Below are 136,093 nucleotides of genomic sequence, written 5' to 3' on the forward strand. Positions count from 1 at the left end.
AATTCCTGCCGAAAATTCCGTCCAAATCCTGTTTTTTTTACGGATGTACGCACCGTCACATCACTACTATTAACCGCATGAGATTAAACCATGCCTGTACTCCTGCTCACTTACGTTGAATGAATCTTTCAGACTCAGACATTTCCCCCGTGACCAAAAATTGGAACGATAAACCACTTACTTTTCCAATGCTCATTATTCTCTCCTCAGCGTGTAAAATTTATCGGGAGCCTCTTCAAGGTACAAGTCTCCAAATCTACGAGTGTCTCTTGCCTGGTACACAACCCTATTTTGTAGATTGCTGGCATTATCTCTTATTTCATGAATTAAGCTGAGATAATCCTTTAAACCCATCCCTTATATGTTGATCAGATCTTGTTGTTTGTAGATAGTTGCCGTGAAGTATCACACAGGCGTGAAGTATTTGTACACTGTATCTCTGTACTGGTAACCACTCCCCTTATACCTTACTCTTTGGCTAGGGGCAGTAGAATAAACACCCCACGGAATCCCCAATCCCGTGCCTTTAGTAAGAGGCCACTAAATGGGGCCCCAGGGGCTCTCAACTTGGGAGCGTAGCTTGGCGACCATGGTGGCCTTAGCTGAGTCATAGCATTGCTTCCACTTACTTGTCCCATCTATCCTATGTGACCTCCCGTGATCAACTCTTGTTTTGTTTTTTGTTTTTTTATTTTTTGTTTTTCCCGACCCTGATGCTTTTAGAGCATTCGAGGGCTGGGGGAGTCTTTCATTTTCACGCCCTTTGTGGCCCTTGTCTTTCTTTGGCCGATATCTTCATTTTTGAAGTGTCGTATCTCTTCCATTTTTTCACTCTGATTAGTGATATACACAGGATGGTTGCCTAGTTCCTCTTAAAACAATTATCATCCCCCTTATACCATGCCATATTAAACTAGTTCTTTCCTCATGATCTAATCCTTCTCATAATATCATGTCTATTATGTAAACGCAGCGGCTGGATAAAGCACAATGCAGAGTCAAAAATAACAAACAAACAAAACAGAGAACAACTGGCGTTTAATATAACTGATGTACCAGTATTTGTTAAAGAGTTTTAGGTTTACTTTAGAGTTATGGAATATTGAGACATTAATTCCATGAACTTATAGCATTATTCCTTTATGATCATATATATTACTGCGAATTTCTTACTTACTGGTTTACTATTCCTCAGAGGGTATGGAATGGACTCTTACCGAGTCTGTCGTTGTGCCTCAATCTCACCATCCCTGGTCCAATCCTGTTCTCTACCTACTCCAGCGGTATTAGTTTTGTGAGCCCTTGGAGTCTTTCATTTTCATGTTTTATGGTCCTTCCCTTGCCTTCATCATAGTATCAAACCTCCTTCTCTTATGATTAGAGTTAAAACAATAATCAGCAACACCCTGCTGTGGATGGGAGCAGTAGAATACATCTACGGTATCCCATGCCTGTCGTAATAGGGGCAACCCTCAGAATCTCTCAACTAAGGTCCATGGATTGCTATCACATATCCTCTAGCTAAGTATAGCATTGTATCCACTTGTGTCCGGCTCATCACCTCAGTCTTTCCTCCGTTCCCTTCCCTTCCCTCCCCTTCCAGACCTAACGGTATTAGGTTTACGAGGTATGGGGAGACGTTCATTTTAATGTCATTCACTGCCCTTCCTTTCTTTTGCTGATATCCTCATTCTTTGAAGGGCCAGACTTTGTCCATTGTTTATTCTAATTAGTGTTGACAGAGGATGGTGGTCCAGAAGTATTTCCTCTTAAAACAAGGATCACCATCACCACCTCATTTTTTTGTGTGTCACCTGACCATATGGCTCTACAGAAGTGGAAGTCTAGTTTCTAAATTTTTCAACTTGCTGACAAGAAATCCAACCCATGTCCTTTCAGATGAACTGAGCACACTTTTAGCGCCTTGGCTGGGTAGCCCCCCTAAGCTTATTGAACTTCCTTTTAGAAAAATAATCATCACCTCTTCCTCTCTCTACAATCTCCAGGGGATGGAAGCAGTAGAATAACATCCAAGGTATCCCCTGCCTGTCATGAGAGGCTACTAAAAGGGGGACCAGGGGTTCTCAACTGGGGAGTATGATTTTATGACATTTCCCCAGCTGCATCTGGCATTACTTCCACTTACTTGTACCAGGCTCCTCACTTTCATCTATCCTATCTGACCACCCTTGGTCAACTCCTGTTATTTTCTGAACTTGACAGCATTACATTCTTGAGGCCTGGGGAGGCTTTCATTTTGTGGCCCTCCTTCCCTCTCTTTTCCCAATACCTTCATATTTCAGAGTGTTAGACCTCTTCCATTCTTCTTCTGATTAGTGCTAATAGAGGATGGTTGCTTAGTTATACTTCCTTTTAAAACAAGAATCACTACCATCATCATCATCACCACCACCACCACCACCACCACCTCTTTCTAAAATGATTTAAAATTGATAGGATGGTGGCGACTTGTGGTTTGAAAGTCTTTATACCTGATAATTTACACAGAGCTAACTGAAATACACTTTAGTAAGTAAAATGACTAACTAAAAGCATACCTATTAATAAAGCCCATCCATCTTGCAAAATGAACACAAATGGGGAAAAATCATGCAGATTCATTTCACAACAGCAAAATGTTTGATTCCCTGTAGGTAGCGGCAGTCAAATACATCCACGGCATCCCCTGCCAGTCAAGAGATGGCTAGAAAGAGGACCATGGGCTCTGAACTTGGAAGCGTAAGGTGACGACTATAATACCCTTCCTGGCCCTTGTCTTTCTTTGCCCGATCCCTTCCATTTTTTTTTCTCTGATTAGTGTTATATAGAGGATAGTTGCCCAGTTGTACTTCCTCTTAAAACAATAATCACCACCACCACTCTCAACTTGGGAGTGTAATTTGGCAACTACATTTCCCCAGCTGAATCTGGCATTACTTCCACTTACTTGTGCCAGGCTCCTCACTTTCATTTTCCAATATCTGACCTTCCTAGGTCAACTCTTGTTCTTTTCCAACTGCAATGGAGTCTTTAATTTTCACACCCATCATTGTCCTTCTTTTTCTTTTGCCGGTACCTACATTCTTCACGAGGATCGGACCTCTTCCTTTTCCCTTCTGATTAGTGTTAAAAGAGAATGGCTGCCCATTTACACTTCATCTTTAAACAATAATCATCAACACTCGCCTTTTCTCTTCTGATAAGTGTTAAGAAAAGATGGTTGGCCAGTTGTACTTCCTCTTGAAACAATAATCACCACCACCATCAGCAGAAAAATGTTTGGAATTGCTTTCGTTCAACATCTCCAAGTGAAAGGCTACATTCATTACCCCGAGCTCTCAAGCATAATGAGGGCTGCTATACCCTGACAGCTTACAGGAAAGCAAAGAGATGGTAGCATGAGTGCTGCTACCTCTTGACAGCTAACAAAAATGACAAATTTAAAAATGGTAACACTTTAGTACTCTCATGCCAAAGACATAATCTTAATTACTGTGCTGTTTGTGTGCATGTTGATTTCATAAAAAATATGTGATGGTTCTTTGCAAATGGGTCGCTTAGGACAACGTGGAATCAACACTTTCTAGCCTTCCTGTTGGCCCAGTATTTCTTCATGCACAACGAATGGATCTGTTTTTGTTGCTCTGACCATTTATATTGTGTAGTCTTCTCTTCTTTCTCAAAACCCTGTATGTGAGTGATTTTCCAGATTTCATTCCGGTCAAGTAGGTTTGGTGATCCTAATGCCTTCAGGTCTTTTTCTGTAAGCTTGTACCAATTAGCCTTGTTCTTTAAGAATGTATGTATTTTGTGCATTTGTCTGTTTGGGTCCATTCTTTTTAAGTGTCCCATGAATTGAATTCTTCACATTTGCATTGCGTCTGTGATTTTGGGAATTTTTAAATATATTTCTGTGTTTTGCTTTGGATAATGTACACCATCTTTGGTTCTTGGCTCAATGATTTTTCACATTATTTTATGTTCTTTCACTTCTATTTGGTTTTTAGTGTTTTGTGTTGGAGATTGAGTGTCTCTCAAACATAGAGTGCTTCAGGTTTGATTACAGTTGTATAATGTTAGATTTTGCAGTTCCAGGAGAGGCTCTTTTTGTTGTATATATTTTTTGTTAACTGAAAAGCAATCTCCATTTTCTGGAGTCTCAATTCAATAGATTTCTTTTCGTTACAGTTTACTGTAATCCATTCACCTAAATGCTTAAATTCATTTACTCTAAAGATTTTGTTATTGCCAATTAGAAGTTCATTTGATGCGATTCTGATGCCGATCATAAATTACGCTTTTTCAAACGAGATTTGTAATCCAATTTTTGCTACCTGTTCTTGTAGTAGTTCAAGTCGTTTTTGTGCATCAGAGATATTTTGGGCAACTAGTGCTATCTCATCAGCAAATGCCAAGTAGTCTAATTTTATGCCTTTCAGGTTGTAATGACAATTTTAAAGTAAAAAATCATCCACTGACCAGAATTCAAAATGTGATGACAAAGAATGAATGGGTGAATATGAATTTAAAACAATCAGTGGATCCGATCCACAATGCCCCACATTCCCAGAAACTATCGTAAAACAATAGTATTACTGACCAGGGGACTGCTTCTAAAACACAATCCTGAATCGATGATGCTTGTCATCTAAAGGGGTCCAAAATCCAGGTCATCGGCCGCTCATAATGGTACTTATTGCTAGTAAAGTAGAACCATCATATTTGTTATGTTGCGATACTAATAAAAAATAACATTGGCTCGTCGTATTCCACACATTATTGTACTATTCACAGGTAATGTAATATGCACATGTAATGCAGACCTATGATGTTTCTCAGATTGCAGCGCCACTTACATGCAACGCAAACCTATGGTGTTCCTCATATAGGTGTACTAATTACAGGGACTTGTACTATCCCATGATGTTTCTCACATAGTGGGTACTAATCATAGGCAACGCAGACCCACAGTGTCACTCATATAGTAGTACTAATCACAGGCAACGCCCAGACCTGTAGTGTTTCTCACATAATTGTACAAATTACAGGCAATGTAAGCCCATGGTGTTCTGCATGTGTTGGTACTGATCACGCGTACTGTAAACCCCATCCTGATTCACACTCTGTTATAAAAGTAGGACTATTAGTCAGTACCATATGGCTGATAAAGCAGGGATGACACAGTTTCTAAAAAGTAACTATGATCGGTGGAAAACGGTAAATAAAAATGTAAACAGACTCTGGGATGGGTTTAAAGAAATTGTTGAGGAATGCGAAAACAGGTTTGTACTTTTAAGGGTGGTAAGGAATGGTAAAAACCCACCTTATTATAATAGAGAAATAAAGAGACTAAGAAGGAGGTGCAGACTGGAAAGAAATAGCGTTAGAAATGGCTGTGGAAGTAAGGAGAAATTGAAGGAACTTACTAGAAAATTGAATCTAGCAAAGAAGGCAGCTAAGGATAACATGAGGGCAAACATAATTGGCAGTCATACAAATTTTAGTGAAAAATCTAAAGGAAAAGGCTAGGAAAACAACAGATAGGGTATCTGCCACCTGGGCGACTGCCCCAAATGCAGATCAGTATTGATTGATTGATTGATAATCACAAACCTATTGTGTACCTAACATTGTGGTTCTACTCGCAAGTACAGGCGACCCATTGTGTTCCCCATGTGATGGTACTAATTACAAGTAGTCTCATGGTTCTAATTCGATCATCCCCTGGTTGCCACTTTAAGTCGCCTCTTACGACAGGCAGGGGATACCATGGGTGTATTATTTGTCTGCATCCCCCATCTACAGGGGATGTGTGTTTGGTCTGTGAGAACTATTTTATTTTGCTCAAGTCTGCCGGCAAGCCGGTTGGGACCCCCCTATCCGCCACCTGGGAAGCGCCACGTGGGAGTATCTCCTCTCCCCCTGCTATGCCAGTGTAGTGGGTTCATGGAAGACAAAAGGCATGGAGGGAAAGAATGGCTTAAATGTTGCAACAGTCCTCTTCTATCAATATATCAAGACTGCTCACATGAAGATCTTAGACTGAAATCTAGGAACCCTTCTTGGCTACTAGGCAGGAGACTTGTTCAAGATAAATTTAATGTAAATGCAGCATGGTGCGACAGGTGGAAAGCTTCTAACCCAGACAGATTAAGTTTAATCTTGGATCCAGTTGAGCAACCTCCTGGTTTCAACTTACCAAGGAAAGTCTGGGCATCACTTAACAGAATAAGAACCGAACATGGCAAATGTAAGCTCTGGAAACACAAATGGAAGATCGTCGAGGGCTCTTACTGTAACCATTCAGATGTGCCTCAGACCATCCATCACATTGTCATGGAGTGTCCACTCTGTAAATTTAATGGCACAATGAAGGATAGCCACGAGCCACTGATGAACCTATGAACTGGTTAAGAAAACTGGATATTCATCTTTAATTGTACTGCAGTTAGTCACTGATCAGTCCTACGCTGTAAATATTTAAAATTACTACTAATGTGCACATATTGGTACTATCGTAACAGTGTATTTTTTTGCCATACAAAATAAATAAATACATAATGACTTTCTATCAACAATGAATATGACACACATGCAAGATTATTCAGATTTGGACAGATCCAGACAGCTGTTATCGTCAGCTAGTACATTTATATCATGGCAGCGTAGTGCTGCTTGCCTGAACCCATAGTGCTAATCGAGCTGCTATAGCTCTATGTATTATATTTTAGCTTGTTCGCTCAAACTTATTCATCTACTAATGACATCGAGCAGTTCTGGTGAGGTGTCCCATACACTGCAACCATACTGTAATTGTGGTCTCACCAGTGACTTATATATCCTCTACTTTTCATCCTTACTATGACCCCTAATACTACCTTCATAACCATGTGAAGAGATCTGTAACCTTCATTTACAATCCTGTTTATGTGAATACTCCAATGAAGATCTTTCTTTATATTAACACCAGGTACTTACAGTAATGCCCACAAGGAACTGTTACCTCATCAATGCAGTGATTAAAACTCAGAGGACTTTCCTCTTTATGAAACTCATAGATCTGACCTCTGCCTTTGCTGGCAGGACCTAGTGTTTACAGTGCACTATGTCTTCTGGTGTGGGCTAGAGCAATTTTGTTACTTTCATTGATCTGTCTCTGTCTTATCCTTGGCTTTGACAATATGAAAGTGACTGAGGTATGAGCGATGCTAGTAATGCCATTCCTTGTGCAGCCAGTCCCTGCAATGAATGGTGTGAAAACGTTGCTCATAAGGTCGGTTGATGCATGCATTTCAGTGGGCTTGGCAGACTGATATGTAATAGCAACTTCTGGCTCGGTGAGGAAAGCAACGGGAAACTACCTCACTCCTTATTTCCCTAGTACGCCTCTTCAGTGATGCCTAGGCCATCTATGACAGCTGATGGCAGAGCTGTTGAGGATCCAACCAGCCTTAGGGCTGAAGACTGAACATACATACAGATCTGACCTTTCACCCTGTTTATCATCATGCCATTGCCTGCTGTCCATCTCACAACATTGCTGAGGTCTTTTTGTAGTCACTCACAATCTTGTAACTCATTTATTAGTCTATATATTATAATATCATCCACAAAAAAACTCTCTGATCCCAGTTCTTTACTCATATAATTTATACATAAGAAAAGGTAAAGGTCCAATAACACTGCACTGAGAAATTCCCATCTTAATGATTACAGGATCATATATATATATATTTTCACAAGAACATCAGTACACGTACTGTGTGTGTGACCACAATGATCCTGAATTTTACAAAAAATAATGTTAGTAATATAATGTTACAACTTAGAAAAAAACTATGTGTATGTGCAAATAAAAAACTGTTTGGACTTTATGGAATGCAACACATACACAGGGGATTATCACACAAAGTGGCCTAGATTAACAATTATGAAATATAAAGGTGGTGATGCAGAATGCTTAACGAGACTTTGATAATGCCTATTATGATGTTGTTGAGTATATTTCTGGGGATATCGAAACTTTTCAAGATATTCCAGATGTATTTTTTTAGTACCTCCCCTACTACCAAAAGGCAATCCTTGAATGACCATTGTTCAGTCAGATGTTGTAATATTCACTCAAATATGGGAGGCATGGTTGATAAATATCTTTCTTTTCTGTGTCAACCTCAATCACCTGCTCAATGTTTCTCTCAAGATGAATAGTGGGATTCAACACTAAAGCAATGTGCTTTTTTGGATAAATGGCAATGATGTCAGCTCTTCTATTTGACCTCGTAGAAGACACTCAGTGAACTTCTTCATAAACTTGCCACTTCATTTCCCTTAATGCTGAAGCTAGAGCTGATCTAACCCTATGATGGCGATTATTTCTTTGCAGTGCTCCCTTGGACAGAGTTCCCCGTGTGGGTGGGAATGGCAGAATAACACACATGATATCCCCTGCCTGTTGTATGAGATGACTAAATGGGGTCCCAGGGGCTCTGAACTTGGGAGTGTGGGTTGCTGACCATGGAGCCCTTAGCTGAGTCCTGGCATTGCTTCCACTTACTTGTTCCAGGCTCCTCCCTTTCATCTATCCTGTCCAATCTTGCTTGGTCAACTCTTGCCAACGCCGATGGTATTAGAGCACTCGAGGCGTAGGGAATCTTTCATTTTCACTCCCTTCGTGGCCCTTGTGTTTCTTTGGCCGATATCTTCATTTTTTGAAGTGTTGGATCCCTCCCATTTTTTCCTCTCTGATTAGTGTTATATCGAGGATGTTTGCCTAGTTGTACTTCCTCTTAAAACAATGATCACCACCTTGGGACAGACACCAAGCACAGTCCGAAAGTTTCAGTCTTGCCTCAGTCAGGATGACAGCAGTGGGTTGTACTTGTGCACCTTCTAGGAATATAGCCACCTATTCAGTCACTCGTTTGTCAAGCCCAATTGCACTCTTTTTTGTCAGTAGTCTCCCATGATTTACCCTATCAAATGCCTTAGATAGGTCATTTGCAATACAGTCCATTTGACCTCCTGAATCTAAGATATTTGCTATACCTTGCTGGAATCCTACAAGTTGAGCTTCAGTGGAATAACCTTTCCTAAACCTAAACTGCCTTCTATTGAACCAGTTATTAATTCTGAAAACATGTCTAATATAATCAGAAAGAATGTTTTCCCATGGCTTACATGCAACACATGCGGTAATATTGGGCTGTATGTTTAATACCCTTTCCTTTACACACAGGGGCTACTATAGAAAATCTCCATTCATTTGGTATTGCTCCTTCATGCAAATAGTAATCAAATAAGTACTTCAGATATGGTACTATATCCTAACCCATTGTCTTTAGTCATCGTCAGCTGCAACTCATATCTGAGTAAACATAATCTTCAGCAGTTTACATTTTCACACTCAAAATGCTTTGTGAATATGTTTCATATGACTTAGTAGCCCAATTTTGGCATGAAACATACGTCCACACAGATCACATGGAATGACTGGGGGAAGGCGGAGCTGAGCTTGACGGAGCTTCCGTGCTTGTCGTTTAACCTCTTCATGTCATCGCCGTTCCTCTTTAAACACCGTAACTGATGTAGAAACAGTGTGACACCAAAGTGTATGATTCTCAGCAAGCGTATCCCAGGATTGAGTGTTAATTTGAGCTTTAGCTGATTCTTGAAGCACCTCAAAAGTCTTGTGCCAGAGCAGAGTTCACCATACAGTTGACGAGGAATCCTGGTTTTACTCATGTGACGGATGTGCCCTATCCTTCTGAGTCGGTGGCCAATGATGGTAGCCTCAATGCGCTTTCTCAAGAACTGCAAGGTTGGTGACTCAGTCCTCCCATTTGATGTTCAAGATGGACCTAAGTTTTTTCAGATGAAAGTGCTCTAGCTTTTTGATATCCTGACGGTAGAGAGTCCAAGTTTCACAACCATAAAACAGTGTTGATGTGACAACAGCATGGTAAACAATGATCTTGGTATGCCTTGTAAATAAGGTCCTTATTACGAAGACATGACAGGATAAACATCCAAATGCTGAGTGGGCAGCACCAATTCTCCTATCCACATCTTGTGAGCAGTTAGCATTTGTTGAAAGGATACTTCCTAGATATAAAAAGTGATTGACCTGCTCCAGTGGAGTATCTGCAATGGAGATATTGAAAGCTGGGAGGTTCGACTCAGGTGCAGGCTGTGAGTGTACTTTAGTTTTCTGAACCTTAATGGAGAGATCAAAACAGTCACACGCACTCTTGAAATAACTGACAGACTGTTGTAGTTCATCAGGTGTGAGAGCAGATGAAACGGCATAATCTGCATATTGCAATTCCGTAACAGAGGAAACCTTCATAAGCTTTTGGGAGCAAAGTCTAACCAGATTGAACAGTCCCCCAATGAAGTGATATCTAACCTTTACATCTTGGTTGTCTGTAGATGTTCCATATAGCATGGCAGCCAGATAAAGAGTGAAGGGTGCTGGAGCAAGCACACATCCCTGTTTCAATCCATGAGTGAATGGAAATGGTGGAAATGGATCAGAGATCGTGAAAAGCCTTGACCAGATCTACAAAATGCTGTGGACAACCAAAATGTTTCAGTACTGTCCACATAGCTGGTCTCAGGACTGAGTCGAAAGCCTTTTCCAGGTCATAGAACACTAGGTATAAAGGAGTCTGTTGATCTCTGCATTTGCCTTGCACAGAAGATCATATCTGTTGTGCCTCTGGACATTTGAAAATCTCACTGCCACTCGGGTAGGGTCCTCTCGGTAATAATCTGCAGATGACTGAGCAAAATTCTAGAAAGAATTTTACCTGCTATAGATAGCAATGATGATACCCCGATAGTTGCCACAAACACTATGATCACTCTTTATGAAAAGAGTAATGATAGTGGCATTTTTAAGGTCACCAGGTATTTTGCAAGTTTTCCATATTAAGAGGATAAGCATATGAAGTCTGGTCTTTAGAGGTAGGCCTCCACTTTGAATCAACTCCAGAATAATGTTATATGGACCAGGAGCCTTGCCAGTTTTCAGTTTACTGAGAGCAGTATTGAAAATCTTGAATATTGGTGGGAGAGCCTCCATGGTTGTTAGGGATGTAGAGGCATATCATTGAGAAGAGTAGAGAAATGTTCTTTCCAATGCTCTAGGATTTCTTGACTATCAGTAAGAGTGGTAGCACTATCAGTAGCTTTCAGTGTCCCGGAGGAGGAGTGAGTTAACCATATAACTCTTTTATTCCTGCATAGAAGTTACGCAGGTCTCAGGCATCAGACATAATTTGCAGTTCCTAAGCTTTCTGCTGCCACCAGTTGTGGCTCTTGAAGAAGGGATAGATGAGATGAGCTTCTCATTTAGCAATGATGACATACAAATTTTCTTTGTTGTTGTCATCAAACCAGTCTTGCCTTACCTTTTTCTTAAAACCAATACAATGTAGCCCATTCCTGCTCTACATTTTTTTTTTGTTAACTGGAGCATTTGCCAGCACGTCAGAGATCAAGTCGTGGAAATTCATGGCAGTGGGACCATCCCGAAGTTTAGCTGTATCAACTCCTGCCTGGGTGGTTTACGGCGAAGACTGATCCTAAGTCGAGAGAATAGTAGCTTGTGAACCATCCAGCAATCATCAACATTTCTAGCTGTCCTGGTGATAAGGACATCCTTTTTATTACACTGTCGTGTGACGATATAATCACGGATGTGCTAATGCTTAGAGCGAGGGTGCATCCGTGTGGTCTTGAACTGATTAGGTAGGTGAAACTGTGCATTAGTTATGGAAAGTTCATGTTCAGCACATAGACCAGGAAGCAGCCATCCGTTGGCATTGCAAGTTTTTAGTATATCCCTAGAAATCTTATCAATTCCAGCTGCTTTTCTAGTTTTCAACCTTTTTATCTTACTATAAATGTCTTTATCATAGATAAATTTCAATACTTCGTTAGTATTCGTCTCCTCCTCTACCTGAACATTATCCTTGTAAATAACAATCTTTATGTACTGCTGACTGAATACTTCTGCCTTCTGTAAATCCTTAAACATACTCAAACATTTTCCTTGTTCATTAATGATTCATGGAATGTCTTCCTTAGAACCTGTTTCTACCTTAAAAAAACCTATACATACCCTTCCATTTTTCACTCAAATTAGTATGACTGCTAGCAATGCTTGCCATCATCTTATCCTTAGCTAGGGTTGCCAGGTTTTTGAAATGCCAATAAGGGACAAATCATGTTGATGCAACATAACGACATTTGGTCTAGAAAATGCTGAGATAATTTACTGTGCTAAGTATAATTACATTGTAGGCACAAACTTTATTACAGTATTTTGCTGTTTCATTTCCTACATAAAAATTTTAAAACCTGCATTTTTCTTCACTTTTAGCCTTTTCCAAACATTCTGAATTCCCTTAATTTCACATTATAACAACACCAGTATGAACTCTCTTACTCTCACCCCATCACAGAACAACACAACTCAAACTGCCAGCTTAACAATTCTGCTGAAAGAATTTGAAAATGGAAGACTGCAGGGTTTCTTTAATAGTTGCGTTGACACAAATCAGATGCCTGTCTTGCTCCTGCAAGTCCCGCATTTGGGCTTGACGCCGGCGGTTCGCTCGCCGACTACACGTTCTGATCATAATGTAGAATCGTTAGATGGAGAATAATGAACTGAAATATGCAGGATTGGTAAATGCAACTGTAAATAGATAATTTTAACCATGGCAAAACTGAGTCGTTCAAATATGGAAAAAAAAAAAAAGGGCATCCTATATGCTGTTAAAATGGGACAGTACTTCACACATTCAAATATCCTGTATAATGGGACACCTGGAAACCCTATCCTTAGCTTATTTCTTTGCTAGATTCAATTTCATAGCAAGTTCCTTCAATTTCTGTTTACTTCCACAACCATTTCTAACTATTTCTTCCCAACCTACACCTCGTTCATAGTGTCTTCACTTCTCTGATATAATATATCAGGTCTTTACCATTCCTTACCACCTTTCAAGGTACATTCCTGTTTTCAATCTCCTCAATAACTGCTTTAAACCCATCCCACAGACTATTTACATTTTTATTTACCATTTTCTACCAATCATGCTTTTTATAAATGACCTCATGCCTATCTTATTAACCATGTGGTACTGCCTAATAGTCCTACTTTTACAACTCTCCTTTCTATTGCATTAATTTTTAACTAACATGAAAATAGCTTTGTGACACTTATAAAATCTATTACTTCATCTTCTCTATAGAGCTCATCTGGTTTTACCAGCACCACATCCAGAATATTCTTCCCTCTTGTTGGTTGCATAATATTTGTAGGATAGTTGATTATTATTATTCTTTTGAAATTACATGTACGAATTCCTCACTTAGACTAGCCATAACTTAAAGCAAATTTAAAAATATTTACTCTCTCAATTTAATAAACAATGTTATATTTAATTGCTTCATTACCAACTAATTTCGGCCATACATTTATGTATATATTCCTTGATCTGATATAATGTAAAAACTGGGCTCTACCGATAATGTTTTCTGTAGTTTAGATAAAATAAACATCTTGACAACTATGGAAATCCTTTCTGTTCTCCTTGTTTCAGGATAGTGCAATGAATTTTATCCAATCAAAAGGTAACAAAATTTCATGCTAATCTTAATCATTCTGCGTAGCCATTTCTTTTTATTATTAAGAAGAAATGATCATCCGAATGGCTCTTGCTGTACTCTGTTAATCTCATTACCTTTTTGTGGCACACTACTAGGTGGTACTGGTCAGATGTTTGGTTGCACAACTCACACACACAACTATCGCCGGGACTGTGGTATAATTTGTCCGTACATATCTTGTGGTGGAAACCATGAATGGCAAATCGTGTTACTGTGCGTCTTTGATCTTGATTTTCTTTCATCCAGTTTCTCTCAATCACACCATTTGTAGCATAGAAGTTTAGTTCTATCTCTTTCCTCTTAGCCTCTTTTCTCTCCAGGTACTTAGTGTACTGCTCCGTAGATGGCAGGAACAATCTTATTCTGAGGTCTCGGTGTAGAAAGACTCCTTAGTGAGTTTGTAAATCATCCTTGATGGTGCCATTTTCCCTACTCTCGGGGCATACTTGGGAAAGCAAGCTTTGAATTTTCTCAAAATCCCTTAATTGTAGCTTTTCCCAAATCACCTCTGGTCCATAAATTAGCCATTTCCTTTTTATCCCTGATTTTCCATTATATTTGAGTTACTCAAGTCAAACTTAATACTTTTGTAATTTGCTCACCAATATTTCTATTTCCTGAGCCAGTGGGGGATAGAATACATTCATATAATTCACAAAGTTTATTCCACCTACTCAATACTGTACAGTAATTGCAATGTCTATAAATACATTACAATATGTTATCAAGGCACTAGTTTCGACCCTATGTGGGCCATCATCAGCCTAACTAAGATACACTTATGGATTTGCCGAAGTCCTAAGACAAAATTACATTGTGAAAATAATTTAAAAGAATGAACTGTGTATGTGATGCGATAATATACATATAAAGTGGTGGAGTGATGAAATGTTATAGATAAAATAATGTACTGATCAATGACAAATAAAATTTTCAGGATTTACATCAGTTACAATTAAACTGTAAGAATAGTATCACACAATTTTAAATTATGATTAAAATATGCCCTTATTAGTGAATACTCTAAAATTGCACTTTAAAAGTATAATATGCCCATTGAATGCAAAGTCCAGATACTTCTATTGAGTTCTAAATTTCAAGTGCATCTTCAGGTAGAGAACTGAAAGTTGAACATTGGCGCAGAGGGTGTCTGTCATGCTTGAGGTCTAATATTTCTGATACAGAAATTAAATGTTAGATAAAACCATACAACATTCTTATAATATAACAGATTCTTGCTGTGGTGTGAGGAAAATTTCCAATCAAAGTTGGAACCAATAGAACCTTGCGCACAATGTGAACGACCTGACCAGCAAAGTGCACTTCATTAAGGGTTATGACAACGAACTCATCGTAACCAAAGCTGACAAAGGCAATACTACAGTAATCATGGACAAAAAAGAATACATTAATAAAACAAAAAAGTTTTTCACAGATAGCTCCTTTTCTATAATCAAAAAAGACCACACCCAAAAAATTCAAAGACTACTTAAACAAACTCTCAAAAACACTTCATTTTTATTCACTGAATAGGAAAAATCCAAACTCATACTAATGAACCCAGGTCTCCCCACTGCTAAAGCTCTTCCCAATTATCAACTATAGACCAAGCCCCTTATACAAAATATCGCAATTCATCCAAAGTTTCGTAAGAAAAAACTATCAATTTTTATCCAAAAAGTCTATTAAAAACACATCAGAGCTAGTAGAAAAACTAAACAAGTTCAGTATGCCACCTGATTACTCGATCCACTCTTTCAATATTGTAAATATATACCCCAGCATACAAGTATCAAAATTAATTCCGATAATCAAAAACAATTTAAACAAAAACAGCCACTTAAGCAAACTAGAGATACAAGATTTTATCACATTATTAAAACTAATTGTCAACAATAACTTTTTCACTTTCGACAATGTCATATACCAACAGGATGGCTTGGCAATGGGATCACCGGCATCAAGCATCTTGGCAGAAATATACCTAGATTTCCTCGAATACACCAAAATTGACAATGAATTTGAAAACATTCACTTCTGGGCCAGGTATGTTGACGATGTTTTCGTAATCATGGACTAAAAATCAATTAACACTTCACACCACCCTCCTAAGACTCAACAATATCGATCCTCATATCAAATTCACACTAGAATCTGAATCAAATCAAAAAATTAACTTTCTAGATTTAACTATGACTAGAAACTCTGATTCTTTCAGTTATAAAATATTCAGAAAGCCTACTCAAACAGCCTCCACCATTCACCAAGATTCAGTACACCCCCAATCCCACAAACGTGCTACATACAATAACCTAGTTCATCGAACTTTTAGCATAGGCCTACCTATGTCCAAGAACGATCTAAAGAATGAACTTAACACTATCCGCGGTATTGCAAAATTCAACGGCTTCAGCAATCATTTTATAGAAAGGATAATCAATTAACAAAAACATCGCCCTAAAACTACTCTCAAAAAAGAAATAACTAAACCTCTAACATTTTCCACCTTCATCTTCAACAATGATATTAACAAGTTAACCAATATCTTCAAGAAACAAGGCGTTAAAATAGTTTTCAAAGCCAACAATAAAAACATGAACATTTTACACAATACTTCACACATCAACAAGACCAGAATTTTTTTTAAATCGCGAGTTTATAGGATCAAATGCAGTACCTGTGAAAAATCCTACATTGGGCAAACTGGAAGAAACTTCAACATAAGATACCATGAGCACACTAACGCAATAAAATACAATAAGTTTTCAGCTATCGGCCAACATATGCAAGATTATAACCATAATTTTACCCTTATCGAACAGGACATGGACGTCCTTGAATTAGCAAATAAGGGTCCTTTACTCAACATAATGGAAAATTACTGCATACACCTAGACCAATATTTTAACGCCAATTAAAATCTTAATGAAATCTCAGAGAAACCCAACATACTTTACGATTTATTTATCACTTTTCTCAGAAACAATTATTCAGCCAACCAGAACTCAATCCTAAGTTTAATTAAAGGTACTTTTCCGAAACAATTACCCTTTCTCCCGCACCCCTCAGCTCCGCCTTAAATCCCCCCTCCCAACCACCCCACCCCATCCCCTCCCCTCCCAAGCCACCTCCACTCTACCCAACCCGCATGCGCATGCCCTCCTCCCCGCCCACATTTTCCCTTCTGTCATCAATCGCACACTATCAGCTAAGCTACACACACCACAGCGCAAGGTAAGTGTCCATTCACTTCGTGTTAATCTTTTCCTTTTCCACGCACTTTGCTTTTTACTGGCTTTTCTCAATTTTAATAGGTCCAATTTGTTTTCCGCTATGAACTGAGAATTCCACCAATTAATATCACCATGCGCAATGTCTACTTTCTTCTCAACAATAATTCAAAAACACATTCTGCACAACAATCAACCATGCAGCCCATCAACACAGCTTCGTTACTCATTACACCAACTGCCAAATTATCCGCTTAAGCTGATACAGTGTTTAGTCGACTCTTCTTCCAGAGAGTATCAACTACACTTTTTTTTTTTACACAGACATTGTGCATACCTGTATATTTTTATATATGTGTCAGTTTACTTTGTGTTCATTCTTATTGCCATAGCACTCGGTCCACAACCATTATGTATCACCAGGACCTACTGAATTCCATGAGTCTATAAATGTTAACAACACAGAGTACCTTATTTGTACTTTTGTTCCAGAATTCTTAGCATGTATAATGTACTTGTATTAATTATTACTCACCTACATCACACATATTTCATTTTCATTTGCAACATTTCAACCACACTTCATATTGTAATATTATATTTTCATAAGACTTCCTGCTAGAAAACATGTTTTAGGATTTCACCATATATTTTGTGTTTGTTTTAATATGGCTGATGATGACCCTGAGTAGGGTTGAAACTAGTCCCATGTAATGTAGATACTGTAAATACAACTTATTATTGAATAGCTGGTAAACTCTACTGTGCGTTACAGTCTTTAAGTGCACTTCATCAAAATATTATCTCTGATCCATTTCCACCATTTCCATTCACTCATAGATTGAAACAGGGATGTGTGCTTGCTCCAACACTCTTCGCTCTTTATCTGGCTGCCATGCTATATGGAACAAAGTGCACTTGCTGGTCATCTCGTTCACATTGCGTGCAAGGTTCTATTGGTTCCAACTTGGATTGGAAATTTTCCTCACACCACAGCAAGAATCTATTATATTATACACTGACTGACAGAGCAAATGCAACACCAAGAAGGAGTGGTCAGAACTTTATGCCAATTGCAGGGTAGACTGACGTCACTGAGGTATGCTCATGATGTGAAATGCGCCGCTGTGCTGCGCACGTAGCGAACAATAAATGGGACACGGCGTTGGCGAATGGCCCACTTCGTACCGTGATTTCTCAGCTGACAGTCATTGTAGAACGTATTGTCGTGTGCCACAGGACACGTGTATAGCTAAGAATGCCAGGCCACCGTCAACGGAGGCATTTCCAGCAGATAGACGACTTTACGAGGGGTATGGTGATCGGGCTGAGAAGGGCAGGTTGGTCGCTTCGTCAAATCGCAGCCGATACCCATAGGGATGTGTCCACGGTGCAGCGCCTGTGGCGAAGATGGTTGGCGCAGGGACATGTGGCACGTGCGAGGGGTCCAGGCGCAGCCCGAGTGACGTCAGCACGCGAGGATCGGCGCATACGCCGCCAAGCGGTGGCAGCCCCCCAACGCCACGTCAACTGCCATTCTTCAGCATGTGCAAGACACCCTGGCTGTTCCAATATCGACCAGAACAATTTCCCGTCGATTGGTTGAAGGAGGCCTGCACTCCCGGCGTCCGCTCAGAAGACTACCATTGACTCCACAGCATAGACGTGCACGCCTGGCATGGTGCCGGGCTAGAGCGACTTGGATGAGGGAATGGCGGAACGTCGTGTTCTCCGATGAGTCACGCTTCTGTTCTGTCAGTGATAGTCACCGCAGACGCGTGTGGCGTCGGCGTGGAGAAAGGTCAAATCCGGCCGTAACTGTGGAGCGCCCTACTGCTAGACAACGCGGCATCATGGTTTGGGGCGCTATTGCGTATGATTCCACGTCACCTCTAGTGCGTATTCAAGGCACGTTAAATGCCCAGCGCTACGTGCAGCATGTGCTGCGGCCGGTGGCACTCCCGTACCTTCAGGGGCTGCCCAATGCTCTGTTTCAGCAGGATAATGCCCGCCCACACACTGCTCGCATCTCCCAACAGGCTCTACGAGGTGTACAGATGCTTCCGTGGCCAGCGTACTCTCCGGATCTCTCACCAATCGAACACGTGTGGGATCTCATTGGACGCCGTTTGCAAACTCTGCCCCAGCCTCGTACGGACGACCAACTGTGGCAAATGGTTGACAGAGAATGGAGAAACATCCCTCAGGACACCATCCGCACTCTTATTGACTCTGTACCTCGACGTGTTTCTGCGTGCATCGCCGCTCGCGGTGGTCCTACATCCTACTGAGTCGATGCCGTGCGCATTGTGTAACCTGCATATCGATTTGAAATAAACATCAATTATTCGTCCGTGCCGTCTCTGTTTTTTCCCCAACTTTCATCCCTTTCGAACCACTCCTCCTTGGTGTTGCATTTGCTCTGTCAGTCAGTATAAGAATGTTGTATGGTTTTATCTAACATTTAATTTCTGTATCAGAAATATTGGACCTCAAGCATGACAGACACCCTCTGCGCCAATGCTCAACTTTCAATTCTCTACCTGAAGATGCACTTGAAATTTAGAACTCAATAGAAGTATCTGGACTTTGCATTCAACGGGCATATTACACTTTTAAAGTGCAATTTTAGACTATTCACTAATAAGGGCATATTTTAATCATCATTGTAAAAATTGTGTGATACTATTCTTACAGTTTAATTGTAACTGACGTAAATCCTGAAAATTTTATTTGTCATTCATCAGTACATTATTTTATCTATAACATTTCATCACTCCACCACTTCATATGTACATTATCGCATCACATACACAGTTCATTCTTTTAAATTATTTTCACAATGTAATTTTGTCTTAGAACTTTGGCAAATCCATAAGTGTATCTTAGTTAGGCTGATGATGACCCAGATAGGATCGAAACTAGTACCTTGATAACATATTGTAATGTATTTAAAGACATTGCAATTACTGTACAGTATTGAGTAGGCAGAATAAACTTTGTAAATTATATGTAATCGTAATTCAATATGGAACCACTAATGAAATTTATAACCCCCTTGTAAGAAAAGTAAGAGGAGGAACTTCTCAGAAGCACTCAGCTTGGGAGAGTGGAGTGGAAAACATGGCTCCCCCTATGGGTGGGGGAGGTAGAATACATCCACAGTATCCCCTGTCTATTTTAAGAGGCAACTGAAAGGTAACCCTAGGGGTCTCATCTTGGGAGCATAGGTCAACAACTGGGGGTCCCCTACCTGAGTCTTACAGTAATTGTGTCCAGTTCCTCATTTTCTCCTTCCCTATCCGACCTCCTCCCTTGGTCATTTCTTGTTCTTTTCCAAACCCGACAGTATTAGGTTTGCAAGGCCTAAAGGAGTCCTTCCACGTCCTTTGTGGTCGTTCCCTTTGTTTTTTTTGTTTTTTTTTTACCAATATCTTCCATCTTCGAACTGTGTCAGATTCATGAGTCCAACTTCACAGTTTTGGTCCTAGCTGAGGTAATTGATTTTTGAAGGACAATTAAAAATCTTGTCATTCCATGTCATTGCAGCCACATATTAAAGATTTTGAGTAGTGTACTCAATGTCATCTGAAAAAATTAAAATTAACTGAGCCTTAGTAACTGCTCCAGTAGAATTCTGCTTTCATTGCTAGATAGCAGCACAATTGGAATGTCAAAACTGGTAAGCAGGCTCCACTTCAAGAAGGTCTACACTACAGTAGCTGAGACCATATTATTATTATTGCCAGCCCCGTGGTCTAGCTTGCTTGCCTCTTAGCTGAAGGTCCTGGGTTTGATTCCTGGCCAGGTCAAGTTTTTTTTACCTGGCTCTGAGAGCTAGTTTAAAGTCCACTCAGCCTGCATGATAACAACTGAGGAGCCATCACACTGAGAAATGCTGTCCTGGTATAGAAAGCCAAGAATAACAGTTTACTGGGGCTGTTGTGTCATGGGATTTGTTTTTGTTGTATTATTATTATCACCACCACAATTCCTGAGTCATGCTTCAATTTCTTTACTCCTCTTGTCTTACAAAATTCAACAATGCCTAGAAAGGTTTATTATTACGTAGAGTGTAAGCAAGCATTTTATCTGTAGTCAGTGGTAGCTATTGGGGGGGGGGGGGGGCAGGCTGGTAGTTGCCCCTCCACTTTGTGGGAAAATTAAATTTTTATTCCATTTTAGCTGCCTAAAACTAGGAATTATATAAAAAAACATACAAAGCTTGTTTTGTCTTAGCACCTTAAAAATTACTTTGCGCGAATACAAAATGTCATGCGTCGCGGCTAACCGATTCATACAGCGTCACAGCAAAAGGTGAAGACTCACGCAGCAGCGGCTAGCATGTGCTGTAATGAAGGGTAGGAGGGGTAATATTTTTGTCATATTTTTGCTCTTGGTGCATGCATTCGTCAGTCTGGCAGTCTGTATAGTTCGTTCTAGTGTCTGATACTCTGTTACTGTATAGTCAAATACTAAATGACTTTTTTATTGTATAATGATGCCGTAATGTGGAGAAGTACCATCAAAACCCTGACCTGGCAGGAGCTGGACAAGAAATGAAAATGATGATTACATGTATAATTGTTCCTTTGGTGAGTTTTATTGTATAGTATTGATTAAAAATCTCAAAAAACAATTATTATTGCAGTTAAGCTGGTAAACTGTCAGCCTTTGCTTCTCTACAAAAAGTCACTCAGAACTTACCACTCTGTAGCTTTTCTTTTTCCAATTTTGCTGTCTAAAACCCTCTCTAACTACCCATATATCACACAGACTCCCAGCACTCGTTGTTGCCTATACAATTTTGTGATTTTGTGTCCCCGCCCCCCCCACTTCTAATTCCCAATCGCCACTGCTGTCTACAGTAATATGAGAGCTCCAGAATTTATTGAAAGAGAATCTGAAGCTCAAGTTGTATTTATTTTGACTATTTAGAGAATAACTACAATAATTGAATAAGTAATGTGCATAAATAAAAAACAAATCAAATACAATGACATTCATAACCTACACTAAGAACATAACTTTTCGGCACAGAAATATGTTCCATTTTGCATTTAAACACTTCAGTCTGCAGTCTCCCAATATATTCACAATTAAGTATTTAATTTATTTTCCACCTAGTCGATACAATGATTGCTTAAGGCAATTTTTAATGGTCAAAAGTGGTACATGTTTCGTATATTATCAACATCTTCAGCCACATAACACTGTTTAGATGAAAAATATATAAAATTGACAAAGTAATGCTTTAGCATTTTATATATTTTTCATCTTAAAATTAAGGACACTTCCTCTAAAGCATTACTTTGTCAATTTTATATATCTAAACAGTGTTATGTGGCTGAATATGTTGATAATATACGAAACATGTACCACTTTTGACCATTAAAAATTGCCTTAAGCAATCATTGTATCGACTAGGTGGAAAATAAATTAAATACTTAATTGTGAATCTATTGAAGTGCGATACGGACCATGAAGCTGATTTTATGTAGTCTCCCAATATGTCGACTGCCAGCTTCATCAGAATAATACAGTTATGTCCTGTTGACTGTGCGGTCTATGGTTAAATGTATTATTGAAGGTGTTTTAGTGGACTATTCTGATGAATTTATATAAAAACAAGTGCACGTAGGTGTGATAATATGAACATGGTAATAAGAGAAGGATAAAATTATGGCAATACAACAGCTGTTGATTGATTAAAGTTTCTGATATTCTTATACTGTAGGTCATTGGAGCTATGAGCTAAACAGTCCAGTTATTTAATTTTTGAACTCTCCATTGCGTGAGTAGAAAGATGGTATGTTAGGAGTAATGGATATAACTAGAGGCCTTTTTGTCTGCTTTACAAAGAGTGAAAAGTCAGGTTAGAAGAAAGGGCTATGAAAAGCAAAAAATGAAAGAAGTAAGCAAATAATTTTATTAGACAAACATGGCTTCCCTGCAAGAGCACTGTACAACAACAAACTTGGCCGATGTCAGTAATCTGAGTGTGTCACCTCGATCGATGTTAACACTGAATAAGAGCAGCAAGAAAAAGATTAATCAACTGAATTGGAAGGACAATATATGCAAATGATTGAGGGATACTAAAATCAGGGCGTGTAGTGGAAGAAAAGCAGCATCCAACACAGGTAAGGGAAGAACGTTGTATATCACATAGCCAGTTGTTTAAAGAATATATTTGCATAACATGCTTTTCATAACAATATTTATTACGGTAATTTTTGTTTCCTTTCAGGTCCGGGTCTGCAATCCCGAAGGTTGTTTTAAGGAAGGCTGTTCAAAGATTACATACTGTCCAAGAAAAGGAGGTAATGTTTCATGAGTTTTATTCATGAGACTACTAGGGACAATCTTTATTACTCACTAAGTTGATGCAAATTTTGGAGCCAATACAAAGATATGGTAGAAATACAGAAACAATGTCCGGAAGGAAAAGCATGTTCCGATATTACCTAACCTTTTCTGACTGAACAGCAGAAGTGAGCATTTAAACGGTATGCGATACATTTGCGGTAACCCCACACTGATTGCAAATGGTTCAGAATAAGATTGACAGGCATGGAAAACATACTAACAGACCAAATGCAGTAAGTGATGATATTAAAGTTAAAATCTGAGAGTACGTTAACAGTTTCCCTAAACAGCCAAGCCACTATTCAAGGAAGAAAACTGAAAATGAATATCTGAGTCGAGATTTAAATCTCAGTAAAATGTTTAGGTTATTCAAAGAAGCATATCCGCAGATCCCTGTTACTTGGCATCTTTATCAGGATATTTTTACTTCTGTTTTCAAGTTCAAATTTGGACTTCCTCTTATAGACACGTAGAAGTATTGCAACATTCAGTTTGAGTAGCTACTGATACTGACGAGGACAGATTGAAAATTCAAGCACAAAGTCATTTGCATCATGCCAGAGCAGACATTGCATACAAATCTTTGAAATGTGATGGCGACATAGCCAAGGTTAATAAGAATGTCATCGTTTTGTGTACAGATCTTCAGCCTACACTCACACACTCAAGTGTTAGGCTGTCTACAAAGATTTTTGCAATTCATAATCTGGGAAGTGGTAAGGTTATGCATCTGTGGCATGAGTGTAAAATCAAGTGAGGTTTTGCAGAAGTAGTGTCCTGCCTCCTGAAATACACTACTGGTTTACTTCAGTCCCTGAATCCTGGTCAAGAGCGTAAACTAACTGTTTGGTTCAACTACTGTATAGGCCTAAACAGTAACTGGAAGGTCATTGCCCTATACCTTTATTTGCCTCAGAGAGAATATTTTACTAAAATTAATTAAGGGCATAGTTTTGTGCCCTGCGATAAAGACTCATCGAAAAGCAGAAACTAGTTTAAAGAGGTAATGGTTCCATCTCAATGGAAGTATGTCATAGCAGATGCATGTATTAGACAATTCACTGTAGAAGAAATGGATCAGGTGGATTTTGTTGACATTTCTATGATAGAGAACTGGAAACATGATCCCTGCATTAAACATCACACAAGTTACGTGGATCAAATTTGAAGCATATGACCCCCAGGCAATCTTTGTGAGAAAAAGCCATTATGTAAGATATTTTGTCATGAATAGAAGACCAGGTAATCAGTCAAGACTTGAGTTGCCTTTACCAGTAATTCAATTCCCTTCATTGTATTCTGCTTTAATTCCACTTACAGCTGAGAAAAAGAAAGACTTGTTTGATATGTGTCAATATCTACCAGCCAGAAGACAAGCAATTTTATGGACTTGCCGTCTGTAAGATGTAATCATAATGCTTGCAGGTATTATGGTAACTGTATGTTCGAAGTTTATTATGTGTTATAGTTAAAACATAGGATGCAGACATGTTGTGTAAAAATACAGTACAAATTTATTTGAGCGTGCACAGTGTACAAATGACTTGTTTTTGTAGGATTTATTCAATTGTTAAAATACCTCATAGCCTCCTCATTATGATAAGGAAGTATTATGCCTGTATTTCAAGGCCATTTAAGTTATAAGAGTAGATATATTCCTTTTTTGATGCTGTATTTTTTACAGAACAATGTATGTTTTGAAGAGTCATGTATTTATAACACAAAAGTACCATACTGCAAAACTCGTGATGTGATTTACAACATTCTAACTTTCTGGAGATATACAACTTTTTTCAGGGAGTTTGCTGGGTTTTTTTTTTTTCACAGTAATCCTTCTATGATAACATTTATATGCAAATATATTACTTAACTACACAGGACAAAGTGTACATTTTATTTACAGAAAGAATTAAACCTAGACCTCTATTATATAAATAACTACCTGTTTTTGTCATTCCTGTAAAGCTGCCAAATGTGACATACAACTTTGAGGGCAGGCTTAGAATATTTTGTTCTCACGTTTTTTTTTCTTTTTTTTTTTAAATGTTCATCTTTGTCTCCTCTTTCTAAAGCTCCTTCTTCAATAGTGATCTGTCATTGTGCCTGTCCTATTGTGTGTTCCTATTTATGGTCCTTTCTACAAACAACATGATTTGTGACTTGTTTTTACCATTCCATTACTGATCTGCCATTAGGTTTATCTTTTGTGAATGTTTCTATCCTCCTTCCTTTGAGGTATGTTTATTTTTATTTCCCCTTAAAACCATAACTGTTGCAACTTCCTAGCTTTCTGTCAACAGTTTGTCTTTTTTTAGTCTGGACTAAAAATGGCTATGGGGCCGATGACCTAGATATTAGGCCCCTTTAAACAACAAGCATCAAAAATGGCTATGAATAGCAACTTTAAATATTTTGATCATTTGTTCATTTTTAGTATGAGAAGATACCAGAAACAAAACAAACAAGAAATAGCTGAGAAACTACTTAATTAAATCACAACATTTTGAGTAGTCTATGAAATCCCCTCAGTATGTGTCTGGAGGCAGTAGTATACATCCACGGTATCTCTTGTCTGTAATAAGACCGACTGAAAGGAGACCCCAGGGACTCTTAACTTGGGAGTATAGCTTGGCGACCATGGGCCTCTAGCCGAGTCTGAAATTGTTTCCACGTGTACCAGGCTCCTCACTCTCACCTTTCCTATCTGACCTCCCTTCATCAACTCTTGCTCTCTTTCGACTGTGACTAGGTTTGCAAGGCTAAGGGAATTTTTCATTTTTATGCAATTTGTGGCCCTTCTCTTTCTTTTACTGATACCTTCATTCTTCTAAGTCTCAGAACTCCTCCTTTTATTCCCTTCAAATTAATATTAAGAGAGGATGGTTGTCCTGCCATAATACTTCTTCTTCAATTGACATATCCGGTCCCCCAGACGTTGGCGATCACCCTGGAGAAAGCACCCCTTACTTTAGCTAACTTGAAGAGTTGTTTGGTGTTGTTGATGCAAGTCCAGTCTTAGATGTTTTGGACCCATGACATCGGTGGTCTATCAGCTCAATGCTTGCCTTCAGTCTTTCCTTGTTATACGAGGTGTAGAAACTCGTACTTTCTACCTCGTAGAACATAGCCTAAATAAGGTGTTTTCCTGGCATTGATGATGTTTATCAGCTCTCTGTAACACTTCATTATTTGCTACAAAATCTGTCCGGGCTATTCTGAGCATTCTCCTGTGTAACCACATTACAAAGGCCTCTAATCTGTTCATGGAGGAAGCTTTGACAGTCCAGGTCTTTACTCCATAAAGCAGTCTTGATGAGACATAACATCTCGACAGCTTTTGCCTGAGTTTGAGGTTTAGATTATCATCACCTAAGAATGACCTCTTCTTTTGGAAGTATGTTCTAGAAATCTCAATACAGTGTCTGATCTCTTTTTCAGGGTTCAGATTGTCTGTTATGGTGCTCCCAAAGTACATGAACTGACTTACTCATTCAATGTTTTGATTATTTAATGAAATGAAGACACCTTCATGGTAGCTTCTGCTAAATACCATGAACTTTGTGGTACTGAAGACCTTCAATGGTGTCGCATATAATTAGGGTGTCATCTAATATTGATTATGATGACTCCATTTACTTTCACACCTAGCTCAGTATCATACAAGGCTTCTTTGAAGATGTGATCGGCATAGTGGTTGAATAGAAGCGGTGAAAGTATGCAACCTTGGCATACTCATCTTTGATACTTATCTCTGAAGTCTTTGTTCATCCAATCTTGACTGTGGCTTACTGGTTCCAGTAAAGATATTGCATGATGCAGATATCTTTTATGTGTAACCGTTTCTGCTGGAGAATCTTGATCAGTTTTTCATGTCTGACTCTGTCGAATGCCTTCACATGATTAATGAAACATGCAAACATATCTTTGTGTTGTTCTTGGCATCTTTGAAGGAGAACAATGACACTGAACAATGCCTCTTGGGTACCAAAGCCACTTCTGAATCCCATTTGGTTGTCGTCCATGTCAATTTCACACTCTAATCTTATGCTCATTAAACTTGTAAGACGGTAATCATCACATTTCCTTGGGTGTGATTTCTTTGGTATGGAAATGAATGTTGTATATTGTACTGTATATTGTGTTGATGAGCTTGGTGATTTGATCAATATTGTCTTCTATTATCAGTTTTAAAATTTCAGCTGGGATCTGATCCTGTCCCTGGTGCTTTATTATTAGGAGTTATAACTAGAGCATGCAGCAGTTTGTCCTTTATTTCTGGGCCATCAGCAGTACTGAATTTTATATTCTAGCCTCTACCACCACCCCCCACCACCCCCTGCCGAACTGTTAATTTATGAATTTCTCCCAAGTGTGCGTGATTTCCTCCTCGTCCAGAATGGGTCTGTTGGCATTGTCGAGAAGAGTAGTTGATGTTGGTTTTTTTATATAACCGTGCTATCTCCTTGGCCTTCTTGTGCAGTTTGAAATTATCATGTTTTTCACTTTTCTTGGTCAGTTCTTTGCCCATTTCTGCCATCAGTTTTTCTTTAGCTATTTTAAGTTTTCTTATAATTTCTCTTTGCATCTGTCTAAAACAATAATTACCACCACAAGTAGTCAATAAAACTAATACTTTCCATCCATAATTATGAAGGCTGAAAAGAAATAGTGGCAACACTGTCTGCACTATGCATAGGAACAACTGAGGGTGCTGCTGTTGGCATCACATGTAGAGGGGAGTTTGAGCTACATAACAGACCAAGCTGTGCTGGTGAAGGTCTTACAGATGAATGAATGTGAAGCTGTCAATTTGTGGAGTCAAACCAAACCACCCTAAAGTGATATTTTATAAGGTGGAAGGAACAGTGAGCATGGATAAAGATTGAGGTGACGTGTCGAAGGTTTCTGGAACATTATCATCATCCTGCATTGTGCAGGAAACAGCCCCATTTCCAAATGCATCTGCCCATTATCTTACACAACGCCCACTGTCACAATGCTGCTCCTGTGATGGAGTTGTTGGCACAGTGGAGGAGAGAAGTCCTGGAGCATCCCACCTATCCCTATTCACTGGACACCGAGTCCCTGTAACTTTAATCTATTCCACACACTAAAGGAACTACTCTGAGGGAAACATTTCCGTACACTAGACCCATAATTCAAGTGGTAGGGCGTTCCTCCGTGGACATCAACAAAGACAGCACTGCTACTGGTATCCCACACCTTCCACGCGTCTGTTATAGTGGGAGCCATTTATTTTTGGTTTCAACTTAGCTAATAAATAAATGTCAGGTTCTTCAACTTCTTCTTTTATGACCACATAGGATCACTTTAGTCAGTCCGTTGTTCAGATTTCTTTGAAGGGATTGTTCGGGCTTTGCGGTCCTCCCAGTACTTCTTCAGGCACTCCGATCTTCGTGCCCTTTCCTCAGTTGAAAATATGCGTGTTGTTGGTTTGTTTTGTGTAAGGGTAAAGCGGAGGTTTGTATTCTTGAGTTTTGTATTCAATTTTATCTTATTTGTGGTGTCTTCTGTTGTAAGACCTATTTCCTTCAGATCCTCTCTTACTTCTCTGATCCATTAACATCTTGTTGTGGTATTTTTTGAGACGAGATTGTGTTGTACTAGTTGTTTCAGAAGTCTCGAATCCTGCATCCTCATGATATGTCCAAAGAATCCCAGTCTTCTCTTACGCATAGTATCTGTAATGGGTTCTAGCTCTTTGTACACGACTTTGTTATTAGGTTATTAGAAACAAATTTATTTTATCATGAATTACTTTTGACAGACTGAAGAACTTCACAGTTATATATTCCACACATCTGGCAATGAGTGCAACATGTTGCATGACAATGAAGGCCTGTGGAGGTATGGTGGTTTTACAATAAATAGTTTTGTAAATATGCATTTATTGCCACTACCTTTTTTTTTTTTTTTAAAAAAACCTCTTGTAGTCCTTCTTAGCTCTGTTCACCAAGAATCTAAACTGTGGTCGATTCTGAAATCTGTTCTTGTTTTTAATTATACAGGATACCAAAGACAGGTATGTTATGTTCACAGTTTTAACATAATTCTATAATAAAGAAATACTCAGTATTATATTACAGATTTTACAATTATGCAGGCACTCAACTTTCAGAGGTCCTGGCTCATAATTGTAAGAGTTTTCAAAGATAATTTCTGTGACTCAAAAGTCGTAACCAAATTACAATAAAACAGTGCACTGTCCGCACTACTTTTTATTTCAGTTACAGAGAGGGAAATATCATGTGAACTCAACACAGTTGCCTTTGGTGATGACGTCATGATTTGAGGAGAAACAAAATATGAGGCACAGGCGAGAGACAACACGTGGAAGGCCAAGTTCCACAAGTCCAACTTCAAGATCAGCAAGATTAAGATGTGGTGATAATGGTGAACAGAGATGGCTGACCAGCAAACATCAAACATCAAGCGTCAAGACCACCAGCTGGCGAGTGTGGACAGTTTCACCTACCTTGGTAATACAGTTTCCAGAGACATTTTGACTAGAAGAGAGATCACCATCAGGGTGCAAGATAGTTTCCTCTTCTATGAACAAGTGAGGATCCTTCTTTGGGATTATAAAGATTCCACAGAAAGCAAAATTAGCAATGTTCAACGGGTTTAAAGCAATTGTTGACAAATGTGAAAACAGGTTTGTACCATTAAAGGTGATAAGGAATGGTAAAGATCCACTATATTATAACAAAAAGGTAAAGAGGCTAAGAAGGAGGTGCAGGTTGGAAAGAAATAGAGTTATAAATGGCTGTAGCAAAGGAGAAATTGAAGGAACTTACTAGGAAATTGAATCTAGTAAAGAAATCAGGTAAGGATAACATGATGGCAAGCCTAATTGTCAGTCATACAAATTTTAGTGAAAAATGGAAGGGTATGTATAGGTACTTTAAGGCAGAAACAGGTTCCAAGAAGAACATTCCATGAATCATTAATGAGCAAGGGAAGTGTGTTTGTGATGATCTTCAAAAGGCAGAGGTATTCAGTCAGTAGTATGTAAAGATTGTTGGTTACAAGGATAATGTCCAGATAAAGGAGGTGACTAAGAGTAAAGAAGTATTAAAATTCACCTATGATAAGATATTTACAATAAGATACAAAGGTTGAAAACTAGAAAAGCAGCTGGAATTGATAAGATTTTGGGGGATATACTAAAGACAATGGGTTGGGATATAGTACCATATCTGAAGTACTTATTTGATTATTGTTTGCATGAATGAGCTATACCAAATGAATGGAGGGTTGCTATAGTAGCCCCTGTGTATAAAGGAAAGGATGATAGACATATAGCTGAAAATTACAAATCAGTCAGTTTGACATGCATTGCATGTAAGCGTTGGGAAAGCATTCTTTCTGATAATATTAGACATTCATGATGTATATTTTGGGTTTATGCCGTGTAATGAACTATATAAACACTCTTCACGCGTTTCAAAAGGAACCTTGCCTTTCTTTATCAGGAGACAACAGAGAAATGAAATATGATGCATGAAAGGTTGCTAGGAGAAAGCAACAAGAAACAAGAATTGCAATACAGGCTACAACCTCAGCAAATCATGGCTATCTATTATCAGAACCATTAGAGAATGATGCCTTGCTGTTGCCATTCATTGTCTCTAGCATGGGGCTAAAATGGCGTCCCTTTCACATCTTAGGACACCATTCTAAGTTCCTTGTTGCTTTCTCCCAGCAACCTTTCATAAGTCACATTTCATCTCTCTGTTGTCTCCTGATGAAGAAAGGCAAGGTTCCTTTTGAAACGCGTCAAGAGTGTTTATATAGTTCACTACACGGCATAAACCCAAAATATACATCATGAATAGTTACACGAGCTGTGAAAGTCTAAATGATAATATATTAGACATGTTAGCAAAATTAATAACTGGTTCAATAGAAGGCAGTTCAGGTTTAGGAAAGGTTATTCCACTGAAGCTCAACTTGTAGGATTCCAACAAAATATAGCAGATATCTTGGACTCAGGTCAAATGGACTGTATCATTATTGACCTATCTAAGGCATTTGATACGGTAGATCATGGGAGACTACTGGCAAAATTGAGTGCAACTGGACTAGACAAAAGAGTGACTGAATGAGTGGCTATATTTCTAGAAAACAAGTCTCAGAGAATTAGAGTAGGCAAAGCTTTATCTGACCCTGTAATAATTAAGAGCGGAATTTTTCAAGGCAGTAATATTGGATCTTTATGCTTTCTTATATATATAAATGATATGAGTAAAAATGTGGAATCAGAGGTAAGGCTTTTTGCAGATGATATTCTTCTGTATAGAGTAATACACTGACTGACAAAGCAAATGCAACACCAAGAAGGAGTGGTCAGAACTTTATGCCAATTGCAGGGTAGACTGACGTCACTGAGGTATGCTCATGATGTGAAATAGGCCGCTGTGCTGGCATGTAGCGAACGATAAATGGGACACTGCATTGGCGAATGGCCCACTTCGTACCGTGATTTCTCAGCCGACAGTCATTGTAGAACGTGTTGTCGTGTGCCACAGGACACGTGTATAGCTAAGAATGCCAGGCCACCATCAACGGAGGCATTTCCAGCAGACAGACGACTTTACGAGGGGTATGGTGATCGGGCTGAGAAGGGCAGGTTGGTCGCTTCGTCAAATCGCAGCCGATACCCATAGGGATGTGTCCACGGTGCAGCGCCTGTGGCGAAGATGGTTGGCGCAGGGACATGTGGCACGTGCGAGGGGTCCAGGCGCAGCCCGAGTGACGTCAGCACGCGAGGATCGGCGCATCCGCCGCCAAGCGGTGGCAGCCCCGCACGCCACGTCAACCGCCATTCTTCAGCATGTGCAAGACACCCTGGCTGTTCCAATATCGACCAGAACAATTTCCCGTCGATTGGTTGAAGGAGGCCTGCACTCCCGGCGTCCGCTCAGAAGACTACCATTGACTCCACAGCATAGACGTGCACGCCTGGCATGGTGCCGGGCTAGAGCGACTTGGATGAGGGAATGGCGGAACGTCGTGTTCTCCGATGAGTCACGCTTCTGTTCTGTCAGTGATAGTCACCGCAGACGAGTGTGGCGTCGGCGTGGAGAAAGGTCAAATCCGGCAGTAACTGTGGAGCGCCCTACCGCTAGACAACGCGGCATCATGGTTTGGGGCGCTATTGCGTATGATTCCACGTCACCTCTGGTGCGTATTCAAGGCACGTTAAATGCCCACCGCTACGTGCAGCATGTGCTGCGGCCGGTGGCACTCCCGTACCTTCAGGGGCTGCCCAATGCTCTGTTTCAGCAGGATAATGCCCGCCTACACACTGCTCGCATCTCCCAACAGGCTCTACGAGGTGTACAGATGCTTCCGTGGCCAGCCCCCAGCCTTGTACGGACGACCAACTGTGGCAAATGGTTGACAGAGAATGGAGAACCATCCCTCAGGACACCATCCGCACTCTTATTGACTCTGTACCTCGACGTGTTTCTGCGTGCATCGCCGCTCGTGGTGGTCCTACATCCTACTGAGTCGATGCCGTGCGCATTGTGTAACCTGCATATCGGTTTGAAATAAACATCAATTATTCTTCCGTGCCGACTCTGTTTTTTCCCCAACTTTCATCCCTTTCGAACCACTCCTCCTTGGTGTTGCATTGTCACTGTCAGTCAGTGTAAATAAGTTGCAAGATTGTAAGAAACTTCAAAATGACCTCGATAATTTTGTGAGTTGGACAGCAGACAATGGTATGATGATAAAAGGGGTTAAAAGTCAGGTTGTGAGTTTCACAGATAGGAAAAGTCCTTTTAGTTTTAATCACTGCGTTGAGGGGTGAAAGTACCTTTTGGGGATCACTGTAAGTACCTAGGTATTAACATAAGGAATGATCTTCATTGGGGTAATCACATAAATGGGATTGTAAATAAGGGGTACAGATCTCTGCACATGGTTATGAGAGTATTTAGGGATTGTAGTAAGGATGTAAAGGAGAGGGCATGTAAGTCTCTGGTAAGACCCCAACTACAGTTGGTTCCAGTGTATGGGACCCTCACCACGATTACTTGATTCAAGAACTGGAAAAAAATCCAAAGAAAAGCAGGTCAATTTGTTCTGGGTGATTTCCGACAAAAGAGTAGCGTTACAAAAATGTTGTGCAAAATTTGGGCTGGGAAGACTTAGGGGGAACATGAGACGAGCTGCTCGACTAAATGGTATGTACATTGAATCAACAACAGTAAATATCCACCTTTTTGATACTTATAGGTGAAGCACCACTATGAAGAAAGACTTGTCAAGACTGCAAGCATCAGATATGAAGTTCTCGAGGTCCACTATCCAGAAGACCATGATGGACAAGTTAAGAAATGAGGAGGTGAGGCAGGAAGCTGGGATTTAGATACCTCTACTATACACAGTTAGCACGTCCAGACTATGGTGATTCAGACGGGTACAAGAACAGTTCAAAGGCCCTTGGAACGAGAGGTAGAATGCAAGTCACTGGTTGGAGGACACAAGGCTGATGGATGGATATGGTCGGGACAGCTAGGGGAAGGACACAGAATGACGTGATGAAGCACAAAACATTAATGAATAGACGGGAGTTGAAGAGGCTTATCAACAGTACCAGAAAACTGGAGCTGGCAACCAGGAATGAGTTAGCTGGAAAATTTATAATGTCCAATAATGGACCATTTATATTGGTATTATAAATTTACTCATTCGGGACAAATATTTCAGGTTCCCTATGGAATCAACATTCATCATCATCATCATCATCATCATTATCATTTCCCAACTCCAGTTTCCCGGGTGTGGTGTACAAGCGCTCGCCATCTCCTTCTGTCTTCATACATCTTCTGATCCAGTACATCCTCCCATTTGTATCCTCTCTCCTCTACATCTGATCTTACAGTCTCTATCCAACGTTTTCTTGGTCTTCCCTGTGGTCTTCTTCCTAAGAGATTAAGGTCAAAATATTTTCTGGCAGTTCTTTCCCTGTTCATTCTCATTATGTGACCATACCACTGAAGTCTGCATTTCTTTATGACACTGATAATAGGAACCTCAATACCAGCTACTTTCGTATTCACTTCATTTCTGATCTTGTCCTATCTGGTTGTTTGGTTCATGGTTCTAATGAATCTCATTTCAGTTGCTTGGATTCTGCTGAAGTCAACATCCACATCAACTGTAAACCACTGACGATGATAAAAATACAAGACATTTACTGATGGCCTGACTGATTTCTAAACACAAATTAAGAATAAAGGCAGTGAATCAAAATACTGACAGCTCTTTATCATATTTCTTTTCCATTTTTCCACTCTAATGTGAGGGATGACTGATCCTTTTATCATCTCATCTATGCCATGCTGTTCATTTCTTATAAAATTTCAAAGTTCGCCCTGAACAAGGTTTAAAAAATAATCAAGCCTAGAGGTAATATGGAAAAGAAAAATGAATTACAACTAACAGAATGTGATATGAATAAATGGATGTGACAAACATATTGGCATGGAAAAAAAAAAAGAGGGGGGGGAGGAAAAAACCCACTCTTTTCTTTCCCCAAGCCTTTTGTCAATAAATCTATCGGCTGTTTTCCTTGGAAAAACCACTGTTTTATCATTTTTTTACTTTTCTATGCTCAATAATAAATAATGTTTCCATAAACATCAATTAGTTCTTATCACTTTATGGCAAGAGTTTTCAGTATCACTATCAGAGCTGCAAATAGTCTTTACTTTTCTCTTCGAGTCTCTTTTGTCTGTCCTGAATGCTTCTTCTTCCGAATCACTACACAAATCCACCAATTGTTGAGTACTTTTAAACACGTCTTTCTTACTTTCAGCGTCATGTTTACTTGACAAGATGTGATTACTTTTGGAAGAATGTTTGGATGTATCCTTCTTTCTTTCACTGTCGTGATTACTACGTGAAACAGAACTATTATCAGAAGCACTTTTAGGTGTAATCTTCTTGCCTTCACTATCACGTTTTCCTGAATAAGTATTAATTTTTGGTGAACTACCGCTTTTTTTGCTGTTTGTTTTCACACCAACTTTTACATTTGTATCACATTCACTAGTTTCGTGTTTTACAGAATTTTCTTTAGAATTCATTGTTGCGTTACTGGCTTCATTTATGGAGGGTTTTGGAGGTATGATGTTCTTCCCCACAGTAACCATTTTGATGCTGCACTTGTCAGAATTAAGATTTGAAGCTCGAGGACCTGAAAGCAAGATAATAAATCATCTGAAAATATACCTCAGACATATGGGTATTTTAGAGTTTTTCCCTTTGGACTAATAAATTATCATTACAGAATTATAATTTACAAGAACAATGTTATAACATAGTGAATTGGGAAAAGTGAGGAATACACACAAGGAAAGTTATACAAGAAAAGCACAAAGTTAATGAGAAAAGGTATCAGTGGATGTAAACAACAAAATCATGAAGTAAAATCAAGGAGGGAATACTACAGTTGAATACAATTTTTAAAAAAGCAAAAAGAATTGCCTTGGTTAAGTGTCAAATCATAATATTCTTAAATACTAAAAAGTGAAATCATTTGTGTGTGTTTGTGTGTATGACCTCGAGAGTCCCTTTATGGACAGGAGCATAGAATACTTCCATGGCATCCTCTACCCATTGTAAAGGGTGATTAAAAGGGGGTAACGCTTTCATTCTGAGTGTGGGTTGGTAACCATCGAGTTCCTCAATAAGTCTAACTTTGCTTCAACTTAGCTGTGCCAGATTCCTCGCTTTCAAATTTCCTATTCAACCTCACTTGGTCAACTTTTATTCCAACCCTGATGGTATTATGTTTGGAAAGCCTAAGGAGTCTTTCATTTTCCAGTCTTTCATGCTCCTTCCCTAAATTTTGCCAATAACTTCAAAGGGTTAGAATACTACCATTAACAATAATGTTATTTGCTTTACATCCCACTAACTACTTTTACGGTTTTCAGAGATGCCAAGGTGCCAGAATTTAGTCCCGCGGGAGTTCTTTACGTACCAGTAAATCTACAGACACGAGGTTGACGTATTTGAGCACCTTCAAATACCACTGGACTGAGCAGGATCGAACCTGACAAGTTGGGGTCAGAAAGCCAGCGCCTCAACCGTCTGAACCACTCAGCCTGGCAATACTACCATTTTTCCCCTGATTAGTTTAATGATTAGTGCCTGATTGTATTTACTCTTAAAACAATAATCACCACCAGTATAACACAATGCTCTACAATGAACGTCACATAACTTTGGGAGCAAGCTTCTATTTTCAAGAAAGACCATTAAGCATACTCACCAATCTAAAACCCATTCAAAAATATCAGTCCTGCATCCAGAAACTAATGAACGATGCTCTGAAAAGAGCTTTAATTTACATAACTGGCCACTGAGATACCTTCACATTAAGAGCTTGAGAGGAGCAATTACAGCTATCTAATCATATTTTAACCTGTGATGTGGTTCATACTAGATTTTCACATTCTTACAATATTATTTTCTATGCTTACCAGAAGAATGGATTCATAGCTGATCATCCTAAACTTCTTACAACTCCCAAGGAATCTGCTTTTGATCTTGCCGGAGCAAACTTTGTAATTGCTGGGTCCGGCTCCATGGCTAAATGGTTAGCGTGCTGGCCTTTGGTGACAGGGGTCCCGGGTTCGATTTCCAGCAGGGTCGGAAATTTTAACCATAATCGGTTAATTTTGCTGGCACGGGGGTTGGGTGTATGTGTCGTCTTCATCATCATTTTATCCTCATCACGACGCGCAGGTCGCCTACAGGCGTCAAATCAAAAGACCTGCATCTGGCGAGCCAAAACTTGTCCTCGGACACTCCTGGCACTAAAAGCCATACGCCATTTATTTGCAACTGCTGTGGTGCATTGTTATCCATTTGCTAAACTAGATGCAAGTTACAAGTTTTTTTTTCAAACATTTTGTAAACACCTACTGTATGTTGCCCATTCTGTGAAGTGTACCGTATGTACCAAATACATTCCAAAAGAGGTCAGTAGCAGCTAATATTTTGCTGTTACAATTTTTATTACTGAGGGTTTCGAATGGTCCTAACAAGACATTGTGCTTGTAAGCTAACACTCAAGTAGGTTCATTGCAGGAACCCATAACCGGCAACATTAATTTGCTGGGAAGACAATCATCATACTTGCCTACGGTATTTTGGGCATTACAAAAGGTACTGAATCTCATATGATACTATAGCAACATAAGCAAGAAACTCAAGTTAGTCCAGAAAGCACCCATTGTCAGCCTAATTTTATAAAGAAGGGTTCTATTCTGCATATCTAGTATAGGTGTACAGATCTGGCCAGATATTCCATTATGGCAATGGAGTAAGACAGTACAGCCAGCGACTCAATGCAGAGTGTTGGGCACCAGTAAATAACACGGCCCCCTAAAGGGTCCAACGGCTTTGGGCATATGAGCCCCTTTAGATACGTTGATGGTTCCATAAGTGTAGGAAATGACACCGGAACTCATCACAAGTGTTTGCCCAATGGCAAAACGAGCAGAGAAGGAATCCGTTACTCTCACTGTTCCCAAATGTCATGAATGCAGAAGAGGTCATGCCAGACGAACTGGCTGTGAAAGAGCACCTCAGTAGTACTGGATTAAATTCCAAAACCTCTCCGTAGTGCTCATATGGAGTGAGGGCATATGACACTGTTGATGGTGATTTGTCCGTCGGATGGTGACATACAGCTTTGAGCAGACCCATTGGTGTTATTCGACAGGAGTAGACTACATGCCGACACCAGGTTTCACTCCCTCCCGACCTCATTATCATCACCCCACATCCAGATGCACAGGTCGCCTATTGGTGTCAAATAGAAAGACCTGCACCAGGTGAGCCGAACATGTCCTCAGACACTCTCGGCACTAAAATCAATATCCATGAGCTCTCTAAACTGAACATTGATGTTGCTGCTTTGAGTGAAACTAGACTGTCCACTGAAGGTAAAATTACTGAGTTTCGTTCAGTATATACCATCTTCTGGAAGGAAAAGGAGGAGCAGGAACATCACATCCATGGTGTGGGAATCACTGTGGAGACTAAACTGGTTATTGATCACCAACTTACTCCCACTGCAATCAGCAAAAGACTTATGACTGCATTAATGAAGAAGAAAGACAGCCCTCAGCTACGTAGGGTATATCATAAGAGATAGGCAATATGATGGGGCAAGTAGAATACATCGATGATATTCCCTGCCTGTCTTAAGAGCCAATTAAAAAGTGTAATCACCAGGTTCTCTGAAGTTTGGACTAAATGCTGGTGACCAACATACCCTATCTGTGCCTGGCATTGCTTCTACTTACTTGACCATGCTCCTCACTTTCAGATTTCCTATCTGACCATCCTTGGTCAACTCTTGTTCTCTTCTGACCCTGATGGTATTAGGTTTGCAAGGCCTAGGGAGTTTTCCATTTTCATGTCCTCTGTGGCCCTTCCCATTCTTTTACGGATACCTTCAATCTCTGAAGGGTCAGAATACTTCCACTCTTCCTCTGATTAGAGTTAAGAGAGGATGGTTGCCCTGGTGAACCTCCCACTAAAACAGATATGTATTACCAGATAGGTAATACGGTATACAGAATATAATTTCTTTAGCCTGCACTGGTATATCTTTGTTCTTAGAAAATGAAAAACTCTGTAATAGGAAAAACACAAGCTGCATCCTCCTGCTGATTCCCATATCAAGTCTTGAATTCTCCCACTTCTTTAGTAATGAATTTATCCACAAATTCACAATTGAATTTTATTGCCTTTCTTCCATCTCTCCTTCCACTTGTCACTGTATAGCATTTCTCTCACTAATTACTTTCTATCATTCTTCACATCTACCAATTTACAGAGTCAAACTGTTCTTTTCATACTGCAAATTAATCATTTGTAAACTTGAGCTTTGTTTGAAGTGTTTGGGTTTGATTACACAGCACAGCAAAGATAAAAATCCTGGAACTGAATCTTGTTCAAAGTAAATATACCTTGCACAAGAAACTGTTACTTCTTCATCTATAGTATATGTTAATCCTACTGGTATAGGGTCTGCTGGATGGACCAAGGAACATTATCTATACAACTGAAAACATCACTGCGCTGTAGGCAGAAAGCTCTCCCCCCTGTCCCAAGCAGAATGCCATCAATGTTTTGGACATTCAACTGGTCGAGTTCAGCCCACTTCAAAATGGAATGCACTATTGGCGACAGTGTTATGTGCAGAATAAACTTACTTGACAAGCATACCATGGAATAGGTTTTGGAAGAGGATATTGTTGTATGATTGCCACCTTGAATTTGGGACTACTTACTTTACTATATGAGATAAACAACTGACTACACTTGATAATAAACAAATTAAAAATCGTGAGATTTGCTGTACTTACAAGGTTACAATATAAAAGACTCTGAAATTGAAATAAAATGAGGATCTAGGCATTGACTTTAAGTTGCACTTGACTGGACATTTGATATCTTCTTGCCGTATATTTATCCCACACTGGTTCCATTTTACCTTGGACAGCTTAAGGACTGCTTGGACTTGCTTCTTGGAACTACCATCTGCCATCCCTGCTGCTGCTTTTGTCAGACCCGTTCTGCCGACCTATTTTCTTGTTAGTAACTTACTTTCACTAACGAAAGATCTCCCATTAATGAATCCTGTATATTTAAGCATACTGCTCTTTGAATTAAATTCTCCTGTTGCATACTATAATATCAGCTTCGAGATACAAGACTCAATATTCACTGCTCACAGAATACACCCAAGACGTAAGAATCCACCGCGTTTAAAACAGACCCAAGACGTCTAACCAAAGAATTCACCACTCGTGGAGTATACCCCATACATCAGACGGCTTCCAAGGGATGCAAGCTCTTTTACTGTCTTATACAGTCACATGGCTTCCCCCACGTTGTGATACTCTTTTGACAACACTTCCTGCTTTGAGATTGAATGCTGTTTTCCTTGTAGTAACATGTGGATAAACCAGAGTATGACTCCAGTATAATAATAGTTGCGCTGCAACCCTGCAAAATTGTAACTACATTATAAACTTACTTTCTACATATAGTAGCAAATCTCACCATTTATACAAGTCTTAAGCCTTAATTCCGTATGTTAATACGGAAAAAGGATATAAACAAAGTTCAAATCCGCAAAGGTCGGCTAATATGGATAGAGAAAAAAGACAAAGTAAATATTTATATCAGTTATCTCAATTTCAGTTCCACAATCAACGTAGGAAAGCAGTTAGAATGGTCCTCCATGAAAACAATGAAAGATGTCTGATTAATTCTCTCAACATGTATATGGCTATTTCCATGAAATATTAGGACATGAAAATAATTCAGTGAGAGAAAATTATCCCCCAAAAGTGAGTAAAGCTATATAAACGGTTTATAATGACACGTTTAATGATGTTATATCTAAAGATGAAATACAGCTTGCAACAAGTAGAATTGGAGTGGACACTTCACCTGGACCTGATTACATCATCGTTAGAGCTATTAAAAGTGACATAGCTTCTGAGATAATTGCCACAATAGCCACTCGTATGCTTCAAACGGGACAGGTACCACCATGTTTTAGAAAGGCAAGAACCGTTCTTATACACAAGGGAGATGCCCCTGATGACATTGCAAACTGGAGACCAATCACAATATTTTCTGTTGTTAGGAGAGTAATTGAGCAAGCTCTTGATAAACGCCTGAGAGAATACGTTGCGTTTAATCCACAACAACGGGGATTTATAACTTCAGCCAGTACACGTATCAATACTTCTACACTCGATTCGGTTTCGAATTCCGCGAAACTGAACAAAACTGATGTAACAGTGATTTTTCTAGATGTCAGAAAGGCGTTTTACATGAGATCTTGAGGACATTAGGAATACCTGAGAAATTAAAGGAACTAATAATTAATCTCCAGACAGGAAACTGGAATGACCACCACCTTAAGCCTAAAAAGGGGTATTATGCAGGGCTCACCTCTTTCTCCCTGTCTCCACAATCTAGCGACAGATCATATTTTAAACGAACTAACTAAAGACTCTCTCACAAGCCACTACGGATTTTCTTTAGTACCACATCTTCCACCTTTAACGATCATGGGTTTCGCTGATGACTTGGTTGTCATAGGAAATAGTCGAACAGCAGCACTTGAGCTCTCGAAAATAGTCACAAGGAGATTTCATGAAATAGGGCTTTATATCAACCCAATGAAATCTACGGCAATCTGCATCGAACGCGGGAAGTTAATTGAAAACCCAACTGAATTTAAGAGGTATGATATATCGAGTTTGCAACGTGGGGAAACAATCCGCTATCTGGGAGTTAAATTTTTGAATGAAATTATTTTTCAACCTACACAGAAGCTTAAAAATTTACAGAATAAAATGGAGAAATTGGTTTCTTCTCCACTATTACAGACTGACCAGAAATTTAAAGTATTAAGAACAGAGATATGCCCATCTCTCATATACCCATTCCAAACTATCAAGCCAGAGAAGATTCCGAAAAAGTTCCTTGCTGATACAGACATACTAATACGAAGTGCTCTTAAGGAAATTCTTCAAATACCTGCAGACATTCCTAATGGAATGGTCTACACTGAGAAAAAATATAAGGGGTTGGGACTTTTCTGTGCCACTTGGGAAGCTCATCTTCAGCACATTAACATCTGTAAGGTACAATTAAGTTCAGGTGACGAATACATCCGTGCTACGAGAAATCTGAAAGAAGAAATAACTCTCTCACTACAGTCCCTCAATGTCCCTCCATCTGACAATTCGCTATATCCACGCCTAGAAATAACTGATGCCAGAAAAGTGAGAAGAGTACCGAGAGAAAGGACATTCAGTGAGGGGTGGAACTTGCAGCAGAAAGGAAGAGGTGTATGTTTGTACAATGAATATACTCCTGCCAACTCCTGGATTCGAGACCATCAAGGCTTATCATGTAGTGAATGGGGTGAAGCAATTAAGATGACAGCAAACATTTCAGCAGTTAGATTGGTACCAGGAAGATCTCGGAACGATTCCCTTTGTAGGCGCTGCCTCAAGGAGATTGAAACTGTTGCGCATGTTCTGGGATCTTGCCCTCATGGTGAACTTTTAAGGAATACAACGCTGAAAGACCATGGTTTCCAGGTATTCGAAGAGATTCATGGCTTAGCGGACAACGGAAGCCACAGAAGGATCGACATCATTGCTTTCAAGAATAAGAAGAGAGGTTACATCATCGACCCCACAATTCGCTTTGAAAACCATAAGTCGCAGCCCTCAGATGTTAACCTCAAGAAGAGGAATATTTACTTACCAACAATTCCTTACTACAGGGAGAAATACCAGATAGAGGAAATCGACAAAGCAGGTCTGATGATTGGAGCAAGGGGAATGATTCCCGTTTTTGCCGTTAATTTCTGGAAACAGATGTCTCTGCCAGTTACAACATTATGGGAGATTGCCATCATAGCTCTAAGGGGCTCACTGATAATTCTAAGAAATCACTGTTACAATTAGGTTCCTTCAACATTTCTCAACATTTCTCTTTTAAAAATAAATGTAAAAGTATGCTTTGTCGCAAGGCAGCCTCTGCATGAAAGTCTCTTGTATATTACCAGTGAATTGTTACAAGTGTTACAAGTGACGATATATCAATAAACATACTACATCATAGCATGAATCAGCTGTTTATCTTCGTATTCCATTCGTTGAATTAGGTTATGCTTGCATCATTTATCGTAATATCATATTTTAAGGTAACTTATGCAGCAAAGATTCAAAGAACTAATATTCCTGTGAATTTCTTAATGCTACGATGTTATTTTTCAGTTTATTTCTTTGATGATAGGAAATTACTCCGTTATTATCACCCATTCTGTTCTTCTGCGATCCTCGCATATGTTCCACGATAGTCTGACATACGGTACTGGTACCTTGGTCTGTTGTTACGAATCAGATGCTGCTAATAACGATATTCTGGCGCCAAACTTAATTGTTAAGAAATTGCAAACTCTGCATGAATTGTTAAAATCATGTCAAGAGAAACAAAGTTATTCATTTTAAAGGAAATAGAAAGAAGGAAAGATATTCGTTTCGTGCATTCAGCGAGAGTCTGAAAAAACAAGACAAAATAAATGGTTGGATGGAAATATTTGACTTGGGAAAAGCTCATGGAGCTTTTGAGGGGAAAAGTTGGATGTATGTAAGATATATTCTGCTCATTAATGATTTCAGGAATGTTCTTCTTGGAACATGTTTGTTCAGTATTTCCAGACCAACGAACAATTTGAGGAAATTTTATATCAATTATTGCAGCTACCACAGACCGAAGATTTTGCCATCCCATGCATATCTGCAATACCATGGTAATGACCACCATTTCCTAGCCAGTTAGTAACTGTTGTTTAGCAGAGAGAGATTTATTTCTATTCATAGGATGTTTTAACCTATGCCCAATATCTATCAAAAATTCTTCCACTTGTATTGTACTTAACCTACAGCACTAGCACACTGGTAGAGAATACTTCTCAATTCACTAGTAAGTTACAAGTACTAGTACTTTCGTGGAACACACCCATAAAAATTCACTGGTAATATGTAAGTATGGAGTAGTAAAGTACAACTGTAGAAAATTCTTTTGTAGAACAGAAACTCTGGTATTTGTTCTACTTACTAGAGAATTTACTTGTATACAAGACCATACTTTTGTGGAATAGGCCCCTGGAGTTTCTGTACCAGAACTAAAATTGTAAATCATAGTCATTAATGGAAAATAAAATGTAGATTCATAGTTTGTATTAAATATAGTGAGATTTATAACTTTTATTACATATTGTGAAATTCATTAATCGTATTACATATTGTGAAATCTAATTCCAAATTTGTATTTACAACAGCTTATTTTATTGAGAATGAACCCTCTAGATTTTTAGGACAGTATGGCGATTTTTAACCATTTTCAAGATTTAAGATTCTTAAAAAAGTTATTTTCATGACGGTTTCAAGAAATGAACAATATTCTCATAATTCACATATCTAATGTTTTAATTTTTTCATGTTATATAGCTGCAGAAGGTCCAATTGGACCAAAACATGTACTAGATAATACATTTGTTCAAAGGTAATGGAAAGATGGATCTTATTAAAAGAAATTTTCATTAGATTTAAAGTTTCAGTATTCTTCAATTGATGATAAGGTTCCATTTTCCCATTTCCGAGGCCAAAGTTCAAATTCTACCTTAGTACACTGAAGCTACTGGTACCATATGCCAAATCTCAAGAAATATTATTTAAAACCAATTTCAACATGTGAAGAATTTTTATAAGAAAGTGATGGACAGTTTTATGGAAAAACAGTGTGTATTGTTTTAGTGTATTTTCAAACATTTCAGAAAAGACATGAGTTCATCCATTTTAAATTATCAGACAGTAATAATTATGTATTTTAATTAGATACAAGACGCTATGACAGAAGAAGTCTTAAATTAGACGAAACATATACCAAAGATTGTATAACATATTTTAATATTTAATGTGTTCTCACTTGTAAAGTGAAGTGTATTGATTGGGTGGACCATTAAACCTAATACTAGTTCTTAATTACCCAATTTTCGCCACTTCCTTTTATTCTTGTATTCTAGACCGAAAAAATGGGAATTGTTATCTTTCTTACAATTTCTCCTTTATTCATCTTGAGGATCGGAGGTATCCGGGTTTGAGTTGCGAATACAATACTGACTTACACGTTTTCTATACTTTTTTGTTATGTGGAAATTAATTTAATTCAAAGTTTGATATTTTTGGTCCCGATCACTTTGAATTATCAAGGTTTTACTGTATAAACTTGACCATATTAATGGCCTATAGCGGTCTGTACTGACTACTTACAGTGACAATTGACAATCTTACAGCACTGAAAAAATAGGAGATGATGGGTCTGCCTTGTCAATACTATTCAAAAAAACTATTTAATATATATCATTTAATAATACATGTTTTGAGAAAAGATCATTCCCTTCTTAAGCGAACTTATGTTTCACAAATTCCAATGACTTGATTAAAAGTTTTTCTGAATAGTATTTGTTGTATACATGAACAGGTATACAGGAACACAACTATATTTTATTGCTTCAGATAGTCTTAATAACATATATACATACATTCAAATAAAACTTTCCTCGAAGCAGTATGAAAATTACAACAGTTAACGTTGCTTGAAGACTGAAGTTCCAAAAAAAAAATGTACACTTTATATACATATATACATGAATCTATCTTGATGCGAAAGTCCACTGAAAAGCTAGAGTTCTTGATAGTTGAAAACTATCTGTTCTATACCGTCACAAGTGTAAACAGTAGCGAAAGCTTGCACTAATAGAATATTAGTTGTTTCTGTAACTTGTCAGGAACTGACATTGAAATGTATAATTAGTAGAATACTAATTGATGTGTTTGAACCTAGGTGGGACTGAAGGAATACTGTCATCGGGCTCGACGTGGCTGCGGGAAACGGGAGCGGAGGCAGTAACCCGAGGTGAAACCTCAAACACTCAGAATCAGTCTACCTATTCGAGACACCTTTTTAAGAGGGATAGCCTCCGTGTTCGACATTCGCTGTAATCTGGTGCTGGGCACTGGCAAGTCCTCGCCTGTGGCTGGAAGGCAGCACCTTTATATAGCTGGCTGATGTAACAGGCAAGCGCAGTGCAGACGTCTCGTAGAGTCGAGAACAATCCAGGCTGTTGCGTGTGCGGAGCAGGCGGCGCAGAGTGAGGAGCGCGAAGACACATGACAGTATTGATAAGGCAGACTCATTATTTCCTGTTTTTTCAGTGCAGTAAGTGTGTCACTTCTTTTAGGAGTTGTGATTTTAATAAATAGTGGCGTATATTTATTGTGAATACCGACCTATTCTTTAGTTATTAATTTAAAATCTAAATGTATGTATGTATGTATGTATGTATGTATGTATGTATGTATGTATGTATGTATGTATGTATGTATGTATGTATTAGATAACATATTTTAAATGCAATAAGGACTATACACAAACATACCTCGTCTGATGTAGCTTATAGTTGAATATGGTGTGAAGTGGAAGTCTTCTTTAAGATAGCCTTCAAATAATAAATGGGCTACGATAGCTTCACCAGTTTCCCGAGTAAATGTAGGTACCTTTACGTTATTCACTCGAAGATTTGCCTTCCCTTTTCCAAACCAAGCATCAACTAACATTTGTCCTACAAAAGCAGAAAGGAAAGAAAGTACCTTCAGATTTAAATCAATATATTTAAATTAAATGGTTTGCATAAATAATTTCATAGTAGCCCTCAAACTACCAAAATTAGGTCTACTGAAATTTTGAAACAGCATAAATTCAGACCAGGCAGAGAGGAAAGAATAATAGCATGGATTGGCCTCAAACGTAATAGAAAAAGAAATAGAGATATTTTTCAGGCAGAAACTATTAACCACTTCTTGCCAGTTGTAAGATACTGTTGTCTAGCTTTTGCAGGTGTTGTTATAGCCCAAACCTCCAGTAGAATAAGATACGATCACCAACACTTGAAGATATTAACAAGTAATATTACATGAGGTGACAAAAATATACTATCTGATCAAAAGTATCCTGACTTCTAAATCAAACCGTAATAAAATGATACCCACAATACAGATCCATTTTTCCTCTGATCGGTATTAAAAGGGATGGTTGCACAGTTGTACTTACCCTAAAACAATCATCACCATCAGAATTCATGTGTTAATGACTGCTATGCTCCCAGCTACTATAGTAGAGCAACAAAAACAATACCATATTTCTCCGAATCCAAGACGGGTTTTTTTTTTTCTCTCAGAATTTCATCTGAAAAGTCAAGGGTTGTCTTGCATTTGCGATGTAACAGTAATCAACACCACTGGTAGCTACCACGGTAGCCACACTACTTCCCTTTACCCTCCCACCGTGCACGCGCACAAAACTCAACTTTCTATGCCCGCGTCTTTATTATACATCGCTAGACGTGGCAGTGGATTGTACAGTACCTCTGTGTAACATTAATGGTTCTTGGAAAACAGTGAGGACAATGACATTCTACTAGCTTCTACAAAAATGTTTCTCAAATCCGCAGAATGGCATCAAAACATTAGGCCTACGTACTCTCTTGAGTTAATTGCAAGGTCGACCATAATGTACGTACTTCCGAGCCCCCGGTGCGCAGGAAATGTCATTTGAATTGGAACAGCAAGGATGCGACCCTTCGAATTCTTAGAAAGGCCATGGTTACTCAATGACAGAGTTATAATGCGTCTACTGTACCTGACGCTTAATAAAAGTAACAGTTTTATAAACAGCAGAAATATTTCTGTGATGGATCATCGTATTGTCGTATTATACATGTGGAACATGTATTGCCGGCAAATTTTCAACGGGTTCTCATCGATAAAGATAGCTTAAAAAATGCGTGCGGGGCTGAGTGGCTCAGACGGTTGAGGCGGTGGCCTTCTGACTCTAACTCGGCAGGTTCGATCCTGGCTCAGTCCGGTGGTATTTGAAGGTGCTCAAATACATCAGCTTCATGTTGGTACATTTACTGGCATGTAAAAGAACTCCTGCAAGACTAAATTCCATCACCTCGGTGTCTCCAAAATCCAAAAAAGTAGTTAGTGGGACATAAAACCAACATCATTAAAAAATGCGTACTGTACAGAAAATGCACTCAAAGGCCCGCAAAAAAGGATGCTTTACAGAAGTCGAAGGTGAAATCATGAGGTACGTGCACAAAAAATGCAAGGTGGAATGGTCATACTACGCTGCACAAAACTCATTGAGTTTCAAACATCCGCGTCTTTATTAAACTGTACATCACTAGCCGCTGAAACCGGCCGAAGCCAGCAAGCGAGACGTGCGTCTAGCGGCAGCCAGTTGTACCTGACGCTTAGTAAAAGTAACTAAAAATAATAATGTTATTGGCTTTACGTCCCACTAACTACTTTTATGGCTTTTGGAGATGCCGAGGTGCCAGAATTTAGTCCTGCAGGAGTTCTTTTATGTGCCAGTAAATCTACCAACACGAGGCTGACGTATTTGAGCATCTTCGAATACCACCAGACTGAGCCAGGATCGAACCTGCCAAGTTGGGTCAGAAGGCCAGCGCCTCAACCGTCTGAGCCACTCGGCCCGGCAAAGGTAGTCTAAAAATGCATACTGTGCAAGAAAGGCATTCAGTGGCCTGCAACATGGACGCTTTAAAGAAGTCAAACATGAAATTGTAAGATATGTGCGCGAAAAACGCAAGATCGCTATTTTGCTTCATGTCGCACTGACACAGATATGTCTTATGGCGATGATGGGATAGGAAAGGCCTAGGAAGGGGAAGGAAGCGGCCGTGGCCTTAATTAAGGTACAGCCCCAGCATTTTTCTGGTGTGAAAATGGGAAACCACGGAAAACCTTCTTCAGGGCTGCCAACAGTGGGGTTCGAACGCACTATCTCCCGATTATTAGATACTGGCCGCACTTAAGCGACTGCAGCTATCGAGCTCGGTAAAAACGCAAGATCGCAATGGCCATAACACAAGATGCGGTACAAATGCAGGCTCGCGAAGAGGAATTCCCTGATGTTTCAAAGGCAATATCAGATACCTCTAATGAAAATGATTAGGGAAGTAGATAGGATTTACATGATACTTGTGTGTGTTTATTTTATTTCTCAAATTAAATTTGAAATTTGTTATAAATAAAATTATGATTTCACAAAGCACTTTTTAAGTCTGAATTAACATTTTTGGTGGGAAAAGTGGTGGTAGTCTTGGATTCGGAGAAATACAGTAATTTTTTCTCCTACAAATATGTTATAAATTACAGGTAGAACAAAATTATATTAGCAGTTACAGTACATCTGCAGAACATTTACCTGTTTAGGAGATGTTTCATGACTAGATGTATTAGATTGGATGAAGAATACTATAAAGTAAAGATTTACTTTCCAGGCCTATTTTTTTAAAGTAAATCTTTCCACCCAGTATGCTTAGCTGTAAATATAAAGAGATCTAGTTCTTAAACTCTCTCAAAATTCAGTACCCTGAAGGTCTGCAGAAACGTATAGAGTAGCTAAATATACAAAATTTCAGATCGCATGCTCTCATAAGAAATATTCAGGAATTAGTTAATCTGTCCACAATATTATAAAATCCACAGCCTGTTTCCAGTCAATTGACCAGGTCAGGAATGGAATGAATGAATGAAGTCCCCATCTATCAGCGAGGATAGGAAATGTGCCAGCTGCCGAAACCTGTCGCACTCCTCTGACGCAATGATTAATGAATGATTAACGAAATGAAATGATATTAGAGAGTGCTGCTGGAATGAAAGATGACAGGGAAAACCGGAGTACCCAGAGATAAACCTATCCTGCCTCTGCTTTGTCCAGTACAAATCTCACATTGAGTGACTGGGATTAGTCAAACTGTCTACAAACGAAGGCCCAAATTACAGACATTTCAGATTACTATTATTATTATATATATTTCAGGAAAGTTTAAGTAAAGAATGGTAAGTAAAGTTATACTATCTCAAATGTGAAACAATCCAGGGTATAAATAGTGATATAGCAAATCAGTATTGACTACGGCAAACAATGCATTGATGGTCTCACTGCAAACGAATCTACAATTGATCAATGGATCAATAACTAACGTCATTTGTGAACTTCGGTAATGAAACACAGATGCCATCCAGCATGCCATAACTTAAAATGGAAACAAAGTACAGCAGTAGTTATTGGTAAATCTAAACATTACTAACTTTGTGTATAAGTTGAATATTTTGACTTATTTCTATCCACAGCAAACACACTATTCATCAACACAACAGACAACAGCAAGTGTTTTAACAATACTGGATTATTAGTAGACAAGTGTATTTTGTGTGCATTAAAAACAATTGATTATGATTAGACTTTATTAAACATTGTTTAATAACTTGAATATGAACATAACTACTCTGCCCTTCATTTCTCATTATATTGCACACTGTTATCCCCTTTACGTATAAAGTATGCTATGGAAATCATTGCTATCCTTCACAGAAAGGTTACAATTTTGTGTGGTCAGCACAACCAAATTTGAAGCTGTTGATTTCCATACTGCAATACATCTCATTTCGAGATTTTATAAGGTACCAAGACCATTTTTGTTAAAAATGAAATGCATGCATTCACCAGGCAATTAAAAATAAATTAAGGCAAAAACTGGGGTGCATCCGTTATGAGGTGGCAACCATTACATGAATAAATACGGCTTGAAAGTCATGAGTTCACCTTTTACAATTATGTAGTCCTGGGAGTCATGTGTTTACCACACAAAATGGGAGGTTCTTAAATGTTGGACACCCAATTACTTTTTTGTGGGTGTAAAAAGGGCGGGGAATGAGGTCTAATATGCAAGTAAATATGGTAATAGATGGGGATGGAAACACAAATATAACCTAGATCCATTTTAATGAAAACAACTAAGATTCTAGTATTTTTAATGTATGTACTGTATATCGTACTAATGCAAAGTTCTTAAAGAGACAAATACCTGTCAGTTTTGTGTCACTGCCAGCTGCATTAGAAATGACTTGATACAATGCAGAACAATACTCCTTTATTTCCACTTCTTTCCTCTCTCGAGGTTGTCTGCAATGGTCGCACATAGCTTTACAGTCCTTGTTTTCCCAAACTTCATCAAAATGAGAAGCAATAATCTGACGTCGGCATCTGAAAACAACATAAATGAATGGCGATTTCATGAAACCAGTGGAGGGAAGAGTATGAATTTTTTCGTAACTCTTCTGCTCTGCAGATACAATTTTACAAACTCAAAAGTGATTTGCATTTCTAGATAGCTAGATGAATGAATATTTAAAATTCACATCATAGAAACATACTGAGAATGGATACCAACCAAGATGAATTATTTATAGAGCTTGAAACCAACTAGGGACTTTTCTCTTATGCAACATACACAGTAAATAATGATTTCATATGCCTCTGACATGTCATAGAACTAAAAAAAATATTATTCATATAAAACTGTTATTCTTTATACTTCTGCTGAATGTGGCTACAAGAGTAATACTTGTAAAAAAGGCTGTAGCCAGATAAAATAGCAGTGGCAGCTTGTGCCATCTGATAGGAGGAGAGTTCATGTTAATTCCTAATTTCGTCAATGGACAGGTCTTGCTATAAAAAATAAAAAACATTAATAACCAGACAAATGGATTTTAATTAATACATACTCACCTAATTAATCTGCTTGTGGGTAAAGTTCATTCTCCTTTCCTAGCTCAGCAAAATGGTTGATGATCTTTTCATCGAAGTCGGGTATAAAGAGTAGATTTTTTGCAATTGAACACACACCTAGCAAGAGCTTTAAACCTATCTTCCTTCATTGTGCTTCTAGCAAAAGTTTTTATCCTTTGAGCACTGAGAAGCATCTTTAACATTTTACAGTGGTCATGGAAAAAGCACAAATACATGGGCATAAAATGAAATCCCAACAACAAGAAGGATTAATAATACCAATATAATGGTCCGTTATTGGACATCATAAATTTTCCAGCTAACTCATTCTTGGTTGCCTGCATTTTGCCCTCGTGTGCTAAGTTAGGCTCATTAGTTGGGACTTAGCACACCACCCAAGACGCAAGGCTAGTGCATACCGTGGAGGCCACTGCATAGGCTACTTGAAGCCACCAGCAGTGCCAATGCACTATACCATTATATTGGTATTATAAATTTACTCATTCAGGACAAATATTTTAAATTCCCTATGGGAATCAACATCTGTATTAACAAGAAGGATTTGTGCTAGATAAACGAAATTCATTTTTTGCACATCTGAAAATTGATGCCTATTCAAATTTGTGCTCTAGTCGATGAAGAGTGGTACTAGTAGCATCACTAAGACCTTGCAAAGCAAGTTTACTATAAATACGCACTGTACACTTCGTGAGCTTTAGTCATCGTCCAGTACTGATGTCATGATGTGTGAGTCAAACATGCCTTTAAGGAGATGAAGAAGGCAATATCAGCAGCCTGTTTAAAAAAAAAAAATTATATTTGTTCATGGTGTCGACCTCTGCAGATCTTTTGCCACTACTTTCACCATACGATAGGAACCTGCGTGTAACTGTAATTGCGGAAGTGTAGAGTGTTGAATGTGAGGAAAGGAACGTTAAGGACGACACAAACACCCAGTCCCCAGGCCAGGGATATTAATCATTTACAATTAAAAACCCCTCACCCTGTCGGGAATAGAACCCGGGGCCGCCAGGTGACAGGCGGACGCATTGCCCCCTACACCGCGGGGCCGGACATCAGCAGCTTACTGAGTTTGAATGAGGCTGTGTAATAGGGCTACGAGAAGGTGAATGTTCTTTCCATGATATTGCAGAAAGACCTGGCAGAGATGCATCCATAACGCATTGGGTAAAACTATACAAAGGGGAACTCAGGATTATTACATAGAATGTTACTTGAAATGCTTCCAATTTTACCTTATAATGATCGAGGAAGAGAGATGTGTTCAATACGCTTGCCAGGGACCAACTTGCCCGCTCCTAGAAGTACATTTACTTTTATAATAAGAAATACTGTTTTAGACGCCATACTCCATTGCTTATAACGGTGATTGGTTCGTGTAAGTAAGAGGATGACGTCACTGACACCTAGGAGGAGGCCAAGAATTTGTTACCAACCATTGCAGAAAAAAAAAATTATGAAGCGGCCCGGGAAGTTTGAAATGGCCTCGGTGCGAGAAATAAAGATCATTTATTAGATTTAAGGTATTTTTGCACCTCGAGGCAAATCTCTGTCATGAGAACAGTGGCCCCTTCGGGGCCACACTCCCTTCGAGAGGCTCTTTTCTATCACCGTGGCGCATACTGTCCACACGGCAAGAATAAAAGTATAGCCATATCAAACCAACAGTTGGCAGCATTGTCGTTCCTCTCGGCGCTCTCTCTCAGAGCTACTAGTGCGACAGTGAACTGGCGTGCGCCACCTAGCGGTCACTCGTGTTACTAAACCGCGAGTGCTCCTTACTATAGCTTCGCCATGCAGGGTTGGCAACAATGGTCACGGAAAGGCACTGTCTCAAGAAGACCGAGTTCCGCTCGCACACGGCCCAACTGAGAGAGAAGACCGCTGTATTCACCGCATGTTTGTGCTGGATCATACTGCATCTGCAGCAGCCATTTGAGCTTAAGCTCGTACCAAAATGACACACCGAACTGTAACAAATTGATTACTCGAGGGACAGTTCCGAGCTAGACATCCTGTAACGCTCGTGTCACACTAACTCAGAATCACTGCTCTCTGCGACTTCAGTTTTGCCAAGCTAGAACTCATAGGAGAGCGGAGTGGAGATATTTTGTGTTCTCAGATGAGAGACATTTCCGTCTTGGTGCTAGTGATGGCCGTAGGTTGGTAAAGAGGAGGCCAGCTGAGTGTTTGGCACCAAGCTGTCTCGACATCGACACACTACCTACACCAGGAGTTATGGTCTTGGGAGCGATTTCCTTCGACAGCAGGAGCACTCTCATTATTATCCCAAGAACTTTGACAGCAGATTTGTACGTCAGACTTGTGAGTGAACCAGTTGCAGTCCTATTCATTCGCAGTATTCAAGGGGGTGTTTTCCAACAGGATAACACTCATCCTCATACCACTGCTGTCATCAGTGTGTCTACTAATTGCCTTGTCGTGAGAGATCACCAGATCTTTCATGCACTGAGCTCGTATGGGACATTATAGGATGACAAATCCACCATCATCCAATACCAGCATTAACTATTCCTGATTTGGCTGACCAAGTACAACAGGCATGAAACTCCATCCCACAAAATGACATACAACACCTATACGATACAATGCTTGCAATCAAAATCATGACGACTACAGAGGCTATTAATGTACCACCATATCACACATCTTCTCGTGCATACTTGAATATGTGATCTGGAAACTTTAATCAAATAAATATGTAACCTAGACAATTGCTTAGCCTAAATTGCATTCCTCTGAACGAATGTGAGGGCTTGTGTGCTTGCTGATCGTTGAACACTGAAAAGTAAAAGTCCCTAAATAGGGACCTGGTCAAAGCCTCAGATGACAACCTTATCCGGAGCCTTGCTCATTATGGAGTTTCCAATATTAAACATTTCAAGAGGCATGTCTGTGACAATCTCTATGACAAGGGGCCTTTCGTTTGAACCTTTGATTCAGAGACACTGCCTGTTTGTCCATATTTTCCTTCTCCTATTAAGTGCTACAACTGTCAGTGGTTTGGCCACATCTCTATGCGCTCCCAAGGATCAAAAATGAGGGGCAAGTAGAAAAGGGAAGCATGCCAGTGTGGAATGCACACCACCACCAGTGTGCATTAACTGCATTAATGAAAATACCCCTCACTCCACGGACTGTCCAACATTTGAGGAGGAGAAAAAGATCCAGCAGATTAAGACTCTGGATAAACATTCTTATTCAGAGGCACGGAGGAACTTCAAATCAATGCTTCTTTGGAATTCTCAGTCTCCTTTGTGAGAAGACAGCTAAAGTACGCGTACCTTCACAAGGTTTGTACCTCCTCACCATAAACAAGTCCATTAATAAAACAGTTCTAAAAAGTTTCAATTTAAGCTATCAGTAAGTGTGTTACTGCTGAAGTCGTCTGGGAAGGTCTCCTCCCAGGTATGTTCATTTGAGGAAGTTTCTCCCCTCACCCTTGTCGGGGAACTGTCTTTTCAGCAAAGGAGACTGAGAATTTCAAAGGAGCATTGATTTGAAGTTCCTCCATGCCTCTGGATAAGAAAGTTTATCCAGCTAGGGCTGGAAAATCTGCTTCCTGCATTCCTTCAAATGCCCAGAAAGAGGAGGAGAAGGGAAAGCCTCAGCGCTCCCCTACAGAGTTGGAGAAGAAGCCTCTTCCATAGCGATCAGGGATAGTATCTCCAGAAAAGCCTGAAAAATCATCTGGCAGCCCTCCTCCAAAGAGTGTGAAAACAGTGGGCAAGAGTGAGGGGTCTCAGAGTCCACTTGCTTAATCACTTTCTGGGGAACCAAATTCTCCCGGGAGCCCACAGTTCCCGATCTGTTAGCTCACCATCTGCAGACTGCTCAGTTGTTGTGTCTCTCCCTGCTGAGGAGAACATGGAAACTGAACCACTCATTATAATAGAAGCGGACAACAACGACAGCGGAAAATGGTAGATAGCTGGACGAAAGAAGAATAAGCAACTGTCCTAAACTGTTTCCAACTAGAGAATACAATAAGTGTAAACAAAAGCAAGTGACTTTGACTGCTTCAAACTTCTTTCCTTCTTCGTCAGCCCAGTAGATAGTCCATTTTAAAATTTTAAAATACGAGTTGTTTCTGAAAGTTTTAAGTTTAAAGTATAGAATGCAAAAGCATTTTATCAATTGAAAATTACATTATTGTTCTAAGCTTCTGGTCAATAAGTGAAATATCTGATATCTGCTCAAGGAAATCCCTATTTATCTCGTATTGGTAGCTGTCAGCCGTGAGGAAAGTCATGCGCGATTGCATGACCTTGAGTCAGTTCGTTTCAATCGCGCTTCAATGGCTGGTGCTGTAAAGCATAAGCGAGGGAAACCTATGAAAAGTGGAGAGAAGAGTATTGCTTTAAACGTAATTACAGTAATAACTTTATGGAAACATATCCTGACAGTGAATGACAATTCAATTGACAATATTGTGAAATTAACAACAGAGTTCACAGGTGTGTCTGTTTTGAGTGTTTACAGAGTGTGGAAATAATTTTCTACTACCAGCTGTGTTACCACACCGAATAAAAAGAGGCCACATGTTATAAGTATTTTGGAGATGGAGTGCGATGAATTTGTTCGTTCTGCTATCCGGAGGAAAGTGCACATATTTTTTAAAAACAATAAAAACCAAACCAAACCAAACCCCATGGCACTACAGCTCTTGAAGGGCCTTGGCCAACCAAGCGACCGCTGCTCAGCCCGAAGGCCTGCAGATTACGAGGTATCATGTGGTCAGCACAATGAATCCTCTCGGCCGTTATTCTTAGCTTTCTAGACCAGTTAAAAACAATAAACCCCCTAAAATTAACAAAGTGTTATTGGCTATAAATTCTGATTCTGAACTTCCAGATTTTAAAAAATCCTCCCTTCACATGCTACTGAAAGAAATAGGTTTTGAGTTCATAAGTAGAAATCGGAAAAGAGTCGTAGTAGACAGAGATGATATTATATTGTGGATAGGCGTTATCTCCGCAAGATAAGAGAATTTACAGACAAGGATTAACAAAGGATATACACCATCAATGGCATGGCGAGACACTACCGTAAAGTAGAAGAAACAGGCATTTCTTTAGGGTTTAAGCACAGGGCTAAAAAAATCCAACAGTAAGGGGTATTCGACTTACAGTGTTACACACTGGAAGTTATGACGTTTTGTGGAGGGTGGTGATCTTGTGTTCAAGTCTAAAAAGTATAGAGACTATCAACTGGTGAGGTATTTAAATTGTGGTTTGAAAGAATATTACCAAAGCTGATGCCTGGTAGTGTTATCATGTTCATCATGATGTGAAGTTAGAACACATCCCAAACAAATCCCGGAAGAAAGCTGAAGTAATTTCATGGCTGAGAAGTCAACATGTAACATACGATGAAGGACTTGTTAAAACCAAATTGCTGGAACTGGTGAAGACTCACAGGTCTCGGTTCGAGAAATATGTAATAGATGACTCAGTCGAACAAGCGGGCCACACTGTACTCAGACTGCTCCTGTATCACTGTGAATTAAACCTAACAGAGATGGTGTGGAGTCAGATCAAATGTTATGTTGCCAGCCTTAACACCACTTTCAAACTTCATGACGTGCGTAAACATCTCGACACAGCATTTCGTGAGGTGACAGCTGATCAATGGTGGTGCGCGAAGAGAGAATACAATGAGGGACCTGGAAAGTGCCACAGATACTGTAATTGAAAAAAAATGGTTATCAATTTAGGAGAGGATTCTAGTGATGCAAGTGACAGCGAATCCTCCGATCTACAGGGAATCAAGCCTCTTGCAGGTTTGGATTAATGAAATAATGAAATGTCACGTAAGTAGGCATGCTTATTAATTTTCATGGCAAATATATTTTATAGCAATGATGATGTATTTTTGTTTCTGTATCTCATATATGTTCATATGTCTATATATGTCAATTTTCATTTACTCTATGTTCATACTGACGTAAAGAGCAGGGCAAGACACATGGAACTTGTGGAGTGATACAAAATGTTTGTTTATGTCTACTGTGTTCTTCCATTGGGAATAGTTCAATTTTGTTACCTTTTATTTTCAATTTGCTTTACGTTGCACCAACACTGATATCTCTCATAGCGATGATGGTATAGGAAAGGGCTAGAAGTCGGAAGGAAGCAACAGTGATTGAGAAGAGATTCAAAGTACTTCGCTATAATCTGGCAATTTTCTTTTTCATTATAAGCTAGTTTCCCATCAGAGTTTTTGAACTTAACTTGCCTAGGTCATGGCTTGCATACTGTTGCCTGGGAAACACAGTAAAATATTCTGGATTTTGATAGGTTGATATCACACATGAAAAAGGTATATCTGTCAAAGCTCCATGGAGGGTGGCAAAATTTCCACCTCAACCAGTACTTACTTGTTGGGGTACATAGCTTGATATAGAATATGAAATCAGAATCGGCATTGCAAGAAGTGTGTGTCTGTGTGTGCAACCATGATATCTGTTTCAAAATTCACTGGCATGTCATCATTGGTGCTGCTTTATCATGTCAAAGGATGGACATTAAAGGCTTTGGCAATGAACCAACCACAAGCCTTTGAAATGTGGACTCATCACAGAATGTTGAAGATCTCATGGGTAAACCACACTACCAACAAGGAAGTACTCTGCTGTGGTGGAAAATCATGCATGCGTAGTCTTAACCCTTACAAAACGCAGGAAAGTAGCCTCTTTCAGTCACTTCTTCTGAAATTACAAGAACAGCCTGATGTAACTGACCACAAAAGGCAAGGTAAAGGGAAGTGAAGACTTGGGCTGAGAAGATTATCCTTGGTATAGGTTCTCCAATGCTGGTTCGACATCCGTGATACGCCAACCCTGATATGGGAAACGCTAAATAGGAGAAATTAATGGTGGTTAACACCCTTGTGAGAAGGCACAGAAGAAGAAGAAGAAGAAGAAGAAGAAGAAGAAGAAGAAGAAGAAGAAGAAGAAGAAGACGAAGAAGAGGAGGAAGAAGAAGAAGAATGTCTGTACAATTTGTTGCAACAAATATCCAGTAAATAAATACACTAAATTGATCAAAATCATAGGATGCCTATACACTTCATTTACAGGTTCGGGTCTTGTCCAGGCAAACTAGTGCCCAGCTAAATAAGCAAGAGTATTACAAGGTCAGTATGATGATTTTCTTGGCTGTATTGCTTGCTTTTCTTGACAGTTACCTAAATTGGTATAGGCAGAAATATAAGAAATAGAAAACTCATACCTAGGTTTAGTGCACAGAAGTTACATATTACAATTAGCTTTCTCTACCTCAACAGAGAATTTAAATTGTTGGCTAGTTCCTGAACTAAAATAAAAAATAAAAAATGAAAATTGTTCATATTAACCTGACTTTGTCCAAACAGTAAGCAACAATTCCATACAGGTTCTCCAACCCAGTCTGCTGAGTAAACACCATAGTGCTCAGTCGAAATATATCAGCAAATCGGTAGAAAAGAATACAGTCTGATGGCTGGTTATCTCTACCTGCTCGGCCACTCTCCTGAAAAAAAAATCATACGATAAATTTTACATTTATTTCGCATAATCATGAGCATGGAATGGTGTTTCTTTGTCTCAGGAAAAAAAAAGGCAAATATGTTGAGTATTCTGTATTACTATGTTAAGTAACATCCAAAAACAATAACCATTTTGTTCTCTATTGGCTACAAAACATATCACTAAATGTGAAACAAGATTTAATAATAGGGGAGGAAAGAGGGAATACAGACAAGGAGGAATACATAGAATAATGTATAAAGCCAAACAGCCAAAGGTAGAATATCAGGTACATCGTCAAACTGGGAAAGGTACAACAGAAAGATACAAACCAAAAAATCTTTTTATCCCTGACCACCCAGAAGAAACATGTTTTACTAGCACAAAGCAGTGTGATAACTGAGCAACACTGTCACTGGCTTCTTACCAATGTAACCATGGATCAAATCCCAGTTAATGTATGTGGGATTTTTAAAATGAAATATTATGTCCCAGTGGTTCACATTCCATATAAAACTAGAGGTCCTTTGACTTTGATCACAATGATATAGATGTTGATTCCCATAGGGAACTTAAAATATTTGTCCTGAATGAGTAAATTTTTAATACCAATATAATGGTCCGTTATTGGATATTACAAATTTTCCAGCTAACTCATTCCTGGTTGCCCTCGTGTGCTAATTAGCTGGAAAATTTGTAATGTCCAATAACGGACCATTATATTGGTATTATAAATTTACTCATTCAGGACAAATATTTTAAGTTTCCTATGGGAATCAACATCTATCATCTGATGGCCAGGCAGGCATCAATTTTTGGAAATGAGACATAGCTCTCATAGTGCATTGGCACTGCTGGTGGCTTCAAGTAGCCTATGCAGTGGCCTCCACGGTATGCACTAGCCTTGCGTCTTGGGAGGTGTGCTAAGTCCCATCTGACGAGCCCAACTTAGCACACGAGGGCGAAACGCAGGCAACCAGGAATGAGTTAGCTGGAAAATTTGTAATGTCCAATAACAGACCATTATATTGGTATTATATTTGATCACAATATCAATAAACCATGTAAAACCACAAGCTAGCTTCTTTGGCTGTTTACTTTTCTTATTACACAATAACTGCCTCTCTTTTCCCACTAATTTACAGTCCGATCATGCTAACTTGAAACTTAAGATTATGATAACTATTTAATAATAGATAAAGAAACATTAACCAATTTGTTAACTGCAGTGTCACCGTACATTTAAAAAAAGGGGCAATTTCATTGACACAGAGAAAAACTGCCATGGTGTGATTCTTGGCAACTGCAGAATTTTCAAGGAAATACATTTTTCTATGAGAGTATCCCTGCAAGCTTTGGGAAGAATCGTAATGAAAACTTGCAATGCAATAATAAAGATACTGGCTCCAACACTTAATGTTTTACAGCAAGCATACCGTAAGCTGCTTGTCTTTTAAGCTGAGTAATACTGATTCCTCGTGTCCCACAGTTCTGGCAAAGTACAACAAACCTCAATAAAGATAAGGGTCGCATCTTGTTGCATGGAGCGGGATACTACCATCTTGATATTATAAAGCCAACTGGGGGAACTGTATGATAAACTGCGTGATCTGAACAGTTAACAATGCAAAAAAGGACCCATTTTGCGCAGTTCACAAGAAACTGTGTAATTAACTGTGCTACCTGCAAAGTTCATATACTTATTCATTCAAACATGATTTCAAACAGTAAAAATGAACAGTTTACCTGAGAGTGTATGGGAGTCTTAATGAATTCTACATTTTTAAAATGATAATTTGATTTAAGACATTTAAGAGAAGGGTCAGCACAATTACTGGGGATTTAATAATACTAGGACATCCTATCTGCAGAGGTGATAAACAAGGAGGGCCCTAGCTCCGGGTAATGAGTGAAGAACTCAATGGCATCTGCCGTGCAGAAGATGTTCTTTCGGTACAGTGTAAATGGCAGAAAAGGCAGCGCTGTACTCAGGTTCAACATGAGTAAAAGATTCATCATCAAAAAGGTGGAGAAGATGGACTTCAGTATGGCAGAGCTGATGGAGGAGGCTGTCCAGGGTTAAGTGGACATTTCCTGATGGAGGTCAGCAGCCGCAACAGTACTATGTAGTGGCACGTAAGGATGCACACCTGTAGTAGCCTCTACAGTTCCCACACTGCGGCACAGAAAGGAAACGGAAGTCCTACTGCGCTAACTTTCCAAAACATTCAATATGGTTACGGTTAGAGTTACTAAAGCATAGGCCCTTAGTCCAGTGCACCCCTTAAGTAGGGAGAGGGTGCTAAGAATTCTCCCAGAGACAAATAGTGATAAGTTTCAATATACAACAAAAGAACAAGAGTTGCCACTTGGAACGTACAAAGTTTGTATACAGCTGGAAAGCTTGCAAATGTTGAAGCAGACAGGCAGCATAAGTTTTTAGGCCTTGGTGAAGTTAGACAGCCTGGATCAAGGACACACAAGACTGAACATGGGGTCCTATATTAATCTGGTAGTGATGATCCTGATCATCAACATGGAGAAGCTGTGCGCTTCTTTTCTGATCTGGTGAAGTCAGTCATAAATTTCATTCCCCAAGGAAATCAAGTTATACTTCTTAAACTGCACACTTCACATCATGCCATGAACATTGTCCAGGTTTGGCTCCAATGGGAGATGAAGACTACAAGTTGGTTGAGGATTTCTATTCCACTCTTGAGAAGGCAAAGAAAGCAGAGATAACAGTGGTCCTCGATGACTTCAACACAAAGATAGGTTTTGGCATGGAGGATGGCAATCTTGGTCAATATGGTCTTGGCTTCATCCTCATTAAGAGTTATCTGAAAAGGTTCTTGAAAGTGGCTAAAACCTACCCAGATAGGTTTTGGCATGGAGGATGGCAATCTTGGTCAATATGGTCTTGGCTTCATCCTCATTAAAAGTTATCTGAAAAGGTTCTTGAAAGTGGCTAAAACCTACCCAGATGCGGATGTTAATAGTGACCACAATTCCATCATCATTGATTTCAAACTCCATCGCTTTGTCAAGATCAGACACTCTGAAAAACCTAGGTGCATTCATATAAGGAGACTTGAAATCTCGAGGCACAGGCTCAAACAACCTTGAAGCTTGAGTGCAGTAAACAGCTTGGGAACAGTTGATATTGAATCACAATGGAGTGTTCTAAAGAATGTACTCATTGATACTCAAGAAAGAGACATTGGATATTCAAGCAACCCAAAGAAGCAACCATGGATGACAGATGAAATATTACAACTTATTGAAGAAAAACAGAAACTGACACACAAGGATGAAAATCAGTATGAAGAGCTGAACAGGGCAGTGCAAACAAAATGCAAGGAGGCAAAAGAACTGTGACTGATGAAAAGATGCAGAGAAATAGAATATCTTCTGGAGAAACATGAGTGCTTCAACCTCCATAAGAAAATCAAGGAACTTATGGGGAAATACAGCAAGCCATATAAAGCTACACTGAGGGATGCCAACCCTGTATTGATGAATGCAACAAACCATGTCCTGACATAACTAAAGAGGAAGTACTGTATGCTATCAAACTTCAGAAGGAAGGTAAAGCTGTGGGTCTGGACAAGATATATGAAGAAACTCTCAAACTCATTCCTGAAGGTGATTGTAGGGCCTAAGCATGCTAACTGCACTATTCAACACAGTTTATATGGCAGGAAGAATTCCATCTGAGCAGTTAAGATCAACTTTTGTTACCATACCTAAAAAAAGCTATTGCATCATATTGTAATGATCATCACATGATCAGTCTATGTTTCATGTCTTAAATGTATTCCTACATGTCAGCCACACTCTTATCTATGCAAAATGTGAACCCAAATTGGTTTTGGAGCAGGAACTCACAAGGCTCTTTTTTCTTTAAATGCTTTGACCCAGAGATATATGGATATGAATATTGACATGGACACATGCTTCATCGATTATCGAAAATCTTTCAATTGCATATCTCATGCAAAACTTGCTGAGGTTTTAAAAACTACTGGTGTTGATGCTAGTGACCTACATTACAGACTATAAATTTCATTTTCCGTATTGGCGGTTCAACTCTTACAATAATACCGGTATATGTATTTATTGAACCTCCTATTCAGTACATTATTAATAGATTAATGATCTACATATCATCACTCGTCTCTACTGGAACCACACAGCAGAGGTCAAAATAGAGGGAGACACAACTGAGGACATAACTATACGGAGGCGTGTGTAACAGGGCTGTGTTCTGTCCCCTCTCCTTTTTAATATCTACTCTGAGACAGTATTCAGAAGAACAGGTGAGGATGTTAACTTAGGCATCAGGATCAATGGCAATGTCATTAATAACATCTGCTTTGATGATGCTATGGTTGTGTTAGCCAGGGGCCTTACTGATCTTCAAATTAATATTAACTAGCTGATATACCAACGCTTCACTATGGAATTCTCAGAAAGACTGTCTTTGTGGTTTTCTCAACTGAAGTCAACATAGATCATTACAATGACGTCAGTAGGAAAGTAGTGATTATAAGCAATGTTATCATATAAAATACTTGATCAAATGAAAAAACGCACATTTTCTCACTTTTAATGAACAGTCCAAAGTTCCAGTGCTGGAATGACCACGAAGTAGGCAGCCGCGAACACTTCTCTGCCATTATTTCGTTAATTGCGCACATTGGTCAATCCAATCAGCGTGTCAGAGTAGGGATCATATAGCTGGAATACTATGATGAATCGGTGTGTTACGTACCACCAGTATCAGAAAATGTATGAACCAGAGGAATGCTAGAAAAGAAAGTTATGTAACTTCCCTGCTATTTCCTGCCAATATTCAGGCAGACTGTTATACTCGGTACACAGCAGTAATCCCAGTAATCCCGTCTATCGGAGATGAGTGGCAGCATAAGAGACAAAGAACATCTCAACAAACAATGGTCAATGCACTGTTATTGTTGATCAATTTTATGATCTTTTGATATTGTAAGACTTCACATTCAGTTTTTTTCTGACTCCGTGATATTAGAGCATCTTATAAAATTATTTATAGTGTAAAATGTAGTTCCTTATTCCCCGACTTTGCATACCGATTTTCATTAAAATCTGTTTACCCATTTTCTTGTGACTCGGCACTGATATGGACTCAGCAAAAAAATCCAAATTCATGAATATCTCTGTTATCATAGCTGGTTCGGTGAAAATGTGCGAGACATAAATGCTCAGAAATTTTATACTATATAACTTCAGATATGTAGTATTTATCGACAGGACCACTAATAACATAAATATTTGAGAATAAAATTTTAGGCCTTCCCCTAAACTATCATTTCACTCGGCGTGAATAAAATTATTTCTGGCCCAGATTGTAGCGACTTAATTCCCCGACTTGACATACTGATTTTCATTAAATTCTCTTCAGCCGTTTTCTCGTGATGCACGTATGTACATCATCATCATCAATGTCCCACTCCAGTCGCCTGGGTGTGGTTAACAAGCCACCTCCACTCCTTTCTGTCCTTCCACTTTTCCTGCTCCATTACTTCCACTACATCCAATCCAGCTTCTCTAATGTCCTTCCAAATCTCATCCATCCACCTTCTTCTCTGTCTTCCAACTGGTCTCTTTCCCTTAACTTCTCTTTCCAATTCCCCTCTTGCTACCCGTTCCTTTCCCATTCTTTTTACATGTCCGAACCAACTCAGTCTTGCTTTCTGTATGTTCTGTACTAATGGTCCTATATTTAGCTCTTCTCTGATTTTTATATTTTGAATTCTATCTCTTCCTGTCTTTTTAAACAATGTTCTTAAAAACTTCATTTCTACTGCTTGGATCTTACTATCTTGTTTCTTATTAGTTACCAGCATTTCTAGTACGTATATTACAATTGGTATGAAATACTGTTTATATAATGTTAATTTTGTTCTCTTTGGTACTTCGTCATCCCATAAAGGCTATCTGACTAGATGATAATATGTTGTATCTTTACTTAGTCTGTTATTAATTTCAGGGTTGATTTCATTACTTCTATTAATAATGCTACCCAGATATGTAAACAGTTCTACATTCTCTAACTGTTCTCCGTCTATGTTCACTTGGCTTCTCTTTTTCTCTTTTCCACAGTGCACGACTACAGTTTTTACTAATTTCCATTCCAAACTCCTTCAGATTTTCATTCCAAATGTCCAGTCTCCTTTGTACTTCCTTTCCTGAACAATGGTACAATGCTTCCTTGTTGCCAATCTTCAGGTATCCTTCCATCCTTCCATATGGCATTGAGGGCTCTGTATAGCCACTGTAGTCCAATGCTTCTTGCTGCCTTAATCATATGAGCATTGAATTCATCTTTTCCACTTGTTTTACCTTTGGTCATTGCGTTCACTGCCCTTTCAAATTCCAACCATGTTCCCGAGTTCTCTTCTTTTTCTCCATCTATTATTTCCATTTTCTTATCTCCTTCTTGCTCCGAGCAGTCATCCTCATTATAAAGTTTTTCAAAATACTTTGCCATCACCTTCTGAAGACCCTTTTTGTCATGTACTATGGATCCATCTTCCTTGTCTAATGACTTGATTTTTTCTTGATTTATTCTTTTATTTTATTACTCGGTATAATAGTTTCTGATTTCCTCGACTATCTTGCTCAATTTTGTTGGTAAACTATCACCAGCATTTCTCCTTTTCTTCCTTGATACTCCTCTTTACTTGTAATTTCAATCTTTTGTATTCCACATGTAACCTTTCTATCTTATTCTCATCCCTCTGATACGTTTTTTGCTTTTCCTTATATATTTCTTTCTTCACCTTGTTCCTTTATTTTATTTCTGTTTTTATTTTGTCTGTCCACCACCGTGTCTCCTTTCCCTAAACCTTTGCTTTTGTTTTCCCGCATACCTCAATTGCTGCTTCTACAAATGTCTGTCTTAAATTGTCTCACTCTTCTTCTCCACTTCGTATTTCCGTGTTAGGCAACTTCCTTTTTATACAATCTTGGAATGCTATTCTTTTATTCTCCTCCTTCAATTCCCAAATCCTGATCTTCGGTTTCTTCTTCAATACAATTTTAGGGAATTTTACTTGTTTTAATTCCACAATCAATAATCTATGATCACCCTTCATACTTTCACTGGGGATTATCTTCGTATTGATGACGTATCTTCCCCATTCTCGGACTGTTATTATAAAATCAATGAGTGTTCCATACTGTCCATCCCAACTATATCGGCTGACCTTATGACTATTCCTCTTCATAAATCATGTGTTCTTTATTATCAGGTTATTTCTGATACAAAAGTCCATCAGTTTCTCTCCATCTTCATTTCTATCGCCATACCCATGTGGGCCCAGAACATTCTCATATCCCATTTTATCAGTTCCCATATGAGCATTCAGATCTCCCATTATTATGATTCTATCTCCAACAATATGCGTTTCCAGTTCATTTAGGAACTCTTCTTTTTCTTCCATGCTAGATCCTGTCTGTGGAGCATACACCTGTACTATCTTCAGTAGTTCTTTGTTTACATGTATGTGCATTATCATCATTTTTTCACTTACATACTCAACTTCAGCTATTGGTTCAACATTCTGATTCACTACAAATCCCACTCCAAATCTTTTCTCTTTACTGTTACCCATCCAGTACAAAGTATACCCCTTTCTTAGTTTCTTCATTCCTTTCCCTTTCCATTTTACTTCACTTAATCCCAGGATGTCCAGTTTTCATCTCTCCATTAGGTCAATCAATTCATTTTCCTTCCCATTCATTGTTATAATATTTATTGTTTCAAATCAGGTTTTGTTCTCTGATTTAACACTTGCATGAACATCAGGATTACCATCATACTGTGCAACTGTAGCCAGAGACTTGTCAATTCCATTTCCATTTTTAAACTTCCATCCGAGGCTTGTATTATAGTTCAAAGCAAGTACAAATTTACTCATCTGCTGACCTGCTAAGCCTAACGCATTTGAGGATTTTCTTTCGGGGTTTACTCCTTGAGCCTTTGAAGATCCCTCTTCTCCACAAGGCAGTGGTTTCCTCTTCTTATTTTCCCTAGGGAGGATGGGTTGCCTCATCCACCATCTTCGCCATTGCGAAGGTCTCTGCTTAAGATGCTGTTAAGACAGAAATTACAAAAAATTAAAAAGTGCACTTCCTTGTTACTGTGGACATGACCAGTACTGAAATACAATTATTTTTTAAATTTTGAGCAATGTACAGACAAAATTCTTATTATATATATATGGATAACATTGTAATGATTACTGCAGCATTCCGTCTGTTCATGAATTTTGGCAAGATCAAGCTGATTGTATTTTTAAAAATACCTCAGCAGGTCTCGCTGCACATCAACAACACAATTGTTCAGCAGGTGTCATCCTTCAAATATCTTGGGACACTATAGTGAATGATTACTGCAATCCCACAAATGAAATCTTATCCAGGATCAGGCAAGTCAAAATTGGTTGAACAGTATAGGGGTCCTATTCACCAGTAGAGATCTCAACCTTCAGCTCCGAGCTTGGATGTTGTGTTGTTATGTTTTACGTATCCTTCTGTATGGTGTCAAAGGCTGAATGCTTAGACCTTTGCTAGAGAGGCAGATTGAAGCTTCTGAAATGAGGGGGTGAGTTGCAATATCTGCCATGTGACCTTTTTAACATTTTAAGAAAAATTTTAAAAGCATGTAACTTCAATACTATTATAGTTACACGTTTCAAATTTGGTGAATTAATTGCTATTCGTGATCTCTATAAGTATCCAGAATATTCAAAGATCTGAAGCCATTGTTGCCAAGAATTTTGTGTATTTTATTTGCATGCTGTCGGTTCTGAAACTCAAATTGAAAGGAACTGTGAAAAAAAATTGTTATATGATTTTTTTAGAGCAAGTACAACTTTCATAATTAATAACATTATGCTTTATTCTATCCTCAGAATTAACATTGTGAAAACTTAAGTGGTTATTCAAGTTTAGGCATTCAGGTAATGGTCCTCTCCATCCTGGCTGTCAACACACTCAGTACTCACAACTAAAGCTCACAAAAACTAACTGATGCTTGCTCTAACACCCTAAAAGCAAGGCAGCGAGAGTGGCGTTACCTGACGCAAAGCATTATGATTGGTGCATACACGTTGCAGATTTTGAAAGGTGAAAAAATAATGAAATAGTTCTGTTCAGATTGCAGGATTTGAAACTCACCCCAATATTCAAAGTCTTATATTACAGCACATGATTGACTTATGCAAGATTACTTTTCAGGACACGACAGGAGTTTGATATTGATGACCGGATGGCACGCATAACTCAATTTGACCGAAAAAGTCATGTGGCAGGTTTTGAAATTCACCCCCTCAAATGTACTTGCACAGAAGAATGCTTTGAATATCCTGGGTAGAAAGGGAGACCACTGAAGGAATCTCAACTTGTTAAAAAATAAAAAGCTTCTAACAGTGGTCAAGGAGTGAAAGTTTAAATACATTGGGCATATCATAAAAGGTGAACGATATGAACTTCTCCAACTCATCATTGAGTGGAGAACTGAAGGACAATGATCTGTGGAGAGACGGCTTAAACACCTGCGCAGCTGGTATGGACAAACTTCTATTTAAATATTTCTAAATGCTGTTTCACCATTAATCATAATCAATTGGATTCCTAACCTTCGTACGGAGAAGGCATTCTAAGTAAAGAAGAAGAAGAAGGGTATGATGCAGTGCAACCAGCAGAAATTGCATTTTTCATAAGTAACCGTTCAGTTCACTAAATATTTCGAGTAGACCAACACTTCTTCCAAGAGTATTTGCTCCAAATACCACACATGCCTACAAAGGATGTAAACCAATCTGATTGGAAAACTAAACTTTTCAAGGGTTCCATGATGTGACAACACTTTTACAGCTGTGCATAATATTTGCTAGTCACAAAGCAGAGTGAATCACATCATAGACAATACACTGGCATACATTCCTTAAATCTTCCCAAAGTATTTTTTCTGGTTTTTTCACTATTTGCTTTGCGTCGCACCGACACAGATAGGTCTTATGGCGACGATGGAAGAGGAAAAGCCTAGGAGTGGGAAGGAAACAGCCATGGCCTTAATTATGGTACAGGCCCAGCATTTTCTTGGTGAAAAAATGGGAAACCACAGAAAACCATCTTCAGGGCTGCCAACAGTGGGGTTCGAACCCACTATTTCCCGGATGCAAGCTCACAGCTGTGTGCCCCTAAACGCACAGCCAACTCACCCGGTTTCCCAAGGTTTAATCTTATAGAATTAAGAGTATTGACTCTGGTCACCAAATAGAAGCTAATACCTTCCTTGGTCAATGGCTATAGGTGTTACAAGATATCCACTCAGGTAAAGCTACTGGCAAACTGAATGGCAATACAAGCATTGTAAAGAAACAAACAAGCAACACATCAAGCTATGCAGAGAAAAATGACAGGAACATAGGATATATACAATAATGAATTAATGTGGAAAGATGAGACAAGGAGAAACACAAAAATATGAAAGGATGACAACATTGTCCACATCTTCATACTGTACCAGGAACGCACGGTACATGCCATATTTTTTAAAGAGCAATGTCATTTAATTGTCACGCGCGCTAAGAACTACAAGCTCGATATGTTTACATCTAGCAGAACAAGCCAGCGTGAGTGAAGACAGCTGTGAATGACATAGGTACAGGAGTGAGGTAGACTACCTGCCCAACTCATCAACTCGCCACATGGCAAGGACTAGAATTTCTGGAACAACGTCACACATTGTCGAACTTTCGATTCAGAGAGTTTGGAAACTTCCTTAACAATGGTTGTATCATTCTGGGAGATATGTCATTCTGTAGCGAATTACAAGAACGTCTCCACTATCAAATTTCAAGAAAATCCACCAAGGGATTTTCATGTAATTCCACTTTTAAATAATCACGCTATTTGATGACGTGAAAGCGTCGAGCATATATAAAGCAAGACCACTCGGCAGGTGACAAGCATTCATCACTGGGAGTTCTGGCTTGTCAGGCTCGCCACATAACGCCCCGATATTGTTCGTCTGAACGAAGTGTTGTTGGAAGTCTATTAGAAATACTGTTCGAGTGAACTTGGAATTCTGTGAGTAAACTGAACTTCGAATCTCATGTGTAAACAAGAATATAGAAAATTGTCGAGTCTTTGAAATATTTAGATAGACAGTGGAACTTAGAATCTGCATCATCAAGTGTCGTAAAGGTGTTAATTATTTCCAAGTGAAACATTGGAACATTATTTCAGTAACTGTGATATATAACTTAGCATTTCTTCCATCAGAGACCCAGTGAAGTGCCTAATTTATTTCATTGCTATGCAAATCTGATCTTTAAAAGTGTTTAAAATATTTCACCGTAATAATACAAGTGTTGGCCCATTCAACAGTTAAGTGTTTCTGAACAAGTGATTAATTTTGTGTGTGATAAATTGTGCTAATCGCACTGTTAAAGTGAGCGATAATCCATTATAGTGGTAACTGGATTCGAACTCGTACATAATTATTTCCAACTATTCTTCAGTGAGTTTATTATTTCATGAAACTCACTGTGCTAAGGATGACTAACAAATTACTATTTATTTCATCGCTATTAGCACTGTCCTTTGGATAAACACTTAAATAGCCATTCTGTGTCAAATGCGACAATATTATTCATTGTGGGAAGTAACCACGGACAGTGCACTACAAGTGAACGATATTTAGTTTCAGTGGTAAATAACCATGAACTGTGTTCTATTCTTTTATTTCTTAAATCAATTATATCTGCATTTCAACTTTTAAGCTGACATTCAACATTTTCTATCTGCAAGTGTCAAGTGAAGTTTTGGCATACTTCAGACTTAGTGCTGTGCGCCTACATCAATATTAAAGTCAGTCTTTGGTGTCAAGTGATTCTGAACGTGTTGGGGGACTGTACGACTGTGGACACTCGTATAAAGTTACACCACAAGCGATTACCCCGCATCGAGATCGCCGCAGACCTTCAAGAATTTCGAGACCTTCATGTTCGAGGTACGGGTTTTACTCCATGCTGGTGAACGGACTTGGGAATACGAGTCCAATTCCATGGCGACGAGAGGACCCAGGAGTACGAGTCTGCCTGGAGAACCATTCGAGAAGGTGATTCGGGAGATAGCGATTTACTGCACCAAGGAGATATAAATTTCAACTTGCCAATAAGTTTGAATAAATTCACTTTTAAAAGGAATCTTCACTCACTGTAGATAGAACCTATCCTCCTGTACCAAGCCCTAGCTATATTTTACCTAGGAATTGCTCTGAGAACTTTTCATCCGTGCTCTTTTAAATTGTCAGTTAGGTCGGGCTACCTTTTACTGGTACAATACATGGCAATCTTCAAATAGACAGACTCTCCCCTTATCAATCCAAGTCTTTTCAGCTCCCAATGAGCTCGTTTCTGCTTCTGAGCTTCATTTGGAGGGCAGGCTTCAGCACTCATCGAGGGGCCATCTTGCCAGATCTTTAGTATTTGATGAGGGACATTCTTGTCCATTTGTGTATTCATGTCTCTCCTCTCTCTGTTCCTACACTGACCTGTCATAGTGTTTGTCCTGTTCATATTCATATTTTTCTAATGACTCAGCCCATCAATACAGTTACCCTATTGCATATTATTATCCTCACTCCCGACTTTCCATTGTCTGCACTACAGGAACACAATATGCAAATACATTTTTTTCTCTCTGATTACTGGGCCTGTTATGACATCTTTTTCCAAACCCACCTCTAAGTTAAGCAGTTTTAAAGACAACGGAACAATGTTTCACTGTAGCATAGATCTGTCTAGCAAACACAGAGAATCAAATTGAAACATGTAAATGTAAAACAACATTTCAAATAACTAATGCTATAACTCTCATGCTTTTTAACAAAGGAACTGCACTTGTCATTTAAAAATCCTAACAAATTGTTTCCAAGTTCTAAAAACACTTCATCAAACCCTCGTCCTTCATCCTGCACTTCAGAAAATGAGATACAGAAAAAAGAGAAACAACAGAAATCTTACCTGATAAAAATTTTCCATAGACTTGGATAGTGAATGATGAATGACAAATCGTACATCAGGTTTGTCAATGCCAAGTCCAAATGCAATAGTTGCAACTACAGCCTGTAAAGAATGAGGGAGTATTTTAATCTCAAACATTAATCTTACTGCCAATGTCATCTCATCTTCTTGTATCACTTTCTAGCACCTGAACAGAACTTGATTCCCCACAATTCAAATTCAAGTCAGTACAAATGTAATATGTTGAGGGACTGATTTCAGACAAAAAATGCAACTGAAACAAAATCAGCTTAAAACTACAATGAAATGTGAATTCTAGAATGTATACATCAAATCTTACTTATTCAATACTGGAAGAAAGTATGAATAGGTACACTGCTACTTGACAGCTTTTGGCTTAACTCGTATTTATTGAATGACTAAAAAAACCTACAATTGCATTTCATGTAAAAAAATGTGCCTATTATAAACAAAATCTATAATAATTACTGACACAGATAAAAGATTGTTCAGCTCAAATTGAAAACATTAAAACCACCATCAAACACCATCAAACATCCACAGAAAGATTCTTCAGAACAAATAAGTACTGGCATAAAAGAGCCACAAATATTTGTTTCCTCTATTTTAATAGCCAGTGTGAACACTATTCAATAACAATAAATTATCAGATGCCTTACCATGGAGTGATTTTTAGAACATTCTTCCAGGACTACCTCCAACACCTTTCTTTTCTGACTTCTTCATTGAAAAGAGTCCAGATGGTGGTGGTGGTGGTTGGTGGTGGTGGTGGTGGTGAACTTTGTCGCAGGGTAAATACCTTCCTTATGGCACTGTACAGTGTAACCATTCTTGAGTTTTCATGGCAGTGTGTTGAGGGTAAATGTCCTTATGGAAATGGTAGATCATATTGAGATCCAAGTTCAGCATAATGTAAATTTCACCGCAACTCCGTCATTTTATTTTGTATGCTTCGTTATTGACAGATTTTCAATCCATTTATGCCACCTCCTTTCATGTTTAACAGTGGGAAGAACTGGTTTGAATGGAAGCTCTGCATTTAGTTTGCATCACATTTTCTTCTTTCTATAAGGAATAAACAAGTGCCAAACCAAGCCATATTTACAGAGATAGGAACATGAAAAGGAATGCATAACAAGAATAACACAATGACAGGCCATTGTGAGAAGATGGAACAAAAGAGAGAAGGGACATGTACAAATATGAAAATACAGAAGGACAACGGACATTCTCAACTCTTCATACAATGTCTGTCCATTACTTCCATTGGAAACTGTTTCTCCTTCAGTGTTTAACCTACGTTCCTACTTTTTTTTACGACTTACATCCATCTTTATGTTATTCTTTCCTTTTCCTGTGTTTCTCTAACTTTCTTTGTACCTGACACTTCTTGCATTAAGACTAAAGATATGTCCAGAAAGTTCTTTAATGAGCGTAGGTGCCCATCCTCCTGATGAAGCTGGGAAGTAGAAATGAGGTCATCAGGAGCTGAGAAGAAATGGATGCAGAAGAACAGGGGTTGATGAGGTGATAGTCAATTCATAAGATGATTTCATTTTTTACAACTTTTACAAGTTCTTTTATGTGCCAGTAAATCTACTGACACAGGACTGATGTGTTTGAGCACCTTCAAATACCAATGGGCTGAGCCAGGATCGAACTTGCCAATTTGGGCTTAGAAAACCAGCACCTTAACCATCTGAGCCACTCAGCCAGGTGCACTTGATTCAACATCATCTCCCAGCTTCGATACAGACTCTGCCCAGCTTTCTCCAACATTCTAGCCAAATGAATATGCAGCCACTGCAATACCTGCAAAACCCCTAGTAGGGATCTTCCTGTCCCCATTCACACCAGCACCATGAAACCACGTTTGATGATTGGTCTGTCTCCCCACTTATCAACAATGACCACTACCATTATTATTCTATCCTCCACTGACAAAGGCTGCAGTTGAAAATTTTGGACCCATGTGTTTCTTCTATGTATACTCTATCCATGCAGTCGCAGTTCTCCATATGTCTCTTGAGGTTAAGTTGTCCCTGGAGATCATGTTGCTAAGGTAGATGAAACTGACCACACTCTCCCTGGTCGTCACTGTCTTAGTCTTGATCTTGAGGTTGAATTCCTGAAACCTGGCCTTCCATATCTTACGTCTTGCCTGCACCTTTCTCCCCAAATCATGACATCATCAGCAAAGGCAAATGAGTTTATTTCACCCAATGTTTTCTTAATGCTCTTCATTATATCATCCATAACTGTGATAAATAGTAGTGGGGGCAGTGCACTGCCCTGTTGGACTACACTATTAGTCATAAATCATGCCTCTCTCCAACTCGCACACCATTTGTACAGTCCTTGTGCAACATCCGGACTTTTCTTACAAGTCCTTCAGACACCTTCCTCCTATGCAAGCAATAATACTAATAAAATGATCTCTCTCTTGCAGCACTGTTATAAGCCTTTTTGAACATCAATGAAACTGAGTGAGTTGACCATGCAATTAGGGTTGCGCAGCTGTGAGCTTGCATTCGAGAGATGATTGGTCCGAATCCCACTGTCAGCAGCCCTGATGGTTTCTGTGTTTTAGCATTTTCACACCAGGCAAATGCTGTGAATCATCTTAATTAAGGCCACAGCCGTTACCTTCCCACTCCTACTCCTTTGTCATCCTTACGTGACAGAAAACCTTCAGTGTGTTAGTGCGATGTTAAACCCCTAGCAAAAAATTTAAAAATAATCCATGAATACAATTGTTGTAAAGATCAACTTGAACTGGAACTAGGAGAAGGCTAAAGAGGATTTAGGCCCTGGAGAAGCTTCCGGGACAGATAATCACCTTAAAATTAGTAATGGATGTCTACAAAAACAACAACTCACCAGTACGCACCAGTTGATTGTCTACATTCAACTATATTCATGTCTTTTTTTTTTTTACCATTTGCTTTCCTTCGCACCAACACAGATAGGTCATAATCTATAAGTTTCATGTCCGTACTGATTTTTGATATTCACAGATATGAAGTTTTGAAGCTTCCACCTAATCAATACTTTATTTATGTATTGTTATTTTACAGTACTGGTTTCGAACTTGTGAAGCTCATCTTCAACTGACTAACATAACATGTTATTAAAACATTACTGATACAATAAGAATGTCACATAGTACGGATAAAAACAAGTCATAACCTTTGTAGACTTCAAAAAAGCTTATGAATGTATTCACAGATCTTCGATGATGGAGATACTAAGGAATTTTGGACTTCAACACAAATTAATAAAAATTATAAGATTAAGCCTAACAAACACCAAATCCAAAGTAAAATTCAGAGGAGAAATATCTGAGGCATTCAAAATTAAAACAGGGGTTAGAAAGGGAATTGGTTACCACCATTGGTTATCATTACAATAGGTCAGAATCATGCAGACTGTACTTACCTGCAGAGTACAGTGTGTCTTTGTTGCACAAACTTTACAATGACAGTGTTGAGGTGCCTTATTGTGTAAAGTATCTAATGTTTTACATAGTTTTCATCACAAAGTTCAATATTGGCTTTGGGTCACCTGCAACATATACCTGTGCTTTATGTATGAGGCTGAAGGCAGAAATACTGAACTGTGGAAAAGGTATACAAGGAGGAAGTAACATGATGGTTGAATATCGGCTGCATATATTAAGAGCAAAGCAGTTCTACTTACTTTTGAATGAGACAATTGACAAGAGTGTGTCATACTGTTTTGACTTCCAACAAGTCCATGTTTTACCAAAAGGCAGTTAGCATTTTATGCTCTGTGTATCACAAGCCCGGATACAAAACATCCATACTTCTACACATGGACTGAGAACCAAGCTCCCCGTCCCAATGAAGTTGGATCTGCACTATTTGACTTTCTGGGTAAGAAGTGTAATAATCTCAAAGAAACTGAGGAAGTAAAGCTGTTTTGTGATGCGTGTGCAGGTCAAAACAAGAAATCACATATTGTTCATCTTATTTTGTTTTGGCTTACTTTTCACTCTCCTCAGAAACTGAAACGTGTGATAGTGATATTTCCAGTTAGAGGACACTCGTTTCTTCTGGCGGATAGGGTGTTTGGCCGATTAGAAAAGGTATTGAAGAAACATTCAGTCATCCTAACATCTGCCAAATACACAGAAATTTATCACGATTTGTCGAAGTGAAAATTATAGGTAAGGACATTAAAGGCTTGTCACAGTATCTGAAGAAAGTAGATGGCATCTCACAAATGAAGAGGATTCTTATAGAGAAAAGTATCGTAAAGGGTAAGCCCAAGGTCAGTGTGGAATGTTACAAATACTACAGGAACGACACAGATGAAGATAATACATGTGCACTGCTGAAGAGGTGAAGAGAGGGAAAACATTAAACAGTACATTGAAAAATCTTCCACTTCTCTCTCCTATTCTAATGAAAAGAAGCAGGACCTAAGAAAGTAACTCAGAAGTTCAGAGGCGAGAACTGGGAAGAAGATGAGGCTCTCAAGTGGTACAAAGACAATGTCTTCATGCATTCCGAGTTGCCCCAAGAAGAAGAAAATGATGATGAGCAACGTCTTTGTCAAGAAGAAGGTTGTGGACTGAGACCTTAGGCACCTACACATGAGTGTGTATTGAGAGATACAGGCATTTATCTATGTTGTAATAAATTATAAATGAAAAAGCTGTGAAACTGGTATGTCTTTTTACAATATTAATATCAATAATATAAAAATATTTCAATAAATATTAAGATACTTTATAATTATTATCATTCAAAATGCAGTAAGGTAATGATTTATCATACAAATTGCTGTATGTCAAAACTGAAATAGGTTGTACAAGGCTTATGCCCAGTCTAGCTCGAGCGGTCGAGGAGAGAGGTTGCGTAGTGAAGTGCGTGCTGTAAACATGGTCGGCATTGAACAGTACCGGGCCGCTATTGGGAAATGGCAGGCAAGGCAGAAGAAGGAGACCAGGAGTGGATTGGTGATAAGTACGGACGGATTGAAAATGAGTGAAGCGGTGCTGGTGGTGACAGTGATAGCAGTGCTACTGGTTATTGGGGGGGTGGAAGTAAACCCAGGCCCAAATACCAGTGGAAAATATAGTACGGAGGATTTGGCCGCACTCAGGGTGGTTGTAAGTGAAGTTATGCAGGAAAAGTGTCAATGGGATAAGGTGCAGGAAATAAAGGACATGATGGAGGAGCAGAGAAAGGAGATAGGGAACATGAAGAAATGGCTTGAAACGAAGACAGAGGAATCGAGCAGGAGAGTGGTCAATAACGAGAAAGAAATCGAGTTATTGAGAGGGGAAGTGAAACATCTGAAAGAGGAGGTGACGAAGATGAAGAAAGAAGCGGAGAGGTACAGGCAGGAGAGATTGAAAAAAGCCATATTTATATATGGAGTTGAGGAAGGGGCGAGAGAGAGCAAGATTGAGCTGATATATAAGGTGGTGGAAGTTATACGTGATGCAATGAAGATAAACTTTAGTGAGATAGACATAGATGATGTAGAGAGAGTTGGTAAAATCAAAGGTCGGAGGCCAATTAGGGTTAAATTGTTCTCAACCTTAATGGCAGAAACTGTGTTAGGTAACAGCAAGAATTTACAAGGGCTGAAAATAGGGGTGAAAGGAGACATGGGAAGAGAAGGAAGTGAAAATATGAAGATCTTGAATAGGCACCTATGGAGAGCGAGGAACCAGGGGCTAAAGGCCCGAATAAGAGGTCTGAGGTTGGAGGTGAAGAGTTATTGGTGGATATTGGTAGGATAAGGGGAATGTATCCAGGTGAGGAGGATATGTTGTTATTTGGGGATTGGAACGCGAGAATAGGAGAACAGAGCCCAGTTTATAGTAGGGAGGATGGAATGTGTTTGTTGGAAAGTAGAAGGAGTGAGGACAAAATTACAAATAGTTATGGAGAGAAGCTCCTAGAGATGTGTGCTGTGAGAAATTTGTATATTCTGAATGGGTGGATAGAGGGTGACAGGACGGGGAAATTGACATATGTTACGGAGAAGGGGGGTAGTGTGATAGATATGGTTTTAAGTTCGGAAGGGATGATTGAGGAAGTTGTAAGTATGGAAATAGGAGATTGGATTGAATCACACCATTTCCCGGTGAGGGTTATGCTGAAAAGGGGAGGAAGAGAAGTGTACAATGAAGGGAGATGAGACAAATGATAAACGAGGGAGTGGTTATAATAAGTATAAATGGACAGAGAAGGTGGGCCGGGATTGGAATAGGGTAGTAAAGGAGGAGCTACATCTTCTGAAATATGGGTGGGAAGGGGCGTTAGAAGAGAATAATACTGATAAAGCCTTGGAATTGTTGCTACATCCAATAAAGATGATAGCGCAGAAGGTGAAAGCTAGAAAAGGAAATAAGAAAGAGGGAGAAGAATGGTTTAATAGGGAGTGTGAAGGATTGCGGAGGAAGGTGATGGACGCGTTAGGAGAATATAGAAGGAAAGGTGGGAGCCAAGAAAGGGAGTTTTTCTGTAGATTGAGGAAGGAGTATAAAAAGAAAATCTCTGAGACAAAAAAGACGTGGTTAGAGGAACAAATGGAAGCCATAAATAATGACTGCAAGACAAACAATTTTGAGAGAGTTTGGGATAAGATTAATAGAATTATTAAGGGTGGAAGGAATATAGAGAGAACGAGTATTGAGGAAGTGCAATGGGTCAGGCACTTTGATGAATTACTAGGAAAAAAGGGGGGTGATAGATGGAGAGGTCCGGGAGAAGAAGTAATTTGGAGGAATAGGGGAGTGGCAATTTATGACCTGGATAAAGAAATCACAAGAGAGGAAATCCGGAGAGTGATAAGCAGAGCCAGAGCGAAGTCGGCCGGGGGGTGTAATGGTATAAATAACAAGTTTTGGAAGGAAATTAGTAAAAATGAGATAATGATAGAGGGCATGGTTAAACTATTCAATAGGATATTTGAGGGAGGAAATTACCCTAAGGAATGGGAAACAGGAATTATATGCCCTATATACAAGGGGAAGGGTAGTAGGAACAATGTGAACAGTTATAGAGGTATATCTCTGTTGGATTCTTTGAGTAAAATATATACTGGGGTGCTAGCGAACAGAATAAGCGGGTGGGCGGAAGAAAATGAAATTTTGACAGATTACCAAGGGGGATTTAGGAAAAAGAAAAGAACAGTGGATAATATAATGATAGTAAAGACTATTTTAGAAAAGTATAAGAATATGGCTAGAAGTACGGTTTATGTAGCAGCAATAGATTTTGAGAAAGCTTTTGACAAGGTGAATAGAGAGGCCCTACTAGAGAAATTAGGTAGGTTAGGGATTTCGGAGAAGATGTTGAGGGCAGTGGAAGGAATATATAGGGACGTCAGGTTTTGTGTAAAATTGGGAGAAGGGAGAATGAGTGGACCATTAGAGTCCAAGGTGGGTTTAAAACAAGGATGCAAGTTATCGCCAATACTGTTTATTTTATTTATCAACGATATTTTAGAGGGGTTTGGGGCAGAAAATTGGGCTGTACCAGTAATTAATGGTTTGGAAGTACCAGGACTGATATTTGCGGATGATGTGTTATTGATGACGCTAACTTCAGGGGCGATGAATAGGGCCTTAGAGTCAGTGATGCTATTTGCGAGGAAATGGGGATTGAAAATTAATGGAAATAAGTCTAAAATATTGGTAGTACAGGTGGACAAAAGAAGAAAGATAGAAGGAAATTGGGTAATTCAGGGAGAAAGATTGGAACAGGTAAGGAAGTTGGAATATCTAGGAGTTATTTTTAATGATAAAGGAACTTGGAGTGACCAGATCAAAAGAGTGAAATATAGAGGATTGGCAGCCTTAGCCTCAGTCAGAAATTTGCTACTCAAGTACCCGGGGATCAGTTATAAAACACTGAGACTCGTGTTCAGGTCGGTAATCGTTGGGAGGGTATTATACGGAGCAGAAGTTTGGGGGCTGGATGAGAAAAGAGAGGAACTAAGAAGGATTGTTAGTAGTTTTGCTAAGTTAGTGATGGGCTTACCGAGGTGTACAGCAAATGTAGGGGCGGAATTAATGTGTGGGGAGGATTTGGAATCAGAGGGTGTGAAAAGAATAGTTAGATACTGGATGAATTTAAAAAGACAGGAAGGTGGGAGAGTATTACAGGCAGCATATGTACAGCAATTTAAGAGCATGTATAAGGGTGGATGGTTAGAAAAAATAAAGGGATATTTGGAGAGGATAGGATTAGGACACCTGTGGGGGGAGGTTTGGTCAAAGACAGAAGTGAGAGGGATGAATATACTGGAAAGGAGAATTAGAGATATCCATAGGCAGAAATTATTGGGGGAAAGCAGACTAAGAAATTCGCTGACTGTTTTGACGAAAATAGAGGAGATAGCAGGGTTGAATATTAGATACGTCGATAGGTCAAAACGATATGGGATGATGTGGTGGCTTTTAGGTTTGCCAAGGAATACAGGCTGGTTACAGGGGAGGGATAAGACAAGGTGTGTACTTTGTGGAGATGTGAATGATGAGTTTCACTTGCTAAGAGACTGTGAGGTAACGAGGGGGTTAAGACATGGATTATTGAGTGCCGAGCATCGGGAAATATTGGGGAGAGGGGATGAGAACGCAATACTGAGATGGATTATTAAACAATGGGAAAAAGGGGGTGAATTGAACAGGTATTTTTGTGCGACAAAAAAGGCCTGCGAGAGTAAAATGAAGGAGAGTGAGTTAGAGGGTGGGCAGGGGAATAGGGGGGTGGAATAGTTATCTGTATAAGGGAAGGGGATAGTATGTTAAAATTCTAATGGATTAGGGAATATAGGGACTGAGTACTTAGTCAGGTGGAGTTGGGTAAGAGGACAGGATTGCATGGTCTGTTTGTTTTAAAGTTAGCTGGAATGCAAGTGCTGAAATGCTGAGTGTTGTTGTTTGATTATTGATCAGGTGTAGGTCAGTAACAAGAATGTGACGCAAGTACAGAGCATAATAAGGACACTGGATGAACACTGAGTGAGTGAACTGCTTCAGCTAATGACTGCTAATTATTCTTATTATTATTATCCTTATTATTATTATTATTATTATTATTATTATTATTATTATTATCCATTTTATTATTATTATTATTATTTATTATTCATTTTATCGGTATTATTATTATTATTATTATTATTATTATTATTATTATTATTATTATTATTATTATTATTATTATTATTATTATTGCATGTGAACATGTATAGGGGCGAAGTCGCCTGTTATGTTCAATAAATGTAATGTAATGTAATGTAATGTCGTACAAGGCTTATGCAAAGACAAATTTTTCAGCCCTTTCATTTATCTGTAAGTCTAGTTTTATTCATTTTAACTTAATTTTAATCAAAAGATTCAGACAGATAATATAGGCCCCTTGAAGTTTTTCTCAAATATCTCAAAAGTGTTCATGATGGACTTACGGCTTTCTGAAAAAAAAAAAAAAAAAAAAAAAAAAAAAAAAAAAAAAAAAAAAAAAAAAAAAAAAGCTCTTCATATACTAAAGGAAAAAAAAAAAGGATGAATTGATACAAAGATGTTGGTTTTATATTCTCTCACCTGATACTCGCCACTCATCCATTTCGCATGCACTTTGCTTCTCAGTTTAGCATCTAAGTTAGCATGATAACAAGCCACATGTAAGTTCCTGCTTCGTAATTCTTGCATCAGTTCTTCACAGTCCTTAATTGAAGTTGTGTAAATAATTCCAGATTTTCCACCAAATCGGTATTTAAGTAAATCATACAATTCATCGTAGCATTCCTTCTGATTTGAAGGTTTTGGTCTCACCTGAAATATTAGCAGCAAACACAAACCATGAGAAAATCAAACTACAGTATTAACTCACATATTAGACCCCCTTTTTTCCCCCTATTTTTAGAGCCAAAAAAAATAAAGTGGGGTCCAATATGAGATAACCTCAAATTTTGTGTAGTGAACACAAGACTTCTAGGCTATAAAGAAGTATAAATTGTACATGTAAACATTCTATACTGTTCTTTAACAAACCTATGAATGTATTTGAGTTATACTGGCTATTTTCATTGGAAGGCAGTATTTCTAAATGTAAAAAGTCTATAAATGGTGAACATGACTTTTAGGCCTACATATAAAATAAATATAATCCATTTTAGTTACTCATAACACGTCACTTGTTTCATCTCGTTAATTCCTCTGAAAAGGTTGACATCAGGAAGGGCACACAATCGTAAAAACTTGCTAGGAAGATCAGACTCACTTCATATTCAACCCCGTAGAGAAAAGGGATAAGGGTATCGTATTATCATATTATGCAGTACTGATATAAAATAACTCAAAGGCCAGTCATTTGTCTCTGTCAGTTGAGCAGTAGGCCTACCACACAGTCAACCTGATCAATGTTTTCATTTTAATTGTCTTGAGGCACTAACTTCCCTGCTACCGGCATGTGGTCATTCCAAGTGACGTCATCTTCAATGCCATCTCGTCAGCCATGCACTGCAATCAAGACCGAGAGCATTTGAGGTCCTGTCTTTTTGAACCCTTTAAAAATAGTTTCGTTCCCGACTACATAGTCCAAACTGTGTGAAGCTATTCCCAAATGGTTTCTGGAGATGGTCTCTGATATTCCCAACTGGTGTATGTGTAGCAGAAGCCACTCCATCTGAATAAAGCCGTGCTGTTGAAAGCGTGCCAAACCACCAGCTGATAACTAGCGTATGTTATGAGTTGTATTTGTGAATGTAATACATAGTGACTGGAAGCATTCTTTTGACAACTGCGGCTGTTGAAAGCCAGATCCTTATTTTTAAGTATATTTCATGCTTGTTCTCTACATTTATCACATCAGGATTTACCTAAACAGCTGTAAATGAGATAAGAGAGACCGCATTGTTTAGGTTAGGTATGGTATCGCCCGGATAGTGCCAAAAATTCCACAACGGAAACAATAAAAATAAATAACAGGAAAGTTTGCCGCATTTATGGATATCTACAGGTGTGGCTGAGATTTGTGGATACATTCGTAATCATAGATAAACAATTGAATAATAGTGACAACGTACTCAGGCTTCTTAACAACCTTAACCCTAGTATTCAGTTTACTAAAGAGGACGAGATCAACAACTCCCTAAACTTTCTAGATTTAACCTTGACTAGAGATAAAGATAAGTTCACTTACCAAATTTACAGGAAACCATCTGCTGCCCCTATAACAATAAAAAGCGATTCCTTGCACCCCCGCTCCCATAAACAAGCTACATTTTACAGCTTGATTCACAGGGCCATGAACATTCCCCTTTCTAAAGCTAATCGAGAAAAAGAAATACGTTTAATCAAAGAACTAGCCATGATGAATGGCTTTAAACCTGAAATGATCACCAGAATCATAGGTAAAATTAAACTAAAGAATTCAACTACACTAGTTCCCGAAAAAACCAAAAGAACAAATTTCGCTACTTTTACTTTCACCAACCCAGCTATTTATAATGTCACTAAACCATTAAATAAGCATAATATTAACATCGCATACCGAACCTATAACACCAATCGTAATATCTTTTTCAATTCTAATTCCGTCAATACAATTTACGACAAATACTCAAACTCGGGAATATATAGACTCAAATGCACGCAGTGCAATTTTTCTTATGTAGGGAAAACTGGCCGCAGTTTTCGAATAAGATATTTAGAACATTATAATGCCCTGAAACACAGAAAACATTCCGCTATGAGTATTCATATGAGAGACACAGGGCATAATTTCAGTACTATCGATCAAGATATGCAAATACTCAAATACGTAAATAAAAGCAGTCTAATGACCGGGTATGAAAATGTTTACATTTCTTTGGACCAATACTTCAATAAGGATAGTAATTTAAATGAAGTATCGGATATTAACAGTCCCATAATTGAACAAATCCCCAACTTAATTGCTAAATTCGGAATTAATGCTAATAATTTCCTGAAGATTTTCCATTATAAACATGCTTTTAATCCTCCCGTAGCATCAGCAACAACAGTAGCCACTCCCACAACGCTTCCTACCATTGCATCCTCCCCAATTGGCCGACAACTCGCGCAATGCCCCGCCTCCCTTCCCCTCACCGCTACCTTCCCCGTCTCCGCGACCGCATTCGTACAATACACGCAGCAGTAAGCCAGTTACCGTCAAACCTAAGTAAATAACCAAGGGACCAGTTCACACACTGGTAAGTGCTTTCCGTTATCATCTCCTTAAAGTGCTACACTCTTTAAATTTTCCAATAGACGACACTCATATTTTTCCCCCCTTTTTTCTTTTTCAGGATACATTCGATCAATTTCATATAAGAGATCAGCATTTTTTTCCGTTAGAAGAACAATTTCAACATATTACTGCATAAAATAATGGCAGAAATTACAACGCAAGGAGTCCCATAAAGGCTAAATTACGCCGATCTAGACGACATTTTATCACCTGTGATATAATAGATCAGCATGGTTTTTTTTTTAATTTTTTTTTCGTTAGAAGAACAATTTCAACATATTACTGCATAAAATAATGGCAGAAATTACAACGCAAGGAGTCCCATAAAGGCTAAATTACGCCGATCTAGACGACATTTTATCACCAGTGAACTCGTTTTTCAACCATCATGTGCGATTTTAGCGTTTCTCATCATGTTTATTCTTAAAAAACAGCAACATAGTCTATAATAAGAACTCACCCTGATTTGAAAAACTGATTTTATCATAAACAGTCTTAATATAATCGAGCGTAGATATGTTGGACAACGGTTTTTAAGAACATCTAATTACCATATACTATTTTTAACATTTAAGCCATCCGTTTTGTTTTACATTTTAAACAATCTGAATGTTAAAAAAAAAAATTTTTGTTTTAATAGACATAAATAATCTTATTGATTATTTTTAAATTTGTTAAATTTATATATTTTTATCAATGTATATTAGACATTCTTTTGTGATATACACCAGGATCAGGGACCTGACCCACCAATGATTTATGTTAACTATTGCTGATGATGCTCACAAAGTTGAGTGAAACATGTCCAATTTGTGATTAAATGGTTTCATCCTAAATATAAGGATTTTATGTATTGGAAAGGTGGTTCATTAATTATAATAATTTGATAATTTGATAATCTACAGGTGTGGCGGTAATGCATTTTATTATCATAATGTTTAATTTCGTACATTCGTTGTCTCCCATTTTTTATTAACACATACCCTAGTATGTTTTGTTTGGCATCTCCGAAAATCGTTGAAAGTAAGTGGGGACATAAAAATCAATATTATTATTATTTGTTAGGTACTTCAGCGAGTAAAACAATTGTGATTGGATTGTTTTTATCACATTTTAAACCTACTTCTCTCCCAAAAAAACCCTATATTGGCCCGAGTTACGAGATACTAAACAATCACTTTGTTAATGATCTCACCTGCCTATATATAGGCAAACATGAATATTTCTCAACTAAAGTAAACTCGTTTCCTCATCCTGAGGTGGTGCAGCTTTTTTTTTTTTTTTTTTTTTTTTTTTTTTCAAGACAGGCCCCCAGTGGAAGGGAGTTGCATGTACCACTGTTACTGCAAATCAACCTTCCTGCCATTCGTAAATCTCTGGCAATATGGTACCGGGAATCGAACTCAGGCTCCCGAGAACGGCAGCTAATTGTGCTAACCATTACACAGATGTACCTCAAGACTTCGACGCATTTTCACTGCGTGGGTCATAGGGAGAAAACTATTCACAAATTTGTGTGATGTCATCAGAGCCGCATAAGGCTTGTAGTCGCTTCGAAGTGGAATAGTTGTTGTTCTCTGATGAATTACGTTGGGGGTCTTGTATGCAAGATTTATTTTTTTCCTTTTCTTTGTCTCGAAAAGCCAAGGGGAGTCTAATACGTGAGGGGGTCTAATCCACGAGTAAATATCGTATTAAAATCTGTAAGAAAATAAAGAAAATAATTTACAGTGCAGTGGTCTCTCAACGGTGCATTAGCCGCCAGTGTCTTGGACAGATGTAGCAATCAAACTGATGGGCCAGTAGTAGTAGTAGTAGTAGTAGTAGTAGTAGTAGTAGTAGTAGTAGTAGTAGTAGTAGTAGTAGTAGTACTTTTAAATGCCAATCAAATCAAATTGAATCACTACTGAACTGCAGCAAGCTTCTGTGAACAAATCCTGTTCAAAGTGGCGTTCTCAATATCGTCCCATCTGATGTTACCTATTCGTAGGTCTTCTTTGAACATTTGATGCCACATTCTGAGTGGTCTGCCCAGCTTCCGCCTGCCTCCTGAAGGCTCCCATCACATAGCATTTGAGTATCAGCTGTCTGATAAGTGAAGAATATGGCCAGCTGGATGCATTCTGCCACAATATCTTGCAGTTACCTGCATCCACTCTGTTGCAAAATTTCCACATTGGTGACTTAGTCATGCCAAGTGATGCCTAAAATGTTGTGTATACAACACAGGTGGAATACATTCAGTTTCTAAGCTGTCTATACAGTAATTTTCTGCGTTTCACTGGTGTAGATTGTTGTTGGCATGACGAACATGGACCAGATGGGAAGTTTGAATTTCATCTCTTTCTCGACCGATTAAGTGGACCTGATGGGTTGCAAGTGCTGAAAACTGCTGAGGCTTTGCCAATTCTGGTAGCGGACATCGGCATCTACACTGCCATCTTGTGATAAGATACTATCAAGATAAGTGAATTGTTTCACTTCTTCAACTGGCTGTTGCCCAACTGTGATAGTAGCATAATTACCCGTCAACATGGTTTTTGATTTATCAATACTAATATGTAGTCCAACTTTTCAAGCTTTGGTGTCTAAGCTGTTAGTCATGTTTTGTTGACAGGCCATTGAGACATCATTGGCAAAATCAAGGTTGGTGAGTTGCACGTGGTAATTCCATAAAATTCAAGCGTTTGGTCCATTCAGTGCCTTCCACATTATAAAAGTGATGGTGAGGAGGAACAGAAAGGGTGATAAAATACATCCTTGTCTGACACCTGTATTGTTGATAAAGTTCACTGTACCACAATCGGCCCTCACAAAACAGCTGCTGTTCTGTTATGATACAGACTTTTGAAGATATTGATAAATCTATGTGAGATACCATAGCTTCTTACGATGTTCCATGGGACCTGCAGTACCGGTATGCTGTCAAAAGCTTTCTTGTAAACTGTAAAACTGAGAGTAAATGGTTCCTCTTGCAACAGTTTATCAACTACTTTTTTCCCAAAGCCTGAGTAGAACGATCGAGAACACGTTAGCAGGTACCAAAAGAAGGGTGATTCCTTTCCAGTTATTGCAGTCCCTGAGATAACATTATTTTTCTTGGGGATATTTACAACACCACTGTGAATCATCGGGTAGGCATTGTGTGTGTGCCAGCACTCACTTAATGATCTAGTTAGCTGTATTACCAGATCTTCTCCACCAGCCTTCGAGAATTCTGCTGGGATCTGGTCTATGCCAGCAACTTTTTTTTTTTTTTTTTGCTAGTGGCTTTACATCGCACCGACACAGATAGGTCTTATGGCGACGATGGGACAGGAAAGGACTAAGACTGAGAAGGAAGTGGCCGTAGCCTTAAGTTACAGCCCCAGCATTTGCCTGGTGTGAAAATGGGAAACCACAGAAAACCATCTTCAGGGCTGCCGACAGTGGGATTCAAACCCACTATCTCCCGGATGCAAGCTCACAGCCGCGCATCTCTAACCGCACGGCCAACTCGCCTGGTAACTTTACTCTTAATCAGAGCTTTGAATGCATGCCTGATTTCATCAATTTCAATCACTCCCAGCTAAATGTTTAATGGAGCAGTGTGGAAATCATGGAAAAAACTTGGGGATGATTGGTTCAAAGTCTCCTTGAAATACTGCACCCATCTCTCGTCCCGTTTTTCTTAGGCAAAAAGGATTTTGCCGTCCTTGTCCTTAACAGAAACATGTGAGCTGTTTCTTTGGTCAATCAATTCACGAACAATACAATACAGTATCTTGGTGTCATTCTGATCTGCTGCCTTTTGTGCTTCGGCCCCCTTGTGTTCCAGCCATACTCTCTTGTTGGCATGGCAGCTCCTCTTGACCTGGCAGTCCAAGTCTCTGTATTCTTCTACTGCTACTGTTCTATGGAATAATGTCTTTGCTTGGTCCCTCTGACATTTTGCGGTCCTGCAATCATCAGTGAGTTTCCAGTCACCATCTTTAATCCATCACTCCCTATTTTTCCCTTGCCTTCGAACTACCACTTCCTGTGTGCTTTCAATGATGGCTCGTTTGCAGTGCGTCCACTGACCTTTGATGTTCACATCGTCCTGCAGAAGTGTTGGCTGTTTGAGCTGGAACTGCATAATAACAGCAGGGTCCTTCATTTTCCCGATAGCAAAGGGGCACTCGGTTTGCCGTTGTTGTATCTTCTTTAGCCTGAGGTGAAATGTAGTTGTGACTAGACAGTGCTCTGAATGCACATCTGCTCCTCGGTAGGTATGCATTTCTAGCAATGCACAATACCAATGCTTACTCACACATATATAATCAACTAGCTAATGTACCCATGCTTCGCTATGAGATTTTTCATTGCATACAGATTTCTAGGTAAATTACTGTACACATTGTGAGTAAGATTTTATTAAATTACATATCTCTTAGCGTTACCCGAGAAACACCATGCGGAGGTCCCCACACGCCATTTCTCATGTAAAGTCCGGGTTAGGGAGTTTTGATCATAATGGCAACTCCCCTTCCCTACCGCCAGTAACAGTCGAGTTTGGGAGTTTTGATTTTAGTGCCAGGCCGCCTTGCCTACTGGTATTCACAACTGAGTTAGAGAGTTTTCACTTTAATGGCAGGTCTACTTGCCTACTGCCATTTACAATCAAGCTGGGAAGTTTTCATTATAATGGCAAGCCCCCTTGCATACTGCCAGTCACAATCAATCTGGGGAGTTTTCATTACAATGGCAGGCCCCCTTTCCTATTTCCAGTCACATTTCAGTTTGGGAGTTTTCATTATAATTGCAGGCTCCTCCCTACTGCAAATCAAAATCGAGCTGTGTTGTTTTCATTATAATGGCACCTCCTATTGCCTAATGCCAGTCACAATCTAGTTGGGAAATTTTGATTATAATAGCAGGCCTCCTTGCTCACTGCACCTCCTTGCTCACTGCCTGTTACAACTGAAATGGGGAGTTCCCATTATAATGACAGGTCATCTTTCCTACTGCCAGTCATAGCCAAAGTGGAAAGTTTTGATTATAACAGCGGGCCCCCTTGCCTTCTGCCAGTCACAATCGAGTAGGAGAGTTTTATCTACAATGGCAGGCCCCTTGTCCACTGCCAGTCAAATCGAGTTGGAGATTTTTCATTACAATGGCAGGCGTCTTTTCCTACTATCAGTCACAGTCAAGCTGAGGAGTTAAGATTTTAACAGCAGGCCCCTTTCCTACTGCCAGTCACAGTCAAGCTGGGGAGTTACCATTTTAACCGCAGGCCCCTTTCCTACTGCCAGTCACAGTTGAGTTGAGGAATATCCATTATAACGCCAGGTCACTGCCAGTCACAGTCAACTTGGGGAGTTCTCATTATAATGACAGATTATCTCTCTACTACCAGTCACAGTTGAAGTGGGGAGTTTTTGTTATAATGACAGACCCCTGCCTGCTACCACCAGTCACAAAGCAGCTGAGGAGTTTTCATTATCATGGCAGGCCCTTTCTTTGCTGCCAGTCACAGCTGAGTTGAGAAGTTTTTGTTATAATGTTAGGCTCTTGTTAGCTACTGCCAGTCACAAAGCAGTTGGGGAGATTTCATTATAATGGCAGGTCTCCTTGCCTACTGCCAGTCTCAATCAATGACAATTGTGTTGGGGGTTTTTCATGATAATGGTAGGCCCCCTTTCTTCCTGACAGTCACAGTTTAAGGATACTAATACATGGAACTATGTGAAGCAATCTGAATTAAAGTATAAAAATGAAAATAGACACAAATTAATGAGGTACTTCCAGGCAACCTACAAACGTAAAACTTGGTACCATAGAAGTTGATGCCCAGGATCCCTAGAAAAATTGAAAATTCCCAGAATTCCCAGAGGGGACCAGACCAGATGAGGTTTCAAAATTGGGGCTCCGCATACGAACGTAAGTGTAAGCATTTCCTTCACCCAGTTGGATGTATTTTTCTGAAGTGATGACGTATAGTTTTCGTGGGCTAAGAGTTTCCTGAAAGTCCAAATTAATTTTTAACATCAAACCCCAAGAAATTGTTGAAAGAAATTGTCGAGACATTAAGGATACTAAAAAATGGAAATCAATGTGAAGTGATCTACATGTAAAAGTTTAAAACTAAAAACAGGCATGAATTAACAAGGCACTTCCAAGCATCCTACAAACTTTGAACTTGGTACCAGAGACCCTCAGGTTCCCTACAAAAGTAAACATTTCTCAAAATTCCCTGAGGAGACCAGGCTGCAGGGTTTCAAATTTGGGGCTCAGCATAAGTATGCAAGTGCAAGCATTTTTTCCCCCAGTCGAATATTTTTGTCCAAAGCAAACTTATCCTCCTAATGTCTTGAAAATGTCCTTGAACATTTTCTTGGGGTATGATGTTAAAAGTTAATTTGGACTTGAAGAAAATTTTTACAACCATGAAAACTATAGGTCATTGTTTTGGAAAAAGATATCCGAGTGGGTGAAAGAAATGCTTACACTTGTGTTCTTATGCTGAGCCCCTATTTTGAAATACTCACCCCGCCTGACCCTCTCGGAGAATTCTGGTAATTTTTGATTTTTCTAGTAATTCTAAGGGCATCAAATTCTCTGGTACCAAGTTTTATGTTGTAGGATGTCTGGAAGTGTCTTATTAACTCATGTCTATTTTTAATTTTTACACTTTTGTATAGATAGCTTCACATTGAGTTCCATTTATTAGTATCCTTAATATCTCAAAAATTTCCCACAACATTTCTTGGGCTTTGATGTTGAGACTTAATTTGGACTTTCAGGAAACTTTTAAGTCCAAAAAAACTATAGGTCATCGTCTTGGGAAAGCATATCCAACTGGGTGACTGGGTTCTTATGCTGAGCCCCAAATTTGAAACACCCTAGCCTGGTCCCCTTGGGGAATTTAGGAAATTCTCAATTTTTCTAGTGATCCTGAAGTCATTCAACTTCCCTGGTACAAAGTTTTTAGTTTCTAAGATGCCTGGAAGTGCCTCATTAATTCACATCTATTTTCACTTTTATACCAAACCAACTTCCATTTACATATACTTTATAGAGATTTTGTTACTAGCCGAAACATCGGGCGAGCGTCATGTTGACTTGTGAATGTGCTTATCCAGAAAGTAGGTATTCCCAACACATAATCTGTTTATGCTACAGAATAAGAGATGTTTGCCATTATCCTTCATTGGAACTGCGAAACATACGGCCCAATGACATGTTCGAAGCCATGCCTGTGTCCATGAACATGGTGTTTAGGTGCCCGATAAGAATTTAATATCACGCATAGGGATTTTATTGAAGGTCTCCTGAAGCTGATCATAGAAAGAATCTTTAGCAGCTTTCTCAGCCTCCTGTGTTGGTGAGTAGACCTGAAAAATGGTGAATTTTGTGTGGCGTGATCGGAAAGTGGTGGTGATGATACGATTATTGAGGCTTCCATTCAATCAACATATTTGTTGCTTCCTTTTTCAGGATCACTCCAAGACCACGAATGTACTTAATCTCATGTTCAGAGTGTATAATAACTTTCCCATCACTAACCAGTCGATCTCAGCCAGTCCATCTCATTTCACTTATGGCAGGTGGTAGTTGTCAAATTCCTGTAGAACTTATGCTAACATACCAACTTGATCTAGGGTTCAAACATTCCATGTTTCAAATGCGATTAGACTATACATAGGGCACGGGTTGAGCACTGTCGAAGGTGGAACAATATCAATATGACGGTTGTCTTGAGATTGACAAAATGTTTGGTTTCTTCTTGCTGTTTCCATAACGGTAGGCCTATAACTTTTAACAGGGTAGAGGTGCTAATCCTACATCCAACCCTCCTCCTTTAATCGGATCTGGGAGTAAGAACTCCAATAATTAATATAATATTTAAATACATCACTCAAAAATGGCTAAAACTAAGATTATAAAAAATAAATAACTGAGTCAAATAAAGGTAAAGATGGAAACTGAACATTTGGAAGATATATATATATAGAACATATCTACATTTACTAAGTTAGGTCAATCAAAAACCTATTATTTTCACATACAGTAGAGTCTCGCTCATTCGACCCTCGCTTATCCGACATTCCGTGTTATCCGACATTGGTAGACTTAATTTGAACTTTTGGTGGAGACTAAATTCAAGCACACCCGGTGTGGAGAGTGGGTCCATGGGACAAGCACTGGCCTGACCGCTGGCGGTAGGACAGTTTTTTCTCAAGGACAGGTGCAGTGAGTCTTCAGTAATTGTTCATTGTAGTATTGGTTGGGTGTGGATGTTATAATTTTCATATCCTCTGTGAGTATAGTGAGTAAATTGAAGAAAGTGATTGTTTCTAGGGAAGACAAGTTGAGTGCATTAAAAACACTGGACAAAGGGGAAATTCTTCAAAATGTGGCTTCAGATTATGGTGTTGGGTGTGTTACAGTGGGAGACTGGAAAAAGCAGAGGGGAGAAATTGAAAATTGGTGCTCTACCAGAGCAGAGAAAAACATTGAACAAATGTGAGTACGAAAAAGTAAGTGAAGCACTATTTCTTTGGTTATCTCAACACCCGGAAAAGGGCCTACCAATATCTGGTCCCATTCTGCAGGAAAAGGCTGTGTATTTCCAGAAGGAGTTTAATTAAGGGGACCCTAATTTTCCTGCCAGTGCTGGGTGGCATGATCGGTGGAAAAAACTGTACGGCATTAGGCAGCTTAATATCTGTGGAGAAAATTTTCTTTTCGTAAGACATCTGGAATGTTTTCGTTCAATACTGCATGTACTGTACAATTGAATTGATAATTCAATAAATAGAGTATCGTAAAACATGTCATTCTATTAGTTCTAGAGTATAGCCTTCCTCTTTGTTTCAGTTCATTTTCAAAGTTATTCTGTATTATCCGACATTTTCGGTGATCCGACGTACTCCAGGTCCCGTTTAGGTCGGATAATCGAGACTCTCCTGTAGTTCCATAAATTACTTTGGTTCCTAGCGGCTCCACATCCGCCAACCATGTAATGCAATCATACGAGACACATTGCAGTAGGACCGACGTCAGCAACAGATTCCAATTATTAATAAATATTTGTCCGTGTGTGGCAACCATAGATAGGTACATAAACAATTAACGTGTGTAGTAATAGCAACAGTTTTCAACTTTAAAACCCTAAGAAAACAACATCATTCAATACAAAACACACACACAACACAGAAAATGTCCCATAAATCACAGCAAACCAAAAATTACAAATAGAAAAGCTCAAGGACAAGTTTGAGACCTTGAGGTATGAGCATTAAAAGATTTCTTTATTACACAAATCACCCCCATACATAAATTCTTAAAAAATTTGATAAGACTATTTTTAACTTTCTTTTACTATTTATTCAATGCTGCACAGACATAGCAGAAGTCTTACGGCAACAATGAGATAGGACAGAGCTGGGACTGAAGCAAGTAACCGGGACCTTAATTAAGGTACAGCCTGGTGTGAAAATTGGAAACCATGGAAAACAATCTTCAGGGTTGCTGACAGTCTATTCAAACCCACTATCTATTGAATGCAAGCTCACAGCTACGTGACCCAAACTGTGTAGTCAACTCGCTTGGTTGACAAGATGATGTTCAAAATACATTTAACACAAAAATGACTCATTGATAGCTGAGAAAACATGGATGTAGAAGAAATGGAATTGATGAGGAGAAAGCCTATCTAACTCAAGACAGCAGTATATATGAAGATGTGGAGATTGTCCTTGACCTTTTGTGTTACCATGTTCGTCCTTCTCTCCTCTTTCGATTCCTCCCTCTTCCCTTGACCTGATATTGTGTTTATCCAGTAATGTGTTTCTATTCATGTTTCTGTCATTCTATACCGGGTGCTCCAGGTAACGCAGTTACCCAACTACTTGCTAAATGATAATATGTAAGGGTGTGAGTAATTTGTCATATAGCTACCATTTGTAACACTTGTATGTATAAAGAAATTCAACCAAATAGAAATATGTTTTTCCAACTGCACTTGGAAGCTCTGATAAAGAATTTTAATGATACGGGATGTGCGATTAAATGTGTCACAAATATGCCCAGGATGTGATGGAATCACTGGACCTGCTTCACGGGACAGGTGGTTTTTACTTCCATTTGTAGACAAAACTTCCAATGCAATCATTCTGTGATTGAATCGTAGCAGTGCAGCACCAGTTAGTACCCATTATCTGTTGTGGTTAGTGGTGTGGCTGGCATTGTGTACATAATGAAGTTCATGAACACGAAAAAATTGAATGCTGTACTTATTAATCATGGGTATGACAGAAATGCCAATCAAATCACCAGAATATACAGTGAAAGTTATCCTAATCATATGCCCACATTACAGCGAATGACAGGAAGGATTTTTAAAAGCCTCTTGTCATGCGGTGATTGGCATTGCAGAACAAGAGTGAGACGACAGATTGCTAAGTGAGAGAAGCAGCAACATGATGTTTTGGCACATGTTAATGCAAACCCCCACATGAGTTTGAAAAAAACTGGCAATGATCCCAGAATGAGCAACAAATGCCCCAATTTGTAATCCTGAATTCCAACTTCGATCTTTCCTACTTTTAAAAGCTCCACTCAAGCCTATTTGTCTGCTAATGTCATTCCATCCCATCTCTCCCCTGACTGCTCAAAACATACCAAATAGTTGAGCATCTCATCTCCTTACTCCAAAGTCTTCCCAAAGTTTGCAAATTTTTGTAACACTACTCTTTAATTGGAAATAACCCAGAACAAATTGTGCTGCTTAACTTCAGATCTTTTCCACTATGAGGAGAGAGTTTATCTATTTGAAGACTGCAGTGCATGAAGAAGAGGAGACTGTCCTTCTAATTTTGCATGTTTGTCCTTGTTGCTTCCCCTGCCGATGATGACCTGTCATAATGTTTATCTCATTATATACTGCTATACATGTTCCTATCTTTCCATAACTTGATTTATAAGCAATGAATTTCATTTTTGATTGGATTTACTTGATTTGTCACATAAGTTGATCATAAGTTGATCACCAAACCTTTTGACATGAACTCCTAATGTCCTGACCTACCGTAGCCCCACACAAATTTCACGATAGGATATACTGGTCTCAGAACTTATTTACTTAACCTGAATTTGCAACTATAATATTAAAATACCTGGTCGGAAGTCATGTCCCCACTGTGAACAGCAATGAACTTCATCGATAGCAAGTAATGATAATCTTCCTTGCTCGTACATTTTCTGTAGTTTCGTCATGAATCGTTTACTTTTTGCAAGTTTCTCTGGAGTAGCATATAACAATTTTAATTTTGCATTCTTATCCACCATAGCCTGTAAATAAAATGAACACATCCATACAATCGTCATTTTGCGGAATCTCTTTCAGAAGGTCTTTTTATAACAATGCGAATATAGATAAAAAGTCCTCTTGGTTTTAATTACTGTGTTGATGAGATAAAAGTACCTCACAACAATCACTGTAGGTATTTAGTAATTCATAAAAAGAACTTAATTTACATAACCGCATTAATGAGGTTGTAAATAAAGGCTAGAGATCTCTTCATATGGTTATGAGAGAATTTAGGGGTTGTAGTAAGGATGTAAAGGAGAGGGCATTTAAGTCTCAAACTTTGGGCTGGGAAGATTTAGGCGTAAGGAGATGAGGTGCTTGACTACGGGGGATGTTCTGAACTGTCAGTGGAGAAATGTTGTGGAATAACATTAGAATACAAGTAAGCTTGAGTGGAGCTTCTAAAGGTACGAAAGATCACAATATGAAGATAAAGTTGGAATTCAAGAGGACAAATTGGAAATAATATGCATTTAAAGGAAAAATAATTAGGGAATGGAATAATTTTCAAAGAGAAATATTCAATAAATTTCCAAAGATCTTTGAAATAATTTAAGAAAAGACTAGGTAAACAATTGATAAAGGCAGATCAATGATGATTGATTGATTTTAAAAAATATGTTCATTCAGCAGGAATATAGTTCCACAAGTGGTTTATTTAAGGTGGCCTATAGTACACTTCCTAGCACGGAAAGGAAACAGCTTGATGGGAAGTCCCCAAGACAACATGACCAAAAAGAAGAAAAAAAAGTATCATGGAGATTTCTTGGCCAGTGAATACACTACATATTAGTGATGGGACATTTGATTCATTTTACTGAATCGATTCATTTGATTCCGTTCACATTACTGAATTGATACAGTGATCCGATTCACGACACATTAGTCTCTGCTCCTACTGCATCTGTGTAGAATGTGCTGGTAAGACAGCAGCAACAGCATTCAGTGCTCGCAGCTGCCATCTGGTCTTCATGCTATGAACTCCTTTCTTAGAAAAAAAATGCTAGTCACTCTAATACATCGAAGGTTTCCGGTGACGCAGGGTGGGAAAGGTTAGGATTAGGAAGGTAGCAGCCATGGCCTGAATTAAGGTACAGTCCCAGCATTTCCTGGTGTGAAGATGGGGAAACTACAGAAAACCATCTCAACGGCTGTCGACGGTGGGATTTGAACCCACCATCCCCCGAATGCAAGCTCATAGCTACGCGATACTAACCGCACGACAACTCGCTCAGTCATTTTTGAAAATATGTACTTTTCTATCAGCTGAGATTTTTTTAAATCGTCATATTTAGTATAGGCTACCCGAGATATACAGTACCCCGCTGGTTTTCTGATTCAACATACTGTTGGTTAAGTTATTGCGTCTGTCCACATATGATTGAAGTCTTGTGCAACGATGTGACATATGAACTGAGAGAATAATGAGCGGTTCTTCCCAATATAAAACAGGTACTTTTGAGTGGTCATGAGCATGACTCAGAGTCATAGGGCAGGCTAGAGTCTAGTTTAATTGTCAAATGTCAACTAAGTTATAATACTAAGATTCATTAAACTAATAAATAGTATAACCTAACAGCCTACCTACTTACTAGCTACTTCAGAATTATGTTTTGACTACCTTTTTAACACTGCAAATAAATCCATCTATTATTTAAACCTCCCTGTAAGAAGAGGACAGTGAATGAAAATGGGTATTATTTTCAAATGAGCTGAGCTCGTGAGTGCATTATAGCATACGATTCTTTCAGTATACCATGGCTCACTGTATGTCTCGCTGCTGCAGAAGCTCGGCTCTCCGCCAGTGTCCAGTGAGCCGATAAGGAGCCGTGTGTATCTTGTGTCTCACTGAGCCGTGCTCGTTCACGATTCTTTCGATGTGCCATGGTTCACTGTATGTCTCGCTGCAGCGGAAGCTCGGCTCTCTGCGTGTCCAGGGAGCCGATAAGGAGCCGTGTATATCTTATGTCTCACTGAGCCGCGCTCGTTCACAATTCTTTCAATGTGCCATGATTCACTGTCTTGCTGCAGTGGAAGCTCGGCTCCCCGTCAACGTCCAGTGAGTGCGCCACTCAGCACTGTCCGCTGGGAGTAAGCTGAATCGTGTGCCGTGAGTTCACCGTTCCTGTGAATCGATTCACTCGGACACTTGAATGAATTGATACACCGCTTTGAATTATGCATTCAGTAGCCAACACTACTACACATACATCTACACATTGTGAATAAAGGGTGCACATCTATGCCTTTAGAACAACATATGATAATCTTCACTCTAAATTGCCCTACACACCTCTTGTCACTTCCCAAAAACTGTAGTACTAGGCTATACAAGTTTATGAGCATATTGAACAAATGAAGTCTCCAAAGATGTCTGTCTGACTTTGTATGGGTTAATCTCAAGTACCACAAACATATTTTGATCGAAGAATGTTTATGTGTATGAAAGTTAAATCTGCAACAAAAGGGTACCAAGCAGTGCCGATTTTAGCAAAGGAAATCAAAGAAACCACGGCCATTAAGCGCTTTCTTGGGTTATGCAGCCCGAACTGTCAATGATAGAACCTGAAGTAGGTGTGAAAGATTACCGTATAATCCCGAATACCACCCGCACTTTTTTCCCCAAAATATTGGTTCTAAATCTTGGGTGCGAGTCGTATTCCAGCTGTTCATTCTTGTAAAAATTCACTACGTTTACATGGAGTATTGAAACAGATTTGAATACGGTTACCGTACTCAATATATCACATGTAAACGGGCATTCAGATCTTATTGTGTTTTTGTTGCGTTCTAGAAAACAAAATCAATTTTTTCTCAATATGGTTACAGTGGCATGTAAACACAAAATGTAAGGTAATGAATTACAGTAAATCAAAGAATATGGGTAAATATGCATTAAATATGAAAGCCTCTGCTGTGGATGCTCGATCGTCATTTGTTTCACAAGTGTTGCTGGCATGCTGGGTGCGTGAATAGCTGATCTCGTGGGATATCATACTTTGCGAGAGTCAAGACTGTTGCTTACGGAAGTCTACTCGCTCACATTTGAGTTCCGTATCTGTCCCGTGTAAGTGCTGTCTTGATAGTAAGCAATGGATTCAAAACGATGCCTGCGGTCATTTACTGTGCGTGAGAAACTTAAAGTTGTAAGCGAAGTTGAAATATACGGAAAGGCAGAAAGTACGATATTGATGAATCGTGTATTCTTGATTAGCAGAAGAAGAAGGAAAACTTCTAAAAAGTAACGGCGATCACAGAGCGTTCCACGGACGGAGTAGTGTTTCCGGAAATTGAAGAATGACTCCACAAATTTGTGATAGAAAAACGTGAATTAGGATATGGTGTTTCTGGTGAAATGTGTCAACTGAAAGCACTAGAGATCTCAAAAGAACTCAAAACACAGGGTTTTACTGCAAGCCGTGGATGGATCCGAAACTTTTATTACAAGTTATAAATCTCATTATAAAACCGTATTGGATTTCAAATAAGAAGTTATTATATTAATAAAACCACCTTTCCAATACACAATAGTCCCTTATATTTAGGATAAAACCATTTAATTACAAGTAGGACATGTTTCGCTCAATCCTACTTGTAATTAAATGGTTTTATCCTAAATATAAAGGACTATTGTGTATTGAAAAGGTGGTTTTATTGATATAGTAACTTCTTATCCGAAACTTTTATCGGAGAAAGAGAATGTGCATTCGGAAATGTACGTCTATTTCACAACTTCTCCCTGGGACGTATGAAGAAAAATTAACGGCCTTTCAGCGTCACATTATTCAGTTGAGGAAGCAAAATTCTTATTTGCTGTCGCAAATTGGTAATGCTGAACAGACACCTATCTATTTTAAAATGCCGTTGGAAAATACAGTGGATACGAAGGGTTCTAAAAGTGTAAAAATCAGAACAGGTGGTAATTAAAAGCAACGATGCACGGTAATGTTGTGCGAAGCAGCGGATGGAACCAAAATCCCTCCATATGTGGTTCTGAAAGGAAACTTGCCATCCGGTGTTATTATTAGAACACGAGTCCGGCTGGATGGACAGTGCATTAGTCGAGGACTGGGTGAAGTGCATTTGGCAACGTCGCCCAGGAGCTTTGTTACAAAAACAAAACATGCTTTTGTTGGACAGTTACCGAGGACATACACTGACGCCATAAAAGATATGATAAGGAAAGGAAAAACCGATCTTGCGATAATTCCCGGAGGACTCACTTCTATTCTACAGCCGTTGGATGTGTGCGTGAACCAGCCTTTCAAAACTGCAATGAAACAGTTGTACACCGAATGGATGTCTGATGGTGATCACGCGCTAACACCAAACGGACGAGTGAAGAGGATCAAGACCGCATGGGCGCACATTCCCAACAATCTACTGTCCAAAAACTTTAAGAAAAGTGGAATTTCAAATTCAGTGGAAGGTAGTGAGGACGACTATTTGTGGAAAAATGCCAGCGACGAAAGTTCCTATATGATATAGATGTTGATTCCCATAGGGAATCTGAAATATTTGTCCTGAATGAGTAAATTTATAATACCAATATAAATGGTCCGTTATTGGACATTATAAATTTTCCAGCTAACTCATTCCTGGTTGCCAGCGTTTCGCCCTCGTGTGCTATGGTGGGCTCATCAGTTGGTACCTAGCACACCTACCAATACGCTGGTGAAACTTCAGATGACGATGGTGAATTGTAAATGATCTGAGTACTGGACCGATATTATTTAAGATTTTGTGATGATTTTATTAGTTGTAAGCTGTTTGAATTTATATCTGTTGCATATTTGAAGAAAATCAAATAGGTATGTAAGTTATTTGATTTTTGATTTTTTCCCGTATTTTGCTGTCTCAAATTTAGGGTGCGGGTCTTATTCGGTGGCAGGTGGTATTCGGGATTATACGGTAACTGAGTACAAAACCCGCCAAAATAGTTAGTTACTGAATACACCTACACCACAAACTCATTTATCTCAATTTGATGGGACCATGCCTGTTTCGGGAAAAACTAGTGGTATGAATATTACAAGCTTAGAAGGAAAACCACTTCTAGGGAAAGAAGACAAGGCAGAAAGAAGGCAGGAACATATTCAACAATTGTATCATAGGAAAGATGTAGACAATAAAATTCTGAAACAAGAAGAGGCTGTTGATACTGTTTAAATGGGAGATCAATTTTGAGGCCAGAATTTGAGCGAGCTTTGAGAAATCTAAATAAGAACAAGGCACCTGGAATTTATGACTTATCCTCAGAATTACTGACTGCTTTATCAGATACCAGCATGGTGAGGTTATTCCATTTAGTGTGCAAGATGTGTGATACAGGAGAAGTGCCATCTGATTTTAGACAGAACTAACTGTAGTACCTGTCATTGACATAACAGTCATATAGCATATGCAAATTTATCTAACTCCCTAGCTACTTTCCGCCAATATTTTACTCCGGGAAGCAGTAATCCCATCTATCGGAGATGAGTGGCAGCAGAAGAGACATATCACATTAATGGCCAATGTAATGTTATTGTTGATCAGTGTTACAAGCTTTCGATTTGGTAGGCCTTCACATTTAGTTTTCTTTCAACTCTTTGATATTAGGGCATCCAATGTAAAGGGAGGCCTTCCTTCTTTCATGACTCTCTCTTCAAGCGACCGTTCCTTTATGATATTTTTGCATTTTTTAAATAATCATCTTCACAATTTTCCTTGTTGATATGGACTGATGACCATGCGGTTTTACACCTTAAGACAATCATGACAAAAACCTTCGCCAGTTTATATGATTAAACAATATTTCCATCTTAGCAATGCTTAGCGTTGATATGGACTAAGCAACAAAAGTCTAAATTAATTAATTGAATTAAAATAGTTGGTACAGTAAAACTGTATAAGACATAAATGATCAGCACTTGTAATCTCTGTAACTTTTGTTATGTAATACTTTTTGATAGGACCAACAACATAGATATTTTAAGAATTAAATTTTAGGCACCTTTCCCTAAACTACCATTCCAACCAGTGTGAATAAAATTATTTATAGCCTAAGCTGTAGTACCCTATTCTTAGACTTTATATCTTCTCGCGATGTGCAGACAGACAGACATGACAGAAAATTAAAAAGTGCATTTCCTTGTTACTGTGGACACAACCGATATAGAAATACCTTTCTTTTTTTTTTAATTCTGACTAATGTACAGACAAAACTCTTATTTTATATATAGATGTTGTTATATACCTCTTGCCAAGAAAGCCGGTGCTGCCAAGTCTGAAAAACTACCACACCATTAGTTAGTATCTTGCGCTTGCAAAATTTTAACACATATTATTTACAGAAGAATGGAAAGACAAGTTGAAGCAGAGTTGAGAGAAGATTAGTATGGCTTCAGAAGAAAGGTAAGAACACGTGAAGCAATCTACATCTGATCTAGATTTAATTAAGAAGGAAAACCCACATAAAAGCCATTTGTAGATCTAGAACAGGCATTCAATAACAGTGATTATTTGAGATTCTGAAGGTGATCAGGATCAGATACTGAGAAAGAAGGGTCATCTACACACTGTACAAAAACCAGTCTGCCATGATAAAAAACAAGCGATATAAAAAAGCAGCAGCAATCCAGAAAGGAGTGAGGCAAGGCTGCAGTCTTCCCCCCTCTCTTTTTTGATGTTTATATAGAACAGAAAATTTTGGAAATGGAACCACAATCCAGGGAGAGAAATTAAAACGTTGAGATTTGCCAATGATAATGTCATTTCATGTGAGTCTGCAGAAGATGTGGAGAAATTGCCAAATGGTATGGACACAGAAGTACAAGATAAAAATAAGTAAATCCAAAACAAGTATAGAGTACAGTCGTATGAAAACAGGTGATGCAGAAAATATTAGATTAGGAAATGAAGTCTTTATGTTATTTAATGCAGTAGAAAACCGACAATGGCAAACGTAAGGAGAATATAAAATAAAGGCTAGCACAAGCAAGGAAGGCCTTTCTTAATAAACATTCAATAGAAATAACATGTTTTTAAAGACTTTCGTCTGGAGTGTGGCATTGCATAGAAGTGAAACAGGATAGGGTGGCATGGAGTTGCATCAAACCAGTCTATGGATTAATGACCCCCACAACAACAACAACAACAACAACAACAACAACAACTCACCAAATAAATAAATAAATAAATAAATAAATAAATAAATAAATAAATAAACCAAACAAATTAATCTATGGAGGTATGAAATATTTTGAAATTCAGCTCCTTGGCTTAATGGTCAGCACACTGGCCTTTGGTTCAAACAGCCCCAGGTTTTGATTCCCAGCCAGGTCAGGCATTTTAACGGCATATAGTTAATTCCTCTGGTTCATCATACACACAACACATTACACTACAAACCACCACAGAAACACGCAATAGTGAATACATCCCTCCGCAGAGGGCTGGCATCTGGCCATAAAAGTGGGTTGAATCCATACAAAGTGCTGACTCCAGATAACTGGGAAAAGGCCAGGAAGTAGAAAGCATATATTCCCTTTACAGTTTAAAAGCATTAGAGTTTTACACTTTTTGAAGAATATACATAAACCTATCAAGTATCAAATCATAACATAATACCTGCTGTATTGAATTAACTTCCTCTTTGGTGCTTGTTCCACTGAGCATACCAGCATTAACACCAAGAGCTTTCAATGCCATCAGTTGGTCCTCCATAAGTGATACCAGAGGGGAAATAACTAATGTTATTCCTGTAAACAGAATAAGATTCAGCATTTCTTGAATAAAATGAAACTTAAAAACGAAATTGTTTTGTTTACCAAAGTACCTACCAGGTAGTATAAGAGCAGGCAACTGGTAACATAAGCTCTTGCCACCACCAGTTGGCATAATGAGAATAACATCCTCCTTTGACAAGGCAGCATTTATAGTCTCCAGTTGGTACGGCCGAAAAGAACTGAGTTTGAATACTGATTCTCGAGTTTCAATCAGCTTCTTAGACCACAGAAAATCTAATAACATAGTTTTTAACACAGAAACTGTTATTGGAAAACAACCATTGGCTTAAAAATTATTTACTTTTCTTTGACTGGTGTCACAATATTAAGTAGAAGAAACAAACAAAGTCAAGAGGATAGTTGCTGAGTTTGAAAGGACTCAAAGGATCCTTGAAAAATAAATAAATTTTGGTGCAGGCCTTAAAAATGTTTTAGAAATAAACCTTCGAAAGAAATTATTGGAGTTTAGGATAAGTGCGAGAAAGGGATAATTATGTTGAGAATTAGAAAAAAAACCTGAAAGAATCAGACTGGTTTGAGTGATTTAATGTATCATATAAATATTCACCTGTGCTACTCCAGTTCTGACCAGCCAGGGACAAACTTTTCTTCAGCAAAGCTGCATCTTTTAACTTCCCCTTCTCTTTCAAGAGGTACTGTTTTCTATCTTCCAAACTGACGATCTTTGCTTCAATTTCACGAAGTTCATAATCTATAGCTGCAATTTCCTCTTCGTGTATTGAGACTATGTAGGAGAGAAAAAGAGAACAGAACATGTAATTGTACTGCTCAAATAAGTAAATCTAATTTATCATGTTTTATTTCAAATAAAGAGAAATTTGCATTAGAGAAATAAAAGAAGAGACTAGAGAAGAGTTTACCTGAAGAGTATATCCAAAACACCTAAGTTACAATTCAACATAAGTGCAAAAAGAACAGTGAAGACTACAGAATATTCCTTTTTATTCAAAACTGTCATAGAAACGTAATTCATAAAGTATAACATTCAACTAAGAGAATTAAATTATCTTGTACTTTATACATGTCACCATGATCAACTTTAAATTCAATGAATGAGTGCAGGTTCCAACTCTTCAAAACTCCACTTCAAATCAGTTAACAAGAGATAATTTCCGACACAGGTGAAATGGCATCAAAAGGCAAAGTAGTAGTAATTAGTGGTGGCAGTGGTGATTGTCTACCCCTCAGTCCTGTTTCTTGATGCGGGGTAGGGAATGAGGCGAGATGAATTTATTTGGCATGTTTTTATGGCCGGATGCCCTTTCTGATGCCAACCTCAGTTGAGCAGCTAATGAAGATGAAATAAATTATGGTGAATGAAAATTGGGCAAGGAGACAAAAGGAATCGCCTGCGGCCTATGAATTGGAACTGTCCAGCGTTTGCCTGAAGGTGAGCATGGGAAACCACAGAAAACCATTTCCAGGACAGTTGAACAGATGCATCTCCGGAATGCAGAGCTTGGCTCCACAGCCATACTGAGTTAATAAGCACCACACTCTGCTCAGTATCAAATCAAAAAGCAAAGAAATCTACTAAATTATACGAGTTCTAGGCAATTTGAGATAAAAACCTCTCCTCTATCACCATTACAGGGATTTATCTGCCATAAGAATGAAAATCCACAGCCTTTTCCAGTCATTCGACCGGGTCAGGAATGGAATGAACGAAGCCGCCATCTAGTGGTGAGGATAGGAAATGTGCCGGCTGACGAAGTCTGTCGCACTCCTCTGGGGCAATGATAAATGACTGATAGATGAAGCGAAATGTTAATGGAGAGTGTTGCTGGAATGAAATATGACAGGAAAAACTAGAGTACCCGGAGAAAAACTTGTCCTGTCTCCGATTTGCCCAGCACAAACCTCAAATGGAGTGACCAGGATTTGAAGCACGGTACCCAGCAGTGAGAGGCCGGCATGCTGCCGCCTGAGCCACGGAGGCTTGCCGTAAGAATAAAATGCTGAAATCACGCTTGAGATGGTGGTTATCAGAGAAAACGTCCAATACAAAAAGATGCAATCTATGTAAATGCCCATAGCACATGATGGTCCAATACTCAAAAATGTCCCATTGTATAGAATATCCAAACTGGAAATGTCTTCTTCATACTGTGGTACAAAATGAAAAAAAAAAGGTCCAGAAATTATTGGGTAAGATCCAGTAACCTAAATGTTCTCAAATTTAAATAATTTTCAAAAGCAGTTTACGGAAATAGAAATATTTATTCACACAGTTTTATACAAATACAAATAATTTGATAAATTAAGAAAGTATAATTAAACATTCATTTGTTGTGCAATGGGAATTTACACTTTCATCAAAATAATGCCTTTATATGGATGCTGAATGAGTATTCATTGAATGATGATGATGATGATGATGATAAATTGTCCCTGTATAACAATGGTTTATTTTTTGGTGTTAATATAATTGAAGCCATCGTTCTGATGGTTATACAGATAACTTAACAGACAATTTAGTGACAAAACTACGAGAACATTAATAGTGATTAGCATGTTTACAAACTTTAATTTCACTGACTGGATTCAGTGAGCTAGATATTTTGTTTACTTCTGTACTTTCCTATAGATGAGATATTTTCTCTCTGAACCAAATCACATGGACAAAACATGTTTAGACGTTTAGTATGGATCTTTGCTCTTTATGGACTTTTTTATACAGAGTGTGCCCATGATGATGTTACAAACTTTCAGGGATGATGGTGGACGGCAAATGAATCAATTTGATATAAAGAGCCATATTCCGAAAACGATCAAGTCAAAAGTTGAGCAAAATTCTATTCATTTAAGTCTGTTTACCTGCATAAGTTTCACAAGCTGCTCCAGTTATAACAAATGTTCGAAATGACATCGCCCTGCGTCAATGCAGGCATAGCATCGTCACACAAAGTTCTCAGTTTTAAAAATATTCCCAAAATTTATTAGGATCAACCTATTGCATACATAAATTTAATAATGAATAATTAATAATAAATAATTAGTAATAAATTTTAGTAATATTTTTTAAAACTGATATACATTTCAATACGGACCAGACATGAAATTTGTAACATGTAACACAAAATTCTGTTTTATCGTTCGAATATCCTCAGTGTTGTTTGAACAGCGTCGCAGGTAGCGAGAAGTCTTGCCAAGAGATCCTCTTCAGACTCAACAGATGTCTCATACACAAGGCTTTCCACATTGCCCCACAAGAAGAAATCAAGTGGGCTGAGATCAGGTGAACAAGTGGGCCATGAAACAGGACCTCCTCTTCTTATCCACTTTGCAGGGAATGTCTGATTCAAGTGTTCACGAACCCTCAGTCTAAAGTGAGGTGGGCTCCATCATGTTGGAACCACATCCGTTGATGAAGGGCAAGTGGGATGTGTTCCAGAAACATGGAAAGTACATCTCTGAGCACCACTGTGAACACTGCTGCATTTAGGTGGAGAAGAACAAGAAACGGGCCTACTACGTAATCACTGACTTTGCCTGCTCACACTTTGACTGAAAGTTTGTGCTGATGGCTCTTCACAACTGTAGCGTGGGGATTCTCATCAGCACAAGCATGACTATTGTGACTATTTAGAATTCCATCTCTGGTGAAACAGGCTTCATCTGTGAAAAGTACATACGCAGGAAGGTGAGGATCGACTGCAAGGCACTGCAAGACCCATTGGCTGAACACGACTTGAGGTGCGAAGTCAGCAGGACTCAAAGCCTGCACTTTCTGTGGATGGTAGGGGTGCAGCTGCATATCACGTTACACTCGCCACACAGTCATATGCGAAACATTCATTTCACGTGCAACTGCTCGAGTACTGATTGCAGGCGCCTCATCCACGCGAGCAAGCACTGCATCCCCTAAGTCGGGAGTCCATGTAATTCATCGCCCTCCTCGGTCATTGTACTGGGGTACCAATTGCTCTGTTTCACTTAATCATTGGAACAGGAACATGATGTGTGCCAGATGTCTCCTGCGTGAATATTTGGTTCTGTATAACCGTTCAGCTTCTCTGCTGCTTCCATTTGCTTGCCCATACACAAACACCCTATCTGCAAGTTCTAGGACCATTCTTCAATTCTTCCCATGAAAGATTGTAGTTTTATCATTGGTAACCTGGCTTTTGGGACAGTGTTGCGAACTGTTAGATTTGTAGAAGATTGGTGACATTCGTGCTTTTTCCAACTTGACTCTGCTCCAGAAGATGTTTTGCCTTTCTAATAGATCATTTGCTTCCGTCTATGTACTCTTCACATGCTATTGTATCTGCAATGTATTCTATATCATCGAGCAGATCTTGAAGAGAGTCATCTAAGGCAAGTAAGTTGTCCAAAGCTTTGAGTAAGCGTTCACTGAAATGCTCTACTTCGTCAACAGGTATGGAATGATTGAACATATTTATTTGATTTATGGAAGCCTGTGGCATTTGCTCGATGAGTTATCCGTTTAGGTTTTAATTTTGAAAGACACTGTGCAATTTCAGTCATGTTGATGCTGGATTCTCACTAGTACATATTTTGGAGTAGAAATGACAGATCTTCTCTCAGTCATATTACATTTATTTCCTAAAGAAATGATAGATGGCAGCACTAGTCAAGATGTCCAGCGTGGATTTGTTTTACAATTGGTTTTATGTCGCACCGAAACAGATAGGTCTTATGGCGACGATGGAATAGGAAAGGGCTAGGAGTGGGAAGGAAGCAGCCATGGCCTTACTTAAGGTACAGCACCAGCATTTGCCTGGTGTGAAAATGGGAAACCACGGAAAACCATCTTCAGGGCTGCCAACAGTGGAGTTCAAACCCACTATCTCCTGAATGTAAGCTCACAGCTGCATGCCCCTGACCGCACGGCCAACTCGCCCGGTGCATGGATTTGTGGTATCAAGTCTTCTGTCATAAAATGACACCTTCGAAATCAAATCATGCGTTCAGGCATTCATAGTACAACTAAACGCATACCGTTACCAATAATTACTGAAGGAAAATTATGGAGCCCTACTTGTATGCCAGTAAGTATAATATTTCATTAACAAAGAGGGTGAAGCTTGTACTTATCCATCATGCTGAGGCTGAACGTGATGACGTGTGGCTAGTGCTTTACCTTTTCAATAATCCGTCAGAAATGCACTTCACTATCACCTTTTTCTCCTCACAGAAATGACCAATGATGTTTCAGAAGCCGACAGTATTCATGGTTCATGTAAACTCTCAAAATAATCCTGAGTGTCGGCACCAAAAATGTTGAGTAACAACACCATGTTTATTACAACCTAATCCTTTTTATTAACCATCCCTGGACTCTACATAAACACATATCGTTACAACAACCGCTAGATAACATTTGGTATCACCTTGAGTCTGTCACATCTCAACCGGGTACAACTCCAATTGGATAGGGCTGATCAACGTACCACTTTAACCCGTAAACACAGACTGAAGTCTTTGAGTTATTATCCTAGCCTCTTCTGCTCGTTGGGATTGTCTCCCCTACTGTACTCTTAGCATATGTAGTGTTCACTACAGCTGGAGGTATAAGACCGATTTCTTAGCATATGTAGTGTACACTACAGCTGGAGGTATAAGACCGATTTTTGCTTTAACTTTTGACTGCCGGCTGCAGTGATGTAGTGGTGTAGTGGATACGACGTTGGTCTACTAATCCCAAGTTAACGGGTTCAAACCCAACTGACGTTGGTGGCTTTTAAGGGTGTTTAAAGGTGACAATCCCATGTTATTGGCTTCTGGCACATTAAAGAACTATTGCGGGACGAAATTACGACACTCTGGCACCTGTTAAGAATGGACAGACGTTAAACAACTTGGATTATTAATAACTTTTGACTCTAATGTTTCCGGATTACGGTTCCTTATCTCAAATTAATTCATTTGCCGTCCTACATCATCCCTGAAAGTTTGTGACATCATCACAGATACACCCTGTATATCACCAAATCTGTTGGAACAGATTTAGCTTCTGTTTCAAGTTCATAACTTATAGCATTAGATTAGGAAGTACTGCTGTCTTCCATTTTCATTTTCCTTTGGAGCTCTCGTTTAAAATGTTGAATGAGAAATAAATCAACAAGTTTGACTTCTACTACCATCCAGCTAAGAAAACTATTCAATAGCTTCTACATCTGACAAACCACGCTTTTCAAGAAGAATTATTGCCCTTTGACCCTAAGGGTCTTGAGTGCTATTTCAGAACTAAATTTTAACAAGTACTGCATTGATGGTTGAAGCGATTGAACTTTTAGAGTGAAATCAAGTTGGCCAGGATACAGCCTGCACCCTTATGAGGTGGGTTAATTTAGGCTGCCCTTAGATCTCCTGTAATGCAGGCCTTCAGCTTCATAATTGCCCAACGTGGAGATGACCTCGTTGGGGTTTGAATTTAGACCAGAATAGAATTTCTGTGATGTCTTATTGATTCTGGTGTAAATATCATCTATGTTTAATGAGGTGTGAATATCTCAATTTCACTTGAATCATTGTGCTCCTGAGATAAGGCGCATCAAACGATTCTGTAAGTGCTGAACCTATACACGTGGATTTTGCCTGCGATCCCGCACATGGGACTGAAATACTCGAGGATTGGTCTGAGAGACGTCTTATACAACGAGAACTCGCCTTTCAGGTTTAACCAATTGTTGGCTTTCATGATAGGAATAATTTCAGAGAGGCCTCTATGTGTCCAGGCCAAAATACGATTAACATGATCAGAATATAAGGAAGTTCATGCAAAGTGGGTGTCATTTTAATAATCATGCCAATCTTCTCTGATAATACAAAATAAGAGGGTGCCAAAATGTGTTGTCCCCAAAGCAACAAGCATGTTAAAAAAAAAAAAAAAAAAAAAATTTAAATCAGGTTAGAGAGAGAGAGAGAGGATAGAAGTGCAGAGGCCTTTCTTATTATTACAATAGCTTATTCAGTCCCTCTGTTTACTCTGACATCAAAACCCACCATTATGAAAGGTTATGGCTGAAACCACTTCATGCTACATCATGTAAAAATTAACTTTTTTAAAAAAAGCAATTTGCTTTACATCACACTGAAACAGATAGGTCTACTGGCGATGATAAACGTGTTTCTATCCAACACCAATCCAGGAAATGTTTCTTTATTTGGGGTATATGGTATATACGGTGACCCTAGCTATATAAATCTCTGTTCTGCTTTTTGGGCAGGTTGTGCTCTTTGTTCTTGCTATTTTGTTGGAGGCAGTGTGGTTGTAACCAATACCAACTGCCTGGTAGTTCATGGTGTGCAGTTCTTCACTGCAACCTTCAGCAGAGAACAGTGTGTTGTTAAATCAATGTGGCATGAAACAGAATGTGTGTGTGTGGTTTTTTTTTTTTTTTTTTTTTTTTTTTGAGTGGTTTGAAATATTGAGAATTAGGCTAAGGTGTCAAACATTGTGGATATTCTGTATAATTTAAATAGATGTTTCTGGTTGTTGTCTTACCGTACGTGGTAGTGAAGTCTAACAGTTGATCTGATGGATTCATATTCTACAGGCCACATAAGATTAAGAGTCATGGAATGTAGAGATGAAAATAAAAGATAATTGAGTTACAGGGTACATAAATGATTAGTCTCCGACTTGTCACAGGTACAGAGTTCACTAGGGCTAAGGAGTGAAGTTAATAATTAGGCTACTCCATTAAATGTCAGTTAGAAAGTCTGTGATCTGTTAAATGGTAGTGAAACTCATTCATTTCCATATAGGCTACATGATGCATGCCCAAAATACTGCAAGCAGGTTTACTTCTTCTCCTTCCTGGTGCCATCTCCTTACACAAAGATGATGACCATTTTTCCTATTTTGCGTTTCCCATATCAGGGTTGCCATATCGTGGTATCGAACCACCATCAGAGGTTCAGCGCCCAGGTAATCTTCCTTGCCCACGTCCATGTTTCCTTTCTATGATCAGTTGTGTGAGATTGTATCTGTAATTTTGGAAGATGCAACTGAAACAAACTGCTTTCCTACATTTTATGAGAGTTAAGACTTACACAATTTCCTGGAACAACAGTGTACTTCCTCGTTGGAGACATAGTGAACCTATGAGTTCTTCAACATTCTGCTACATATCCATATTTCAAAGGTCTGCAATTAGATCACTGATGAAGCATTTAGTGCCCATCCATCAACAATGTAACTGTTTGCCTCTGTAGTGTATTAACTGCTGTCATCAGGGGCCAGATTCAATTCGTGATACTGCCAGAAATGTAAGATTGGCAGGAGGGCAGATATGTGGTTAAATCTGTACATGCAGCTCACCTTCAATGAAGGTGTGTCTGAAAAGAGCTTCACAACCTCAGGATGAGGACACTGATTACATGTAAATAACACATCACTAATGAGTTAAGACTCAGTCACAGTTATACAAGATGTTTTAATTTCTGAAACACACTTCTCACTATGCCAATTCTAGTTTGTATCTGTAAAGAAGTCAATCACTGCCACTTTGGGGGACAGGGAAAGAGCCTCCCCGAAGAGTGTATGATTTACATTTTGGGCGTTCCCTGGGCAACGGTGAGGTGTTAACACCGGCTGATCTTTCCAATCCAGAAGTAACATCAACTATTATATAATGACATTCATAAGTCGGGAAAGGTTCTTTTCAGAACCAAACATGACCATTATATCTATAAACATAGAAGGTATGTCAACTTGTAAACAACAGCTCTTACAAGAACTTTGCCAAACAACAAACTGTGATGTAATATGTGTACAGGAAACTCACAGGGATGTACACCAACCACATCCTAGAATACCAGGTATGAAATTGGCAGCAGAGAGACCGCATGGACGATATGGTAGTGCAGTCTTTGTCAAGCCAGATCTCCAGATACTCTTCACATCAATTACAGAAGAAAATGATATAGAATTGATCACAGTGGAATTGAGCAATTCGGTTATAGTTTCCACCTATAAACCTCCTAATGTAACATTCTCATTCATGCCACCTAACAATCTCGATGATTGGAAAGTATCTTCATTGGCGACTTCAACAGCCATAGCAGCATTTGGGGCTATGAACAAGACAACAAGAGTGGTGAGAATGTTTTAGAATGGGCTGAGGAACACCATCTGTCTCTTATCCATGATAGCAAGCTCCCTTCTTCTTTTAACAGTGGTAGATGGAAGCGGGGCTATAATCCAGACTTAATATTTGTGAGCGAAAAGATAGCACATCAGTGTGTATGTGCTCCTATTCCGAATAGTAGCTGCCATTAGACCTCAAGAGGTCTATTTTATAAGGAGATATAATTTTAAGAAAGCTAATTGGGAGAGATTCACCAACTTACTGGACGAGAAGATCAAACCACTCAATCCAATTCCAGAAGCATATGAACAGTTTAATAATATAATCAGGGAGTGTTCTAGAGCTACAATCCCTAGAGGATGTAGAACAAACTACATACAAGGTCTAACTCAAGAAACCTCTGCCCTCCTAACAGAATATCATAAACTATTCAAAGAAAACCCTTTCAGCAATGACACCATCACAATGGGAAAACAAGTAATTTCTTCTATTTCTGAAGTAAAACGGGCACAGTGGTTAAGGTTGATGGAAGAGATTGACATGGGTAGAAATAGTCAAAAAGCTTGGCGATTACTTAGACGACTCAGTAGTGATCCTAATAAAACTTCAACACATTTCAATGTCACAGCAAACCGAATAGCACATCAACTTCTACGAAATGGACAACCATCAAATCCACATCGGTTTGGCTGTCGGCCTAGATGAAATGTGTTAATCAAATTAAGCAATTTGGACCTGTTGCTAAACAATGGTTACTAGAACTGTACAACAACTGTATAAACACCTGCAAGTTACCATGTGTGTGGAGGAAAGCCAGAGTAATTGGAATTCTCAAACCAAGAAAAGACCCAAATGATCCGAAAAATTACAGACCTATCTCACTGTTGTGTCATCTGTACAAGATCCTAGAACGGATGATCCTGGAAAGACTTACTGTGATCATTGAACCACTTCTTATCCCACAGCAAGCAGGATTCCGTAAAGGGAAAAGTTGTACTTCACAGGTCCTCCATCTGACACAGTATATCGAAGATGGATATGAACATAAAATCACAGGGGTGGCTTTTATCGACTTATCTGTTGCATATAATACAGTTAATCATTGTATACTGTTGCGCAAATTATACAATATGACAAAAGATTACAAGATGACTTAAGTAATTTTCATTCTTCTCCAAAATCGTAGGTTCTTCGTTGAATTTCAGGATCAGAATAGTCGATGGAGGAAACAAAAGAATGGTTTGCCACAAGGCAGTGTTCTCGCCCCTATGCTCTTCAATATCTATACAAATGACCAACCACTTCCAGTTGGCACCAGAAGCTTCATATATGCGGATGATCGAGCTATTGCTACTCAAGCAAACTGCTTTGAGGTTGTAGAAGAAAAGTTATCAGAGGCCCTTTCTGAACTATCCTACTACTACAGAGAAAACCAACTGAAGCCTAACCCATCTAAAACTCAGGTATGTGCCTTCCATTTAAAGAACAGACAGGCATCAAGGAAATTGCAGGTAGTATGGGAAGATACTCAACTAGATCACTGCCCAACACCTAAATATCTAGGTGTAACATTGGATCGTGCTCTCACCTACAAACAACACTGCATGAACATCAAGCACAAAGTGTCGGCTAGAAATAACAACCTTCGCAAATTGTCGGGAACCAATTGGGGTACACATCCAAAGACACTGACAACTACAGCCCTGGCTCTGTGTTACTCCGCTGCAGAGCACACTTGCCCTGTTTGGTACAGATCAAGTCATGCTAAACAAGTTGACATTTCTCTAAATGAAACATGTCGACTCATTACTGGCTGCTTGAGACCAACTCCATGAGACAGAATCTACTAGTATCAGATCAAAAATTGGATGTATGGCTTGTCAGGCGTTTGCTCTATTAACCAGCATTTCGTCTTAGGTCTGACACTAGACTCGTCAGAGTGGGATGTGTCAGACCCTACCCACTGATGCTGGGGTGTATGCAGGTGAACTTATCAGAAGCCTCTTATGTGGCACAGTCTGATAACTGCATACGGGAGATAAAACTCCACAATGGAATTAATGCCCGCCTAGCAATTCCAAATGGTAATACTAAATTCCCATGAAGGAAATTAGATATTTTTCCACCAATAGAGCCATACATCCAATTTTTGATCTGATTTTTGATATGCTCTATTGGTGGAAAAATATCTAATTCCCTTCATGGGAATTTAGTATTACCATTTGGAATTGCTAGGCGGGCATTAATTCCATTGTGGAGTTTTATCTCCCGTATGCAGTTATCAGACTGTGCCACATAAGAGGCTTCTGATAAGTTCACCTGCATACACCCCAGCATCAGTGGGTAGGGTCTGACACATCCCACTCTGACGAGTCTAGTGTCAGACCTAAGACGAAATGCTGGTTAATAGAGCAAACGCCTGAAAAGCCATACATCCAATTTTTGATCTGATTTTTGATATGCTCTATTGGTGGAAAAATATCTAATTCCCTTCATGGGAATTTAGTATTACCACAGAATCTACTGTTTGGCTGGAATTGCCCCACCAGATATAAGAAGAGAAGTTGCATCCATGAATGAGAGAACTAAAGCACTTGCCTCATGTGCACACCCATTGTATGGATATGAACATGCCTACTGAAGATTGATTGAGGTCTAGGAGGAGTTTCCTGAATACAACCGAAGATTTGAACGAATCTGCTCAATCCACAAGGTTGAGATTATGGAGAACTAGAAATCCTCAACTTGCTGGTTGGATGCTACCAATTGAACATCTCCCTCCAGGACACGAGGAACATTGGTCTACATGGAAATCGTTGAACAGGCTTCGCACTGGGGTTGGTAGATCAAGAATCAATATGGTAAAGTGGGGATTTCCTGGCACATCCAGACAATGTGAATGTGGTGACGACCAAACCACAGCCCATTTCATGGACTGTAGTAAACGTCCTTTAAGCTGCACAATAGAGGACACCTGTGACACCTAATGCACGTGATTTGGCAAAATTCTGGGCAGACACTATTTGATATGTATGTCATTAAGTACCATTATGCTATGTAAAATGTATGCTTCTGATACGAATAAATACTGGCAATTTACTCATTGACACTCTTAAATGCTGTTAGATATATTCATGAAGGTACGAGAAACAAGTTCAGGCATGAAAATATTGCTTGCTGCTTACTCTAAATTTTGTTTCCTGAATGTTTATTTCAGGTCAAAGTTCCTGCTTACTGCACTAATGCCATTTCTAAAGGTGTCAAAAATCTTCTAAACTATTAGCAAGTGTCACGGAGTCATCTGTAGCCTATAGCAGATGGTGTTTATTTCCTTCCCATTGTTGTTTATCAACTTCACAAAGGGCAATTTGAAAAATAGCTGCAGAGTGTAAGTAAGAAGGACTTCTTACACCTTTTTGTATCTTGATCTCTCCAGTAGCATTATCTCCAATTTTGATGTGAACTGTCTGGTTCCAATATCGCTTCTTGATGATAATATAATTACTGTCAAGTCCAATATGTTCCAACTGATGTATAGGCCTAAGGATATATCATCGGTGAAGAAACCAAACTTCATATGTCGCAATGCACTTCATATCCATTATAGGCCTATTAAGTTATTATACTTAAGACTGGTCATGCCTAAACTAAGTTTTGCTAATGTTTTCCAAAGCAGATTTTGGGGGAGGAAATGAGGCCTGTGATAAATCTCGCTAGCTGCACTTAAACATAATCACGTATACCGTACTTCATTTGAGACAGGTCGTTGAGTTAGATGGTCAAAGTTGTACATGGAAAAGGAGGCATAATCCACAATATGTCCATGATTTTCATACCTGTTCCCTAGAAAATGATATCATAAAATTCTGGCTAAGAAAGCCATGTACAAAGTTGTTGTCCCTGGTTCATAACTAGGGCGACGACTGAGCTTATCCACATGACAATAATTATTTGAGGCTAGATTTGTCTACAGGACTGGAGATATAGCATCATTCAAATATTCCTTACCTTTACTATCCTTTGATGAGCCCGCTGCCATCGTTCCAGGCACCTTTACAACATATTCGAAGGAAAAAAAAGCATAACCTCTTTCCACAGGAAGTGCACTTTAAAGTTTATATCTATGCATTCTCTCCACGTGTGCACAACTGTCAGTACACAATGAATCATAAATTCTAGAAAATATAACGATTGAACAGAATGTTTGAGAAAACGTTACAACAAAAGCGTGTCAACATCAAAATTTGTCCCGACCCCCATAACCTCTCTTTAATGACATTCAGCTCTGTTTACACCTGGTGTACACAGATTCGTTCTCGTCCAACATACAACTTTAAAGCTCGAGATTCGGTTTAAGAGGTTTTACTGACGAACGATCACATCTCATTGCCATTGGCCACTAATTTTCCTACTGACAAATTAGAGGTAGTGTAGCCATCATTTTTTTAAATCTCCTTTTTGTGTCTACTTCCACACTTGTACGCTTCCCCTTTGCTTCAAGTTGGACATCTTTCCAGTATGTTCATCTTTGTTTTAGATGTAAAACGCTTAATGGAAAATTGAGCGAAATGTCTAAAGAAGTACCTTATGGAAATGAGTAGATAAATATTTCTTGGAAATAAATGGTTAAATGGGAAGTGTAGTAAGGAGTACCGGTATTTGTAATAAGACTCTCGGTACCAACTGAAGAGAATGTCAAAATAATTATTTCTTGCATGCACGACTGGTATTATTGTAGCGAATATCATCGAAGAAGAAACAATTTTCTATAAATTTTAACGAAAGCATGCAATAAAGTACTTGGAACATTATCTTTCCTTCCGCCCGGGTTGCGTGCTGCGTCTAGTCTACGGATCCAACTCACGGCCGGCTGGATCCCAACGCCTGTTGGTTCCCTTTTTCCGCCATTACGGTAGTTTTAAAATTATTCTCCTTGTGTTTGTTCGCATCGGTTCGCATAGTCCAATGTTTTCTAACGTACGTACTCTTTGTTTGCTATCAGCTGTTTATACTGAAGGTTGCTATCAAAAAATTGTAACTGTAAAATAAAACGCCGGTGAGGGCGAGTAGGATATTGTTACGGAATGTACAACATTTTGATGATATGGATGAGCGAGGCAGTTCGGTTCGAACAGTCGTAGCGTGCTGTTGTAAGTTCTGATTGAGTCATGTGCGACAGGTTAAGTGAAAAATAGTGCAAGCCTTACGTTAGAAGTATGGCTGTCTTTGAAAGTGGAGGTGGCGGTACTAACCGCTCACTAGACATGGACGTTTCCAGCAGTGGCGGTTCGTGACATTTTCCTCTGGCAGGGCTGTGCCGTCATCTCCTCCCCGCCCCCTCCAACGACCCAGTTTTCACTGTCCAGCACCACGATAATTGTAGATGAAGTATAATAATAATAATAATAATAATAATAATAATAATAATAATAATAATAATAATAATAATCCGATGATACTGGCTAAATACCGTATGTATCTTCTTCCGAGGCAGAACGATCACGTAGCGAAAATCAGATAATATCGCGAAGCGGAAAAAAGTAGAAACTTAAAGTATCACAAATCCGGAAGCATTACAATCTACATATCCTTAAAACATCGACAATAAACATATACTTATGTTCACAAAACCACTAAATTCATGACTCGGTATACTTTTCAGGTTGAGGTTAAAAAAAAAAACATAGGCTAATATATTACAACACATGTAGGGAAGTGAAGTGAAGTGAAGTGAAGTGAAGTGTGAAGACATCTAAGCGAACACCACTAACAAGAAAACTCAACAACTGTATCCGAAAAACAATTCTAGTAGATTACGAAATGTCAGTCAATTGTTATTATAAGTATACAGTTCGTACTTTGATGATGATGATAATGACGAGATGAAGATACACATGAAAATAATACAAGAAAGTAAGTAACGATACCTTAGCTGACTTGCTTGTATACAAAATCCATTCTCCTCTCCTTCTGCTCTGCGAAGTGGTTGATGACACGTTCGTTGAAGTTAGGAACTGCCAACAGCTGTTTATCGATGGAGCGCATAGCAAGAGCGTTAAGTCGGTCTTCCTCCATGGTATTCCTAGTGAACGACTTAATCCTTTTCAGCGTAGAGAAGCACCTTTCATTTTCTGACGTTGTCATCGGAATTGTACAAATAATTCGTAATAACTTAATTGACTCGGGAAGAAGTACTTCCAGGTTGTTATCACAAATGCATGTCAGAAGAGTTAGGGCACCTGAAGCGTTAGCAAAATCACTTCTGCCGTATAAAACTGAGAGTTCATGCCTTAGTTCAATTTGGTTAATAGGAAATAATCTAGCAGCAATTTCAAATTCAGGTTGCGGGAACAGTATCCTATACCTCGGAAATAAACTAGGCTGGAAAAGTTTGGCAACAGACAGATGGTCACTGAACAAAAAACGGTCCTCTATCCCGGATAAAATAACATCGCACACCTCTCTCGCTGCAATCTTTCTATTATCTTCAAACCGTGCGCGTTTCTGACTTGAGCCTGCTGGATTTCCATCGGTGGTGTCTGTGCCATTAAGCCAGTGATGGTCGTAATCGAGAGAGTTTCTGACTCGTTGCACCGATAACTTGAAATCAGATATACTTTTTTGAGCTTTTATACTATCAATTTCGCGGTGCTGAAGCTCGTTGAATAGAAAGTCACAGTGAGGCATAACTTTAGAGAATAGCTCTAGCCAGAATAGAAAATCGGGATCCTTCAGTAGATTCCTTAGGCCTACAGCTTTTCTCACTGTCGAATAGTCATTATTGTCATCGGCGATCTTCTCGAGACACTCCGATATTTCATTTCTGTACATAAAAACCGTACTAACACATCGTGCCTTGAAGTTCCACCTTGTGGCGGCATTTTTTGGGATGCGCCTTTTTACCACTTCGTCCAAAACAGCAGTTCGTTTCGCAAATTTTGAAAAAAATGATGAAAACCCTTCTAAATTACTAAAAAAGATCCTGACCTGCTTATTCTGAGTAGCACATCGCTCAACAATTAAATTTCATTGATGCGCGTAGCAGTGCACAAAATGAGCGTTTTTGTAAACGACCTTGACCCTTGCTTGAACGCCAGTCTGCCTTCCACTCATTACTGAATGGCCGTCGTACGTCTGCGCAATAACTTTGTCCGGAGTTTGGTCCAGCTTAAGTTTTTCCAACTCCTGGAATACTGCAGAGGTAATGCCTTCTGCTGAGTGATTATCAGGCGACACAAAACTTATGAATCTTTCATTTATTTTGCTACCCAGCTCGTACCGTACAACAAAAACGAGTTGAGATAAGGTGGAACAATCGGTGGTTTCATCAACTTGAATTGCCACAAAATTTGTTTGAGAGATTTCTTCCGAAATCATTTGATGGCACACGGCATAGATTGAATTCAGAAGCTCGTTCTGTATGGTATTAGATAACCCAACAAATACTCTGTTATTTGCTCTTTCGATATGTTCTTTCAGTGTGCTGTCGAGCTCTGACATTAAATTGACTAAACCTCGAAAAATGCCTGGGTTATCAGACGTGTATGTCTCATCGTGGCCCCTGAGCGCTAGTTCAAACTTCCCACAGAACTTAATAGCATCAATTAATTTACTAAGAATGTATCGATTCTTTGAAACCTGTTCATTTGATTGTTTAATTTTAAGTCTGTATGCACTGTCTAATTGGCATCGAATATCTACTCTACCAAGCATAACAAATTCAATACCAGCGTTTATATGTTTCTCGCTCATTTTATGCTTTTTCACTTTTTCACTTAGGTGTTTTATGTCTGATACCCCGACTGATGTCCATGGAGCGTCAACGACATTCATTGCTAAACAAGAGTAACAGAAGAACGCATTCCTTATCTCACATCCGCACAGCCAATCAGCCTGCTTATAAAGTGACGGACTGAATTTCCTAGTATATGCATTTTTGTTCTTGTAACCCTTCTGTTCTTGTGCAATATTTAAATTCGGTCGAGGAGGCCCTAATTTCTTTAATTCTATCCTATGTTCAAAACTTAAATTTCCGTCACTACTTAAAATACTATTTACAGAATTCATCTTCCTTGTCTTCCTAAATTAAGACTGTAACATTTAGTTTTCAAATGGGCAGGTAAGTACTAAACACACGAATGAAGATATTAAAACGATACTTAAAACTGAAGGTAGAATTTACAATGTTTTTTAAACTATTATGGTACCGTAGTTTTATCTACTGAACACTTGCACAGCAACACTACACTACAATGGCATTTAAACACACACACATTAGTCGGCTAACAGCTACTGCAATCACGGCTACTCCTGTTTCACTGATCACAAACGACAATGACATTCACGAGAACAAATAAACAATGCACGCCAGAATTCCTTTCGGCTTCCTCAAATCTCAAAGCAATGTGACCAACGTACAAATAGTGCCGTCACCTTATGATTAGATTTTAAATCTTTATTTAAGCTTATTTTTAGAACTGAATTGTTTAAATAGCCAGTCTAATGGAATCCATTGTTTTGTAAACAGTTTTAGAATTAACCTCTAACAACAGTTAACGTAAGACGTGTGAGAAAAGGCCTAGATACATTGTAAAGTGGTTGGCGACGTTGCTACGGGCTCTGCCGAACAGACCAAGTATTAAATGCTCTAAGCATACACCCCACCTGCACTCTTCCTTCCCCTGACAAGCCCATATCGTCTTCCAAGGCTCCTCCCGCACCCCTCACCCTTGTTAAACTCTAGGAGCTTACTGAGGGCTCTCCTGCCAGCACCCGACCGCCTAATGTCTAAAGAGAAAACATTGTGCTGGACTAAAGAGAAAACATCGTGCTTGCTGAACGGATGCTATGTCTTTGAAAATAAGAAAGCGAAACGTTTACAGCCAAAACAATAAAGATAACATTGTATAACTGAATAACACACTACCATAAGTTAGACTTTGCTACATTGTTCATCTCTTTATATAATCAGCTACGGAGTGAAATTATGTTACGTGTTTTAGTAAAGGCGGCGGGGCGGCGCCCAAAAGCCCTTCATGCACGAACCGCCACTGGTTTCCAGTAACATCGATCAAGAAGAAACAGTGCAGTCAACCAATACTAGTGACATTATCAAACCAGCTCTCAGTGGTGAACAACATTCATCTAATATTCAACCTAATCAGACCGCTATACAAAAGGTCGGTAGGTGCAGAGTGGTTCTCGACACATAAATGGCCACGGCTGGCCCGTGGTCCAACAGCGCTGCACTCTGACCGGCCAGCCGAACAGAGGAGGGGTGGCTATGGCTCAACGCACCTGCATTCGAGAGACGGGACAGGACTGGACCTCATGGCAGGCCCCGACCGTCAGCTGTCCTGAGAATGGTTTTCCGTGGTTTTCCATTATCCTGCACTAAGGCGAATGCCGAGACAGTTCCTAGTACAGGCCACAGCCGCCAACCCCCTTAAGTTCTCCGAGCATCCCCTTCACCGTAACAAATCTCCCGGCCTGAGGGACGGTGTCACCATCTAAGAGGCCCGCCTCCCCCATCAGGTGAGGAATGAAAACGTTTTAGTAGTAGTATACCAAATCCGTTTTACTACTATCCTGGGCATCAAGGTCCGTACGTACTCTATGTGGAGTCGGTATGTGATAAAATATTGGAAATATATATACATCCATTGGCACTTGGTAGAATTTTCTGTGATAATCACATTAAAGGAATAACATCTATCACAAAAAGGAGCTAAGAGAACTCAACTTCTCTTTAACTCAGCTGCCAATGCCAACAATTTCCTTTTCAACCCAATTTTGGAATCTCACCACCTTAAAGCTTTCATCCCGCAATCGAGCGTGTTTCGCATTGGCTTAATTCGGGGAGTTGATAAGAATTTAACAGAGGATGACATCAAATACATTAAATCCCCCGTTCCTACAGTTAAGGCCCAGCAGTTCAACAGACGTGTGACAGTTGATGGACAAACTACCTTTGTTCCCACTGGACTGATAAAATGAACCTGCAAATGCCAGACTCAACCAGAATTTGTTGCTATTTTCCACGTAATGTCAGAGGTCCAGACATTCATTTTTCACCCCATTAACTGTAGCAAGTGCCAACGCTATGGGCATACAGCCAAGAACTGCAGAACAAAACTCCCGAGATGTGGTAACTGCTCTATGTCTCATGAAACCAACAAATGCTCCGATGAAATGCGTAAATGCCTGCATAATGGGCTGAATAACAATGTAGGCTCAGATAGATGTGAAGTACATCAGCAACAAATAGCGATTAAACACATTATGTGTGTGGACAATATATCCTTCAAAGAAGCCCACGAAAAACTACACCCGAAAGACTTTTCCGCCTCTTAGGGTAACACATCTACTGTATTTACACAGCTTCGTGAACGCGATTCGCCGTTGCCATATGAGACTCTCCGTAAATGACAATTCACTGAAGTGAACCACAAACCAATTCGACCAACCCTGCTGCCAGGATTTGATAGGGCAGGCTATCACGCGATATTGCTCAATCTTATCTTGGAAAATGCTCCAAGAGTATCTATCTCACAGACCCAGATGAAAAAGGTGCAAGTGGAACAGTTGATTAGCACAGCTTCCACTTCAGAAAATCATCATAGTCCATCAGATTGCACTACACTCCCTCGCTTCAAAAAGTGTATTGGTAACTTTACTGTTAATATTAATGATCATAAATAACTGAGTAAATAAAATTACTCAAAACTTAATAAAATAATTGAAATAAAATGAATAAAATTAATTAATCGAAATGTCCGTAGCGCCAGAGTTCACCAGAATGGATCGCTCGAATTTTGATAGAGCATGATAATAATTCTCTCTCCCTCTCAGAGCATGAACATAAAAGCTGCGTACTGGTACATCTGCCTCAGGCCTTACCTAACCTTCTGAAAACGACTAAATAGGTAGGAACTTGACCTAGGTTCGTCAATAACTCCACTGATTCTAAAATAACTAACTATATTCACAATAAAATCCGTGCATGAGCACCTCATCAACATACCAGACTATACATATAATACACACACAAAATATTGCTGGAAGATTCCATATTTACAACAAAAACAATGAAAACAGTGGGAAAACGAAAGCGAGAACCAAGCCAACATTTACAGTTGGTCCGTTGAACAATGCACATATATGTAGAAAAGTACCTTCACTGTCTCTGTGTATCAACACGACTTGTAGATTCTCATAATTGGCACTTATTATATCACACAGATACTGTACATTATAATACTGTGTTCACTGACTCTAACACTTGTTTTAAAGATCTTGAGCAACACACGCTCGTCGTTCCAAAATGTAAATTCTAGAAAGTCTGAGGTATATCACCTCATATCTTTCACCAACATATAATACCAAACCGCCACAAGTAATACAATACCAAGTGCCTAAGCACTCCACAGTTGTGGGTCAGTCACGTTCCACAAACATTATAAGACTACGTTCCACAAACGTTTGAAGTCCAATTCAGTATAGCACGGCAGTGTTACCCCAGTACCGTATATTCAGTTGTACGTTTTCCAGTGTCCTCGCCGTATCCTCACATGCCTAGAATAGACATCAGCTTTCCCCTTCCTCTCACATGATCCGACTAGATTCATCCTGGCCAGCCACTCATCAGTAGATCTTCTAGTCAAGAACACGACCTGAATCTTTTCCTGCCCCCAAGACTATAACACCATCAACGGAGACTTGGCTGGTTCACATGAGTCTTCGGAACTTTTCGACTACAATAACAAGTCCACCTCATCAGACATTGGGATATACACATGAGTCAAACGAATTTCCTGAGTTAAAATAGCAATGTTTTCCCATCAGTTTGTTCAAAACAAATTACTCATGCCACATATGGAGACCTTTTAGCTTACAATATGAAGAATAAACGTACAAATGATATAATAATAATAATAATAATAATAATAATAATAATAATAATAATAATAATAATAATAATAAATCGAATACTGACAAAAATATATCTCGCTTCTAAATACAGTAAAGTGCGAGGGTGTGATATATGTACTATCACATGTTCAAGCAGAAATACAGAACGATTTCAAGCGGTTAGCCGAAGTCTTGGGGGAAAACCCTCAATGGGCTCATTTATTACAAATCCTCTTTAACGAAGTCAGTTTTTCGTAGAGGATGATGCGAATACTGCAATGGAACAATAGGAGTATTGCTCCGGAAAAAACCATGAATTAATATTACTAATTCAAGAATATAATCCCCATATCATCCTATACAAGAATCATGGTTAAAACCTGAATCCAGTTCTTCAGTACCGGGTTCCAATGTTGAACGTTTGGATGTTTGTAAGTATGAATCTTATACGCTTCCTAACACATAATCATTAGCGGTGATAGTAAACCATTGCCTTATTGTGAACATATGTTGTCCACCTGCAATACAAGGCAACGCCCATCAATGGAATAAATATTTTTCTCAACTTTCACCCCAAGAAAATTTAATTATAGCAGGACATCACATTGACTGGGAATGTGTCGATACCATAACAAAGGGTCGTAATATTTTTAATGCAGTTTAAATAACCAACTGTTTATTTTAAACGACTGTTCACCTACGCGACTATCACCACAGGACACCTTAATAGTGAAGTTACCGAGCTCGATAGCTGCAGTAGCTTAAGTGCGGCCAGTATCCAGTATTCGGGAGATAGTAGGTTCGAACCCCATTGTCGGCAGCCCTGAAGATGGTTTTCCGTGGTTTCCCATTTTCACACCAGGCAATGCTGGGGCTGTACCTTAATTAAGGCTACGGCCGCTTCCTTCCCACTCCTAGCCCTTTCCTAAGACATCGTCGCCATAAGACCTATCTGTGTCGCTGCGACGTAAAGCAAAAAAAATAGTGAAGTCGACTTATCAATTTGTTCAGGGAATACCGCATGTAAATTAATATGGTATACGCACCAAGACACTCGTCTCAGTGATCATCTTCCAATATTTATAGACATGAGTACACAAATTCATTCTCAGAACACAGCTTGAAAATCTTACCGTCGAACTCGAAATCTGCGCGATTTTGATTTCGGCCTATTCGATGATTTATTTTAGCCAACATTAAGTTCATATCACACACATTGTCCACATATAACACCTCATACCATCATATTCAGAACTATCTAGATATATATCACCCTCTTCATTTTCGAAACTATAGCAACACTCAAAGACGTCTTACCATTCAATGGTGGAATAAACAATGTGCGGCAATGGTGAAACGAAGAAGAAGCCTGCTAAAAATTTCAATCAAAATTTTACACTTGGCAATTTTGTGTTATACAAAAAGTACACTGCACACATAAGAGAATTTTTCAATGATAGAAGACGAGAATCTTGGAAATTTTTTATAACTCCCTCAACAGAAACACCTGTATAAAAGATATATGGGACGCTATCAAAAATAGCTCATACAGGAAGCAATAAAATAGAAAAAATGCACTTCGAAAGCATCTCCCAATTCTATCATACCTTAACACCGGATTTTGTTGTCCATGAATATAGGCAGTATAATACAGTGACTATTTCTGATATATTTGTCACGCTTTCACAACCTATTATTTACGCTATCTAGAATTATTGAATATGCTCCAAAAGAAACATACTTCTGCTCCAGGCCCAGACTATATTACCTATAAAATGATCACCCGACTTCCTTACCATGCAGTGAAGACAATAATAGCATATTACAATCAAATATTAAACTCAACTATCACTCCTTGTGAATGGAATACTTTTACGCTAGTACCCACACAGAAACAAAAACTCTCGCCCACAAATTTAATAGAATATAGAGGAATCTGTTTAGGATCATGTTTGCGGAAGGTGTTCAATAGCATTATGTTAGAAAAGCCTTGATGGTGCCTAGCTTATTACAATTTGCTGCCCACATATCAATACGCCTTAATAAAAAGAGGAAGCACAGAAGCCCCATCAATATATTATTAATGTATCTGTTATTCACAAAACAACGCAAACAAGGAACAATTGCTCCATTTCTTGATTAAAAAAGCTGGATACGACAACGTGCCCGTACACATGTTATTGACACAACTCAATAAGTGGAACCTCACTGATAACTTTTTCAAAATGCTACAAAATCTATTACACTTTAGACGCATCCAAGTAACATCACAGACCTCCAATACTAATGTACGATGTGCATCAAATGGATTGCCTCAAGGCGATATTTTAAGTGGTCTATTATTTGCTCTATACTTAAAAGGCTTAGAAGATATAGTAACACGAGACACAAGAATATTCATTTATGCTGATGATATAGTAATTATTTTTCTAATGGATGTCTGGAAGAATGCAGACGTAATATCAACAGAATTTTTAACTAATGCTATGGTATGATTTAACGACCACGGTTAGGATTTATCCTCTACCAAGAACGTGGCCATAATTTTCAAGCATAAACGTAACTATAATAAAGTCGCTTTCAGAATCACTAATATTACAATTCCGATTGTAGGAGGATACAAATATTTAGGCACATATTTTGATAACAAACTGCCTTTGAGACCCATTTTGAATACCTATAGAGGAAAACGCAAAAAAATTACCAATATATTAAAATGACAGTTCGACGTAAATGGGGTGCTGATCCAGTAACAGTTTTACTACTTTATAGGCATATTATACGATCGCATTTAGATTACGGATCCTTTTATGTTGATATTGCATCATCCATTCTTATTCAAAAGCTCAACGTAATTCAACATCAAGCTCTCAGATTATGTATAGGGAACTTAAACTCTACCCCGACTAACGCTCTATTTGTTAATAATAATGTTATTTGCTTTACGTCTCACTAACTACTTCTACGGTCTTCGGAGACGCCGAGATGCCGGAATTCAGTCCCGCAGGAGTTCTTTTACGTGCAGGTAAATCTACCGACACGAGGCTGTCGTATTTGAGCACCTTCAAATACCACCGGACGGAGCCAGGATCGAACCTGCCAAGTTGGGGTTAGAAGGCCAGCGCCTTAACCGTCTGAGCCACTCAGCCCCGCGCTCTATTTGCTGAAACGTGTAAAATGCCTCTAAGCTGTCGCAGATTGTATTTAGCTTCAAAATGTTTACTGAAAAGAATGGCACTAGCCAGACATCCTGTAATACCTAAAATACAACTATTGGCGGAATTTAGGCAACGTTCTCAACAGCAATCGCGAAACCCTGCTTTGTTAGAAGCATGGCCGGACTACACTATAAGGCCGTGACAGTGAAGATCCGACAACGTCGCTTGGTGTCAACACTGTGACTTCCGTGTTCGTAATTTGAAAACAAGTCTAACGTGGTATCATTATATTTTGTGTTGTGCGTGAATTAAACTTGATGGCATTGTTTGAAATTCAGGGTATGCTGAAGATATTTATGTGTTATAGTTTAAAAAAGTAATCTACACACTATTTGGTATCGTGGAATGACATCAATTTACGGCAAAGGTGAGCTTTCATATGTTGCAATATGTATAATCGTGGCAGTACACATCTTTTTTAAAGCCATTATGTGTTTGTATTTTCCAAGTTGCAGTAGTTTAAAAGTGCAGCAAGATTGTGTTATTTTATGTTGGAAAGTTGCTAAATTGTTCATCATCAGAATCTGAAACTTCAGAGAGTGAACATGATAATGTTATTTTGTTCCTGATGCGGAAATATCGTGGAACGCAGAGGTGTAAGAAGGTTCCAGGGTGAATAGGTGGACAAGGAAATTACCAGAACACAAGTTTTTAAAAAAATATATTATTTGCTTTACGTGCCACTAACTACTCTTTTACGGTTTTTGGAGACGCCGAGGTGCCGGAATTTAGTCCCACATGAGTTCTTTTACGTGCCAGTAAATCTACCGACACGAGGCTGACGTATTTGAGCACCTTCAAATACCACCGGACTGAGCCAGGATCGAACCTGCCAAGTTGGGGTCAGAAGGCCAGCGCCTCAACCGTCTGAGCCACTCAGCCCGGCTGAACACAAGTTAAAGCACTAAATTTTGACTTTTTTATTTATTTCCTCTTTTTAAAAAATTGATAGATAGAAAGTCTGAATAAACAACAACAAATGAGCTCGTCATCACCCACAACAACAACGACGACTTTAATTCCAAAATCAAGTACTATTTATAACAGCATGTTTGCTCCAATAATTAACATAGCCTAGGTGTCTGAGCTCCAAAAGTTAATATAGTCCAGCCACTCAGAGGCACAACTTTCTTACAAGGTTATGCCTGACAAACTTCAAACAATGTATTTACCGTCACCTCTGCTCAACAGTGTGTTACACTCTGGTCTCTAAACGATTACGAAATACACTGACTGACAGAGCAAATGCAACACCAAGGAGGAGTGGATCGAAAGGGATGAAAGTTGGGGAAAAAACAGAGTCGGCACGGAAGAATAATTGATGTTTATTTCAAACCGATATGCAGGTTACACAATGCGCACGGCATCGACTCAGTAGGATGTAGGACCACCGCGAGCGGCGATGCACGCAGAAACACGTCGAGGTACAGAGTCAATAAGAGTGCGGATGGTGTCCTGAGGGATGGTTCTCCATTCTCTGTCAACCATTTGCCACAGTTGGTCGTCCGTACGAGGCTGGGGCAGAGTTTGCATACGGCGTCCAATGAGATCCCACACGTGTTCGATTGGTGAGAGATCCGGAGAGTACGCTGGCCACGGAAGCATCTGTACACCTCGTAGAGCCTGTTGGGAGATGCGAGCAGTGTGTGGGCGGGCATTATCCTGCTGAAACAGAGCATTGGGCAGCCCCTGAAGGTACGGGAGTGCCACCGGCCGCAGCACATGCTGCACGTAGCGGTGGGCATTTAACGTGCCTTGAATACGCACTAGAGGTGACGTGGAATCATACGCAATAGTGCCCCAAACCATGATGCCGCGTTGTCTAGCGGTAGGGCGCTCCACAGTTACTGCCGGATTTGACCTTTCTCCACGCCGACGCCACACTCGTCTGCGGTGACTATCACTGACAGAACAGAAGCGTGATTCATCGGAGAACACGACGTTCTGCCATTCCCTCATCCAAGTCGCTCTAGCCCGGCACCATGCCAGGCGTGCACGTCTATGCTGTGGAGTCAATGGTAGTCTTCTGAGTGGACGCCGGGAGTGCAGGCCTCCTTCAACCAATCGACGGGAAATTGTTCTGGTCGATATTGGAACAGCCAGGGTGTCTTGCACATGCTGAAGAATGGCGGTTGACGTGTCGTGCGGGGCTGCCACAGCTAGGCGGCGGATGCGCCGATCCTCGCGTGCTGACGTCACTCGGGCTGCGCCTGGACCCCTCACAAGTGCCACATGTCCCTGCGCCAACCAACTTCGCCACAGGCGCTGCACCGTGGACACATCCCTATGGGTATCGGCTGCGATTTGACGAAGCGACCAACCTGCCCTTCTCAGCCCGATCACCATACCCCTCGTAAAGTCGTCTGTCTGCTGGAAATGCCTCCGTTGACGGCGGCCTGGCATTCTTAGCTATACACGTGTCCTGTGGCACACGACAACACGTTCTACAATGACTGTCGGCTGAGAAATCACGGTACGAAGTGGGCCATTCGCCAACGCCGTGTCCCATTTATCGTTCGCTACGTGCGCAGCACAGCGGCGCATTTCACATCATGAGCATACCTCAGTGACGTCAGTCTACCCTGCAATTGGCACAAAGTTCTGACCACTCCTTCTTGGTGTTGCATTTGCTCTGTCAGTCAGTGTAAATAGAGACAATGAGTGCCCATTCTAAATGGCCTTAATGTGAAAAGAAAAGGTTTAGGAGGCGAAAGACTTGCACTCTTAGAAAAACTCTTAAAACCCTAAATGGGCTTATGGCCCCAAGTTGCAGAGGCTAAGCGTATTATACGAAGGGGTGACTAAACGAGAAATATTAAATGCCAAAAATGTGTTAAGAATTTAGAGGTTTAGAAAATTTTAGTCACCCTATACCAAGTTGAATGTGAATCAACAGAGGGTAATAACACTTTGTTCCCTTACATTATATGTTTTAAAACAAGGATTTGAACAGAGTCCTCAGACTTGCCGAAAAATCTACATTTAAGCTATGAAATTAGAGCTTTACATGAAGAAAATAAGTTTGAAACCTTCCCCTCAAGCTATCTGCCTGGACCTCTCACATGTTAAGAAATTTCTGCCATTACCTTGAGTTGTTAGGCCTTCCGAACCCCGATCTGTGGCTTCTCCCTCCGAATAACAGGCCGCACTCACTAAACTGGAGCGATGAAGATGACAAAACGGCCTTAAAGCGCCCAGTTTTTATAGCATTTCTGAGGGGAATTTTCCAGAACTCTTTACGGATAGGCTGGATACCTGTACCACCCCAATTCTAAGTGACTAGAGAAATTATTCTCAAAATTCCTTATTGGTTCGTAACTGAGGAAGAAGGAAGCAGTAGGAGTGTTGACAACTTTGACATAAGAACAAAACAGTATTGACAACTTTGACATCAGAACAAAACAATCTTCACAAACTTAAGGTTTGCCACCTGTCACAATACAAATACAACACAAAACCGATAGAGACATCTATCGGTTGAAAATCTAAGTATCTTGTAAGTTATAACATTAGTTCAATTACATAGACGGCCTTATAGAAGGCGAGCAGTTTAACAGGACGGAGATGTTGTACTCCGATACAGTTTTAAAATGCAAAAATAAGAAAAATGCTCCCAAAAGAAAAATCAAACTGCGTAGTATCAAAATATTAAATGAACATTAAGACGTACGTGTAACTAACTTCAATTGGCGATAAAGTTCCTCAGCAGTATGTCCATAAAGCCAACGACAACCAGAAACTCTCCGGTACAACATGTGACTCATCAAACAGATCCCTCAATGGAATTAAATGTAACATTAAAGGCGCACCCTAAGCATGAACAATGTTTTACCAGTTGCAAACGTGACTCACATCTCAGAAAGATTTGAATTCGGTATCTATGTTTATTAGGACTTCTTTTCTCGTTTCATTGCGCGATGCTCGCCTTTTCAAATTGTACATATAATTTTGAAACATCCTGAATATAAGAACGACAGGTTCTTGCATACCTTCACATGCATCTATATTTACAATGAATTTTAATGATAGATAGTATATGCGAATTTAGAGAAACCCAGCGAGTTTATTGTAGTTTACAGCAATTGTTGCAATGTTGCATAACTCCCAATAATTGTACACTTCATTTGTCGCCTTTCCTTCGAATTTGTTAATGTAATAAACCTAACATATATATTGAAAAATAAGTTAAAATAAACCACCTATGGTCGTTTGATGTATTAATGCTTCGTAATGGACCAATACACGCTGCCGGTAGCGAATCAAACTCAGGGAGTTTGCCTTCCTACGGCAACTCCCAAGTGAACAACGCGGCGCAGTGTAGTCTCAGCAGGGACGAGCATAATGTACGTAGCATCAGGTAGCACGCTCGCCAGTATCAGTCCTTGGGTGTTGTACGAGACTGGCAAACCCTCTATCCAGAAACAACTCCAAATGTCTCCTAGGTTGCACCACTCTGCGGAGATGACTTCATTCTTGCTTTCTCTCCTCTCGCAACGGTAATTTCTGTCCCATGCCATTAGGGTACACCATACCGGTCCACCCACAATAATAATAATAATAATAATAATAATAATAATAATAATAATGGTATTTGCTTTACGTCCCACTAGCTACTTTTACGGTGTTCGTTGACGCCGAGATGCCGGAATTTAGTCCCGCAGGAGTTCTTTTACGTGCCAGTAAATCTACCGACACGAGGCTGACGTATTTGAGCATCTTCAAATACCACCGGACTGAGGCAGGATCAAACCTGCCCAGTTGGGGTCAGAGGGCCAGCGTCTCAACCATCTGAGCCACTCAGCCCGGCAACCCACAATATTACCAACTTCTTGCACCTATGAAAAAGCAGGAGAGCAAATTTTCAATTCAAGTGGATAAGAATATTGAATAACTGTAGTTGTACTATATACAGTACCGGTCAGAAGTTTAGGACCACGTAAAGAAATCTCGAAATGTCATCTAGAACCTAAAATTGTGCCACGAGATATCTGTAATTTTCTTTCTGAGCTCTCACATCTAATAGGATATATGTCACCTGATTTCATTGAGTTAGTCCAAATAATGTGGAAGTTATGAATTTTTAACTCTTGGACGGTCACAACAAAAGATCAAAAATTTTGTACACTCTAATTGGTTGCAAGTATCACCGCCTAGATTTTTTTGTAGACTTAGAGATAGGTGGGGGCCATTTTAGTATAAATATAAAACTTCCGAAAATATGCGGCACCTTTTTTTTTTTTGCGTGTTTAATTTTTTTCGAACCAGGGCCAAAATGGTTGATTTTTCTTTGCCTTTATCATGTATGGCCCAAGGTCTCAGGACGAGCTATCGGCATGAAACTTATCTGCCCTGATAGTTCCATTTGCACTTTGTGGATGGCAACCAAGAACACATTTCTGATGACGATAGCTCACACTGAGACCTATGACAAGAACAAGGAAAAACTGACCATTTTAGAGCTGATTTGAAACAAAATATAAAAGCACAAAAGTCGGTGCCGCATTTTTTCGGAATTTTTCTATTTATACTAAAATGACCCCCAACTATTGCTAAGTCTATAAAAGAATCTTGTTGGTGATACTTGAAGTCGGTTAGAGTGAAAATGACATGCAACCTCACCGCAGTCAGGTCGGTTCCCGGTAGGTCATTCAACACAACCCGTTGCCGCCAAAATGGCTGCAACGAGACAGAAACCCTTGGACATGTGTTGGGATTCTGCCGGAGTACTGAGCTAATGCGCAACCATCGCCACCATCGTGTACGAACGTCGATTGCTCGAGGCTTGAGACAGCGTGGATGGGAGGTGCACGAGGAGGTTCACTGCATCTCTACTGATGACTCTAATCGGAGGGCGGACATCGTAGCCATCAACAGAGAGGACATGAAAGCGATGGTCTTAGATCCCACCATTCGCTTTGAAAGAGACCTTAATCAGGCTCGGGACGTGGACCTAAAAAAGCAAGCTATTTATGTTCCGTGCTTGCCTTACCTTTCATCTAAGTATAAAATACCTATTGATCGGTGGATTGTCACAGGCCTGCTTTTCGGAGCAAGAGGCACCCTCCCTAGTCAGACATCGAACTTCCTACAAAATTTAAAAGTTCCATTCTGCGAGTTAGAAAAAATAGTAATACAGATACTGAGGGACTCGCTGCAAATCATTCATTTCCACCTATACCTGAGAACGTGAGTTACATTCCTCCCCCACTAACCCTGGAAAAAAAGAAGTTAACAGCATTAACGATTAAATGTTCATCCTTTGATATTTTTAAACCATTGAAATTGAAACTGTATTCCGGATCCAAATGGTCACCCTCATTGGAGGACGGATGATTTATTTCTTTAATAAATCTCTCTCTCTACATAATATTTCCAAAAATGTTGACTTTCTGACGTGACCTTCCAACAGTTAAAAATGTATAACTTATACACTACTTGGCGTAAATAACTGAAATCAGGCGACGTAGATCATATCAGATGCGAGAGCTTAGGAAAAAAATACAGAGGTCTAGTAGCAAAATTTTAGGTTGTAGATGGAACTTCATGATTTTTTAATGTGGTCCTAAACTTTTGACCGGTACTGTACGTAATTAACCTCATATTTCCTGTGTTTGAAATGTTGGATATATTTCAGTTTTAACAGGAACTAGGTGATGTACCCGTGCCTCACTACGGAATTCTCAGAAAGACTGTCTTTGTGGTTTTTCCAATTGAAGTCAACATAGATCATTACAATGACGTCAGTAGGAATGTAGGGATTAAAAGCAGTGTTATCATTATAATACTCGATCAAATGAAAAACCACACATTTTCTCACTTTTAACGAACAGCACTACGCTGCCGAACTAACAGTCCAAAGTTCCAGTGCTGGAATGACCAGAAAGCAGACCACCGCGAACAGTCCTCTGCCATTATTCCGTTACGTGTGCACACTGCTCATTCTAATCAGTGCCTGAGAGTAGGGATTTAATAGCTGGAATGCTATGATGAAGCAATGTGTTACGTACCAGTAGTATCAAAAAATTTATGAACCAGAGAAAAGGAATGACTAGCTAAATAAGATAATTCTAACTCCTCAGCTACTTCCGCCAATATTCAGGCAGGCTGTTATACGCGATACGCAGCAGTAATCCCATCTATCAGAGATGAGTGGCAGCAGAATAGGGATGGGTTGTGATTTCACGACCTGTGATTTTATCACTGTGATTTGATTGGAGCTGTGTACACCTGTGACGGAGCTTACGAAATCACCACTCCGAGGGCCGACCCAGTGACGAGTGCTACAAGCGCGTGTACTCCAAGAGTCGATCATCTATCGGGACTAGCACAGCTGTAGTCGCAACACATTCGCTCGGCGCTTTTCCATTTCTAGTTCTGTATGGGACCAGACCATGTAGAACTGCTGCTGGTGCATGCGTATGCATCTCCAAATGTTCTAACACCGTGATAGGTGTTCTAGTCTGTGTGTGGAGCCAAACCGTGTGAAACTGCTGCTGGCGCTTGCGTATACATCTCCAAATATTTGAATACCGTGATTGCTGTGATTTACTGTTGTAGCTCCGCAGTCCACATGGTAATCGTGAAGAAGTGCAGCACGTCTGACGAGAAAAGGAGAAACTTGAGCCCTGTTTGAAATTTTTTCACTCCATTAGAAAATTCGAGTAAGGTAAAATGCGATATGTGTAAACCGACATGTTTTTAAGTTAAAGCGGGATATTATTAGGAAGCAACCAACAGTGCAAATGCATTTATCCAAAGATCTTCAGACACAGCCTGAACGTAAAATAGCAAAGCAACAAATGGCAGGCTCATCAGAAACTGTAAGTACAACTTGTAAAGCTGCTCTATAGGCTGATATTCCGATTACAGTGTAGAGCCACTTACGTAGACGGATAATTCTGTCTTTTAGAAGATCGATTTAATAATGTAAGAGAGTCGTGGAATTCATAGTCTAATCCGCATTCACTGTATTATCAAAAGTGTGACCTCTCCAGTCAACGCCTAAATAGTCACTTTGTGTTTCGATTTATATACAAATATATTTTAGATTTTATCAGTAGTATTTACATTAGGCACATGCTTTCCTTTCAAAGATTAGACCCGAGATGTAATAGCTAATGGATGTTCCAGTTTGTTCACCTACTTCCAGTTCATAGGGGCTGCCTGGCCGAGGTGGTAAAGGCGTGCTTGGATCGTCCGGAAGGACGTGGGTTAGAATCCCCGTCAGGAAGTCGTAAAATTTAAGAAACGAGATTTCCACTTGC

At 39.1% G+C, this 136,093-nt stretch overlaps 1 protein-coding gene across 1 annotated transcript; it reads right to left on the reverse strand.

Moving 5' to 3' along the window:
- Positions 1-34,891: 34,891 nt before the first annotated feature.
- LOC136876272 (ATP-dependent DNA helicase Q1) lies at positions 34,892-117,540 on the reverse strand. The gene is made up of 12 exons (XM_068228259.1): positions 116,710-117,540; positions 104,187-104,363; positions 103,673-103,852; positions 103,461-103,591; positions 95,656-95,830; positions 88,577-88,774; positions 81,844-82,082; positions 72,234-72,335; positions 59,004-59,158; positions 50,902-51,080; positions 46,381-46,563; positions 34,892-35,514 (listed from the first exon to the last, which is right to left on the reverse strand). The coding sequence occupies exons 1-12, from the start codon at positions 116,738-116,740 to the stop codon at positions 34,958-34,960; spliced, it is 2,307 nt and encodes a 768-aa protein (XP_068084360.1). The 5' UTR covers positions 116,741-117,540; the 3' UTR covers positions 34,892-34,957.
- Between the last annotated feature and the right edge of the window lie 18,553 nt (positions 117,541-136,093).

This window comes from Anabrus simplex, chromosome 6 (genome assembly GCF_040414725.1).
Source record: "Anabrus simplex isolate iqAnaSimp1 chromosome 6, ASM4041472v1, whole genome shotgun sequence".
NCBI classification, from domain to species: Eukaryota; Metazoa; Arthropoda; class Insecta; order Orthoptera; family Tettigoniidae; genus Anabrus; species Anabrus simplex.

Excerpts from the sequence above, each read along its gene's own strand:
- LOC136876272 (XM_068228259.1), bottom strand. The coding sequence starts at position 116,740 with ATGGCAGCGGGCTCATCAAAGGATAGTAAAG. Across the intron at positions 103,592-103,672 it reads GCCTGCTCTTATACTACCTG|GAATAACATTAGTTATTTCC; the intron begins GTAGGTACTTTG and ends TTCTGTTTACAG. Across the intron at positions 82,083-88,576 it reads GGACGATGTGAACATCAAAG|TATTTCAGGTGAGACCAAAA; the intron begins GTCAGTGGACGC and ends GTTTGCTGCTAA.